This window comes from Abramis brama, assembly GCF_963993115.1.
Source record: "Abramis brama genome assembly, chromosome: 4".
NCBI classification, from domain to species: Eukaryota; Metazoa; Chordata; class Actinopteri; order Cypriniformes; family Leuciscidae; genus Abramis; species Abramis brama.
The window spans coordinates 10,161,005-10,274,679 of NC_139966.1; the positions used below are offsets into that span (position 1 = coordinate 10,161,005).

The 113,675-nt window shown below is 40.9% G+C and overlaps 1 protein-coding gene across 1 annotated transcript; it reads left to right on the top strand.

Annotated features, from left to right (window-relative positions):
- Positions 1 to 3,996: 3,996 nt before the first annotated feature.
- On the top strand, positions 3,997 to 85,672 carry LOC311081642 (protein NLRC3-like). The gene is made up of 9 exons (XM_084112235.1): positions 3,997 to 4,285; positions 16,649 to 16,735; positions 16,822 to 16,947; positions 17,248 to 17,295; positions 17,389 to 19,198; positions 19,459 to 19,632; positions 47,545 to 47,718; positions 83,616 to 83,662; positions 84,187 to 85,672. Exons 2-9 carry the CDS (start codon positions 16,669 to 16,671, stop codon positions 84,723 to 84,725), a joined length of 2,985 nt encoding a protein of 994 aa, XP_083968361.1. The 5' UTR covers positions 3,997 to 4,285; positions 16,649 to 16,668; the 3' UTR covers positions 84,726 to 85,672.
- The last annotated feature ends 28,003 nt before the right edge of the window (positions 85,673 to 113,675 follow it).

Sequence of the window (113,675 nt, forward strand, 5' to 3'; positions counted from 1 at the left end):
AGTTCATCACACGCGCGCCCTCCTTGTGCGCGAGCGATGGCGATGGGGAAGATCGTCGAGGAAGAAGAGCGGCGAAGCGTGCGAGCCGTCACGCAACCACGGCGATCGGCGAAGCGCTGATCTGATGATCCGGGTCACGGCACCAAGTGTAACTGGTCTGTTGTCTGCGTTGTGTTTTGGTTGATATGAGAAGGACAAGACAGCATTCGCAGTTTCACCGATCTTTTATTCCTGATATACAAACACATGTAATCAGCCTCTTAGTGAAATTCGCTCTCTTTAGCTCTCTTCAGTGCGTCACCAATGCAAAGAGGAATAAATCACAGAACAATAAACATACCTGATATACAAACACATGTAATCAGCCTCTTAGTGAAATTCGCTCTCTTTAGCTCTATAAAACAAATGTGATGTACAGTTGTCACATGTGCTCTCGTTTCACATTTAGGCACAGATGCAAAAATATAGCTCAATCGGAGTGAAATGACAAAAATAACCACTCAGATAGGTAAAATAATATTATATACATAAATTAGAGTGAAAATATAGACATAAAAGCAATGATTAAAATAAAGATTAATTTAGATTAACAGGAGCCCAAAATAACCTCACCTCTTCAGTGCGTCACCAATGCAAAGAGGAAGAGGAGGGGACAGAACAGGAAGATATACTGACTCATGACGTCATCACAATTAATTAAAGGGAAAGGTACTCATTTCACTTAGGCAGACATATCAGGTACATGTAAACGAACAATTTTGTGAGAATTCTAATAAACTATACATACATTTAACAGTACACTTTCTGTACCTGTTACACTTACACACACACACGTATGTATATTGACATTCAGTCATCATTTGTAATATTGTAACCTGTCTGTGTAGGTTGTTTAGTGTCTGAGCAAATAAGCTCACTTTGTTTGGCCTTCTTTGTTATTGCATTGTTATCTTTAACTCGTTAACTTACCCATACTCTACTGTTTGTCCTAGATATGAAAGAAAGAGAAGGCGGGATGATGCTAAAGCTGCTGTTACCAGCCCCACAGGCGCAACTGAGGCAGATCCTCTTGAATCCTGGAATTGGCTGGTGTTGGAGCAACATTAAGGTTTCACTAAGGGGAAGTCTCAGTTGCCTTGTGCATGTGTTGACACCTCACGGCAGTTGTCAAGAGTCCGCATACATGTGGATTGAGTTATAGGTCAGCTTAAAAACTTTCAGATACTGTGCTGTGCTGGTCTCAACAACCTAAGGAGGACTGTGCAAATGTGAATAATTAATACCAAGACTTATAATAATACTATATAATACTACACATATTCTAGTGCATCATTTATTAGGCTACTTGGCTCTTTTTGCATCCACATTTCCATTTTCTGGAGTATCTGGTAATGTTAATACATACATAGTGAAAGTGTTGACAGCAGTCTGTGAACTTGATCATTTTGCCATAGTTAGTTCTTTTGCACTACAGACATTTGATCTCTTCAGCCAGGTGGGGATCTTTGAAGTGACAGATGAGTTCTGGCTAGGTAGGACACCTGCCCTCAAAATGCAAAACTTTAAAACATAAAAGCCTTGTCGTAAACATTTAGCGTAGAAAGAGACCCGGGGGCCTGTACCATGAAGCCGGTTTGGGTGGCTAGCCATTTATGTTTCAGTTTGGTTTGCGCCAACCCTGGGTTTTAGGCACCATGAAAGTGGTTTGGCTGTTAGCCGTGTTCATCACCATAGTAACTCGCGCTCCACAGCTAACCTGGTGCGGGTCAGGTGATGTTCCAGGTAAGAGGTTGCAAACCGAACTTGGACCAATCAGCTGTGAGCAAAGTGTCACATGTCTGATGTGATAAAGTCACTCCTCCTGTTTCTACTCCAAATTAAAGGTCACTACATAGCAAATGATTTTTAAAGACAAAATTGTCTGGCTTTTAGTAATGCTTATTTAGAACTTTCTTATTTTAAACTTTCAGAACTCTGAAATAAGTAGAACACACGATGAACGTAGGCCATTCATAGCTAATTACAATATTATGCTGAAAAGAAGGTGTGCATGCTAATATTTACACGTTCACATGTACAATTTTGTAATAAAAAAGGATTAAAGATATCGCAATGCTCACCGTCCGTCAACCGAAGTCTTGACACATCAAGGATGCCTAGATTTATGGGCGTGGTAACGCATAACACAATTGTGAGTCTGCACATGCGCAGAACCAGTAAGTAGCACATCTCGATGGGTAGCATGAATCGTCAGAACACCGGCAAATGACTAAATGGCCATCAAAATGATAGTCAAATGAATACACGTGGCAGGCCTGTTGTGTAGCTTGAGATCGTTGAGACCTAAAACGCAATGGTCACTTCACGCCTCGGCGCAACAAACAAAATAAAACTCACGCAACAGAACTGATGAGTCGCCGTGTTGTCCTTAAACGCTCCGGAACACGATGCTTCCAACGCTCAACAGCCTGGAAGAATCCCTCCGAACATTCACAGTCTCTTCCTCGAAGATTAGGCTTTTCAGGCGATGCACTCAACACAGCAACCAAGCAGGCTACTCGCTGGCAAAGTCCGTTTAGCTCGCGCGTGGTAATTAGCCGTCCACACTTTCTCCTCGTGGTGCTAACTATTTGATCATTGACACGGTCGGGAACAGGGAACAGACCACACAATCGCACATCTATAAAAGTGAAGTCAACGCATCTTGACCTCTTGGGTTTTTGTGAGAGGAGTTTGATTTTGAGATAGCGGATTTTTGGTGATATAGTGACATTTATAGTGCAATTTGTTATATTTAAGCTTACATTTAAATTTACACATTGACTGATAGGCTAGACAGAGAGAGTATACATATAGTGACATTAATAGATGCATAGATAGAAATAATACAGATAGATTAATAGATAGAAACATATATAGATAGATAAAAATGGAGGCTCCCCAGAAGAGACGCCGTACATCTGTGGTGTGGGAGCATTTCCGTTTAGAAACCCCAAATAAAGTGAGATGTGTGTATTGTGATCGGCAGCTAGCCTACTGCAACAATACATCATCCATGATGTGCTATTTGAGGAGCACTCATCCTGCCATTGTCCAGGGTGCAGAGGATGGCATTCCCCCTGTTCCTAGGCCTGCTACTGACACTGCTGGGCCATCTAAGCAACGTATGCATTTGAAATATAATTATAATTGAAATATAATAACACATGGCTCTCAAGTTTTGAAGACAGACAAGAGTGACATCTTGCACTTAAGGGGGTTGTACAGGTCGCGGGAATGGGGGTGTTTCATTAATCTTATTATTAGTGTTTTTGTTGTTGTTATTAATAATTGCTCATATACCAAATCCGAAGTATTTATTCAATTTCCGTGTGTGTGTGTTTGTGTGTGAGAGAGAGAGAAAGATAAAGACTATTAGAAAAATGCAATAATAAAAAATAAAAAAAACATTTTTAATGGCTCGTTGTCAAGGTTGTTTCAGATCAACACCTGCAAGTGACCACTAGGTGTCACCGTTGAGACGGGTGTCGGATTGTTTCGAAGCCTCGACACAATATGGCACATTTGCTTCAACTGTATATATATATATATATATATATATATATATATATATATATATATATATATACACAATGACATTAATAAAGCACTATTGAACCCACAGTTGAGTGATTATTCTGTACATCTCCACAAGAGGGCGCTATCAGCACGTGAATGATAATTGCATGTTAATAATCATCTCTAAATATCACTTATATCCACAATAAAGTGATGTATGAGATATACACAAGCATCTCACATCAACATAATGTAGAAACACTCAAGAAAAAGACTACATGGACTCACACATGTATTATACAAGCTATATGTGCTAATTGGCTACTCTTCATAACATAAGAATAAGCAGACGCTCTGTCAACACAGGAAATACAGCAATAATCACTTACTTTACACGCACACACACAGTAACCCAATAATAACTTCTTGATTATCTACAGTCTTCTGCAATGCCCTCCAAATCTCGTGAAGCCTGACAGTGCACTTGGAGAACCAAATAAGAGACACAGAGACCAGATTGCTGCTCAGTTGTTTCTCAGTTTAATACAGTTGGACAGAGGATACATGTGTCAATACATGAGTTAGCCTGTTTTCTGCTTGTGTCAAAGTTGCAGGCAGGAAAACCACAGAGAGGAAGAGAAAGCGTAGACAGATCACAGAATGCAAACTCAAACAGGGTGACAGAGAGCCAAAACACATTTTACACTGGCACAAATATCACATCACGGTAGGTCTTTCATTAATCTTCAGGATTATAATGATATCGAGCTCTAGGGATTCTGCTTTTAGTTTAGATTAATTTACAGACTCTTTACAATCTGAAATATACAGAGGTGGAAAGTAAACATGTAAATGTTCAACACTTCCGCTCTTCTGTAGGCCAGGTGTTGATTCACAGACGATCAGCTTTAGTGAGAAGATCGATTATGACAAACATGTATTTTTGATGGCTACAGAAAATCTATACTCTCCAATTAAAGTGTCTGGATTGTGATATTTAAAGGAAGAAGCAAAAGTAAATAAAATGATAAATTATTTTATGTTTTTATTTCACCTATGTGAAACTACTCAATAATAATAATAATAATAAATAATAAACTAGATTAAAAAGTTTGTCGAGACTTGAGAAAGTTTGGACCAGAAATTTTGAAGAACTTTAAAGTAGTTTGAAGTTTAAAAGTAGTTTAAAGTATAGTTTAAAGTTTATAGATAGATAGATAGATAGATGTGTTCTGTGTGGTTGCTATGGTGTTACTAGGCGGTTGCTATGGTGTTCTGGGCGGTTACTCAGGCATTTTGGGTGGTTGCTAGGGTGTTGCTATTGCTTGGGTGTCCCTATTTTCCTGAACTGCTTTACATGCCCTTCACTCAAAGCATTCCTGATTTTGGATCCTCCTCCTTCCTAATGTTATATTCAGCCCACGCATCACACAGTGTTTGTGCCGCACTGGCATTGAGTCAAAGAGTATAGAAGTACCAAGAGGCGAAACTCAATAGAACGTTCCATTGCAACAAACGCACCCATGCGCAGAGCTGCAGCTCCGCCATCTTGGACTGAACGCAACACAGCTGTCATAGAATTGAACGATACCGGTTCAAATTCAAAAGCGGTTAAATGAACTAAATAGTAGTTTCTAGTTTTTAATATCTCTATAACAGACATCCCATGTCTCCCGGAAGTTCCGGGAGTCTCCCGCATATTGATAGCGGCTCCCTGATGCCCGCAAATTAGCTAAAATCTCCCGGAATCTAGAGCGAGCGAGCGAGCAAGAGCGCGCAGCTCCAAACCGTGTAACGTTAGAGCACGGCAGAAAGGGTGAGGAAGCGAGATATCAACATATCAACCTAAAATGTGGAACACAACTTGTTCAGATTTTTTGCTTTCATTTTCTTGCAGTTCTAGAGTAAAATATATTTTGTAATATATATATTTTATATAAAATATAAATAATTATATTTTTAAATTTGTACATTTTAATAAACTCAAACTTATATAACTTTTTTCGGTTTCACTTTCATAATTTATTTCACTTCAACAATAATCTGACAAATGTATTCTTTAAAACAAGACCAACCATAGGTCTATATTCCAAAGCATTCTTGAATTACAACCATTTAAGTTTGGATAGTGATTTTCATGTTTATGCGAAAAAAAGGTGACAGTTAAAGAGTTAATTTAGTGATAACAATGAATTAATAAAGCGGTCATTTGCCAGGTTAAGTGTTCATATATCTCTGAAAGTATGCGATTTAAAAAGCCCATTTCGAGTCTTGACAATTTCGACCAAATACATAACATTATCAAACTGTTACTGGGATAGCTTACATTAACGTTACAGCACCTGTTATCGTTGACGTTAGCTCACTTTAAAGTTAATAAAAACCTTTTCTACTTTACCTCTCTGGATCTTTGGGGAATCTATGAAATGGTAGTTGATTGGTTGTACACTGGAAGATGTTGCAGTTGATGGCAGAACACTGTTTTCTTTGTTTCCAATTATTTCCAGACATAATGTTAATGCTGTATATACTGTAGTTGTGCTAACGGTAAAGCCGTTGGTTCAGTCCAAAATGGCGGCCGCGCTACCGAAGCGCCACCTAGTGGCTGTTGTCAAAACTGCAACGGAGTTTCGCCTCTTGGTACTTCTATACTCTTTGATTGAGTGTTTGGAAAGATGATGTTGCTTTGCGCTGATTCTGATGTTTTTAATGAGTATTATTATTTTTTATTTTTTTATTAAAGTGACAGAGTAAAAAAACAACAACAGGAAAATCATTAGGAAATGCTAAGGCAGGGCTGCGCCGGTGCTAAGCGAATAAATATATAAATTGAGATCTCCGAGACGACTTCATGACCGAATCCTTTGAGCCGATTCTTTTACTCCACTTGTCTTCCTTATGTGGAACGCCAGAGGAAGACTTTATCTGAAAATATCACTTTCCAAAACATCGTTATTTTTCATTCCCGCTGCTCTTGGTAGGTTGTGTTGGTCATTATGGAAATGTGTCTGTGTTCCTTCATTTGCACATTATCATAGACACGGAAAACTAGTGTCTCCGATAAAGATGATTCCTATCAGCTGTAAATCTCCTCATCTTAAACACGTTGTGTCTTTTAGGAGACATGTACACATGATTCACAAAAAGAGCGATGAAGAATTGAATTTGTTGTTGAAGTTTAAGTTTGATGACTTTGACTACACTGTACATATAACATCAGAGATGATGAAATGCTTTGGGTGTGGGACTGTAGGGCATTTGATTCCCCCGTGCCCAGAGAGAGCAGGTGAGACGCGGGCTGTTAATGCAGCGGACCCGCCGCCCGTTCGGGCCGAAAGCGGAGCCTCTTTACCTGGCGAACCGCAGAGAACTGGTCAAACCGCGGCTAGAGTAGCTGAGTCAGTGTTGTTTAATGAGGAAGAGGTTTTATTGGACGCTGACATTTCCAAATTTAAAAAAATACAGAAAATAAATCAAACACTGAACAAGTTACAAAAGTGTCAAAGACGAGTCCCATGAGCTGTTCTTCTCAGTCAGATGATGGGCTGATGAACACAAAGAGTCTGAAAATGATGTTAGTGGAGACACACAGATGGATGTGGAGAGTGCTTACTCTTTCACCAAAATTCAGGCTTGAGATCAGTTAAAGTTGATGAGTTTTTCCCAGATCTAAAGTTGTTCCTTGATTCAGTTTAACTATTCATTAAAATACAGAACACCCCGGCCAACTGACCTTTACAGACCAAGACATTTTTATTATCGAAATAATTTATGATAAAAGTTAAATAGCTAATGATGGTTAAGTGTCTTTTTTTTTCTTTTTCTTTGTTTGTGTAAACCTCTCTGTTTTGTTAAAATGCAAATTAACATTTGCTATGTGTGACATAAAGCTGGGTTCTTTAAACATCAATGGAGCCAGAGAGGATGCAAAGAGAGTTTCCCTTATCAGTTTGTTTAAAGTTAAGAAATGAAATGTAATTTGTTAAAGGCGCAGTCCTTTTATGAGGGTTTCCAAGGAGGATAATGCAGAGTTGGATGCACCGATCTCTGCTGATGAACTACATTCTGTGTTGCAGAGTCTAGAAAGCGGTAAAGCTCCAGCCATTGATGGCCTTCCTGTGGACTTTTATAAAGTTTTCTGGCCTGTGATTGGCTAAGATTTGTTGCTTGTTCTCAGAGACAGTTTAAGTAAAGGACATTTACCATTGAGCTGCAGGAGAGCAATCCTCACTCTTCTCCCTAAAAAAGGGGATTTACAAGAGATCAAGAACTGGCGGTTGACTACAAACTTTTGTCAAAGGTGTTGGCAATGAGACTGAAAAAAGTTATGGAGCATTTTATTCATGTTGACCAGACTTATTGTATACCCAATAGGTTGATATCTGACAATATCATTTTAATTCATGATGTTTTGGACCTCTCCAATTCATTGGGTTTTGAATTTTGCATAATTTCATTTGATCAAGAAAAGGCCTTTGACAGAGTCGAACACCAGTATTTGGGGCAAACGTTAGATGTGTTTGGGTTCAGCTCTGGCCTTATAAACATGATTTGAGTCTTGTATAGTGACATTGAGAGTATTTTAAAGATCAACGGTGGTTTAAGTGCTCCTTTTAAAGTTCATAGGGGGGTCAGACAAGGATGTTCATTATCTGGTATGCTGTACTCCTTGGCCATAGAGCCTCTTCTGCACAAATTAAGACAATTTCTATTCGGTGTAAACCTTCCTGGATGTGAAACAGTTTTTAAATGATCTGCTTATGCCGATGATGTTGTTGTCATTGTCAAAAAACAAGAAGACATTGACACCCTTGTAGAAAATCTTAATGTTTTTGGTGTTCGACAAAATCGACTACAAAATTATACTGGTGTTCAAGGACAAGCATTAAACTGGTTCAGATCATACTTATCTGACCGCTACCATTTTGTCTATTTAAATGGAGAAAAATCGATCATAACTCCAGTAAACTATGGAGTGCCGCAGGGATCTGTGTTAGGCCCTCTGTTATTCTCAGTATATATGATGCCACTTGGAAATATTATAAGGAAACATGGAATTAGTTTCCATTGTTATGCTGATGACACTCAAATATATATTTCATCACGGCCAGATGAAAACGCTAAATTATACAAATTGACAGAGTGTGTTAAAGATATAAAAGATTGGATGACGCGTAATTTTCTTTTATTAAATCCAGACAAAACAGAGGTACTAATCATCGGTTCAACAAACCGCCCACAAAACCTCTCACAATACAACTTTAACATCGTAGGATGTCCTGTTACTTTATCCTCTACAGTAAAAGACCTGGGTGTTATACTCGATTGCAACCTGTCTTTCGAAAATCATATTTCATATGTTACAAAAACCGCCTTTTTCCACCTTAGAAACATTGCTAAGCTACGTAATATGCTATCAGTTTCTGATGCAGAAAAGTTAGTTCATGCATTCATGACCTCGAGACTAGATTACTGTAATGCTTTATTAGCCGGTTGTCCTGCATCCTCAATAAACAAGCTACAGTTAGTCCAAAATGCCGCCGCTAGAGTTCTTACTAGATCAAGAAAATATGATCATATAACACCGATTTTATCATCACTGCATTGGTTACCTATAAAGTTCTGTATTAATTACAAGGTATTGCTACTGACTTATAAAGCCCTAAACGGCTTAGCTCCAGTTTATTTAACGGGTCTTCTATCGCCCTATAATCCTTCGCGCTCTATAAGATCACTAAATTCAAGGCTTTTGGTCATACCTTGATATCCAGATCCACCAAAGGAGGGAGAGCATTTTCACATTTAGCTCCAAAACTCTGGAATAGTCTTCCTGATACTGTTCGTTGCTCAGACTCGCTCTCCCAGTTTAAAACTAGATTAAAGTCGCATCTCTTCAGCCAGGCATTCATTTAATATTTTTAATCTTACAGTTCAAATTACAATCCGGCCTCTAGTTAATAAACGCCAGAGGAGAACTGGCCCCGACTGAGCCTGGGTTCTCCCAAGGTTTTTTTTTTTTCTCCATTGGGTCACTTGATGGAGTTTTTCGGTTCCTTGCCACTGTTGCCTTTGGCTTGCTCAGTTGGGGATATTCTGGGGATATTTAATTTGATTTTATCAATCAATAAATTCCACTAGAAACAAACCTTGTTGTATTATTTTAATTTAATACTGTGAAGCTGCTTTGATACAATCTGTATTGTGAAAAGCGCTATACAAATATACTTGACTTGACTATTGTCCTCTGCTAAAATTAACTGGGGGAAAAGTGAAGCTGTAACAATCAGTGATGAGTTAAGTATAAAACTTGTTTTACCTGCCGGGTTGATTTGGAACAAGGGTGGGTTTAAATATCTTGGTGTTTATCTTGGAGGTGATACTTTTGTGTGTATTGGGAAAATGTTTTAGAAAAATTGGGACAATGTTTTAGAAAAAGTTGAAGGATGTCTCAAAAAATGGAAATGGATCTTGCCACAAACCATTGATGTCACAAACTGCTCAGAGACATGAAGGAGCTTTTATTTAAGGGGCAATCCAAAGAACAGGCAATAGGTCAAATACAGGCAGGCAGTCCGTAAAAACAAAGAATCAAAACAAACAAACAAAACAGGCAGGGGTCAGAGGCAAAAGAGTAATCCAGGAAACAGGGCAAGAAATCCAAAAAACCAAGAAACATGAAACCAGGGAGAATGCTCAGAAATGCAGTGTGACACAAACAAAACTTTGCAGTGAGTGAAGGAGTGAACATGGAATAAATAGGCTGATACTAACAAGGTAATGAGACACAGGTGAATGCAATCAGTGATGAGTCCGGGCAGTGAGTTCTGGGAAATGTAGTTTGTGAGAGTGACAATAGTCTGGTGTGGAGTGCCCTCTGGTGGCTCTCAAGGGCACTCCAGCTGGTGGCCGTTACAATTGATGTGTCCGTAATTCTTTATACTTAAGTCCAAGTTCAAAATAAAACTCTATGAACCGCTCCATTGTTAACGTACAGAGCTGTCTGAAACACGGATTAAACAGGAAGCAAAAGAAACAGCAAAAGTTTTGAAAAATAAGGTGAGACTCAAGATTTTTAGAAGTAATAATATAGAGTTAAGTGGCTCCTCACTTGTGTTGTGCAAAGTGTCAGGGGAAAATAAAGAGAATTCCCCAGTTGACAAATGCCACCTTAGCATGAAATCTGCCGCTGTTTACAGCAATGCCACCCTGACTGAAGATGCCAATGAGAACAATGACATCTGTCAAGCTGACACTGCTGTAACAGTGGATATCAATCATGAGGATCATCTTTCAGGAATATCTTCAAGGGCTTTGAAATCAGGCCACAGAGCAAAAAAAACAAAACAAAAAAAAAAAAAAACCTGAAAAAGCTTAGAAGGAGAAGTGAGAATATGGTTGTGTAACGTGAGTAAGTGTGAGAGCAGTGTCAATAGCATGAGTCTCGCACTGAATGTCTGAGAGTTGGCAGCACTGGCACTAGTCTAGACTTGTAAGAAAGCTTTTCTCCCTGAATCACAGAAGCGAACACCATGAGATGCCATGAGATCTCTTATTTATTATTATATGTCAAGACATAGCAGAGAAAAACTATTTACTGGAGAGATGGTCTTCATTCGTCAATACACAAAGGTTGGGCATTTATATGCTGACCAAAGGAACATACATTATCCTTACAAGGTAGAGAAACGTGTTCGTGTTTAAAATTGAATGTATATTTCATGCTACACAATACTTCAGTCAACATATGAATCAGTGGAAACTATGCTAGATTGCATTCACATTCCTCTGTGGTAAAACTAACTCCTCTCACTCCTCTCCATGGCCTTGGCATGTGATCCTCACACACACTTGCTGTGCGGATATATGAATGTTCATAAAAATGTTATAGCCATGAATAAAGGCTTTTATTTTTCTCCAAATTCTCGAGCGCTGTGGCCTTATATGATTTTTGCAAGTTGAACTATCCCGCATCAAAGAGCACAGAGATACTGACTTTATACTCCAGTTTGGATCTTGTTCAATCAAATATTTGTCTTCACTAGTGATGGCCGCTTTCATACGTGAATTCGGTAAAAAATGGCTTTGTTACGTCACAACTGTTTCCAAATGTTTCGAAGTTTCAATGGTTTGCTGTTGGGGGCCGATCCCAGTAAACCAGTGTTTATGGTTTTTACCTGATCTCAGATCAGTTTTGTAGACATTTTAAGGAGATGTTTGTGTAATTTGGTGAAGGACAGCCCTGCCATTCAACAGTCTAAACTATGTTTCCTGTACAGCAACATTACTCACTGCTTAACTACCGTAGTATGATGATCATCGAAGAAATCAACTAATTCTAGTATCAAAATGATAAACCTGTCAGATAACTCGTTTAGAGTAACATTACTAGAGCATAGACTGCCTTAATGTTGAGACAACAAATGGCAGAAGTGTAAAAGGGAAAAGTTAAAAACAGAGAATATGAGGTGGTAAAGAAATAGATTTTCACAATGACTTTTGGAAATTACATGGTGAAACTTGTGCTAAATGCTCAATTTTGAACCATTGACAAAATCAAATGCTTACAGATGTGTCTATAATGTGGCTGATTATTCCTGGCACAACAAACTGCTGTTCACGAGCAGTGTATGTCACTACTGAAATTATTCTCATTAACATTATAGTTCATGGCATTTGACTGTATATAACAGTCCTGATTATAGATATCAGTTTGTCTTAATGTGAAATCTGGAGGGAATAAGTGAATTCTTCCTGGTGCCTTGAAGGGAAGAATGTAGTGAGCAAGTCTAAGCCAGATGTGTGAATTTTCCAGATGTGACAAAACTCTTCTAACAATGAGAAATCAAAACACTCGTTGTTCTAATGACACACACTTTGTTTGTGGTAACAAAGCTTATCTATTCCTTTGTAAGGGATTTTAAGGATGTTATTTGGCTTCTATTACTGGCAATGTGAGTAATGTCAGAGGAGAGGATTATGTGAAACATCTTTTAATCATGACACAGATCGAGAATTGAATCTCTGAAACTGAAAATATGATCAATGTACAGAATGAAGTACAGGCACTACATGAGGCCACCTTTGGTGTTTGAGGACACAGCAAAACTCACTTAGTTCTGTTGCTGACATTGCAGAAGAAGTGCATGTAATGAGGAAGCTTGTTTTACTAAATCGAATGGCTCTTGATATTCTGTTAGCCTCCCAGGGAGGAACATGCAACTGTTATATGTTCATATATCCCAGACAACACTGGAAGAGCAGTGCACAGTTTAGCTAAACTCAATACGGATCATGTCTTTTCTCCTCTAAATGGGACGCATGGTTCAGATCAATATTGGGGCCACTGTGAATCATTTGAAAGCAGCTTTATTAGTTACAGTTTCAGGAGTGTTTCTCATCAGACTCTTGTACATTGGTTTGTTCTGTGAGACACTCGACTGTCGTAAGGCTTTCATCCAACGTCAGACACACACTCGTCGCTGACGCTGTATGAAGAGCTGTTCTGTTAAAGAGCATGTAGAAGGAAGAGTACGGCCTGATCACACAAGCTTTTCAGAGTATGTTTTGATCATGATCATGAAAGTTTGCTTACATTTAATCATTCTATATAAGGCATAAGGACATAATGCATTTTTACATTGTCAGTTTAGGTCGAAACGGGTTACGGTTTGCATTGAAAGTTGCACTCTAAAAACTGCAGGGTTAAAAAATAACCCAACCTTAACCACACCGCTGGGTCACTATTGGACAGAACACGTGCTGGGTTTTACCATTTAACCCATATTTCTGGGTCATTCATTTGACCCAACCAGTGGGTGAAATTAACCATCTTGCTGGGTTAAGTCTTAATCATGTGCTGGGTTATTTCCTGTCTAACTTCCATATTAAAATTAGTAACAAATATTTGTTATATTACGAATGTAATACAATAAACCAGAGAGGCCACTGTATATGTGATTTCAATCTCATTTAATTGTTTTTTTTAAATACATTTTTAATACATTTCTTTAATACTTCTTTTTTGTACACTTATTACAATTATACAATGTATACTCATTCTAAGGTAATAAAAACATAAAGGTTCATTAAGTAAGGTCTTTATACACCACTGAAAACAGTGTTATGTATATGATATTGCATTTCTGTCAACAACAGATCCTCCTAAATATTACACAATGCATTTTTAAAAGTCATTAAGCAGCTCATTTGAACTCTTACACGATTATGATTTCATTTATTAAGATGTGATGATTTATTAAGAACAGCAACAAACATTTCAAATGCAACTAAATATCACGTGGGCCTGAAACAACTGTTGTCCTCAAATTTTACAGAAAACTCTTTTCCATCAATGTGATACACGGCATGCTGGAGAAACTCCCAGGCGGGGAAACACTGCTTTGTGTATTTATCATGAAAAACAAAATAAAGCTTTGAAACAAAGATGAACAGCCTCCAGCAAAGACTCGGTCTCGATGGCGTGGCCTGGAACAATGGCAAAGGTCTGACATGTCCCCCTCGTCTCATCCCTGATGCTCCAGTCATCTCTTTTTGTAAATATTCAACCATGTTTTAGCTATAATAATATGTTTTAATAAATAAATGAATTAATTTTTGTTCAATATATTCATTAAAACGTTCATTTAAAAAAAAAAAAAAATTTATAAAGTAAAGATTCTGAAAGCATTGAATGAGATCCCACGATAATTTAAAATAGCTTTACAGTAGTAACAATAAATATGATATTTTAATTATATGATATGATTAATATCATATTTTTAATATTGCTTTTAACGGATAAAAAAAAAAAGAATGAATTAATCACGTTTAAAAACTTTGGTGTTTTTAATATTTTATATTGCAATAATTTTACAGTTACTCTCCAAATTAATGTAGAAACAACTTTAAGACAGTATATTTTAAATATTTGTTTAATGGCATCTTTTTATAAATCAAGGCCAGTATCACTGATACTAATGCAGCTACTGATGTCTCTATGATAAATGATTTTTTAAACATTAATTATAGACATTCATCTCTAAAAGCTATCGATTTCAACATTTGTTAGGCTTCAAATAAAATATCAACTTGTAATGTAAGTGAACTTAAAACCAATCTTCACATAAATCCATTATAATAAATGTCACATTTACCTGTGGCCTTCCTACCTGTCTAACAGGAAGGAAATATACAGAAATTAAAATTAACCCTTATTAAAGCTATTATTTTCTCTGCTACAACAATCTCCGTTACCTTTGTTCTTTGATTAACATCAATGACATCGCATCAACGGGTTTATTAGGCTGCTGTCACTTCAAGAGCTGGTGCCACATATGATGCGGATCTGACGCGGATCTGATCATAACTCTTTAAGTTCATTTGAGACGTTATTTAACGCATTTAAGACTGCTCTTATGAAAATACTTGACAAAACAGGCATTTTGGCATAATTCTGTGTGTTATTGTTTGTTCAAACGTGAAATAGAAGTTATGGCAAGCCTAAGTATTCATATACGCCTGGTCGGGCGTCTTATTGCCCACTGACCCATCAAAAGCGTTGATTTGACAGCAAAATGTTTGACGTGGTTTGCTACAAAAATTTTTGGACGTGCGCTTTGAAGTCCCTGAAAATGCATTTTTGACGTGTATTTATCATAAGAAAAAACGGTGTTGAATGAACACAATGAATGGTGCAAACGTGTGTTTAAAGTGTGCAAACAGGCGAAAAGAATGTGGTCTTTTCTTAGTGTTCTCAAAATTGCTTATCGAAAGTGTCTGCTCACTTTTTTAGGGCTCGAGTCTGTCATGTTTTTGTCCTCTATCTGGGGTTTAGGACTCTTGTATTATCATTAAACCCATCCAAAACAACATGGAAATATCGAGGACAAATTTGACAGAGAATTATAATTGCTGAGTTATAATTAACAAAATAATGCAATTATAATTGCATCACAGAGGATGTAGCAAGACATGTGTAAAATCAGGGCTCAGCGCTAAGGTTTTTTTCTACTGGCTCATCGGGCCAGTGGTTTAAATTTGTACTTGCCCTGCCAAAATGTACACTGGCCCCACCAAGTAATAAATATAAAAAATAAAATAGGTCTAGTTATTGTTTAAGTTGTTTTTGATCCATGTAACCTTAATAGATAAGGTTATGATGCCAAAAACTACTAGCCTACTAACTCATATAAATTCTAAATATTGTTAAAGACAGTCAGTAATAAAATAACAAATAATACAATCACGAGCAATAGTACAAATAAATACAACAGAGCAAACATATACAAATGAAATAAACAGTTCTTTTCAGGCTTTTCATGTAGATCTAAACTAGATTTTCAAGCACAGACAGTAATCAAATATAAAATATCACTGCATAGTCTGTGAAGAAAATCTCTGGTGTTGAATTTAGGGCAAGTGAATGCAACAATAACGCATTAACAGTTAAACAGATTAACGGCTTGTCTTGGTTGTCTACTGAGTCTCATTTTAAAAATTCACTTTCCACTTCCTCGTCTAGTTTTACTACTGTCAGCATAGATAATACTTTGAAATGAATCATGTCTATGAGCTCTTTCACATGCTCTCTTGACCCTTTGCCTAATGAGGTTCTAAACATGTACTTCACATGCTTATGTCCTGCTATTACCGTAATTATTAACGTTTCCTTAGCTACTGGGCATGTCCCTTTGGCCCTTAAGACAGCCGCTATTACACCAGTTCTTAAAAAGCCCGGCTCTGATTTACCTACCTACCCTACCTTATCTATCTATAGGCCTATTGCCAATCTGCCTTTTCTGGCTAAGCTCCTCGAACGGGCCGTTGTTGGCCAGCTACAGCAATATCTGTACACAAATTTATGTCTTTATGTTGTTTCTACATTATTTTGGAGATTTAATGTGAAAGTATTACAATATCAAAATATATTAAAAACTTTACTGTTTATCGCAATTACCAAAAAATCTTTAAAAATGTTTTTGTTTATTTTTAAATTGATTAACAGCACTTATACTCTGCACTTTTTTTGTATTTTTGGAAAGTGTCTGGTAACAGCCGATTCATTATAGACTCGTGTGTTCTTGTCCAACAGCTGTAAGTCAGTAAAGGACAATGGCTTCTGTTGAACAGCACGATGATGACAGACTAGATGAGCTGGAAAACAAAAAACTAAAAGAAGGTAATTGTGATAAAAGAAAAAATAATATCAGAAATGTTAAAGTTGTGATTTAAGCGATGTAATTAATCTCTCTATCTCTATTCCAGGCCAGATGAGCAGCAGTGTTGATGTGAAAGCTGAAACAGCAGCAACTGTAAATGCTCCTGTACTCACTGGAAACACCATCACAGGCCCAGTGACCATCAACTACAGCTTAAACACTGCAGGAAATGGTAATATACAGTAGTTTATATATAATAATGACTATAATACAATTCATATAATAAAAATATAATATAATAAACTGTAATGTTTAAAAAGACACAATAACTGTGCTTTCTGAGAAACACTGCTTATTAACAATCATATATGAAATAATGCTCAGTAGTTGTGAATCCTATTCTTAAGGAAGTTTAGTGTGTAGCCATACTGTTCAGAAATGCTTTAGGTACTTGTCACTTTATTCTTCTGTGTAACTGTATCTATTGTCTCTTTCCTTTGTATAAATTTACTAATTTTCTCTTTCCTCACAGAGCCACAAAAAACCTCAGCGACGGAGACACTAGAGAAACAGTTAGAAGGTGCAACCATCATTTCTTCATTATAGAGGTCTTCAGACTTTATGAAAAACATGATAATTTAGTCTTTGCTGTCTTTTTCCCTATTTCTTAAAGGCTCAACTGCAGACGATAGAGAAGCTACTCTTCATGATTACACAGAGACCAGCCGCAGACTGAAGGACAAATTAAAACAGGACTACGAGCAGATATTGATTGGTAATTCAGAGACAGGTCATCAGGAATACCTGAGCGACATCTACACTGATTTATATGTGGTGGAGAATGAGACTGGAGGAAGAGTGAACGACCATGAGGTGATACAGATCGAATCAAATCACAACCGACTGACTGCCAAGGAGAAGCCAATCGTGTGTAATGACATGTTTAAAGTCCAGTGTGACACAGGTCGACGAAACAGAAAAGTGCTGACAACGGGAATTGCAGGAGTGGGAAAAACTGTCTCTGTCAATAAATTCATCTTTGACTGGGCTAAAGGAACAGAAAATCAGGATATTGTCTTCATATTTCCACTTCCATTCCGTAGACTGAATTTGATTAAAGGAGAGTGTAGTCTCATGGGACTGCTCAACAAATACTTCTTTAGTAGTCCTGAAGAACTGCCTTCTCTTCCTGAAGGTGATGGTAAAGTTATGTTCATCTTTGATGGGCTGGATGAATGTCGTTTTACTTTGAACTTTAAAAAAGATGACATATTTACAAATGTAAATGAAAAAACAACAGTAAGTAAGATAATAATAAACCTTATCAAGAGACACCTGGTTCCCTCTGCTCTCATCTGGATCACATCCAGACCAGCAGCAGCCAGTCTGATACCCCGAAACTACATTGATCAAGTGACAGAGGTGCGAGGATTTAACGATGAGCAGAAAGAGCAATACTTCAAAAATAACAGCAGTCCTGAGGCTGCTGGAAACCTCATCAGTCACATCAAGAAATCCAGGAGTCTGTACATCATGTGCCACATCCCCGTCTTCTGCTGGATCTCTCTTATTGTTCTTCAGCCTCTACTGGCTCAAGAGAACAATGACAAAACTCCCACAACTCTCACAGGGATGTACACAAGCTTCTTAATTTCTCAGAAGAAACAGATGGAAGAAAAATACTGTGATGACTCTGAACCTAAAGACAATGCAGAGTCTTTTGACCAGATTATTCTGAAGCTTGGGAAACTGGCCTTTCAACAGCTGGAGAAAGGAAACCTGATTTTCTACAAAGAAGATCTTGCAAAATGTGGACTAGATGTCAGAAAAGGGTCGTTGTACTCTGGGTTATGCACTCGAATGTTTCAGGAGGAAAAGGTAGCAGCAAGAAACGTTTACAGCTTCGTACATCTCAGCATACAGGAATTCCTTGCTGCTCTTTATGTGTTTATGATGGGCAAAGATGAGAAAGCTGATCTATTTCTTCAATCCTGGAGAGAAAAACTGACATGGAAACTGTCCAAAAAGCCACTGTTTCAGCTTCATAACGCTGCAGTCAAGAAAGCTTTAAAGAGTGAGAACGGACACCTGGACCTTTTCCTCCGGTTCCTCCTGGGTCTGGAGTCCAATCAGAGTGACCTGAAGGGACTACTGCCAGGACTGGAACAGAAAACAGGGGACATGAAAAACACTGTTGACTATATCAAAAAGAAAATAGAGAAGGAGGAATCAGTAGAAAGGACCATCAATCTCTTCCACTGTCTCAGTGAACTGAAAGATAACTTTGTGGAGGACATCCAGAGGAATCTGAGCTCAGGAAATCTTTCAGCACAGAATCTGTCCTCTGCTCAATGGTCTGGTCTGGTGTTTGTGCTCCTGATGTCAGAAGAGGCTCAAGAGATGTTTGAACTGCAGAAATACAGAAGATCTGATGAAGCACTGGTGAGACTGCTGCCGGTGATCAGAAACACCAGAAGAGCACTGTAAGAGTCTCCTTTACATTCATTTATGAACACTGTCTTTTGTAATTGCCTTCATTTTAAATGAGTGACTTGCTGGCCTAGACAGTTCAGAAAAAGTAATAAAAGTAATGTGTGTGTGAAAATAAATGCTGGTTTGATGTTTTATGAAGAGATCATTGTTTTATCTTTGCTTAATTCACTACAGTTAAAGGTTTTTTCAAGCTCCAGATTATAAACACTAATAAGCATTTCTACTGCTCTTTGTTTTGTTCTCTACACAGGCTACACAGCTGTAATCTCACAGCTCAGTCCTGTGAGAGTTTATCATCAGCTCTACAATCCTCAAACTCCTTTCTGAGAGAGCTGGACCTGAGTAACAATGACCTGCAGGATTCTGGAGTGAAGCTTCTTTCTGATGGACTGAAGAGTCCAAACTGTCAGCTGGAGATACTGAGGTGAATGGTTTTAAAATAATTAACTATGCTGTAATCAGAGGCTTACTTAACCAATAAGCAAGGTAAGCGGCCGCTTAGCACCCGCAAGAGACAAAACATTTGCAGGAATGTGATATTTTTCAATATTTATACAGACGTATGACCCACATGGACTGCATAAGTCTATGAAAAATATTGTTTGGGGTGAGGGGAAGGGAATGGACTGTATGAAGATTGAATTTTGCAACAGTTACTAAAAGTGTTAAATGCTTCTATTTCATGCATGATTTGCTTCCGACAGCACTGAACAAGCTAGCAGCACCATCTAGTGGCTGTGCACAGGACACAGTTAGCATCTCAGACATCTTCAAAATTAAAACCACACACCAAATGGCAATTAACTGAAAAAGTGTTACTTATCAGTTGGCTGGGATTTTTTTTATTATTAATACTAACAATGCATTGTTAAGAGAGCAGGATATGGCTTAGTATGAATGTCAAATTGTGAAGGTTGTGATGTATTCATATACATATACATTCTGACTGTAAGGACCAAGGTTAGAACTAGGCTGTGAGGGCTGAATGTAGAAGGCTAATGATAAAGTTACTCCAAAACTGTAACTCCAGTTGTTCCAAGGGGTCAATACAAAAAGCCAAGAGGGTGAGTGTTTCCCAAAAGGGTCTAATAAAAACATCTAAAAATGTCAAAGAGAAAATATGAGGACAACAAAATCAAATGTCAGAAAATCACATAGAGCAAATAAATCCATATAAATTCATAGGAGGCATTTACCAAAGACTGGAGAGGTTGGTCTCAACATATTAAACACTAAGCAAAAAACAGAGGAACAGAGCTACTTATGCCATGTCCACACTAATACGTTTTCGTTTGAAAACGTATATTTTTCTCTTCATTTTGTCCTTCCGTCCACACTGAGACTGCGTTTTTATTAATGAAAACGAAGCTTTTTGAAAACGCACTCCAAAGTGGATACATTTGAAAACGCCGTTTTCGCGTTGTAGTGTGGACTGTGAAACCGGTGGTATTTAAAAATGATGCTGTAAATTTAGTCATGTGACACATATTGTACCAATAGATATTCATGTTTATCCCAGTATTGTGCCTCTTATGTGATATTTACTTTCACACTGCTGCTAAAAATATTCTACATTGCACACTCTTCATATCACAGTCCTGCAAAGATGAATTTACTCTCATTTGCTGTCCTGCGGCAATACATGAGAGCATTTTAGACCAAACATATGGTGACTGCGTGCGACCTGGACTGGATCAGTGAATTGTGAGATATTTTACTAAATAAAATTATCCTGTCAGAAGAATTGCGCGATAACTTCATTATTTATTTTCCATCTGAATCATATTAGTAATCTTTTGTGGGGTTTTACGCATGTGCTGTAGGGTGAATTTAGCGTTTTCAGGCGTTTTCCAAAGTTTCTCATCCACACTGAAACGTCCGGATACTAGTGTGGACGGAGAGCATTTATAAACGAAAACGACGTTTTTAAATGTATCCGGATTCTTCTTCTTCTTCTTCTTCTTCTTCTTTGTGCTTATTTGGCGGTTCGCATTCTTAAAAAGAGCATTACCGCCATCTACTGTGGGTAATAGATCAGAGACAATATACACTACTAGATCACCACTACCAGAACAGTCAGGACTCGAGCTTTCAATGTTGCTGCGTGTTCAGCTCCTCCATCTAAGGCCAAAGTCCATCTCATTCCAGAGAGGGATTGTATCCGGATTAATGTAGACGTAGCCTTAAATACACTCACAGGAAACGAGGCACAGGTGAGAACAATAACACATGATACGATGGTGGGAAACTGAAATGAAACCCAATGAGGGCCTCTAGTGGCCAAAACTAGTCAATAAACCTAACACTGACATGCTCTGTGTTTCAGGGTGAAGCATGGCACTGTATTCATTTACACACGAGCAACTCATGATCCTGTGTTTTCAGTGTGTCAGAGCGTCTCCGTTCACAGTATATCAGTGGTCTCAAACTGAGCTCCTGGAGGGTCACTGTCCTGCAGAGTTTAAATCCAACCAGCTCCAAAACTGGATCAGGATGATCAAACTGGATGATTAGCTGGATCAGATGTGTTTAATTCGGGTGGAGCTAAACTCTGCAGGGCGGTGGCCCTTGAGGAGCTGAGTTTGAGTGCACTTCAGTAAATGCTACTCCACATGAACTCCTGCAAGTATGGCAAGCCGTTTTAACTTTTATTCATTTCCAGGATATGAATCCTTGATATCAACAATTCAATTTCAACTAGTAAAAATGTTCATTCTTGATATCAACAATTGAATTTTAACTAGTAAAAACTATAATTCTTGATATTAGCAATTGAATTTCAACTAGTAAAAACGTACTCGGTTACTAACGTAACCTCGGTTCTCTCTAGTAGAGGGAACGAGTACTGCGTCTTAGCTAAGACGCTGCGGGAAAAGTCTCCTTTCACGAATATTGAAGCAAAAAATTATCCTTAATTTTATAATATTTGTAAAACGCATTTGCAGCAGTATACAGCCACAGGCAAGACGGCTCGCTTGCTCATTGGCTGCTCTACGGCAAATGCATAAGCCTATTGAGCGCAGGCTGATGCAACATCAGACCAATGAGGCCACTTCCCGCCGACACGGGCGTGGCCTAGCCCTATAAAGGTAGCTCGAAAAGGCTGACTCACTTGATTTATTTCATCGAAGAAGCAAACCAGAGTGAATCGTACGCACGGCAAGGAACGCAGTACTAGTTCCCTCTACTAGAGAGAACCGAGGTTACGTTAGTAACCGAGTACGTTCTCTTGCGAGAGTTCTCTCGTACTGCATCTTAGCTAAGACGCTGCGGGAACCCAATGTAAGACGCAGGGTTCCCGCGGGGTCTTAAAAAGCCTTTAAAGCATTGAATTTATTAATGTGGAAATAATACCTTAAAAAGTCTTTAAAAAGTCTTGAATTTTGATGTCTGGGTCTTAAAAATTGTGCTGTATGTAACTTCTCCGTATTGTATTTTTCCTCAAAAGTTTCATTTGTCAACCACGATTATTTTGATTAAATAACGTAGTATATATAAAGAGTGGCGGAACCAATAATTGAGAATGCAACGCAGCCCCGGGTCACAGTCGGTCACAGTGCACAGTACTGTGAACACGTGATGCCTTCAACACAACACAAGTTAGCCTACAAAGCGGAGCTCGCTCGCGTGCTACCAGTAGCCCGGGGCTTGATATGAGGTCGCTCGCCAACAGGCAGTTCACATACCGCGTCTTTTTGCGTGCTCAAGTTTATTAAAATGTGGGCACGCGGCAAGCGCTATTGAAGCAGTGCGCAATTTTTTTCCACCCGCAGCCAGATGGACAACATCTTCCTTGTTGCTGTGGAGAGTGCGTTGTATGGTTGCTTAGCAACGACAGACGCCACAGGAAAATCAGACCAAATGTTATTAATAATATTAGATAAGTGGATGTGCATTGTAAATGTCAGTAATTAATCTTTTTTGACTCATTCTTTTTATAAAAAAAATATTTAAAGGCTGAAATGTGTGAGGTTTATCTTTTTATAAAACCATTTTTGTAAAAACTTTATTTGAACTTGTACATATTAGTAGATAACATGTTGCAAGACACTCCTTTAAAATCTGGCCATCATTTTTAATAGTATTTTGATGTTTATGTAAACAAAACTTGCATATTGATAATTTTATTTGTTATTTGCGGGGTTTCGACAAACTCGGTAAATTGATTTCATAATAATCGTGAAAATAAATGTTCATGCCATTTCATCTCTAGTTATGATCAACTAAAATCAGCTATAATTATGTGTTTTTAGAGTATATTATGCAAACTACAATTTTCTAAAATAATCTCTGAGCCTGTTCAATCTCTATTAGGCTATTAATATGCTGCTTCGTAATGTAAATAAATATGAGATGAAATATATTCTATTAGAGGGCAAGTTTGTTTTAGCCTATTTTCATTTTAGGCCTAAGGTTTTGGGCATTTGGCATGTTGTTGGGTGTGGAAGGTTACTAATGTGATTGCTTTGTCTGTAAATTAAATTAATGCTTTTTCAATTACTGAATTCACTGAAATAAAAATATTTTTTTCAGAATTCTTTTAATTTTTTTTTTTTGGTTATGCGCCGTGTAGGTCTTAAATTTCAATCTTTTTGGTCTTAAAATGTCTTAAAAAGGCCTTAAATTTGACTTACTGAAACCTGCAGGAACCCTGAAGACGCCGTGCGTGCAGGGATTAACAACCATAAACCTGGAGGCAAAGCCCAGGATTTACAGTGCACAATCACCAGAGGGACTCACAGAGAGTCCTAGAACAGGAGGAGGAACTCTCCGTCCCGATATATAGCAGCGTCCGCAGACGCAATATTATGACATCACTTAGACAAGGCAAACCTTGACTAATGTGGGAATATGGGTCTTACGTAATACTGCCCGTAAGATAGTTAGCAACGCACTGCGCTTGCATTCTCAGTGTTCAAGTCAGACTACTGATTCAGTTACACCGACAACAGCTTAGCCTGTAAGGCGGGAACCTCAAGGTTATAAAACCTGATAAATGTAGACGGCGAGGCCCAACCTGCCGCCATACATATATCCTGTAAGGATATCCCACTAGACCAGGCCCACGACGAGGCAACGCCTCTCGTGGAGTGCGCTCTGACACCCAGTGGGCACTGAAGACCCCTGGAAGTGTAAGCTAACGCTATGGCGTCAACTATCCATCTGGATAGGCTTTGTTTCGAAACAGCCATTCCCTTGGAACGTCCACTGAACGAGACAAACAGTTGCTCAGTCTGTCTGAAGACAGCAGAGCGAGACACATAGGCTCTTAAAGCCCTGACAGGGCAAAGAGAGCTCAAATCTCCTTCCTCTTCTAACACCGGCAGGGCAGACAGGGATATAACCTGAGCCCGAAACGGTGTGTTGAGGGATTTTGGCACATAACCGTGCCTAGGTTTGAGTATGACTCTCGAGTCACTAGGCCCAAACTCCAAACACGACGGGCTCACAGAGAGCGCGTGCAGGTCACCTATGTGCTTCACTGAAGCAAGAGCCAGCAAGAACACTGTCTTAAATGACAGATGTCTGAGGCTAATCGTCTGGATGGGCTCGAAAGGGGAACCTTTCATGGCCTCCAGAACCGTAGAGAGGTCCCATACAGGGACCGATGGGGGTCTGGGAGGGTTCAGTCTCCTAGCTCCCCTGAGGAAGCGGATGACCAAATCATTCCTTCCTATCGACTGACCGAGCGTTGTTTCAGCGAACGCTGCGATAGCCGCCACATATACTTTGAGCGTGGAGGGGGCTCTGCCCTTATCCAACAGCTCTTGAAGGAAGGAGAGAACCTCCGTCACCTCACAGTCGAGGGGTGAACATCCCCGAGCTATACACCAGCTGGAGAATACCGACCACTTTGAGGCATAGAGCCGTCGAGTCGACGGTGCTCTAGCCTGAGTGATAGTATTTAGCACTCCTACTGAAAAATCAGCGGGTAACCGTTGAGAGCCCACACGTGTAGGGACCACAACTCCGGTTGAGGGTGCCAAATCGAGTAGGACAATTATGTAGGACACCACAGACATGTTGTTCGAACGGACTAAGACGTGATGGTCCTTGATATGGGGACGAAAACGCATCAGCGTGTTTTCCACTGCCAGCATTTCCAGACAGTTGATATGTCGGAGCTTTTCTCGTTCTGACCACAGGCCACATAACGGTCTGCCCTCGAGCAGCGCTCCCCATCCCGAGGTGGAGGCGTCCGTCGACACCACTCTCACTCTCGAGGAAGTCCCCAGGCTTGCACCTGATTGGTACCAGCCGTTCGCTGTCCAAGGTTCTAGAGCTGTAACACAGCTCTGGTTGACCTTGAGGCGCAGCCGACCGGAAGTCCACGCTCTGCACGGTACACGTGCTTTCAGCCAGAACTGCAAGGGGCGCATGCGGAGCAGGCCCAGCTGAAGAACTGGTGATGCTGAGGCCATGAGACCTAGCATCTTCTGAAACGCCTTGAGCGGGAAGGACGCGCCGTAGCGGAGAGATCTTGCTGCGCGCTGAATGCCGAGCGCGCGCCGTGACGACAGCCGCGCCGTCATAGACTGTGAGTCCAGAACTATACCCAAAAACGAAATCGTTTGACTGGGGTTCAGTGAACTCTTCGTCCAGTTGACTCTGAGACCAAGTTTCTCGAGGTGATCGAGTAACATGGTCCTGTGTTCCACGAGCTCTGATCGTGAGTGAGCCAGAATCAGCCAGTCGTCCAAATAGTTCAGCACTCGCATGCCTCTGAGTCTGAGAGGAGCGAGCGCTGCGTCCATGCACTTCGTAAATGTGCGAGGTGCCAGGGACAGGCCGAATGGCAGGACTGTATACTGGTATGTCTGGCCCTCGAAGGCGAATCTCAAGTATTGCCTGTGACGTGACGCTATCTGTATTTGAAAATACGCGTCCTTCAGATCTATTGACATGAACCAGTCTCCTCTGCGAATATGCGCGAGGATTTTCCTGGTCGTAAGCATTCTGAAACTGCGTTTCACTAATGCTTTGTTCAGCTGTCTCAGATCCAGTATGGGTCTGAAGCCCCCATCTTTCTTGGGCACCAGAAAGTATCTGCTGTACAGCCCCCGTTCGCTTTGAGCTTGAGATACAGGCTCTAGAGCCCCTTTGCTCATCAGTTTTAAAATTTCGGCTCGAAGTAGGTGTGCTACTTCCGAATTCACCGTAGTTTCGACACGCGCCGTAAAGCGGGGAGGGCGTCGATAAAACTGTAGCGAGTAGCCTCTCTTTATAATACCTAGCACCCCATCCCGAAACCCCTGGAAGCGCTGCCCATGCATCTGCATGAATGGCTAAGGGTTGGATACGAAGCACACTCTGTTGACTGGGCAACGAGAGCGCTTCGGTGTGCTGTAACATAGGCGTTATGTCTGTGACATTCGAGGCGGGGGGGGCGCTGATCACAGCGGGCAGAACGCTCGTCCTCGACCCCGCTACGGCGCTTAGCCGAGTGAGGGAGGGCTGAGCGAGTCCCGTGGGACTCGTATCGTCTGTGAGTAAGTGTGGGCTGGAAGTGCGCACATTTACTGCTTTTGGCGCGTTGTCTGTCTGAGCAGAACGAACGTGCACGGGTTTCGTTTTTACAGAAACCGCATGACGTGTGTGACATAGTGTATGTGGGCACTGAGGAGTGGGCACGTTTACTATGTAGTGCGCGCGATCGACCTGAGTCGATTTTATGGGCGCGAGCCCTGTGTGAAGGGCTGTGCTTGTGTGTACGGATGGGCACTGAATAGTGGGCATCAGCACTACATTTATAGCACCATCGGCCGTGGCCGGGACACCAGAAAATACACTCTTTTCGGGATATATCTGGGTAGCCGTAAAAACGGCTTTTGTGTGCAGGCAAGCGGGCAACTGTACGGGCTTGCGCGTTGCATAGGACGCTGAGACAGTCGCAATTCCTGGGACTGAAACAGCGGCGCGCTTGGGTGGGAGCCCGGCCGCAGCGGGACTCGCACACCGTCGCTTTCCTAGGCGTGCTAGGATGTGTTCGGAGCTTCCGGTTTCACCACAATCCTCTGCCGTGGTCCACGCGGCGCGGGGCGACGGCTGGTAGAGCGAAAGCGGGGTCTCGAGCTGCGTTGCTGTCGTGATGACGCAGCAGGAGGAGTGGGCTGTGGCTGAGAGCTCCGCTGGGTCGGTTTAGCACGACTCGCTGCAGAACTGGAGCGCTTTGGCAGGAAGTGCTTAAAGGCTTGCAACGCTTTCTGGTCCTCGGCGAATCTCTCTATAAACTCGTTGACAGAGGATCCAAAGAGGCCAGCGGGATTCAGTGGGGCGTCGAGGAACGCGGTGCGTTCAGACTCGGCCATGTCTGAAAACGTCAGCCAGAGATGTCTCTCAGCCACAGTGGCGGAAGCCATAACTCGTCCCATAGCCTGAGCGGCAGACTTAGTAGCGCGAAGGGAGAGATCCGAAGCGCTCCTTAAATCCGCGAGGCAGATTGCATCAGGTCCCATCTCGTCCAGTTTACGGAGGAGATCACCCTGGAAAATCTGCAGCGTGGCCATGGTTTGTAGTGCAGACGCAGCCTGCCCAGCAGCGGAAAAGATTCGCGCGAGCAGCGATGACGTCATGCGGCAGGCTTTGGATGGCAACACTGGTTTCGTCCGCCGTCCAGCAGAGGGCGGGCAAAGGTGCGTCGCTATCGCCTTTTCCACCGGCGGAAGTGACTGGTAGCCTCTGTTTTTAGCATCATCCAGAGCGGAGAATGCTGGTGAAACAGACGAACGTGTTCGTGCTGAGAAGGGAGCGTTCCAAGCCTTTGCCACCTCTTCATGAAGCTCAGGAAGAAAGGGGGCGGGCTTAGACTCAGGAGAAGTACGCTCACCCGGAAGAAAGCTACCATCCAGCCGGGTCCGAGAGGGAGGTACTGGTGCAGACCAGCGTGAGCACTCGCATCAGCTCCTTCTCGATGTTAGCTCGTCTGTTAGGCTTACGAGCAGTAAGTGCGAGATCCTCGGAGCTTGTCCAATCACCGCTGCCCGAAGCTAACAGAGAGCACGTGTCCTCATCCCCCGACGCGGCTCTGAAATCGACTTCCTCTGATGAAGTGGCGGCAGACGGCGGGCGCTGAGCATCAGGAAGTGATTCAGGCGAGGCCGGTGAAGCAGGCGGGCGCACCGGCGAGCTCGGTCGGGTTGTAGAGGGTTCCGGGATCCGCTGAGAGCGGCGCTTTTTACGGCGCGGCAACGCGGCGGGGAGTGCAGGCTCGGAGAATACCGCCAGGCGAGTCCTCAGAGTCACCATAGGCATCAGCTCGCAGTGAGGGCAGCCGCCGTCAGCGAACGCGAGCGCTGCATGGTCTTCACCCAGACAGGAGACACAGATCACATGACGGTCTCCCTCGCTGAGTGGGGCTCGGCACGAGCCGCAGGAGGGCATCTTTAAAAAGACGCAAGCTCTTTTACGAGTGTGTGTCGCGGGCGAACACACACACACACACACACACACACACACAAGAACAGTTGGAAAAGGATATGAGCGCCGGAAAGCGCAGCAGGTACGGCAGTGGAAGGCGGCGAAGGCCAGCAGCTTCAGATGGCTCGTCCCACTGAGGTGCTTACACTCAAACGACGCTTGCTTCTTATCGAGATCCAACGATGCGTGAGCTTCGCTGAAGAGATGAAAAATCAAGTGAGTCAGCCTTTTCGAGCTACCTTTATAGGGCTAGGCCACGCCGTGTCGGCGGGAAGTGGCCTCATTGGTCTGATGTTGCATCAGCCTGCGCTCGATAGGCTTATGCATTTGCCGTAGAGCAGCCAATGAGCAAGCGAGCTGTCTTGCCTGTGGCTGTATACTGCTGCAAATGCGTTTTACAAATATTATAAAATTAAGGATAATTTTTTGCTTCAATATTCGTGAAAAGAGACTTTTCCCACAGCGTCTTAGCTAAGACGCAGTACGAGAGAACTCTCGTAAGAGAACTATAATTCTTGATATTAACAATTTATATCCTTGGAATGGCAATAGGCATATCGCAAGCCGTTTTGACTTTTAATCATTCGCAGGATATGCATTCTTGATATCAACAACTACATTTTCACTAGTTAAAATTATAGTTATTGATATCAGGAATTAGATTTCTACTAGTAACAATGGCAATTTTTGATTCTTACTAGTAAAAACCTTTATTTTTGATATCAAGAATTCAATTGTCACTAGTTGAAATGTCTATTCTTGATATCAACATTTGAATTGCTACTAGTAACAATGTTCATTTTTGATATAAATAATTCCATTTTCACTAGTGACAATGTTAATTTCTGATATTATGAATGTGATTGTTACTAGTAAGAAAGCCATTTTAGATATCTGAAATTATATTGATATCAGAAATACATTTTCAGATTTACTAGTAGCAATTCAATTGTTGATATCAAGAATAGTCATTTCAACTAGTGACAATTGAATTATTGATATCAACAACTGATTTTGAATGGCAGCCTATTTTTTTTCTTTCCTTTCACTTAATCTCAGAATCTCAGATATGTCAAGACAGAAGAAACTCACACTATTCATGTTTTCGTCATTTATCTTTTTGTTGTTGTTGTAACCAATGTCCACTAACTTACTCAGTGCTCAGTCAGGGGGTTCATGTGTTCATTCTACCAGTTGGAATGTCAAAGGTTTAAACAATGTAATCAAACACAGCAAGATGATGTCACATTTAGAACATTTAAATACTCATATTGTTTTGTTTTTTTGCAAGAGACCCACTTAAAGATCATGCCAGATTTTGTAAGAAATGGATTGGACAAGTTTATCATTCTAAATTTGTGCCAATTATTATCAATAAGTGTATTCTGTTTTCTCCTTCACAAACCTTAGTTGATTCCGGTGGTAGATATGTTATTGTTTCAGGCCTTCTTTATGGTTTAAACGTGACACTGGCTAATATATACGCACCAAACTTTTATTCAGAAAATATTATCTCTACTCTCTGGTCTAAACTCACACTATCTTATTATGGGAGGTGATTTTAATTGTTCTCTGAACCCTTCTCTAGACCGTTCATCCACTAAACCTGCCCAACCCTCTAAAACTGCAATTACACTTCATTTGTTTTAAACTACTTGTGGTCAAGCTGATGTATGGCGCTTTTCATATCCCACAGCACGACAATACTCATTTTTCTCTCATGTCCACCTTAATTACTCTCGCAATGATTACTTTTTCTTAGACAAGAAATTGTTGGGTCTGTTCATATGGCAGCATTCTTATATATGACCATGCTCCACTTTCACTTTCTCTTCAGTTTCAGGATAAGATGTTTGGTTCTCAAAGTTGGAGATTTAATTCTTTACTGCTCTCTGAGAAAGAATTTTGTGATTCATTAAAAACCCAATTAGATATCTCTTTGGAGATAAATACCACCCCTGAGACCTCATCTTCCACAATTTGGGAATCTTTGAAAGCATATGCTCGGGGTCAAGTCATTTCATATTCAGACTGTGTAAATAGACAACGAAGGATGAAGCTAGAAGAATTATCTCTTGAAATTCTTCGGCTCGATTCGGCTTATGCAGCTTCTCAAGATCCTGAAATTTACAAAAAGAGACTCAAATTTCAATCTGATTTTATCAACTCAATGTTATCAAAAAGTTATTGCTGAAGACTAAACATGCATTTTTTTGAGAATGGTGACAAGCCAAGTAAACTTCTTGCGCTTCAGCAAACTTTTATATTCCTCCCCAATATGTTCAGTATGTAATATTAGCGTTGACGCCATCCTTCTTATGATTTAACAAGCACATCACGATTTTTATGGGAAATGTTTCAGGTTTCGGCTGACCTAATCTATGCAGCCTAACATTGAATTATAGAAGTCTATAATTTGTTATGTGTATTCTAGGCCAAAGATATCTGTTTTTAGTCTAGATTAGACTGGCTGCCTGCCTCCAACCCTTCGTCAGTCTTGTATTTCTTTGATTTTGACAAATGCTTTTTGCATTGGTTATTGGGAACCCTTGGCAATTGCCATTCGTAGTGAGCAGGCCATACAGGGAATTAGGAGACAAGACATGACACGAGACAAGCAGGAAACAATCCATTCATAAACTGTGACAGTACACCCCCCCCTCCTCCCCTCCTCCCCTCCTCCCCTCCTAGGAACGCCTCCTTGCGTCCCCCCAGACTCCCTTACCTGTCGATTGTAATCATCGATAAGAGAGTGATCCAGGATGTCTCTAGCAGGCACCCAACTTCTCTCCTCCGGACCGTAACCTTCCCAGTCCACCAAGTACTGAAATCCACGTCCCCTCCATCTTGAGTCCAGAATACGATTAACCGAATATGTGGGTTCCCCATCTAAGAGTCGCGGCAGGGGGGGGGACCGGGGCAGGCGGATTAATATGAGAATGAAACACGGGCTTAATCTTTGATACATGGAAGGCGGGATGAATTCTCCTGTACGCAGGAGGAAGGATGAGGTCAGCAGCGTCAAGACAAGCGTGACCTTGGCTCGTTCACTGTAGAAGGTCCTAGGTTGGAGAGAAAAATGCATGGAGCATCGTGTTAGAAAAGCTCTGCAAAAACTGGGTTCACCGGAATATGACTCTGGAACTGGTAGGCGGGGTTCCGACTGGGAGGGGCTCTCTGGTGGTGTGGGGAGAACGGCCGGCGTGGGCGGCGCAGCGGGAACTCGCAGGAGTTGGAATTGCTGGGTCAGCTCGGACACCTGCGCCACCAAAGCCTGTACAGCGCGACCCGTGTCATTGAGGTTCTTCCCTGAGAATCCATTCGACGGACGCTGCGGTTGAGAAATTCCTCCAATCATGTAGATGGGTTACTCGCTGCTTCCATCGATGGGTCAGATCATTCTGTCATGATGAAAGAGAGGAAGCAAATGCAAGTAAACTCTTTATTGAGATTGTTAACAGTGAATATGAAGCTCCGGCTGATGGCAGGTGGTGCAGGGACTTCGATGGTCAGTACAGGACAGAAGAGACGGTGAGTAGAGTGCGCTGGTGAGTGACGGAGAGAAATCCACATGATGAAGTAATACACAGGGAAACACTGAACAGGAACAATGAAGCACGAGACTGGAGAACGCCGAACAGGAACGGAAACAGACATGCAGCACGGAGGACCTCATACAACAATCTGACAAAGGAGATGAGAAATAGGTGAGTATTTAAAGATGAGAGGATTAACTGCAACTGGCGCCGTGAGTGAGATCAGCTGTGCTCTGATAGATGATGATTGCCGGTCACGCCCACTCACACACACCCACACACATGTAACAACATAAACACGAGACAAGCAGGAAACAATGCATTCATAAACCGTGACAATCTGATCTTTTTTTTTTATCAAAGGACCAGCCAGAATACGTAGAGAAATATTTCAGAAACCAAAGCTTGAGGGTGGGCTTACCCTTCCTTATTTCTTATTTTACTACTGGGCAGCAACTATACACTCTACATTGTTCTGGTTTCAGAGTCATTTCGGGCTCAGTGACTGGGTCCGGCTTGGGTCAGTATTGAAGAGGGTTCCAGCTCCCCAGTCTCGCCTGTCCCACTATTGTGTGGTCCTCTTACTGCCATCTCGCACTGTCCTTAAGCCAATTCTATTGTCTAACAATCGTTATGGATTTGGTCTCAATTCCGAACCCATTTTTACCTTTAGCGCTTCCCAGTGTCTTCACCTATAAACCGTAACCCTTTATTCCCCCCTGACTTAACCCTCTGGGGTCTGAAGTCCTTGAGATGTTCTGACATGCCCTGACATTTGTGCTTTTTCAGTTGCTTATAAATATATTAATGGCAAAAGTGTAATTACACTCTATTTAGCACAAACAGGGCTACCATAATATGTGAGCAACATGTTTGTATTTTTGAGAGAATAATGTTTATGCATGGTTATTGAAAAAAAAACTAAAGTTTCTGAAATAAGGCCAGAAGACTTTGGCCACGTCCACACGAAGCCGGTGCGTTCCCTATCCGATCATTTTTTTTCCTCGTTCTAAAAAAAAATTCCGTAAACACGGCGTCGTCTCAAGAAATATCTGCGTACACACGAAACCACTGAAACTGACTGAAAACGGTGTAGTATATATGCCAGACCAGTATGGGGCGCTGTAATTCTGCCACAGATAATCACTATACACGGAGAAGAAGACTTTGAGCATGCGCATAACCTTGCGCGCTGTATACGAACCAAGAAGAAGAAGACGAAGATGGCGAACGCAACAACTTCAAGAGCAAGAGCAAGAGTGGAGTCTTTCGTATGGACTGACGACGAAGTCGAACTACTACTTAGAGTCACACTCGACTACAAGTCCACTAAGCTCCAAAAAAAATTTGACTGGGAGTCGTGTCACTCTAAATATTGTGATATAACGGACGCGTTTCAGGCACAGTATCCGAGGGAGCTAACCGAGAAGGATTTCCCTCACGATGCTAGCATGGTCTCAAAAGCCCAAGTCACCGCAAAGTTGAAAAATATACGCAGCAAATACAGGCATGTGGTTGACACAGGGCGTCGAAGTGGTCAAGGACGGGTAGTACTCATATTTTATGAGCTTTGTGAGGAGATCTGTGGTGGGTCGCCTGCTACATGCTCCATCGACACCGGCATCGAGACAGGTGACCTGGAAGAGTCGTCTACATCGACATCGACAGTGGAGCTGCCTTCCGATTCTCCAAACTCCACTGAATCCCTCGACTGTCTTCCATCTGCGGTTGTAAAGCAGCGCCGGGATTTGCTCCAGGTAAAATTTGCTCCAGGTTTATGATTTCAAGCTTAGCGAGTTGAACTTAAAGGAATAGTTCACCTCAAAGTTGAAAATTGTGTCATCATTTACTCACCCTCATGTTGTTTCAAACCTGTATGAATTTCTTTCTTCTGCTGAACACAAAGAAAGTTATTTTGAAGAATGTCGGTAACCAGACAGTTATGGAAGTCATTGGGTACCAACATCAACAACTGTCTGGTTACCGACATTCTTCAAAATAACTTTCTTTGTGTTCAGCAGAAGAAAGAAATTCATACAGGTTTGAAACAACATGAGGGTGAGTAAATGATGACACAATTTTCAACTTTGAGGTGAACTATTCCTTTAATTTTAGTTCAATTTAATGCATTTGTTTAAATGTAGCTAAAATCAATTGTGTGGAACCACTTACCATAACATTTAGTAAATTCAATGAATTATTTATTTTTTCAGTGTAGTTAGGATAGATGCATGTTCTTTGTGTAGGTGCCCACTAAGCAAAATAATGTCTGAAAGACGTCTTTTCAATGTCTTCGTTACAAAAAAAGTAAAAAGTAAAAGTAAAAAGAAAGGGGACCAAGAGCCCAACTAAAGCAAACACTGATCACCACAATGGTTACACTTCAAATTAAACAAATATCAACATCTAAACCTCTGTTAATTCTCACTGAGATCATCTGACAGCAATAGTCAAAGTAATTATGTCTAAATGAGACCATAAATGATGTTGAAATATGTCCACAGTGGCCACATTTGAACTAGTTTTTAACCTTGTACGAAGGTTCGATGAACTTCTATATCGGACGTGCAGAACACGTCAAAAAAAGACGTCATAAAAACTTTCATTCTGGCTCCTCAGTGGACGTCATTTCAACGTCCGAATTTTGTAATAAAGACATTGAAAAGACGTCTTTCGGACATCATTTTGCTTAGTGGGTGTGTTGGTTTAGTGCATTAATCACATAGCTTTTCTGAATTTTCTTATTTTGCGTAGTAATAATGCAAAATTTCTCTGCTATATTTAAGGCAAAGTTGAACAGCCATAGAGGAGACAGGCTGAAGAGGAAGATTCCCACCGATCCGGCAGATGAGGACCTTAAAATAAAGAGGATGATGTTGGAGTTGATGGAAGACTCTTCTAGACGCAACTCCGACAACATGCTGCAGATAAATACAAACATTGCTAACATTACCAGCACCATTCAGGAGGGTTTTTCCTTTATGAGGGAATTGTTATTCCAACGGCAATTTACACCCCCCCACAGCAGCAGTGGTCAATTCCAAGGGCACCCACCATCATTCATGAACACAAAACCACACCCTACTACACCAGCCTTCCTGCACACACCTCGGCCCGATGAACCAGCAAACCAACCTCGACAGTACCGCCCTGAATGTTACACACCTACACCACGTCACCCCACATCAGCAAACATCATTTTCGTACAGACGTGCACTGCTGCAAGATGACACAGAGTGACTGCCCTGTTGCACTATATAATTCTTGATTTTATATTGTTTGCACTGCACTTCAGTTCTGTGCACGGTTGCACTTTATACAGTTTGACCTGTTTTGTGTAATTAACACAAAACAGTTGTAGTTGACATGTTGTATATAGTTATTGTGTTTTGTGCACTGTTGCACTTTATACCTGTTCAATATTACCTGTATTTTCAAATGGTTCTTTGACCTAAATATTTATTTTCCAATAAAAAAAAGTTCTGGAATTGTTGCAGTCATTTATTTTCACTAGACATATTCAACACAACACTTTCAAAATAATCATTAGTACATTTTCAAAAAGGTAAATGCTTAAAAAAAAAAACTGAACAAAATAGAAAAAAAAACTTGATGGCCAGCATTTTTAAGGGTCAAGGTACTTTGTGAGTACTCTCCTCACTCTCTTTCCCTCTCCTTCATTACAGTCTGTGAGGTAGTTGTTGCATTGTGTAGGAGGCTGTAAGTCTTTATCACCTTGCATCGTTCCCAACACAGTGTGTTCAGCCACAGTCTCCTTACAGTTTTCACAAAAATTGTGGAGAACAAAGCAGGCGTAAATGACAAAGGGCAGGTCCTGCAAGTTGATGTCCATAGGCCTTTTCAGTGCAGCAAATCTGGCTTTGAGACGACCAAAAGCACACTCAATGACCATCCGTGCCCTACACAAACTTAGCCCAAAGTACTGTTCTTGAGGTGTAGAGCCACCGTTTGCATATTCCTTCATCAAGTAAGGCAGCAGAGGGTAGGCTGGGTCACCAAGAAGATAAATTGGTATGTCCTCCTCGTTGTCCACAATCTGTTTTTTCAGAGGAGGGATCTGGCCAGTCTTAAAGTACAGGTTGAGCTTTGAATTAGCAAAAACCCGTGCATCGTGTACACTCCTGGGCCACTTTATCACAACATCCATAAATCTGTACTTATAATCACAGACCGCCTGTACATTGAGAGAATGTTTGCCTTTCCTGCTGATGTAGTCCATCGAGTTGGCAGACGGCTGCTTGATTTCTATGTGTGTGCCGTCGACCGCTCCCAAACACTGTGGCATGCCATGAGCACGATGGAAACGCAAAACCAGATCCTCGGCCTCGGACTCCGTAAAAGGCGACTTGATGTACTTTGGACCCAGGTAGACAGCGATCGCTTTGCACGTTTGCCTGACAACAACAGACACAGCCTGTCGCGACACGCCGAAGGCGTTAGCAGTCTTCCTTAGCCGTCCCTCGTCGCTCAAATAATACAGAGTTAACGCAACCCTTTTGAGTGTAGTAATTGGTGCCCTCATGTTTGTTGTTTGCCCTTCAATATACGGACTGAGTTCCTCGCTCAGGGCGACGAGAGATGCTTTGGACATGCGGAAATTCTCCTTCCATTCATCTTCCACAACAACGCCATTGACAAAGTTGTCCCACCAACTGCTAGTTCTACCTGGTCTTATCCAAAATTTTCTCCTGGTTGCTCTCCTGGTTGTCTTCCGCGGTGGATCTAAGAGCATGTGACGTATGGTGTTGTCCATTATCGCTTGTTGCTCACCACAATTGGATAGAAGCAATAGATTTTGCTGTAATTAAGCTAGTAGGCTTAGTAGCTTCTGCAGCACGAGCACAATCATGTAGTCCGCCATTATTGTTGTTGCTGTTACGTGTGACGCAGCCGACACGTGATGTGATGACATCATTGTTTCACAAAATATACAGATTGGCTGTACACACGAAACCGCAAGGGTGTCGTTTTCAGATTTATCCACTTTAGGACCCGGTTTAAAAAAATAGCGGTTTCAGTCTCCCAAAACGCCGGATCCGTGTGGACGAAACGCCAATACGATAAAAAATGTATACGTATACAGCGAAACGCGTCTGTGGACGGGCCCTTATACTAAATGTGTCCACAAGACTTTTGAATAATGGGTGTTGTCGCTTAGGTTTTTTCTTCAAAATGATCTGAAAATCATCCTGCCTAATCATTCACATAAAACAATACATTGATTTAAACTTTGTAAGACACGTTTTGTTTGGAAAGGCAATATGCGTGTGGGCGTGATTCACACCTGAGAAGACAGTGACCCACATAATGAGCTGCATAATGAGCCGCATAATGAGCCGCATAATGAGCCTTTCATTCAGGTGTATCACTGAGAGTACCACAAGTAAAGAATGTGAGGACTTATTTTGTATGCATGCAAATTGCATAATATCCATGGTAAACATTTCTAGTAACTATGCAGTTAATTCTCATACTGGATTTTCAGAATGTTTTGGAATATATCCTCTCCCCAAATGTGACACTAATAAAAAAACTATAATAAATAATTTAATGAGAAGGTTTTTATTGACCTATTAAGATGTTGCTTACATCTACCTTGCAAATATATGTTTTGCTAGTTTATTAAACAGTTTTCACATATAAATCAACAACAATTACAATTTTAACAATATTTCAAGTGTAATCTTTCTTTTTAAAAAGTGTACATCGATTTTATCATATGTATTTCAAAGTTAAGGATTCATTAGTTTGAATATTGGAACAAACACTATAATAACAATTTAGTTGATAATTCAATATACCTACTTTATTTTTAACAAAACATCACATAATGAGCAGTTTAATCACGCACATCCCAGTCAAGTACGGGTGCTGGATCTCATATATAATGCAAGTAACAAAGTGAAGATCCGCACACCGAAGAGCTCCCATTTACATCATTTATTATAAATGTAAATGATGAATAAATTATGTAAATGGGAGCTCTTCTGTGTGCGGATCTTTACTTTGTAACAAAACATCACATACTATATATCTAACTAGGGCTGAACGATTTTGGAAAATAATCGAATTGTGATTTAGTTCTACCAATATTGCGATTGCGATTTAATATGCGATTACTTTTTAAGCTCTTTATCTTTTCTATTATTCAACAAAAACCAGCAATAAATCATTGTAAAATAGGGAAGGGAATCTTTAGGCACCTCATGAGCCGATCTATTTTTTTTCTTTAATTGATCTTATTAATAAAACTTAAAATATTTAATTACATAATTATAAGTAGGCCTACTTATAATAATTACACATTAAAAAAACTAAATTAATACAATTACATGGTAATAATTTGAACAAATATAGCTTCAAAACAAATAACAAAGAGGGGAAAAAAATATTACAAGCAATAAACAAAGGGTGCTCTCAGTATTTAAGAGTAGGCTGTCTGAACGTTTTCATCTCTTTTGAAATTATAAGATGTGGTTTGTCCTGTCTGTTTAATAACTTAAAGGTCCCATGACATGCTACTTTTTGTAGGCTTTAATATAGTCCTTAGTGGTCCTTAGTACTGTATCTGAAATCTCTAGGGCTGTCCCCGACTATGGATTTTCATAGTCGAATCAGAATCGTCATGTCTTGCCTATAGTCGACTAATAGTCGAATCATGTGTATGGGGGCGGGGCTTTAACGTTTCAAAGCCGCGATGTACAGAAAATCACACAAAGATATAGAAGAAAATGTTTAAAAACATTTTGGATCAATAAAACTAAGAAATAACATAACTCCAGAAAGGCCACACGGCAGACAGGATTTGCATTTCACATGCAAATCAAATTAAATCGGCTAAATTACCTGTGCGAGCAGGCCAGCCTACACGCACAACATCGATGCACCGAAAAAATAAACAATTAATTTACTAAAATTAAATTAGAACAGAATAGGCCTATACCTTTATAATAAATAAAAAATACAAAACGAAATAAATTAGAATCAAGTCACAAGATGAGGAGCAAATGTGTGCAAAATGTCTAAAGTGCAGGGGAACATATATTCAAAACACAAGCCACAAATAGTTAGATTAGATAACCCTGACAGATTAATAAATAAAATAAAAATAAAGAAATTATTAAAATAACGATAGTAGCCAGAATTTTCAACTTTGTCTTTTTAACTGCAGAAACAACAATAAATGCTAAACTGGAGAGGCAGTCTTTTTATCTAAAAATGTTCACAGCATCCAAAAATCAAATTAGAACCGGCTGAAAAGTTTTGAAATCACTTGTACCCTACCTGATCGAGAGAACAAATCCAGTCTTTCACTCTGTCTGCGTCCGTTGGAGTCTTTTCAAATTGTGCGCGCGGATAAAATACATTCTAACGTGAAACCCAGTCTATGCGTGAAACGTGTTAACGTTGGCCGGCAGAAGTGCGATAATGGTTTTCCTGATGCTAAATCCAGCCTTGGAGAATATCCTTTCTGATGGTGTACATCCACACTTTAGATTTTCTTATCCCAGACATTGTTAAAGATTTAAATCCTTGCCGCGAAGACGCTCCTCTGTCGGTCACTGATCGAAAGTGAAACTTAAATCTGTCACGGGGTGTTTGGATTTATTCACGCACGTTAAAAAATATTTATTAAAAGCTTCTTTCTTTGCACATTTTTATATACAGCATTATCATAATAGGCTGAATATTAACGTATTGACATAAAAGCTAGTTCTATGTGAAATTGAGCGCCCTCATATAGCCAAAGGGGCATGATCCTCGTATCATAACACCTCTGCGAAGATTCGACCGTGAGATCGGTAGTCGAATCAGGCTCCTCCTATCGAAGCATCGAATCTTCGACTATTCGGGGTCACCCCTAGAAATCTCTTTCCAAAAATTCAGCCTCGGTGCAGAATTATAGCCACTACAAGCCAGTCCCAGAATGAGCTTCCTTCAGACAGGCCGTTTCGGTGTCTGTAGCTTTAAATACTAATGAGTAGAAGAAAGGCGGCGCAAGGTGGAGGGTGGGTGTGGCCTTGACCATCTTGCGCAACGGTACCATGCATGTTTGTTTACGTTGGATATATTGCAATGGCACGAAGACACGCAGTCGTTCAAGCATTTCAGTTTGACCCAGAATCTGATCCAGATGGAGAAGTTGCAACTCAGCGGCTCCAGCAGGACGTTTCCGAATGGTTAGTTTAAAATATTATGTCTGGATACGGTACTTTATTCGGATGGTTTACAGTTATTATCATGTAGCTAACGCGAACCTACTGTTGCCTTTTCATGAGAGATCTGTAACGTCTGTAATTTATCTTATTACAATTACATCAAGCTCTGCGATCTTGAAATGCGGATATCGCGCGCGCCATATAACCAACAGGAAAACGGTTATCCAAATAACAAAGAAATGTACAACACTCGCGTTACAGTGTGTGTAACTTGATGCTGTCTACCTTTACATTAGCGCAAGTAACTGCATATCTGCATAGCTAATGTGACAGCCACATTCTACGTGTAACAAGCTAGGTAACCATAAACAGTAAAGCAACACACAATATATAATTTGTTGACTTACTTGTCCGACGTTCAGCAAGCCCAGCTCTGTATTGACCATTCGATGTTCATTTGTACATCCAATTATTGAGCAATTATTATGCTTCGCTCGCTCAAAAGCCATGATATCTCTCGTGGACAAACTAAAATCGCGTGCGCGCGTTCTACTTCCTAGCTCATTTTCTCATGGGCGAGAAATATTCTCTGGGCGGGCAAAGCAGAGGAAGGGGAGGTAACATTTCTCCTTATAACGTCATAAGGAGGAGATTCAAGATCAGCCCGGTTGAGCTTCCATTTTCTCAAAGGCAGAGAAAAATAGCAAAAGCTCGATTTACACAGATTAAAATTTCTAGAAACTTTGGGACCATATACAGGCTAGGGGAACTCATATTAATGTTACAAAACCTCAGAAAGTGGAAATTTCATGTCATGGGACCTTTAAGATATACAGTAACTGACTGTGTTTTGCATCATAAAAGCATTTTGAGATGCAAGTACATTTAACCACGTAGACGGAGTCGCTCACAGCCACATGCTCAAGCACTCTTCGCAAAGCGCGCGTGAGTATTTGAAAGCAGCTTCTGTCGGTAATTTTCATATTTTTAATATATAAGCCAACTGCATTCCAAGACATATGATGCCTTCGTAGAACATTTGTAAGTAAAATACCGGCGGGCGAGACCGTCGTAACATCGTAACAAAAATAACATCAAGCAAACCGCACGTATCTCATATCTTGTGCAATGAAGTCCGCGAATGTCCTTGTAATTCGCTTAAACTTTTCCGAACTTTATTAAAGATTATTTCTCGTAAAGTTCGAGTGGTGTCGTGTGTGTGACAGAGGAATTAGAAGCAAGCAGAATACGGTTGTTTATAAAGCACACGTGTCATCACATATCTGTGTTTAAAACTAAGCTCAGACATAAATCTGAAATTATCTCAATCGATACAGAATCGTTGGAGAGAATCTATAACACAATATCACATAAATTAAACATAAACTGTTATTTCCTGTAGCGTGCTGTAATGGTCATCATCTGGAGTGCCCTTGAGAGCCACCTGAGGGCACTCTACATCAGACTATCATTATTCACTCACAACTACATTTCCCATAATTCACTGCCTGGACTCATCATCCCTGATTATCACATTCACCTGTGTCTCATTATATTGTTTAGTTCACCCCATATAAGCCTGGTTCACCTCATCATTCCCTGCAAAGTCTTGTATGTTATCCCACTGCATTTCCTTTGTTATCAAGGTTCTTGATCTCTGCCCGTGTCCTGGTTTTCCTGTTTCTGCCTCACCCTCTGGATTTGTCTGTTTGTTGGATTGCCTGCCTGTGTATGACCTTTGCCTGGATTTTGACTACAATTCTGTATAACCCTTTAAAAAAAACTGCATTTGGATCCTCAACCTTCGTGTCTCGGAGCAGTTTATAACACGTGCCAAGTTGATGCTTTATCTGCAGTACAGACTGGTTTACTCTCGCGTGTCACGTGACCAGACTGTAATCGCAGCTTTGCGGTTAAAAAATCGCATTTCATCATATTGCGATATTATCGCAAATGCAATTAATCGTTCAGCCCTATATTTAACATATGAGCAGAAATATTTGCATATAAATGTTAATTTGCAGTTTAATACATTGCTTATACAAAGACATTTTATTTCAACATATTTCAGTCGATTTTTACTCATCTCAGTATAGCAATATAGTTTGGTAAAAGCAAAACTAGTAGATGTGTTCATGTAAAAATAACATGTTTACCAGAGGTGGGTAGAGTATCCAAAAACTGTACTCACTCAAGTAAAAGTACAAGTACTTATAGAAATATTTACTCAAAGTAAAAGTAATAATCTTAATAGTTACTTGAGTAAGATTAAAAAAGTATCCAATGAAAAAACTACTCAAGTAGCTAGTTACTAGTTACTTTGGATCATATGTATATATGTGTATGTATATATATATATATATATATATATATATATATATATATATATATATATATATGAAGACTTCATGATGCAAAAGCCTCTGAGTGCCATCTGAAATTTTCTTCTAAAACAAGCATTTTTATCAAGCTTGTTTATTTAAGTTCAGTAATTTCACTTTAACCCTCTGGGGTCTGAGGTGTTTTTGGGGTCCTTGAGATGTTCTGACATGCCCTGACATTTGTGCTTTTTTCAGTTTCTTATAAACATATGAATGGCAAAGGTGTATTTACACTCTATTTAGCACAAACAGGGCTACCATAATATGTGATCAACATGTATGTACATGTTTGTATTTTTGAGAGAATAATGTTTATGCATGGTTATTGAAAAAACTAAAAATTAAAGTTTCTGAAATAAGGCCACAAAACACATACTAAACATACTCTCTAATGTGTCTTAGAGTTTTTTCTTCAAAATGATGTGAAAATCATCCTGCCTGATCATTCACATAAAACAATACATTGATTTAAATTTTGCAAGACACTTTCTGTTTGGAAAGGCAATATGCGAGTGGGCGTCAACGATCCAACACCATCATGAATATTGAGTGGTTCGCACCTGAGGAGACAATGGGGCCCGCATACTTAATGAGCCATTCACAAATTGTGCTTGCAAATTTTATCCAAGGTAAACATTTCTAGAAATTGTGCAGTTAATTCTCATACTGTATTTTCAGAAAGTTTTGGAATATATTCTCTACCCAAATGTGTCACTAATAAAACACAATAAAAATTATTTAAAGAGAAGGTTTATATTGATCTTTTAAGATTTTGTTTACATCTATCCTTGTATATATTTTTGCTATGTTATTAAAAAGGTTATACAATTACAACAATTAAAATTGTAACAATATTTCCAGTGTAATCTTTCTTTGTAAAAACTAAAGTATACATTTTATTATACGTATTTCAAAGTTAAGGATTCATTAGTTTGAATATAGCCTATATTGGAACAAACTAAAATAACATCTTAGTTGATTATTTTTGACAAAACATATATATATATACAAGATATAAGATTATAAGCTTATTTGCAACATTATAAGATTATAATATATATAAGCAACATTATAAGCTAATTTGATGTGGCAGTATTTTACAGTAAAAACTTTATAATCTATCCAATTTTTGTAGTCGATTTTTACTCATCTCATTATAGCAATAGAGTTTGGTGAAAGCTGTTCATTCATTCACACACAGAAACGTGATTCATATTAAAACAGTATTTGTGCCAGCTGTAGTAGCTTCACAACAGTGCGCATCTGTGCGTTCATTCATTCATGATACACTGAAACGTGATTCATATTTAAACAGTATTTGTGCCAGCTGTTGTAGCTACACAACAGCGCGCATCTGTGCGTTCATTCATTCATGATACACTGCAACGCGATTCATATTTAAACAGTATTTGTGCCAGCTGTAGTAGCTACACAACAGCGCGCATCTGTGCGTTCATTCATTCATACACTGAAACGCGATTCATATTTAAACAGTCTTTTTGCCTGTACAGACACTTGCGATTAGAACAAAGCAAATATATAACTGACCTATTCCTCAGCCGGATCTGTTGCTCCTCGAAACGAAACTTCCAGCACTTCTGAGGTAAATTTTCCAGGATTATTATCAAGATAGTAGCCTATTATTCCTCACAGCATCGTAAAGTCCATGTGTCTGAAAGTGAACTCGCGGTGTGTGTGTTATCCAGCTGATGTGGGCGTTTCACGGGTTTGCGAGGATCGCCTCAGATAATTTGCGTTTGAATAGCGCGCGCTCTCTGTGGGCTATTCAATCTCATATCAAAACATAATGAGCTGAGATGAGAACGACTGACATCTCTCTCTTTTCATACAGATTACATAAACTTAGAATATTTTCTTAGAATATAGTTTTTTTAGAATAATTACTTAATTTAAAAGAAGAGAATTCAAGCTTCATGCCTGTGTGCCTGTATTCCTGTTTGACTGAGTATTCACTGAGTTATGGTTCATTTTCGGACGCGTTTCAGAATTGACTTCACTGACAGAGAGAAAGCAGAACTCGCATCATGTTTATTTTTCTTTATTTGGCGAAAAGCACAACACTTTGTTTTTATTGTGAGTATACACAAAAATAATACAGACTTAACAGGATCGATTGATGTATGACACAAGTATGTAAAATCAAAATCAACAGATCATTTTTAATCTCTTTTGCACTGATATGAACAAAAACGAACCTATCGCGCCGGCGCGATTGCCGACCTCAGGGGGTTAATGACAATTAATAGGAACTTTTCATTGCCATTTAAGTGAAATAACTGAACATAAACATACAAGCTTGATAAAAATGCTCTTTTAAAAGAAAATTTCAGATGGTACTTAGAGGCTTTTGCATCTGAAGTCGTCATATATATAAAATTATATTATTTAGATTTTTTAATTTATTTGAATAACTATTATTATCATAAGTAGATTGGCTATCTTTGCAACAAAAACAGAAGAGACAAGCATTATTTCTGCCATCTGTAGCCCGAAAATCATTGTCTGTCCTTTGGTTTGTATAATAGTAACTTATACAACTACATTTGGATTATTAGACAATGTCGAAATAAAGTGAATCTGCAGAATGTTGCATTCAAAGGTATGCAATTGACACAGAGAAGAAAGAGTTAAAACTCTTCACATGTGCTCGCGCTCATGACTGCTACTGAACATCTGAACATAAAAAAAAAAAAAAAAAGTACATCGACGGATCTTCTTCTGTCTGTTCTCCAAAATATAATCAACTGTATATTTCTGCAAGCATGTTTAAACTGGTTAACTGTGTCTACGGCAGGCAAAGGCAGTCAAGTTTGCACGCCACTGCGCAACAATACACACAAAATTACCGCGGGAAGGCGGGTGTTCATAAACTGTGAACAATGGTAGCTTATGTAATGTATAAATGAATGTATATGTCCAAAAAACGGGTAATGTCATACTTCCTAGTAGTGCTATCGTGCCGTAATAATCTGTTTGGTTGTAAAATGTATTACCTGAGTGAAATGAAATCGAATGTATCGTCCTGTGGAATCATTCATTCACAGACTGCTTACGAAGATGATCAGCTAATAAAGATCTTCATCACTGGCAAAAATATAATGCATTTGAAGATTTGTTCTCACTTGACTGTACTGTAGGTCCACGGCCACTTCATCTAACGCTCTTGATGTTCTTAAATCTTCCTGTTACGACTCCGAGTCGAGTGTGAATTGAAATCGCTTCAGACGATTCAGTCCGTGCAGGAACTGAACAGATCAAACTGATTCGCGAACCGATTTAGACAAATCTGCCAACTTGTTTGATGAAGTCTTTGAACAGACTCGACTCAAAAGAGTTATTCATTTGTGAATTGAGCATCGCTCAAACCCAGAAAAAAGATAAATCGCGCTTGGAATAAACTACGCATTTAACAACACATATTGCATTAAAATAAAGTAACGAGAGGAACGTCGCCCAACGTAACAAAGTAAAAGTACAGTTTTTTCATTAGAAATGTACTCGAGTTAAAGTAAAAGTACCCACATTCAAATCTACTCTTAAAAGTAAAATTTTTCCAAAAAAATACTGAAGTAAATGTAACAAAGTAAATGTACTTCGTTACTACCCACCTCTGATGTTTACTAATGTAAGTGCATATCGCGATTAGAACAAAGCACTTAAGAATGAAAAACGTACTATTCACAGTCCCCTGAATAGCTGGATCCGTTGTTCCTCGATGTTAAACTAAATTATTCCTAAGGATTATTCCACCCAGCGAAGCAAGACGACATAAAGTGCAGTCTTATTTAAACTCGCAGTGTGTTTTATCCAGCTGATGTGGGCGTTCACAGGTTTGTATGGATTGCCTCAAATCATTTGTGTTTGAATAGCGCGCGCTCTCCGTGGGCGGGGTCACATTAAAACTTAATTAGCTGAGATGAGAACGGCTGACATCTCTCACTTTTCATACAGATTACATAAACTGAGAAAATTTGTTTTTTTATATAAATTACTTCATTTAAAAGAAGATAATTCAAGCTTCATGCCTGTGTGTCTGTATGCCTGTTTGACCGAGTATTCGCTGAGTTATAGTTCATTTTCGGACGCGTTTCAGAATGGACTACACTGACAGAGAGAAGGCAGAACTCGCATCATGCTTATTTTTCTTTATTTGGCAAAAAGCACAATACTTTGTTTTTATTGTGAGTATACACAAAAATAAAAGACATTTAACAGGATCGGAAGTGTTACACTTGTATGTAAGGTCAAAATCAACAGAGTATTTTGAGTCTCTTTTGCACTGATAAGAAAAAAAGCGAGGAGATCACGCCAGGGTGATTGCCGACCCCAGGGGGTTAATGACAAAGCATTTAATATTTTGCAGAGAGCAGGAATTTCGGCTGTCAATGATATTTACATTGATAATGTTTTTTCCAGCTTTTTACAATTGAAACAAAAATTATCTCTCACTTGTGCAGAATTTTTTTTGATATTTTCAGCTCAGAACTTTTGTTAAATTCATTTCCTGACTTTCTGCATCTTTCACCAAAATCTTCACTAGATCAGATTCTTGAAGTAGCCTTAGATAAAAGGAGTACATTGTCTACGATATACAGGCTGATTTCCTCCATCTCCACTTCCTCTATCTCTTTTATTAGACAATCGTGGGAGTCGGATCTATGCCTCCTATGCTATGCCTTCAAAACAATGTAATAAAAAAAAAAGTAATTTATTCTTCGATTCTTTTGGGAAATGCAGACAAGAACAGTGTGTGATAGTAACGTCTGATTGCCAAACTAACTGTTGCTGTATGCCTTTGTAGATTGTCTGGCTGTATGGTGACAGAGAAAGGCTGTGGTTATGTGTCTTCAGCTCTGAGTTCAAACCCCTCACACCTGAGAGAGCTGGATCTGAGCTACAATCACCCAGGAGATTCAGGAGTCAAGCTGCTCACTGATAAACTGGAGGATCCAAACTACAGACTGGATAAACTCAAGTATGTAGAGCATGAAGAGTTGATTAAAAAACTCCAAAAACAGCATTTCAATCTTCACTTATTACTCGCATTACTACATTTACAAACATTCTTATTGAGAATTTACAGAGGTTTAGCTCTAGTTATGCTACGGGCTGTTGAATGCTTCATTCTGATTGGCTGACGAACATTATAAGGTGTGCAATTTACAAAAAAAACATTTACAAAAAATATAACAAAAAAACATTTCCATGATTTTCCTACAAAAATAAATTATTCACTTTATTATTCACGTATAAAATACGATGGTAAAGCAATCAGGGCCAGGAGATTTGCCATTCTGAAGTGAATGAATTGCCTCTTGTACTTCTGTGATAGACACAGACCTGTCCAAATCATTTGTGGAGCCATCATTAACGCAGGGGAATATTAGTTGATCAAAATGTTTGGGCCATTCCAACATTTTTAGTTACATTCTGAGGAATAATGATTAGAATAGTATTTTGAAATGAATTTCCTCCGGGTCGGAACTTTCACCGTTAGAAGATTTAATTTTAGGGACCAGTCTAGATGCACAGACAGTTCGAGATTGAAAAAGCAAGTGATTTGCCAGCTTAAAATATAACAAACAACAGGATATTAATCACAAACCATTTCCATGAGTTTCCTACAAAATTAATTTTTATTCACTTAATCCCGCTCTCCCATAAAAACGCACACACAGAGTACAGACACACACACTCATACAAGTGCAGCGAAAAGAGGAGGCGTGTTCTGGCGCAAACGTTCCCTGGTGCTATTTTGCAGGTTTAGAAAACAATTCCACCACTGACCAGGAAAAACCTAGTCTAAAGTCAGTGACGCGTTGCTGATGTTATTCATATGCTTTTTTAAGGGCGCATGCTTGGCCATAATCAATGTAGCCTGTGCACAACGCGGATGCACTTTGCTTTTCTCATCTACACACAGACGCAGCAGTTCTCATTTTTAGAAAACCAAACATTATTACAAGGAACATTATTATTTAACACACGAGGGAAATCATTGTTGTGTCCATGAAAATGTGAACAAATAGGCATAAATCTACACATTTACCCAATTTTTTTTACGCCTGTTTAACCAAAGCTAATTTGGATAGGTTTCTCCCATCCCCATACAATGTCACTTCTCTGTGTTTTACGGCCCTGACGAGAACGTCGGTCTCCTCGGCTGTGAACCGCTGCTGGCGCGTGACGGGCAAATTCGCCGTTATAATAGCCATCCGCCATGGAACAAGCGTGCCTCCTCTTAAAGGGAATGTGAGATGTCGCTCTGATTGGTTTATTTCACATTACACCCAAACCACACCTATGAATAATGAAGCTACTTCAGACCAACCCATTTTAGATTTGCGTCGGGCGCAAGAGTCATTTATCCCGCCGGTATAATAGCAACAGCGCCCAAGACCCACCCACAAAGTTACTTGCGTTTCGCGCTTGATACTTGCGTTTCAGATAGTTAAAATAGGGCCCTATAAGTGTAATAGTTAAACAATACAATAAGTGCAATATAAACAAAAGGATAAAAAAAAGATATAGGTTATACTCGTCTGCGTTTTCAAGTGCGAGATCAATGGTATAAATATAATTTAACAAAGGTTTCCATGTTTTATTAAAGTTTTTTTTTTCAGCTTTAAACAAAGATAATTTATTTTATCCATCTATAATATGAAGGAGGGCATGCATGTTAACACTTAAAGAGAATGAGCCTCCAGGCCAATAGTGTTGTGAAATAGTGTAGTCTGGCATTGGTGTAGTGTATTCTATGAAGAATCTTGCTTTGCATCAAACTGTGCTGGGCGCGTATAGAGGAAGAATGTACTAAATCTATTTTATAATCCCACTCTATTTCAAGTATAGTGAACCCCAGCTCTTGTTCCCAAGTATTTTTGAGTCAAACAGAGGGGTCAAGATTTAATCAATCTATTAATTCATTAATTACAGAGATTAGCCCTTTTCTGTCTAACTAAGATAAAGAAGGGTGTCCATGTTATAATCAGAAGGAAAATTAGAAAACCGGGGACATTGATTTTGTACTAAAACGTCTGATCTAAAAGAAGCTAAAAAGATACGTTTTAGGAAGATCAAACTTTTCTGACAATTCTGAAAAGGCTAAAAATAATCCTTTATCATAAAGGTCCTTGATGATACTGAGACCCCTAGAATTAACGAAAAAGGAAGAGAGGACCAGTTCTCTATACTGCCTTATAAACATCAATTAAAGAATCAAAAAAAAAAAAATTCTAAAGATATCTGTGTGATTTTATTGATGAATACGCCTAGATATCTGAATCCTTCCTGAGCCCACTTAAAGGGGAAATTATGTTGGGAAAGTGTCTCAGTTGCTAAATTGATAGGGAACAATTAGCTCTTTTGAAGATACAATTTGTAACCAGATGTGGCGGGGTAGTGGAAGGACAAAAGTTACACTTATGGACAAAAGAGCAAAATAAAGAGCAGACTACGCCAAATTTCATAAGACAGACAGGTTCGCTACCACAGAGGACAAGAGACGTGGATCTGAATACAAAATACTTTTATTTTCACAACAATTATTATTTTAAATATATAAAAACTGTTGACTCAGGGGACAAGAGTTTACACCACTTCGGTATGCAGCAGACCAAAAATAAAGAAAACAAACAAACAAACAAAAAAAGACTTTCAGGCTGAGGCTTTACCAGTAATGCAGCGAGCTGGGCAGTGAGTATCCTAAGACCACACCACTCACCAAATTCTACTCCACACAAACACTCTCACTCTCACACTCGCTAAGTGAAGGAAACGCCACCACCAAAAGGGCAAGGACAGCTAGCTTCCCTACACCGGGGCCTTCAGCTCCTGAAAGAAACAAAAAAATATATATATTTCTCAATTAGCCGCAGACACATGCATCAAGTTATAGTAGAACAAGTTCAAACTATAAAAGAGGTCAACACTTGACAAATTACTGGCCACAGAAGCTAAACAGGCTGGTGTGACCCAAGGAGTTTACATCAAATTGCCATTGAAGCCTAGACTCAACCATTGGAGCAGCCAACTGCTATAAACAAAAACAGAACAAAACACAACAAAATAAAGTCAAACAATACAAAATGAAAACAATTAATTGGACAAACAGATTAAATCACAGAAAACAAATCCAAAAGAATTGAATGAAAACAGAAACTTATTGCTGGGCTTCCACTAAATACTCAAATCAAAACGTTTAGACAAAAGAGATTTGCTATTCTCAGGTACAGAATGTAACTCACTTTTCCACAGTCCCTAGGAAAAGCAGTGACCAAAGAGAGCTAAAATAAACGAACAAACTGCTGGTGGCGTTATAACAAAAGGTGGGGCTAAATTACACCATTAATGGTACATCTCACATTAAATGCCGGCTCTGAGATTAGCCACTCATCACTTAGGCCACCAGCATTAGCATAAAGCAATCAAGATTCAAGATTCAAATAGCTTTATTGGCATGGTGAAAGAAATCTTTACATTGCCAAAGCATTCATAACACTATACAATAAAAATAAATAAATAAATAAATAATAATAAAAAGAAAATAGAAATTACATGAAAATAAACATAGCAGTAAAAATGTCTAATCTTCTAATATTTATACAATTGGTAGCTCTGTCCTGCTGGAGGCTCTTTTGTCGTGACAGGACCTCACGTACCGGGCAGCCAGGGTTGAGCTCGCTGGGCTTTCTCCAAGCAGGAGTGGGAGTTTGTCCATATTTGATTTCTGATGGAAGTCTTTCTGGTGGGTTGTGAAAAGGGGATAGAAATCTACAAATACTAAATAAACCAAAGAAAAACAAATCAGAGGGGACGTGTCAAAACAATACTGAAACGGTCACATCGTAGTATAAATGGCAGCAGAACAAACAGTGCAGTCTAACAACATTGTCTAGGGAGCATTTGCCCCGCAGTCCACAGAGACGAACCGCTCACGCGTGGATTGACCCACTAAAAATAGACAAAATATTAATGAATGAATTTAAAGACACACATTTCATAATGCTAAAGTGGTTAGATATACATACCCAATAGTAGATCGCTAGACCCACAGAATATTCAGTTACTCACAGCCTCATTCATAATAGGCAAACCGCAAATGTACAGGTGTTCCATCTGATCAAACACATGAGCTGCACTATGATGGAAGCATAGGTTACCGGGGATCACACCAGAACAAACATTAGTCCATTGGAATAAACATACCTGTGATAAAGACAGCCTGCACCCAAAAGCAAAGTCGCACCAGGTTTTGATCCAGCAAGATGGCGCCTTTGTTCGGCATGGCTGCTGCTGCGTCACATCTGTGTCGTTTTTATGTGTTTGTTTTCGTCTCTCTTATGGTCACATCAACCCTGCCTTTAAACTACTGTGTCACTGCTACTCGGACATACGATCGTTTCACCCTGATGAACATTGGAGTGTATATGGAAGGATTTTGTAACATCTGGGAAAGTTATAGTCAAACTTTTCCACCCCCGTTGGTGTGTGTACCTAGCCTGGTTCTACCAGACTCTCGTACATTTCATTTGTACAGAGAGTCTGGCCTCTCTCCATTGACAAGCATTAACTTCCTTGTAGGTAGGTTCTCTGTTGAAGTTTAAAACTATTGGATCTGCTCAGAGTCACTCTGAATCTGCCATAACCAATCGCTAACCTTTGGTCATGACGTAACCCTACAACTCAAAGCGCACAACCTCAACGTCATCGTTCTCAGCCACTCCCTCTGTTCGCTGATTGGACCGCCAAAAAAATGGTCGGAGAAAACCAAAGAATACACCACAATCCCAGACATAGTACTGAAGGGAAATAAAATTGAGCGGAAGTACGCAGGAGGGCGGAGCCAGGCTAGTGTATACCCAGCCTATATGAATACCGATTTTTGTTTTGGGGCCGTGGTAACCCCAAGAGGAGACGAAAGAGAAGGAGTTGCAGAGCTGGCGTTCAGGTCGGGATGAGGCTGTCTTCGCGGTGGCTGCTGCCGGTTGTTCCCCGGGATATAGGTGGCGCTCCTTCGCGGGGTCGCCTTCCGCTCGTTCTGCCCGTTGGACGAGATCCCCTTCGGTCATCGTGGGGTGGTGGTGGAGACGCAGTCAGGAAATTGCAGTTTGTGGCCGACATGCCTGACCAGCGATTGACCGCACAGCACCGCTGGAAATCACGTGATTGTACCAGGTGTTTGCGCCCACTACAACTTGACATTAAGGAGGCCGGCCTGCCATCATCGCTCCGTTTAGCGCTGCTAAATGCTCGTTCCATCACTAATAAGGCGCATGTCATCAACGATCTGTTCACCAAGGATAAGATGGATTTGATGTTTCTCACAGAAACGTGGCAAAAGGATAAGGAAGCTGTACATTTAAATGAGCTCTGCCCTGAAGGCTGCTCTGTGATTGGGACACCTCGAACGGCACGCCGAGGCGGCGGCCTTGCTGTTGTGTATCGTGACAGATTCTTATGCAGATTTATTCACTCTGAAACCTTCTCCTCTTTTGAGTCACAGATGATTAAGGTCGGTTCTGTGAACATGTTTTATTGTGTGTTAATTTACCGCCTTCCTGGTCCTGCAGGCATCTTCCTTACTGACTTTACTGACTTTTTATCCTCTATAATTCAGCTGGAGAAAGTTTTAATTATTGGAGATTTTAATCTTCATATTGATGATATCTCATGTATTGCAGCTACAGATCTCCTATCCATTACTGACTCTTTTAATTTTACGCAACATGTCTCAGGACCTACACATTTAAAGGGGCACACCCTGGACCTTGTTTTCTCATTAGGTCTAGAGTTAGTAAATGTGTGTGTGGAGGATGTACATATGAGTGACCATAGTTGTGTTTTCTTTAACCTGAATCTACCTCGGGACCCCCCACCCCTGAGAATTAAGGCTCAAAGGAGAGTTATTAACCAGGATGTTGCTGAGAAGTTTTCTATTTTGTTTGATCCATGCCGGCTCCAATTGCAGTGCTCTCTCCATCAGATAGTACTGTATTCCTTAACTTCTTTGTTGAGAAGATTAGGGATATAAGAGTTAGTATCTTACCTCCACCTGCTTGTATCAAGGCATGTACTTTGGCTCTTTCCCATCTGTGTTTCTCCTTTAAACTAGTGACATTACATGAGGTCACCACTCTACTAGATAAGAAGAAACCTTCTTCTTGTCACAGTGATGTTCTCCCGACTATGCTGTTTAAGCAGGTTTTTGATAGTATTGGCCCCTGTGTTGTAGAAATGATCAATACTTCTCTTTTAACTGGTGTGGTTCCTAACTTTTTTAAACATGCTATTGTTGAACCTGTTCTTAAAAAGCCCATTTTAGACCCATCGCAACCCATGAATTATAGGCCTATATCTAAACTGGGGTAGCAGAGCAGCTTACTACTTTCTTAGAGATAAATTATATTTTTGACAAATATCTGTCAGGTCTCCGTGAAAAACATTCTACGGAAACTGCACTAATTAAAGTTTCGAGTGATATTTTGATGTCAGCTGATTCTGGGAAGCATACAGTGTTAGTGTTATTGGACCTTACATCTGCCTTTGACACTATTGATCATAATATTTTGATTAATAAACTTCATGATCTAGTAGGGATATCTGGATCAGCTTTAAAATGGATTTCTTCTTACCTTTCCGGTAGAAGTTTTAGTGTTTTTATTAATCAGATCATGTCAGATACTGCAGGTTTGTCGAGTGGTGTACCACAGTGTTCTGTCCTGGGACCAATTCTTTTCCTTCTGTACATGCTACCTCTAGGACAGATAATCAGCCAGTTTACTGATGTTTCTTATCATTTGTATGCAGACGACATTCAGTTGTACTGCTCTATCAAGCCTACTGAGTTATATAAACTGTCTTCTTTAATCAACTGTCTGAGTAGTATTAACCCTCTGGGGTCTGAGGTGTTTTCTGGGCCCTGGAGGTGTTCTGACATGCTCTGACATTTGTGCTTATTTCTGTTACTTGTGACATTTTCATGGCTAAAGTCTGATTACACTGTATTTAGTACAAACTCTGCTACAATAATATGTCAGCAGCATGTATGTAAAAGTTTGTAGTTTTGAGATAATGACATTTATGCGTGGTTTGTGAAAACACACAAAAAAATTCTCACTGAAATAAGGTCATAAAACCCATACTGATTATTTCTTCACAAGACTTTTGAAAATTGTACGACGTAGCTAGAATATTTGCTCCAAAACTATGTGAAAATCATCCTGACTGCTCATTCAGATAAGACAATATATTGATTTAAAATTTGCAAGACATGTTTTGTGTGAGAAAGCTTTATGCGAAGAGGCGTGAACATCATGAATATTTAATTTCTTTCACACCTGAGAAAGACAAAGACCCTCCCTAATGGTCCTATTAGGAGCTATCAGGCCCTATCATTCTGAGCAACCTTGCACAAAGAATGAAGAGATTTAAAAAAGAATGGCTTTTTGATTGTTTGGATTTATTTACAACACAACATAATCCAAATATTTACATTTACATTTAGTCATTTAGCAGACGCTTTTATCCAAAGCGACTTACAAGTTAGGACTAAGTAAAGCGAATCATCATGAAGAGGCAAAAACAACGCAAGAAGTGCTCAAAATACGAAGTTCGGGCATTATTCAGAGTAGCATAAGCCCGATAAGTGAGGGTTTAAAGGGAAAGGGAAGTTTTTTTTTATTTTTATTTTTTTATGCGGTTAAGTGCTCACGGAAGAGATGGGTTTTCAGCTGTCTTTTGAATGTTGTCAGGGATTCTGCATTCCGGATGAGGGTGGGGAGAGCGTTCCACCAGCATGGAACTGTGAATGAGAATGTTCTGGAAAGTGATTTTGTGGCTTTCTGTGATGGAACCACGAGACGTCGCTCTTTGACCGATCGTAGGCTTCTGGTAGGGATGTAGACTCGTAGGAGTGAGTGAAAGTAGGAGGGAGCTGAGCCTGTGAAAGATCTGTAAGCAAGCATCAATGCCTTGAATTTGATACGAGCAGCGAGAGGTAGCCAGTGCAGAGAGATGAACAGAGGAGTGACGTGGGCCCTCTTGGGCTCGTTGAAGACAAGACGAGCTGCAGCGTTCTGGATCATCTGTAGAGGTTTGGTTGCACATGATGGAAGTCCAGCCAGAAGAGCATTGCAGTAGTCAAGCCTAGAAATGACCAGGGCCTGGACGAGGAGTTGTGTTGCATGCTCAGTAAGGAAGGGCCTGATCTTCCTGATGTTGTGCAGTGCAAACCTGCATGATCGAGCTGGCTATCAAACGTAACTCCAAGATTTCTGACCGACCTTGATGGGGTGATTGATGATGATTTTAGCTGGATAGTGAAGTCGTGTTGTAGAGATGGATTGGCAGGGAGGACGAGAAGCTCAGTCTTTGCCAGGTTGAGCTGCAGGTGATGTTCCTTCATCCATGTTGAGATATCCGCCAGACAGCTTGAGACCCGTGCAGCTACTGTGGGATCATCTGGTTGAAATGAGAGGAAGAGCTGTGTGTCATCAGCATAGCAGTGGTAGGAGAAATCGTGTGCCTGTATGATGTGTCCCAGTGACGTGGTGTAGATGGAGAAGAGGAGGGGACCAAGAACTGAACCCTGAGGAACCCCTGTGGTCAGTTGATGTGCTCTGGATACCTCGCCTCTCCATGCAACCCTCAAGGACCTACCTGTGAGATAGGACTCAAACCAGTGGAGTGAAGTTCCTGTGATGCCCAGTGATGAGAGGCTGGACAAAAGGATCTGATGATTCACAGTGTCGAAGGCAGCAGACAGATCCAGGAGAATGAGGACTGAAGATTTGGAAGCAGCTTTTGCGATCCGTAGGGCTTCTGTGACCGACAGTAATGCAGTCTCAGTTGAATGCCCTTTCTTGAAGCCAGATTGGTTGACATCCAGCTGGTTGTTTAGAGACAAGAAGGATGTTACTTGGTTGAAAACAGCTCTTTCAAGTGTTTTCGCAATGAATGGTAGGAGAGAGATAGGTCTGTAATTCTCTACAAACGATGTGTTTAGTGTTGGTTTTTTAAGCAGTGGAGTAACCCGAGCCTGCTTGAATGCTGTAGGGAAAGTGCCAGTATGGAGGGATGATGTGTGTGAGTGCTGGTAGAAGTGTGGGAGAGATGGCTTGTAGAAGGTGTGAGGGGATGGGGTCTAGAGGGCAGGTGGTAGGATGACTGGAGAGGAGAAGTGTAGATACTTCTTCCTCGGTTAGCCGAGAGAAGGAGGGGAGAGGGTTATTGGCTGTGGAAGGGGTTGGTCTGGGTTCCTGTGTGTGTGGAGCTGAGAACTGACTGCTGATAGTTGTTGTTTTGTTGGTGAAGAAGTTCTCAAAATCGTCAGCAGTTAAAGAGGAGGTGGGTGGTGGTGGAGGTGGACAGAGGAGAGAGTTGAATGTCTTGAAGAGTGATCGTGTGTTGGAGGAGCTGTTGATCTTGTTGTGGAAGTAGGAAGATTTTGCAGCATGAATATCAACAGAAAAGAAAGAGAGGAGAGATTTATACATACTCAGGTCAGATGTGTCTTTTGATTTGCGCCATTCCTCTACACTGCCCTGAGTTCGGTCCGGTGTTCACGAAGAACCTCAGACAACCAGGGGTTAGAGGGAGTAGCGCGTGCTGGCCTGGAGGAGAGAGGGCAGATATTGTCTAGAGAGGAGGGAGCATAAGGTATCCGTTGCGGTATTCACATCCAGAGATGAGAATTGTGAGGGTGGGGGAAGAGAAGATGACACGGCAGAGGAAAGATGGGAGGGAGAAAGTGAGCGCAGGTTTCGCCTGAAAGTGACTGGTGGTGGGGTTGGTGGTGCAGGGGTAGAGAGTTGTAGATTGAAAGTAATGAGGAAATGATCTGAAACATGGAGAGGTCTCACTAAAATGTTGTCTGTGATGCAGTTGTGTGTGTAAACCAGGTCCAGTTGGTTGCCTGATTTGTGAGTACCTGTGGTGATGAGTCGTTTGAGATCAAAAGAGGCTAGGAGAGAGATGAAGTCTGTTGCATGCGGCTTATCGAGATGAATGTTGAAGTCACCGAAGACTAGAATTGGGGTGCCGTCCTCAGGGAAAGAGGACAGCAGCACATCCAGCTCCTCTACGAAGTTACCCAGCTGACCTGGGGGGGCGATAAATTACTACAATATGGATCTTATTGGGAGTTGTAAATGTAATAGCATGATATTCAAATGAGTTGTTGTTGCATAGAGAAGAGAGCGTTGAGTATTTCCAGTTGTTAGAAATGAGAAGCCCTGTACCCCCACCCCTCCCAGACTGGCGAAGGGAGTGAGAGAAAGAGAAATTGCTGGAGAGAGCAGCAGGGGTTGCTGAGTCTTCTGGACGAATCCAGGTCTCAGTCAAGCCCAAGATACTAAGAGTAGAATGAGATGCAAAGGCTGGAATAAAGTCAGCTTTATTGACTGCTGACTGACAATTCCATAGACCCACGGAAAGAGAGAGAGGTGTGTGTGAGGATGAGAGAATGGGACGCAGATTAGCAGTATTGCACTGCCTTTTGCGTGTGATGAAAGGGCGTTGCCGAGAGATAACAGGAATGTATTGAAAGCACATGTTGAGTAAGGTGAAAAATAAGATAAGAAGTGGGAAGGGAAAAGGAGATAGTTAAGTGCCTTTCTGGTGTCCTTGCTCGGTGGAGTCGCGCAGGTAGAGTCGCTGGTCTTTACCCGAGTCGGTCTTCACACGAGAGCTGAACGCTTCCGCTGACGCTTCCGCGACAGCGTGCAAATTACAAAGATATATATATAATGCTTTCACCGCTTGAGTGAGGACAGCTGTTTCGTCCGGCAATCAAATCAATAAAGCGAAAATGGTCGAAATCGAAACTGCTAGGAGCCAATACTTAAGTGCAATTAAATAAATGCAATAATAATTTTCACACGCGGCTGTTTATTAATGTAGCAACGCGTCTAAATAACATACAGAATTATGTGAAGTTAAAAATTAAAACTAAGCAGAGAATCGAAGATAGGCTTACCCTGAGTCAAATACAACACTGAAATAACAGGAGAACTGAGTATTCTGAAAAACCACTTGCGCGCTCTTGCCGTGCGTCCTCTATGCTGACCGCTGGTCCTCATATACACAACAAATGACAAAAAAGCACATTATTTAACACACTGAACTAAAGACAGAGACTTAACCAGTCATACACCTTTGTGCCATTCCTGAAACATAGTACATATATACCTTTCATTTCCAAGGTGTTTGATTTTTCACTTTACCATGTTCATGTACAGAGACTTATGTGAATGGTGAAGTCAGCAGGACTCCTCAGTGGAGCATCTGGTCCCTGAAAAAAAAGAAAAGAAAGATTTTTCAGGTTAAAAATCCCTCAGCAAAGCATCCCTCAGATAAAACAACATATCGGTGCCTTAGGCTCGTCTGTCCAGCCGAGTTTCAGGAGCTTAGGTGTTATTTTTGATTCTGCCATGTCCTTGGAGAAACACTAGAATCAAATTATTAAAAACTGTTTTTTTCAATTAAGGAACATTTCTAAAATAAGAGCCTTGGTGTCAAAGGCCGAATTGGAGATGATCATTCATGCTTTTATTTCATCTCGCTTAGACTATTGTAACAGTCTTTTTATTTGTCTTAATAAGAAAGATTTTTGTCGCCTCCAGACTGTCCAGAATTCAGCTGCTTTTAACCCACACCAGTAAAAGGGCACACATCACACCTGTCTTAGCTTCACTTCATTGGTTACCAGTGCAATTTAGAATGCGCTTTAAAATTTTGGTTCTTACTTTTAGAGCCCTCCAAGGATAGGTGCCCCCTTACATCTCTTTTAGTTGCCCCCCACACACATTTTAAAACTAGAGGGGACCGTTCGTTTCAAGCTGTGGCACCTAGGCTGTGGAACGCATTGCCTCCTTCCATACGCTGCTTGGATTCAGTGGAAAATTTTAAAACACAGTTAAAAACTCTTCTATTTAAAGAGGCTTGGAAAGCAATTGTTGAGTGTTACGCCAGTTTCACACTGCACGCGTTAGCAGAGCGTAAGCATCGCTTATTTTTTCCGGTGCCCCTGTTTACAGATTAGAGCATTCACAACGCACGCAGAGGCGGCGCGGCAGCGCATAGCAGAGCAGAAGCAGCAGTGCCGCGATGTGTGTGTGTGTGTGTGTGTGTGTGTGTGTGTGTGTGTGTGTGTGTGTGTGTGTGTGTGTGTGTGTGTGTGTGTGTGTGTGTGTGTGTGTGTATATATCAGTGGTGGCTGCTGGTCTTTCAAAGAGGGGAAGCTCATTTTCAGCCTACATTGTTTATAAATGTTGATCCATTGTAGGGTGGTTAGGCCGGTCTTATGTGTATTTCTGTTTATTTCTGTTTTATTTTTTGCTTTTGTTATTCATTTTTGGTTATTCATTTTTGATTATGTATTGAAATGTATTTATAAATATTGTGTATTCCTCCATTTGTTGTGAAGCACTTTGTGATTTTTATCTGTGAAAAGTGCTATACAAATACATTTTACTTAATTGCTTACTTACCAATGCAGACCCTCACCTGGCTAAAGCAAATACATCCCCACTTTAATAGTGCATGTGTACTAGCAGCAACATTAGCTACACAGTTAGGTACATACCTCCCGCAGAGCTGCGCGCACCCACACAGAAACGACCGTGACAATGACGCATACCCAGGTGGCCTGAACTCCGCCTTAAATAGGCCAGGGATGGCTGCCAATAGGCTCAGGTGACAACCACAAATAATAGGGCGGGATCTAACTCGCCTTGCCACACAGAGTTTGCCAAATTATTGCCAAATAACGATGAAATCTCAGTTTATTATCACAAATGGTATGGTTAAAATGTTGAAGGTTGGCAAATAATACTGTCCAGAGGCGCACACAAATGGCCAACAGCAAGGCCTCACTATCACACAGAAACACAGTGCATCAGACTCCTCAATCTCAGTTAGCACAGCACCCCCAATAGATAAACTCTGTACACAGCAAGCTCAAAACTGAATAGTACATGTGAAACCACACCAAATCGACGCTAGAGGCTAGCTTTGGGCAAGTGCTGTGCAATGTTATAATACTGTTTGCTGGACCATTAAAAAAAAAAAAAAAACATCCCTTCAGAAAAGAAACAAACAAAACAAATAAACAAAATGTACAATAGACCTTGGAGGTACAGTATAATTCTTAAAATTACAATAGGGGGAAAAGCGACAATTACACCCAGAAGCACTCAGTTTCTGCAACAAATCACAAACATACCATAAGCACACATAGCATAAAACCAACTGCACAAGTTTCTTTCTATTTGTATTGTCCTTCCCTGGGTTACAAAATAGTGTTTCACACTGTATAATATCCCACTTACAACATACCACACAGAATAAATATATAAAATAATTTTTTACCCACAGTAATAATTCAACACATTTAAGCAGGGAAGACACAAACAAATAGCACAGTACATCCCACATTAATGAACTAAATCATTACATAATTACATTAATGAATAGCTACCTTGCACTAAGGATCCCCGCTCTTAGTTGCATTAAAGGAGAACTTGGTAACTTTTTTAACTTAATAAAACTGTCTAGAAATCATTTGGATGGTTAAACAACCTGTTCTGGTGATATTGGTGACTTTCCCCGCTCCCCCCAGCGTTCCCAGGCGGAAAACCAACCTTGCAACTTGGGGACTACCGTCCCGGCAAGATAGAAATTGGAAGTCTCGTGAGAAGCGAGAACGAGAACGAGAACGAGCGCGAAACACAAATTGCTTTATGGCAATTCGACATAAACACACACGCATGTATGATGTATTACCAGATTACCCACCTCGGTAGACATAGCTCCACATGATACAGTTGGCTTGCTTTGATCAAAACAAACGCACATGAGCAGCGGTAGAGAGGGGGAGGAGGCCGCCGCAAGTGAGTTTTTTACGACCGTGTTGTGAAATATTAGCCCACCCACAGCTGTAGGGGGAGCTCGTGGGGAAAACATGCGACAACAAAAGGGAAAATCAGCGAAGAAGTGACTAGAGTTCGCTAGAGTTGCCGAGTTCTGCTTTAACTACTGGTGCCCCGCTCGGCTACTAGGCTTCCCGTTTGAGACCAAGGAGGGTGAGAACGAGGAGGATAGCTCTGTTAAAGTGCGGCCTCGGTTACCGAGCTTCCTAAATTGCACACAACAGTCAATAAACAGATGCTTACCATTGCTGTTTACAGCTACAAACAGCAATATGTCGCCAGTGTGAATGAAAAGCTCTCGTTGCTCCAGCTCACAGCTGAGAACCAGGAGAGAGATGTTAACGTGTGACTTCACTTCATCAGTTCAAGGCATCATACTTTGTGTATTAAATGCTGCCGATAATAGGCGCTTACCATCCCTGCTTTCAGCTGAGAACAAAGGCGATGCGCCAAACAGTATGAATGAACTACTCTCGTCCAACTTTTAACAAGCTGTGCTTGATGCAGAAGATGAGAATTCTAATTCCTGTGTGAATAGCTTTTACCAGCTCGCACTTGACGCACGCTAACCGGGCCAACCAAACAATTCATCCACCCTAAACACTGCTTTTATCTACTTCCTAGTTCCAACCACACCCTATAGTACCCGAGAAACTAAGGAAAGGAGGTTTGCCTGCAACAGACTCCCTGCAAGGGAAGCTCGGCTTCCCCTATAATGTCAAAAAATGAATGGTCGAATATGTACTATTGTGTTAACATTTTATTGACTAAACATGCGTTAGAACACGTTCATCTCAAAGACGAGTTTGTTCATAATCAGTTACATATAGCAGGTCGGCTGACTCGATTTCCTTCTCATTCATTCCCGTAGCGTCACAGTGCATTTCTCTGTTGAAGCCCAGCGTCCAGTGACTTCAGTGGAGCCGCTTTGAACAGTTTTTTTCAGTGCTTCGAAACTGACGGTCATTGGATAAATGCTGCGATTATGTCCCGCCCGCGGACGCTCAGCGTCTCTGCAGTGAATGAGGAGTGGGCTGGCCCGGACTCCGGGCTTCTGCGTGATGATTGGATGGTCTGTCGAAAGGCTGCGTCTCCTTTTGATTAACAGCGATTTCATGCTATAAAAAGTCACTGGCGCTGAAGCTACTCGAGCTTAGTCCCAGCGCGGATTTTGCAAGTGTAGTCGAAAGACAAACTGCTGCAACCTATTTCTTGGTATTTGCTTGTCGAAATTGCTAGCCAATTTTCATCATACATTTCACACAATTATACATTTATACCTTTATTATACTATTACTTATGATATTTTTAATATTATTATTAGTAATAATAAAATAAATTACAATTATTTAAATATATAAATTATTATTATTAGTATTAGTATTATTATACTTTATTATATTATTATTTATACCTTTATTATATTATTACATTTATACAATTATACCTAACTCTGCTGGCCATTGAGAGGACACTGGTCAAGTCACTGGAAAAGACGCCTAGTTGGTGCGACAGGGTCACAGAGCATTTTCTTGAAAAGGAACGTAGGGCAGAATTTACGTATAAATAAAAGGACAATTTTAACAATTTTAATGGACATTAACAATTTAACAATTTTATTGGACATTAACAATTTAACAATTTGAATGGACATTTATAAACAATGTAGGCTGAAAATGAGCTTCCCCTCTTTGAAAGACCAGCAGCCACCACTGATATATATATACACACACACACACACACACACACACACACACACACACACATCTGCTGCATCACTGCTGCTTCTGCTCTGCTACGCGCTGCCGCGCCGCCTCTGCGTGCGTTGTGAATGCTCTAATCTGTAAACAGGGGCACCGGAAAAAATAAGCGATGCTTACGCTCTGCTAACGCGTGCAGTGTGAAACCGGCGTAACACTCAACAATTGCTTTTCAACTTAGAATTAGAGTTAGAAGTAAGCTATACTTTGAATGAAATTGGAGACGGTTTTTTTAATAAATTGTGGGTGAAGGGGTCAGAGAATATTGGGGGTGCAGTTTGGAAAGTTAAATATTAACTTTTCTGCCATCCTGCCATTCTCAGATCTCAGAATATTGTAATTTATTTCAAATTATAAAACGGTTAGTTCCAATCCTTGGTTCTGAATGGTCAATAGCTGTGCTTTATTCACGATAAAACACGGCTATGACCGCTTCACCCAACGGTTCTCTGTATCACTACAACACCTCTAGCAACCACTCTTAGCAACTTAACACATGTGTGATCTCATTGATATTGTTCATTGAAACTATACGCTGATTTCATGCAGCCGCCATTTTGAAATCGAAAGTGAGGCTCCGGTGGGAAGAATCCCGGAAGTAAAGATAAACAACAATGCCTTGGACTACCAACCTGAAGCTGCTGCCACAATTTACACTATTGGATGTTAATATCCAATATAGGATATGTATATAGTTCATTCCTGCTTCTTTTTTAACTTTATGAATTATATAAAAAAAAATTATTCATAAATGAATTTCACTGTATATAGTCTAAAGTATGAAAGAAATGTATGTACAGTTTTAGAATTGACACAACATCATTAAACACAACAATACGCCATCGCATTCACGACTCTCCTGTGATTAAAGGCGACACTTCCGGTTTTCTTCCCACTGGAGCCTCACTTTCGATTTCAAAATAACGGCTGCGTGAAATCAGCGTATAGTGGAGAATTGTGAGAGATCGAGAAAGCGTGTGTAAAGTTACCTGCATTCACAGTAGAAATTGCATTTTCCTTCAGGTCAGTCCTATATTCATAATAAAATAATCCGTTTGAATGTCCGCTGCGATATCTTGTCCTTTTAACAGTTAAGTTAACCGTTAAGGGGTTTTCCCGTGCCTATAACGTTAGTCATCTGTCAGTTGCGTCTTCCTTCTCTGTGAAAACAAGTTTGAGTCTTTTCAATATAAAAGTCTTCTCTACCGACTGACTCATTCGTAAGACAGCCTTTGCCGCCATCTATTGGCGAAATAATGTATGTAACTTCTGTTGCTGTTTATGGTCAGGGACTATTTTTTCCAGCGGAAGGAATGCTTTTAGTGATTTTACTTCATGAAAGTTGCATAGATAAATATTTTTCGACTTTAATATTTGTATTGTGTGGCAACCGTTTTATAAAAGCAATAAGGTACTCGAGGCGAGTGCTGTATCGTGAATAAGTAACGGCTGAAGGGCGTTGTTAGGCTACAGCACAGCCTCTCATACCTTATTGCTTACATATATATTTAAATGAGATGTGAGGAAATATTTGAAGTTGTTATCAGAAAGTAAATGTGAACTAAATCTCCATCCCCAATAAGTTCTGGCTTGTGTAAACCTTAAATCCAAAGAGGTGGGGGCATGATCGAGATGATGGTGTGTTCAAGTCCTCCTGGGAAGTTCGTACTTACGAGGTGGGAAGTTCGTGTTTACGACAGCACTGCGTTCAAGTCACTTTCCTCGGAGTAAGATCGCAGTGTACTTTCTCTTAATTAATTACACAAAAATACAGCAAGGTTCTTAAACTCTATTTCTAGAAAATTAAGAACAAAGAAATGTGCATCAGGTGTACTTAGTTTTTTTATGTTTTTAATTAATTTATTAAGACACTACAAACTTTATCGTTACATATCACACTGTTATATTATAATGCCATCATATTCTGAGCAGGCAATTAGCTTACTTCGCTGTAAATAGAAAAGCCTGACAATATCACTGCTAAATACCTTTAAGTATTGTGGTATTCCGCCATGTTTCTCACTGACACGCCCACAACTCGTAAATGTCAGGGCTTAAAGAAATATCCCGAGTTTCCCACTCGTATTTGAACGCACCATGACTATACTATGATAGTCGCAGGAATTGACAGTGTGTGTATCATTCTATCATCCAAAAGAAAAAAATAATCAATCCCCGAGTATGAACAGTGAACATGCGAAAAGAAAGAGAAGACTTTACTAGTTGGAAGCCTTGACCTTCAGGGATTTGACAGGCCAATCTGTTTAGTTTAGGTCTCTAGAAGTCTGGCAGTTTGACAACGTGGTGTGTTTTAAAGAAGACCTGTCCAATATTGTATTTTGAACCAAATTAAAATCTCCCCCTATAACTATGTGATGACTATCAAGATTCTAGAGTATAGAAAAAAACGGTAAAAAAATGATATACATTTTTTTTCCCCAATTGGGGCCACATATGCATGCTAAAACAACTGGGACTGTTTGTAAAATTCCAGCCACAATAACATAATGACCATTTGGATCTGAGATCACTCATTCAGGTTCAAAAGCAATGTTCTTATGTAGAAGAATCGCTGCCCCTCTTGCCTTCACAGCAGTTTGTAGTGAAAACAGTGGCCAACCCATGTACACTTAATGCGAGAAACATCCGAGGAGAGAAGATGAGTTTCTTAATCCAAGTCTCCTCTTGAGGGACTGTAAATGTGAAGGAACTTTTTGGTTTTAACTATATTATTCAAACCCTTTACATTCCAACAGATAAAATTAATAACTGTATTTAAATCTTGTTGTGCTACCAGCCATTTGTATCATGTATAACTATTGCAGTACTCTGATCCATGAAATGTCCTGAGCAAAAAAAAGATAAATAAAGAAGAGGAAAAAACAGAGCTGAGAAAAGAAGATCCATAATAAGACCAACACCAGTTAGCTGGCTCTTATACCCACCCCTGCTCTCCCTTTAAACTAGCCACCAAGAACTTGCATATTTCTCTGGATACCTTGTCTTCCTATTGAACTCTTATTTAAACCACAAACCTTATTTTCCCCATCAACACATTATAACTCCCAACCAAGAGAATATCAGAATTAGAACTGCATATACAGTATACATTTTTTAATTCCTTCAATGACACAATGTATTTTGGTAACACTTTATAATAACATTCAGTTGTAAGTCATTTATAAGTGGTTATTTAATGATGAACTAATCATTTACAAAACATTCATAAATGATTAGCAAGTGGATATACTAACATTTTATGTCTGTTTTGTAAATTGTGTTAAAAGTCATTTACAAGTGATTAGTAAATGATTAACTAATCATTTACAAAACATGACTATGTGTTCATAAATTGTTACTTTTTTGTATCTATGTAGCAATTAGAGGGTGCAGAACGTGTTGTAAATGCCTTGAATACACGTACAGATCATTTGTAACAGATCAGAAAGATCTACGAATGATGTGTAACACATTTACAAGTGATGAACAGTTTACACTTTAGATTAGGGGATGCAGAAAGTGTTGTAAATGATTTATTCATGCGTTTACACATCATCTATAACAGGTGTTGAACACTGTAGTGTGTAGTGTAGTGTGTAGTGTAGTGTAGTGTAGTGTATTGTGTAGTTTGTACTGCAGTGTAAGTGCTGACTGGTGAGGGTATAGACAGCTGTCTCCTATAGTGTGTAGAGTAGTGTGTAGTGTAGTGTGTACTGCAGTGTAAGTGCTGACTGGTGAGGGTATAGACAGCTGTCTTCTGTAGTGTGTTGTGTAGTGTGTTGTGTAGTGTGTTGTGTAGTGTAGTGTGTTGTGTAGTGTGTACTGCAGTGTAAGTGCTGACTGCTGAGGGTATAGACAGCTGTCTTCTGTAGTGTAGTGTGTTGTGAAGTGTAGTGTGTAGTGTATTGTAGTGTAGTGTAGTGTAGTGTAGTGTAGTGTAGTGTGGTGTGTAGTGTGTAGTGTAGTGTAGTGTAGTGAAGTTTTAGTGTGTAGTGTTGTGTAGTATAGTGTGTAGTGTAGTGTTGTGTAGTGTGTAGTGTAGTGTGTAGTGCAGGGGCGTAGCCAGAATTTTATTTTTGGGGGGGCCCATCTTAAAATGAGGGGGAAACTAATATATATATATATATAGCCTAGCCTAGGCTATAGCAGTCTACGACATAGATCGGTGATTATTATCTTTTACATGAGTCTACATGGGCGATTATAAAAAGTGTCAATATGTCATCTTACTAACGCGATAAACGTTTTATATATATATATATATATATATATATATATATATATATATATATATATATATATATATATATATATATATATATACATATATATAGCCTATATATTTAGTTCCTGCAAAAATCAGTATTGTAGCCTATCTGGTCGGTGTTGAAAAGTCCATTTTTAATTTTACGTAAAATGCGATATCCGCCGTGTTATTTTGTCATATTTTCTCCCTTTCCTTTTCCCTTTCTCTGCAGAATGCGATACGCTCAAGCTCAACTAATCACAGCGCAGTGAGCGCACCATTCCACGCTTTGTAAACCGTAACGGCGGCGCTTTGAATAAACCCGGCATCCTAGTTTTCCTTCTACTTTGTGATCCACAAAAAAAAAAAAAATAATAATAATAATAATAATTTTGACGGCATTGGTGACCCTGTGGTGGTCTCTGCGGTGGGGAAGAAACGTAAGCCATCGAAATCTAATCATGTAGGCTACTTGAGGAGATTAAGAAGACGAGGCACGCGGGAGGAGGAAAAATGCAGACTGTTGCTTGTTCTCACACGACAGCATCAAACTTCTGTCACGCTGACACTTTGACCCCAGGGGATCTTTTGAAAAACTTTCAACTGTTCAACAAAGTCAAAGAAAACCGAGCAGGACCAAGCCTGTTCGCCGTCAAAAAAGTCCAGGACGTATTTCTTAGCGATGGTGATTTAATGTCGGTTATTTTTAGTCCAGTGCCTGTAAGTTAAATAAGATTCGTATTGACCAAGTTCAGAGGCTGTCATATGTGGATCAACTTACTTTGTTGTGTATTTTCAACAGTTAAAATATGAAAAATAACTTTTATATTGATTCAATGGATTAATTGCATTTTGGAAAAAAAGTGTCATGAATTTATTGCATTTTGGGGGGAAACTAATCCTTTTTTATAATAAATTTGACATTTTTATGTTATTATAACCTAAATATGCTATGTGAAAGTTTTAAACAAAAAATAGTAGTTTTCATCTTTCCACTCTCTTGGTAAAGAAAACACATTATTACTCAAATTAATCAAATTAATTAAAACTCATAATGGATTTATCGCGTTTTGAAACCAAACTCTTCATATACAACAGATATAGGCTATACAGGAAATGTGGTCATCTCTGGTTGTGAAGGCGGTTCATCAATTGCAAACAAGTCATTGCGCATTGTGCCGATCTGAGTCGTTAAGTCTCACCGCTATTCCTGTGATGAAATATGTGCGTTTCTGTCTCCTAGCCGCTTCACTCGCTGTCGTCTTGTAGTAAGCTGAAGCAAACTCAGATGTAAATGGCTTATTTTCTCCTTCTCGCTCATCTGTTCGTGCCTAATATTGTACTTTGCACAACGCTGCCATTGTCACCGCATGAACTCTCACGCGAAGATGACAGCGTATAGGTTACGCACAACATGTCAAAACAAGTTTGAAAACAGCCGCATTTTACCACGCAGTATTTTGATTGGTCAATCTATCAATTAGCGCATCACAACACATCAACAATTTCTTATTATTATTATTTTATTTTAAGCAATCAGAAATCTGAGGGGGCCGGACATGTAAATGAGGGGGCCTAGGCCCACCCAGGCCCCCTCGTGGCTACGCCACTGGTGTAGTGTAGTGTGTAATGTAGTGTAAGTGCTGACTGGTGAGGGTATAGACAGCTGTCTTCTGTAGTGTAGTGTGTAGTGTAGTGTGTAGTGTAGTGTGTACTGCAGTGTAAGTGCTGACTGCTGAGGGTATAGACAGCTGTCTTCTGTAGTGTGTAGTGTAGTGTAGTGTGTAGTGTAGTGTGTACTGCAGTGTAAGTGCTGACTGCTGAGGGTATAGACAGCTGTCTTCTGTAGTGTGTTGTGTAGTGTAGTGTAGTGTGTAGTGTAGTGTAGTGTGTACTGCAGTGTAAGTGCTGACTGCTGAGGGTATAGACAGCTGTCTTCTGTAGTGTGTAGTGTAGTGTGTAATGTAGTGTAAGTGCTGACTGGTGAGGGTATAGACAGCTGTCTTCTGTAGTGTGTAGTGTAGTGTAGTGTGTAATGTAGTGTAAGTGCTGACTGGTGAGGGTATAGACAGCTGTCTTCTGTAGTGTGTAGTGTAGTGTGTAGTGTAGTGTAGTGTGTAATGTAGTGTAGTGTGTACTGCAGTGTAAGTGCTGACTGGTGAGGGTATAGACAGCTGTCTTCTGTAGTGTGTAGTGTGTAGTGTAGTGTGTAGTGTAGTGTGTAGTGTAGTGTAGTGTGTAATGTAGTGTAAGTGCTGACTGGTGAGGGTATAGACAGCTGTCTTCTGTAGTGTGTAGTGTAGTGTGTAGTGTAGTGTAGTGTGTACTGCAGTGTAAGTGCTGACTGCTGAGGGTATAGACAGCTGTGTAGTGTAGTGTGTAGTGTAGTGTAGTGTAGTGTAGTGTAGTATGTACTGCAGTGTAAGTGCTGACTGCTGAGGGTATAGACAGCTGTGTAGTGTAGTGTGTAGTGTAGTGTAGTGTAGTGTAGTGTGCACTGCAGTGTAAGTGCTGACTGCTGAGGGTATAGACAGCTGTGTAGTGTAGTGTGTAGTGTAGTGTAGTGTAGTATGTACTGCAGTGTAAGTGCTGACTGCTGAGGGTATAGACAGCTGTCTTCTGTAGTGTGTAGTGTGTAGTGTAGTGTAGTGTGTACTGCAGTGTAAGTGCTGACTGCTGAGGGTATAGACAGCTGTGTAGTGTAGTGTGTAGTGTAGTGTAGTGTAGTATGTACTGCAGTGTAAGTGCTGACTGCTGAGGGTATAGACAGCTGTCTTCTGTAGTGTGTAGTGTGTAGTGTAGTGTAGTGTGTACTGCAGTGTAAGTGCTGACTGCTGAGGGTATAGACAGCTGTGTAGTGTAGTGTGTAGTGTAGTGTGTACTGCAGTGTAAGTGCTGACTGCTGAGGGTATAGACAGCTGTGTAGTGTAGTGTGTAGTGTAGTGTGTAGTGTAGTGTCTCTGAAACACATGGAGTCTTTATCTTGCACCCAGCGCAAACTGACTTTGTACACTGATGCATATATCATTCCTATTTTCTATTATTTTATTATTTTGCACCCGATGATAAAAATTCCGTCGGACTCTGTTTAATGAATTCAGCCTTTCTTCAAAGCAAATCATTTAGTTTAGACTAATATTAGACTAGTATTAGAAAGAGTTCTTTAAGACATTTTCAACAGATCTTAATCATTTTTTCTTCAACTTGATCTCTTTGGCAAATTTGTTTCTTTCATACTTTGTTTAAATTTGATGAAAAAGAGAAATCTCCAATAAAGCCTTTTGTGGCCATCCATACCATCATGTGATTATCCACACTATTAAGGGTTATGTTCAAAAAGAAATCTGTTAAAACCCCTGAATCCTGTAGAAGAGATATATTAAATTGCCATCTTGGAGATCTATCATGTGAGCAGTAAATACACTTGGCCAGCAGTGGGTTGTGGTCAGATATTACAGCAGGAAGGATTGTGACGCTCTCAAAACACATCCTGAATTCACAAGAACACAGAATATAGTCTATTCTGGAATGTGTCTGATGCCTCGAAGAGAAGAAAGTGTAATCTCCAACCAATGGATTCTGAACACGCCATACATCTATGAGATTAAGGCTTTGCATAAAGGATTTAACATTTACTGATGTTATCTCTTGTGATTTGGAAAATATAGTAGTGGATTTATCATCAAATCTGCAAGTGCATTCATGTCTCCTCCAATAATAAGTGCAGACTCATTTAAGAGCAGCAACTGATTAGTGAACCACTGAAAAGAAAAGCATCAGAAACTGCTGGGGCAAAGACAGAAACAAAAGCTATTCTCTTGCCCTGGATGCTTGTACAGAAATAGCTCAACCTGCCAGATTTATCATTGCTACATTTCTCAATAATAAGAGGAAGGTTTTGTTTAATGAGTGTAAGAGACCCTTTGGTTTTTGTTTCATCACTGGACACAACAATGACTCTATATTTTTTTTATGTAGTGTCTAACCAATGATCTGTAGTGTTTATAATATTGACTCAATATTAGTCACAATCTTACACATAGATCTTACACATTAATAATTAGTCATTATTATAATAATTAGTCATTAGATCTTACACATAGTCAGAGTACATAAAAAAAATACTTTATTTTTGAACTAATGAGCTGAAGAGGAGGATGAGGAAGAGGATGAGGAAGAGCAGGTGTGTAAGAGGAGGATGAGGAAGAGCAGGTGTGTAAGAGGAGGATGAGGAAGAGCAGGTGTGTCAGAGGAGGAAGAGGAGGATGAGGAAGAGCAGGTGTGTCAGAGGAGGATGAGGAAGAGCAGGTGTGTCAGAGGAGGATGAGGAAGAGCAGGTGTGTAAGAGGAGGATGAGGAAGAGCAGGTGTGTCAGAGCGAAGATGACAGCGTATAGGTTACGCACAACATGTCAAAACAAGTTTGAAAACAGCCGCATTTTACCACGCAGTATTTTGATTGGTCAATCTATCAATTAGCGCATCACAACACATCAACAATTTCTTATTATTATTATTTTATTTTAAGCAATCAGAAATCTGAGGGGGCCGGACATGTAAATGAGGGGGCCTAGGCCCACCCAGGCCCCCTCGTGGCTACGCCACTGGTGTAGTGTAGTGTGTAATGTAGTGTAAGTGCTGACTGGTGAGGGTATAGACAGCTGTCTTCTGTAGTGTAGTGTGTAGTGTAGTGTGTAGTGTAGTGTGTACTGCAGTGTAAGTGCTGACTGCTGAGGGTATAGACAGCTGTCTTCTGTAGTGTGTAGTGTAGTGTAGTGTGTAGTGTAGTGTGTACTGCAGTGTAAGTGCTGACTGCTGAGGGTATAGACAGCTGTCTTCTGTAGTGTGTTGTGTAGTGTAGTGTAGTGTGTAGTGTAGTGTAGTGTGTACTGCAGTGTAAGTGCTGACTGCTGAGGGTATAGACAGCTGTCTTCTGTAGTGTGTAGTGTAGTGTGTAATGTAGTGTAAGTGCTGACTGGTGAGGGTATAGACAGCTGTCTTCTGTAGTGTGTAGTGTAGTGTAGTGTGTAATGTAGTGTAAGTGCTGACTGGTGAGGGTATAGACAGCTGTCTTCTGTAGTGTGTAGTGTAGTGTGTAGTGTAGTGTAGTGTGTAGTGTAGTGTAGTGTGTACTGCAGTGTAAGTGCTGACTGGTGAGGGTATAGACAGCTGTCTTCTGTAGTGTGTAGTGTGTAGTGTAGTGTAGTGTGTAGTGTAGTGTAGTGTGTAATGTAGTGTAAGTGCTGACTGGTGAGGGTATAGACAGCTGTCTTCTGTAGTGTGTAGTGTAGTGTAGTGTGTACTGCAGTGTAAGTGCTGACTGCTGAGGGTATAGACAGCTGTGTAGTGTAGTGTGTAGTGTAGTGTAGTGTAGTGTAGTGTAGTATGTACTGCAGTGTAAGTGCTGACTGCTGAGGGTATAGACAGCTGTGTAGTGTAGTGTGTAGTGTAGTGTAGTGTAGTGTAGTGTGCACTGCAGTGTAAGTGCTGACTGCTGAGGGTATAGACAGCTGTGTAGTGTAGTGTGTAGTGTAGTGTAGTGTAGTGTAGTATGTACTGCAGTGTAAGTGCTGACTGCTGAGGGTATAGACAGCTGTCTTCTGTAGTGTGTAGTGTGTAGTGTAGTGTAGTGTGTACTGCAGTGTAAGTGCTGACTGCTGAGGGTATAGACAGCTGTGTAGTGTAGTGTGTAGTGTAGTGTGTACTGCAGTGTAAGTGCTGACTGCTGAGGGTATAGACAGCTGTGTAGTGTAGTGTGTAGTGTAGTGTGTAGTGTAGTGTAGTATGTACTGCAGTGTAAGTGCTGACTGCTGAGGGTATAGACAGCTGTCTTCTGTAGTGTGTAGTGTAGTGTAGTGTAGTGTGTACTGCAGTGTAAGTGCTGACTGCTGAGGGTATAGACAGCTGTCTTCTGTAGTGTGTAGTGTGTAGTGTAGTGTAGTATGTACTGCAGTGTAAGTGCTGACTGCTGAGGGTATAGACAGCTGTCTTCTCTGAAACACATGGAGTCTTTATCTTGCACCCAGCGCAAACTGACTTTGTACACTGATGCATATATCATTCCTATTTTCTATTATTTTATTATTTTGCACCCGATGATAAAAATTCCGTCGGACTCTATGTTTAATGAATTCAGCCTTTCTTCAAAGCAAATCATTTAGTTTAGACTAATATTAGACTAGTATTAGAAAGAGTTCTTTAAGACATTTTCAACAGATCTTAATCATTTTTTCTTCAACTTGATCTCTTTGGCAAATTTGTTTCTTTCATACTTTGTTTAAATTTGATGAAAAAGAGAAATCTCCAATAAAGCCTTTTGTGGCCATCCATACCATCATGTGATTATCCACACTATTAAGGGTTATGTTCAAAAAGAAATCTGTTAAAACCCCTGAATCCTGTAGAAGAGATATATTAAATTGCCATCTTGGAGATCTATCATGTGAGCAGTAAATACACTTGGCCAGCAGTGGGTTGTGGTCAGATATTACAGCAGGAAGGATTGTGACGCTCTCAAAACACATCCTGAATTCACAAGAACACAGAATATAGTCTATTCTGGAATGTGTCTGATGCCTCGAAGAGAAGAAAGTGTAATCTCCAACCAATGGATTCTGAACACGCCATACATCTATGAGATTAAGGCTTTGCATAAAGGATTTAACATTTACTGATGTTATCTCTTGTGATTTGGAAAATATAGTAGTGGATTTATCATCAAATCTGCAAGTGCATTCATGTCTCCTCCAATAATAAGTGCAGACTCATTTAAGAGCAGCAACTGATTAGTGAACCACTGAAAAGAAAAGCATCAGAAACTGCTGGGGCAAAGACAGAAACAAAAGCTATTCTCTTGCCCTGGATGCTTGTACAGAAATAGCTCAACCTGCCAGATTTATCATTGCTACATTTCTCAATAATAAGAGGAAGGTTTTGTTTAATGAGTGTAAGAGACCCTTTGGTTTTTGTTTCATCACTGGACACAACAATGACTCTATATTTTTTTTATGTAGTGTCTAACCAATGATCTGTAGTGTTTATAATATTGACTCAATATTAGTCACAATCTTACACATAGATCTTACACATTAATAATTAGTCATTATTATAATAATTAGTCATTAGATCTTACACATAGTCAGAGTACATAAAAAAAATACTTTATTTTTGAACTAATGAGCTGAAGAGGAGGATGAGGAAGAGGATGAGGAAGAGCAGGTGTGTAAGAGGAGGATGAGGAAGAGCAGGTGTGTAAGAGGAGGATGAGGAAGAGCAGGTGTGTCAGAGGAGGAAGAGGAGGATGAGGAAGAGCAGGTGTGTCAGAGGAGGATGAGGAAGAGCAGGTGTGTCAGAGGAGGATGAGGAAGAGCAGGTGTGTAAGAGGAGGATGAGGAAGAGCAGGTGTGTCAGAGGAGGATGAGGAAGAGCAGGTGTGTCAGAGGAGGATGAGGAAGAGCAGGTGTGTCAGAGGAGGATGAGGAAGAGCAGGTGTGTCAGAGGAGGAAGAGGAGGAAGAAGAAGATCAGGTGTGTAAGAGGAGGATGAGGAAGAGCAGGTGTGTAAGAGGAGGAAGAGGAGGATGAGGAAGAGCAGGTGTGTAAGAGGAGGATGAGGAAGAGCAGGTGTGTAAGAGGAGGATGAGGAAGAGCAGGTGCGTAAGAGGAGGATGAGGAAGAGCAGGTGTGTAAGAGGAGGATGAGGAAGAGCAGGTGTGTAAGAGGAGGATGAGGAAGAGCAGGTGTGTCAGAGGAGGAAGAGGAGGATGAGGAAGAGCGGGTGTGTAAGAGGAGGACGAGGAAGAGCAGGTGTGTCAGAGGAGGAAGAGGAGGAAGAGGAAGAGCAGGTGTGTCAGAGGAGGATGAGGAAGAGCAGGTGTGTAAGAGGAGGAAGAGGAGGATGAGGAAGAGCAGGTGTGTAAGAGGAGGATGAGGAAGAGCAGGTGTGTAAGAGGAGGAAGAGGAGGATGAGGAAGAGCAGGTGTGTAAGAGGAGGATGAGGAAGAGCAGGTGTGTCAGAAGAGGAAGAGGAAGAGCAGGTGTGTAAGAGGAGGAAGAGGAGGATGAGGAAGATCAGGTGTGTCAGAGGAGGATGAGGAAGATCAGGTGTGTAAGATGAGGATGAGGAAGAGCAGGTGTGTCAGAGGAGGATGAGGAGGATGAGGAAGAGCAGGTGTGTAAGAGGAGGAAGAGGAAGAGCAGGTGTGTAAGAGGAGGAAGAGGAGGATGAGGAAGAGCAGGTGTGTAAGAGGAGGATGAGGAAGAGCAGGTGTGTAAGAGGAGGAAGAGGAGGATGAGGAAGAGCAGGTGTGTAAGAGGAGGATGAGGAAGAGCAGGTGTGTCAGAAGAGGAAGAGCAGGTGTGTAAGAGGAGGAAGAGGAGGAAGAGGAAGAGCAGGTGTGTAAGAGGAGGATGAGGAAGAGCAGGTGTGTCAGAGGAGGATGAGGAAGAGCAGGTGTGTAAGAGGAGGAAGAGGAGGATGAGGAAGAGCAGGTATGTCAGAGGAGGATGAGGAAGAGCAGGTGTGTAAGAGGAGGATGAGGAAGATCAGGTGTGTAAGAGGAGGATGAGGAAGAGCAGGTGTGTCAGAGGAGGATGAGGAAGAGCAGGTGTGTCAGAGGAGGAAGAGGAGGATGAGGAAGAGCAGGTGTGTAAGAGGAGGAAGAGGAGGATGAAGAAGATCAGGTGTGTAAGAGGAGGATGAGGAAGATCAGGTGTGTAAGAGGAGGAAGAGCAGGTGTGTAAGAGGAGGAAGAGGAGGATGAAGAAGATCAGGTGTGTAAGAGGAGGATGAGGAAGATCAGGTGTGTAAGAGGAGGAAGAGGAGGATGAGGAAGAGCAGGTGTGTAAGAGGAGGAAGAGGAGGATGAAGAAGATCAGGTGTGTAAGAGGAGGATGAGGAAGATCAGGTGTGTAAGACAGGGTTCCCGCGGGGTCTTAAAAAGCCTTAAAAGCATTGAATTTATTAATTTGGAAATAATACCTTAAAAAGTCTTTAAAAAGTCTTGAATTTTGATGTCTGGGTCTTAAAAATTGTGCTGTATGTAACTTCTCCGTATTGTATTTTTCCTCAAAAGTTTCATTTGTCAACCACGATTATTTCGATTAAATAACGTAGTATATATAAAGAGTTGCGGAACCAATAATTGAGAATGCAACGCAGCCCCGGGTCACAGTGCACAGTACTGTGAACATGTGATGCCTTCTAGTGATGGGAAGTCCGGTTCTTTTCCGCGAACCGGTTCTTTCGGACAGTTCGTTTCAATGAACCGGTTCAAAAAACCGGTTCACCAGTTCTTTTACGTCATCACGTAATGACGTCAATTCTATTATCCCGGCGTATACATTCAAATAAAGGCATTTGTAATCATAACTTAAGTTAAATAATGTACTCATCGTCATAATCATTTTGGATAGGTTTCTTACATTTACGTTTTGAAAATGAACCCTGTAGTAGGCCTAAGGCGATGCGCAAACGCAGATGTTTTACATGTCTTAAAGTGAATAAACTGGTCTTCATCATTTTTATTTTATGTGCAATTAAATAAACTTACATTTCGCCGAATTCGGCCCCTCATTCAAGTCATTGGTTCACCCGTGCTCATGTAACAGCACAGCACATAGACAGTATATAAACACAGCATCAGTTGGCCAAAAGAAAGTTCGGTTCAGAGACGGTGCGATCACGCATGCGCAGTCTCTCCAGCTCATCGGTTCTCCGTATCGAACGTGTCCGAAAGAAACAGTTCTCGGTTCTGTGCTGGTGATCCGAGAACTGCTGCAACAACCAGTTCTTGACTCGAGAACCGTAGCATGCCTGTGTGTGAGCTGAAAACTACTGAAACCTTACTAGGCTAAATCAGTCGACAAAACTAAAAACTCGATGCATGTCTCCAGTATATTTAATACGTTATGTTTTGATTAACACATTATAAACATTTGCACCCTTTAAAACCTTGGAAAGAGTTTAGGCTACGTCAAAAACGTATATCACCTTACTTAGAAATTAAATTATCTGTTCCTGTAAATAATGTTTTAGTATAATAATAAATGTTTAGTTTTATCATCCATTCATTGTTTCCAATCTTTAAAATAATACAGTGAACAGGCAGTAGCCTATGTGATAAACATGTTTCTAACATGTTTTATTTTGTTACACTTATTGATGTTCAATAAAATACTTAAGAAACATGCATTTCGTCCCTCTGAAAAAAGTGCACGCATGCTCAGCTCATCAGCTCATCGGTTCTCCGTATCGAACGCGTCCGAAAGAAACAGTTCACAGTTCTGTACTGGTGATCCGAGAACCGCTGTACCTGTACGTTCGGCAGTGCGCGCATGCTCAGTATCAACTGCTCGTGCTCATCACTTCTCTCAGCACAACATGTCTCAGTTCAGTGAACTGTTGGATTTACTGGAGTAACATATATGCCTACTCCGGGATACTGGTTTATTTTGAGTCGAAGGGACTGTCAGGACTCAGGCATGTCCGAAAGTGAGTAACTTAACTTGTGGATCAGCGCTGACGCAAGACGCAAGACGTGAACTGTTTCGAACGATTCAGTCCGATTTAGTGTACTGGTTCGACCAGTTCACTAAAAAGAACCGGTTCAAAAGAACGATTCGTTCACGAACCGGCCATCACTAATGCCTTCAACACAACACAAGTTAGCCTACAAAGCGGAGCTCGCTCGCGTGCTACCAGTAGCCCGGGGCTTGATATGAGGTCGCTCGCCAACAGGCAGTTCACATACCGCGTCTTTTTGCGTGCTCAAGTTTATTAAAATGTGGGCACGCGGCAAGCGCTATTGAAGCAGCGTGCAATTTCTTTCCACCCGCAGCCAGATGGACAACATCTTCCTTGTTGCTGTGGAGAGTGCATTGTATGGTTGCTTAGCAACGACAGACGCCACAGGAAAATCAGACCAAATGTTATTAAAGGTCCCGTTCTATGTGATCCCATGTTTCAAACTTTAGTTAGTGTGTAATGTTGTTGTTAGAGTATAAATAATATCTGTAAAATTATAAAGCTCAAAGTTCAATGCCAAGCGAGATATTTTATTTAACAGAAGTTGACTACAAAAAACGGCTGGATTGGACTACACCCCTCTACATCCTGCTTTAATGATGTCACTAGAACCGTAACTTCCGCCCACAGGAACACAGGCGTATTGATGGCGAAATGTCAACAGACGTGGTTGATGTTTATCTATAATCGGATACCGCAAAAGTTTAATTCGAAGTTGTTAGTTTGCTCTGTCCATTTCACCACGGACTGTTTTTCTAACCTGGAATAATATCAAGCAGACTTCTCTCAGCGTCTCATACTGACGAAGGGGACAATTTCAACTATATTCCAGCAAGCGGTAAGTAGTGATTTAATGTAGCGATCACTCTTCACATCGTTCGTTTCTCTTAGTAGGATGAAAATAATCTTACTTAAACTGTGATTAATATACAGAAAGTGATCAAAGAACAATCCCTTTCCAATCGTCCAAGCTGTCAATCACACAGCGCGAGTTTATCTGGACACTTGCCAAAACTCGTTATGAAATCAATGACGCTGTTACACTGCACAACGAATGATAGTGATAGTGCAGAAACTGCGTTGCAATGATAAGATCTTTCACGCGATCAACAGACTGTCATCTGCTCAGTGCTCATCACTGCATCCTTTTATGTGATTGAAAGAGATCTAAATACTTAAAAAACTTCTCACGATTCGTTAATCCAGATAGCTGTAATAGTAAAAACGTATAATAGCTGTAATAGTAAAAGTTTTCCAGATAGTTCCACATGTAATGCCAGATATTTCATATGCAAGCATGTCAGCCAATCACAGCAGAGGGCGTTTACACTGAAGTCTCACAGCAGACACGCCCCTTCAAACAGAGTGTTCAAACCAGGGAATGAAATCAGGCTAGGAAATAGGGGTGACCCCGAATAGTCGAAGATTCGATGCTTCGATAAGAGGAGCCTGATTCGACTACCGATCTCACGGTCGAATCTTCGCAGAGGTGTTATGAAACGAGGATCATGCCACTTTGGCTATATGAGGGCGCTCAATGTCTGATTTCACATAGAACTAGCTTTTATGTCGTTAATATTCAGCCTATTATGATAATGCTGTATATAAAAATGTGCAAAGAAAGAAGCTTTTAATAAATATTTTTTAACGTGCGTGAATAAATCCAAACACCCCGTGACAGATTTAAGTTTCACTTTCAATCCGTGACCGACAGAGGAGCGTCTTCGCGGCAAGGATTTAAATCTTTAACAATGTCTGGGATAAGAAAATCTAAAGTGTGGATGTACACCATCAGAAAGGATATTCTCCAAGGCTGGATTTAGCATCAGGAAAACCATAATCGCACTTCTGCCGGCCAACGTTAACACGTTTCACGCATAGACTGGGTTTCACGTTAGAATGTATTTTATCCGCGCGCACAATTTGAAAAGACTCCAACGGACACAGACAGAGTGAAAGACTGGATTTGGTCTCTTGATCAGGTCGGGTACAAGTGATTTCAAAACTTTTCAGCCGGTTCTAATTTGATTTTTGGATGCTGTGAACATTTTTAGCTAAAAAGACTGCCTCCAGTTTAGCATTTATTGTTGTTTCTGCAGTTAAAAAGACAAAGTTGAAAATTCTGGCTACTATCGTTATTTTTATAATTTCTTTATTTGTATTTTATTTATTAATCTGTCAGGGTTATCTAATCTAACTATTTGTGGCTTGTGTTTTGAATATATGTTCCTCTGCACTTTAGGCATTTTGCACACATTTGCTCATCTTGTGATTCTGATTTATTTCGTTTTGTATTTTTATTTTTATTTATTAGAAAGGTATATTCTGTTCTAATTTAATTTAGTAAATTAATTGTTTATTTTTTCGGTGCATCGATGTTGTGCTGTAGGCTGGCCTGCTCGCACAGGTAATTTAGCCGATTTAATTTGATTTGCATGTGAAATGCAAATCCTGTCTGCAGTGTGGCTTTCTGGAGTTATGTTACATTTTCTTCTATATCTTTGTGTGATTTTCTGTACATCGCGGCTTTGAAACGTTAAAGCCCCGCCCCCATACACATGATTCGACTATTAGTCGACTATAGGCAAGACATGACGATTCTGATTCGACTATGAAAATCCATAGTCGGGGACAGCCCTACTAGGAAATATGCCTTTTATTTCTAAATTATAACAATTTTTGATCTAAAAAACATACTAACATTATAAGGGCACCCCTGGAAACATTATTAAATAATAAAAATAATCCATGGAATGGGACCTTTAATAATATTAGATAAGCGGATGTGCATTGTAAATGTCAGTAATTCATCTTTTTTGACTCATTCTTTTTATAAAAAAATATTTAAAGGCTGAAATATGTGAGGTTTATCTTTTTATTTGAACTTGTACATATTAGTAGATAACATGTTGCAAGACACTCCTTTAAAATCTGCCCATCATTTTTAATAGTATTTTGATGTTTATGTAAACAAAACTTGCATATTGATAATTTTATTTGTTATTTGCGGGGTTTCGACAAACTCTGTAAATTGATTTCATAATAATCGTGAAAATAAATGTTCATGCCATTTCATCTCTAGTTATGATCAACTAAAATCAGCTATAATTATGTGTTTTTAGAGTATAATATGCAAACTACAATTTTCAAAAAAAAATCTCTGAGCCTGTTCAATCTCTATTAGGCTATTAATATGCTGCTTCGTAATGTAAATAAATATGAGATGAAATATATTATTAGAGGGCAAGTTTGTTTTAGCCTATTTTCATTTTAGGCCTAAGGTTTTGGGCATTTGGCATGTTGTTGGGTGTGGAAGGTTACTAATGTGATTGCTTTGTCTGTAAATTAAATTAATGCTTTTTCAATTACTGAATTCATTGAAATAAAAATATTTTTTCAGAATTCCTTAAATAAAAATTTTTTTGGTTATGCGCCGTGTAGGTCTTAAATTCCAATCTTTTTGGTCTTAAAATGTCTTAAAAAGGTCTTAAATTTGACTTACTGAAACCTGCAGGAACCCTGGTAAGAGGAGGATGAAGAAGAGCAGGTGTGTAAGAGGAGGATGAGGAAGATCAGGTGGGTAAGAGGAGGAAGAGGAGGATGAGGTAGAGCAGGTGTGTAAGAGGAGGATGAGGAAGATCAGGTGGGTAAGAGGAGGAAGAGGAGGATGAGGAAGAGCAGGTGTGTAAGAGGAGGATGAGGAAGAGCAGGTGGGTAAGAGGAGGAAGAGGAGGATGAAGAAGATCAGGTGTGTAAGAGGAGGATGAGGAAGATCAGGTGTGTAAGAGGAGGAAGAGGAGGATGAAGAAGATCAGGTGTGTAAGAGGAGGATGAGGAAGAGCAGGTGTGTAAGAGGAGGATGAGGAAGAGCAGGTGTGTAAGAGGAGGAAGAGGAGGATGATGAAGAGCAGATGTGTAAGAGGAGGATGAAGAAGATCAGGTGTGTCAGAGGAGGAAGAGGAAGATCAGGTGTGTAAGAGGAGGAAGAGGAGGATGAGGAAGATCAGGTGTGTAAGAGTAGGGAGAGGAGGATGAAGAAGAGCAGGTGTGTAAGAGGAGGATGAGGAAGATCAGGTGTGTAAGAGGAGGAAGAGCAGGTGTGTAAGAGGAGGAAGAGGAGGAGCAGGTGTGTAAGAGGAGGAAGAGGAGGATGAGGAAGAGCAGGTGTGTAAGAGGAGGAAGAGGAGGATGAGGAAGAGCATGTGTGTAAGAGGAGGATGAGGAAGAGCAGGTGTGTAAGAGGAGGAAGAGGAGGATGAAGAAGAGCAGGTGTGTCAGAGGAGGATGAGGAAGATCAGGTGTGTAAGAGGAGGAAGAGGAGGATGAGGAAGAGCAGGTGTGTCAGAGGAGGATGAGGAAGATCAGGTGTGTAAGAGGAGGAAGAGGAGGATGAGGAAGATCAGGTGTGTAAGAGTAGGGAGAGGAGGATGAAGAAGATCAGGTGTGTAAGAGGAGGAAGAGCAGGTGTGTAAGAGGAGGAAGAGGAGGAGCAGGTGTGTAAGAGGAGGAAGAGGAGGATGAGGAAGAGCAGGTGTGTAAGAGGAGGATGAGGAAGAGCAGGTGTGTAAGAGGAGGATGAGGAAGAGCAGGTGTGTCAGAGGAGGATGAGGAAGATCAGGTGTGTAAGAGGAGGAAGAGGAGGATGAGGAAGATCAGGTGTGTAAGAGGAGGATGAAGAAGAGCAGGTGTGTAAGAGGAGGATGAGGAAGATCAGGTGTGTAAGAGGAGGAAGAGGAGGATGAGGAAGAGCAGGTGTGTAAGAGGAGGAAGAGCAGGTGTGTAAGAGGAGGAAGAGGAGGATGAGGAAAAGCAGGTGTGTAAGAGGAGGATGAGGAAGAGCAGGTGTGTAAGAGGAGGAAGAGGAGGATGAAGAAGAGCAGGTGTGTAAGAGGAGGATGAGGAAGATCAGGTGTGTAAGAGGAGGAAGAGCAGGTGTGTAAGAGGAGGATGAGGAAGAGCAGGTGTGTAAGAGGAGGAAGAGCAGGTGTGTAAGAGGAGGATGAGGAAGAGCAGGTGTGTAGAGGAGGATGAGGAAGAGCAGGTGTGTAGAGGAGGATGAGGAAGAGCAGGTGTGTGTGAGACGGTTTTACAAGCAAACATACCAGTTTTGAAAATGTTGTTCTGAATGTATTGCACCAGTGTGTAAGACTATGTTGTAGTGTGTGTGTGTGAGGGCAAAGTTTAGTTTTTTTCAGCAAGAATGTGTGTGTGTGTGTGTGTGTGTGTGTGTGTGTGTGAGAGAGAGAGAGAGAGAGAGAGAGAGACAGAGAGAGAGAGAGAGAGTGTGTGATTGTGTGTGTGTGTGTGTGTGTGTGTGTGTGTGTGTGTGTGTGTGTGTGTGTGTGTGTGTGTGTGTGTGTGTGTGTGTGTGTGTGAGAAAGAGTGTTTACTGATTAACTGTATGTGTTTTGTAGTGTGGATCATGGAGGAAAGATCAGGATTACAGCAGGACTACACAAATGTACGTCTACACACACACACACACACACACACACTTTCTCTCTCACAAACACACACACTCTCTGACACAGACTCACGTATGCACACGTATCACTCACATACACACAAACTCTTTCGCTCTCTCTCTCTCTCTCTCTCTCTCTCTCTCACACACACACACACACTCTCTCTCTCTGTCACACACACATGCACACATTCTCTGTCTATCTCACACACACACACACACACGTAAAACTTGCTTGTGAAAATTGTGGCAAAGCTAATAAAAAACTGTTAAGATCAGAGAGTTTCATAATTCCTGATTACAGAAATATTTGAACATAAGAATCCTCTGTTTTCTGTTTGGTAACCATGGCGATTTCAGCCAGAACCTCATTCAGGACAAAAGCTGTTACAGAATGATATTTCTTTAGTGCTTTATTATCATTGGTTGCTTACAATCCTAAATGAACGAGTCAGATCTGAAATGAAGACTCAAGATAGAAAGTTTCTGTAATTCACTGATGTGTGTTTTCTCTCCATCAGATTCTCATCGCCTCACTCTGGATCTGAACACAGCACATAAACTCCTCCGTCTGTCTGAGAGGAACAGAGTGATTACTAACACTCGCAGAGTCCAGCCGTATCCTGATCATCCAGACAGATATGATTATTATGAGCAGGTGTTGTGTAGAGAGAGTGTGTGTGGACGCTGTTACTGGGAGATTGAGTGGAGTGGGTATGTGTGTATATCAGTGTCATATAAGAGCATCAGCAGGAAGGGATCGGGTGATGAGTGTGTGTTTGGATATAATGATCAGTCCTGGAGTTTGTCCTGCTCTTCCTCCAGTTACTCATTCATACACAATAACATAGTGACTGAACTCCCTGTAGAGCCCATCTTCAGCAGTCTGAGAACAGGAGTGTGTAGAGTAGGAGTGTGTGTGGATCACAGTGCAGGAACTCTGTCCTTCTACAGCGTCTCTGACACAGTGAGCCTCATACACACAGTCCAGACCACATTCACACACACACTCTATCCTGGGTTTGGGGTTTATTATAATGGATCAGTGGAACTGTGTTGATGAATGAGAATAGACTGATGAGAGACTCTACCCATAATGCTTTGAGCTGCATGATAAATCAGTGACAGTGAGATGTTCTAGAGTCTCTTATTGTCTCTTCATTACATTAATAACACAGCTGAACTTCTGTCAGTGAAATAAAGAGAAACACACAATGATACACAGAGAAGAGAGAGGAAATATGAGACACAATGAGACTCACTGAAACATGTCTGGATGATACGAGCAAAACTAGACTTTCAACTCTAAACTCAGTTTAAGACATTCAGAGATGTTTTATCTCAACTTCTCCATCTGTTCAGAACATGATTCACACACACACACACACACACACACACACACACACACACACACACACACACACACACACACACACACACACACACACACACACACACACACACACATCGGATCTGTTCAGAACATGATTCCTCTGCTGTGGGTTATGTGTGTGTGTGTATTATTAATCATGATTCCTCTGCTTTGGGTTGTGTGTGTGTATGTGTTATTAAACATGATTCCTCTGCTTTGGGTTGTGTGTGTGTGTGTGTGTTATTAAACATGATTCCTCTGCTGTGGGTTGTGTGTGTGTGTGTGTTATTAAACATGATTCCTCTGCTGTGGGTTATGTGTGTGTGTTATTAAACATGATTCCTCTGCTGTGGGTTGTGTGTGTGTGTGTGTGTGTTATTAAACATGATTCCTCTGCTTTGGGTTATGTGTGTGTGTTATTAAACATGATTCCTCTGCTGTGGGTTGTGTGTGTGTGTGTGTGTTATTAAACATGATTCCTCTGCTTTGGGTTATGTGTGTGTGTTATTAAACATGATTCCTCTGCTGTGGGTTGTGTGTGTGTGTGTGTTATTAAACATGATTCCTCTGCTTTGGGTTATGTGTGTGTGTTATTAAACATGATTCCTCTGCTTTGGGTTATGTGTGTGTTATTAAACATGATTCCTCTGCTGTGGGTTATGTGTGTGTTATTAAACATGATTCCTCTGCTGTGGGTTATGTGTGTGTTATTAAACATGATTCCTCTGCTGTGGGTTATGTGTGTGTGTGTGTGTTATTAAACATGATTCCTCTGCTGTGGGTTGTGTGTGTGTGTGTGTGTGTGTGTGTGTGTGTGTGTGTGTGTGTGTGTGTGTGTGTGTGTGTGTGTGTGTGTGTGTGTGTGTGTGTGTGTGTGTTATTAAACATGATTCCTCTGCTGTGGGTTGTGTGTGTGTGTGTGTGTTATTAAACATGATTCCTCTGCTGTGGGTTGTGTGTGTGTGTGTGTGTTATTAAACATGATTCCTCTGCTGTGGGTTGTGTGTGTGTGTGTGTGTGTGTGTGTGTGTGTGTGTGTGTGTGTGTGTGTGTGTGTGTGTGTGTGTGTGTGTGTGTGTGTGTGTTATTAAACATGATTCCTCTGCTGTGGGTTGTGTGTGTGTGTTATTAAACATGATTCCTCTGCTGTGGGTTGTGTGTGTGTGTGTGTTATTAAACATGATTCCTCTGCTTTGGGTTATGTGTGTGTGTATTATTAAACATGATTCCTCTGCTGTGGGTTATGTGTGTGTTATTAAACATGATTCCTCTGCTGTGGGTTATGTGTGTGTTATTAAACATGATTCCTCTGCTTTGGGTTATGTGTGTGTGTATTATTAAACATGATTCCTCTGCTGTGGGTTGTGTGTGTGTGTGTGTGTTATTAAACATGATTCCTCTGCTGTGGGTTGTGTGTGTGTGTGTGTGTGTGTGTGTGTGTGTGTGTGTGTGTGTGTGTGTGTGTGTGTGTGTGTGTGTGTGTGTGTGTGTGTGTGTGTGTTATTAAACATGATTCCTCTGCTGTGGGTTGTGTGTGTGTGTGTTATTAAACATGATTCCTCTGCTGTGGGTTGTGTGTGTGTGTGTGTGTGTGTGTGTGTGTGTGTGTGTGTGTGTGTGTGTGTTATTAAACATGATTCCTCTGCTGTGGGTTGTGTGTGTGTTATTAAACATGATTCCTCTGCTGTGGGTTATGTGTGTGTTATTAAACATGATTCCTCTGCTGTGGGTTGTGTGTGTGTGTGTGTGTGTTATTAAACATGATTCCTCTGCTGTGGGTTGTGTGTGTGTGTGTGTGTGTGTGTGTGTGTGTGTGTTATTAAACATGATTCCTCTGCTGTGGGTTATGTGTGTGTTATTAAACATGATTCCTCTGCTGTGGGTTATGTGTGTGTTATTAAACATGATTCCTCTGCTTTGGGTTATGTGTGTGTTATTAAACATGATTCCTCTGCTGTGGGTTATGTGTGTGTGTGTGTGTGTGTGTGTGTGTGTGTGTGTGTGTGTGTTATTAAACATGATTCCTCTGCTTTGGGTTATGTGTGTGTTATTAAACATGATTCCTCTGCTGTGGGTTATGTGTGTGTGTTATTAAACATGATTCCTCTGCTTTGGGTTATGTGTGTGTTATTAAACATGATTCCTCTGCTGTGGGTTGTGTGTGTGTGTGTTATTAAACATGATTCCTCTGCTTTGGGTTGTGTGTGTGTTATTAAACATGATTCCTCTGCTTTGGGTTATGTGTGTGTTATTAAACATGATTCCTCTGCTTTGGGTTATGTGTGTGTTATTAAACATGATTCCTCTGCTGTGGGTTATGTGTGTGTGTGTTATTAAACATGATTCCTCTGCTTTGGGTTATGTGTGTGTGTGTGTGTTATTAAACATGATTCCTCTGCTTTGGGTTATGTGTGTGTGTGTGTGTTATTAAACATGATTCCTCTGCTGTGGGTTGTGTGTGTGTGTGTTATTAAACATGATTCCTCTGCTTTGGGTTGTGTGTGTGTTATTAAACATGATTCCTCTGCTTTGGGTTATGTGTGTGTTATTAAACATGATTCCTCTGCTGTGGGTTATGTGTGTATTATTAAACATGATTCCTCTGCTTTGGGTTATGTGTGTGTGTGTGTGTTATTAAACATGATTCCTCTGCTTTGGGTTATGTGTGTGTGTGTGTGTTATTAAACATGATTCCTCTGCTGTGGGTTGTGTGTGTGTGTGTTATTAAACATGATTCCTCTGCTTTGGGTTGTGTGTGTGTTATTAAACATGATTCCTCTGCTTTGGGTTGTGTGTGTGTTATTAAACATGATTCCTCTGCTTTGGGTTGTGTGTGTGTTATTAAACATGATTCCTCTGCTGTGGGTTATGTGTGTGTTATTAAACATGATTCCTCTGCTGTGGGTTGTGTGTGTGTGTGTGTGTGTGTGTGTGTGTGTGTGTGTGTGTGTGTGTGTGTGTGTGTGTGTGTGTGTGTGTGTGTGTGTGTGTGTGTGTTATTAAACATGATTCCTCTGCTGTGGGTTGTGTGTGTGTTATTAAACATGATTCCTCTGCTGTGGGTTATGTGTGTGTTATTAAACATGATTCCTCTGCTGTGGGTTGTGTGTGTGTGTGTGTGTGTGTGTGTGTGTGTGTGTGTGTGTGTGTGTGTGTGTGTGTGTGTGTGTGTGTGTGTGTGTGTTATTAAACATGATTCCTCTGCTGTGGGTTGTGTGTGTGTTATTAAACATGATTCCTCTGCTGTGGGTTATGTGTGTGTTATTAAACATGATTCCTCTGCTTTGGGTTATGTGTGTGTTATTAAACATGATTCCTCTGCTGTGGGTTGTGTGTGTGTGTGTGTGTGTGTGTGTGTGTGTGTGTGTGTGTGTGTGTGTGTGTGTGTGTGTGTGTGTGTGTGTGTGTGTGTGTGTGTGTTATTAAACATGATTCCTCTGCTGTGGGTTGTGTGTGTGTGTGTGTGTGTGTGTGTGTGTGTGTGTGTGTGTGTGTGTGTTATTAAACATGATTCCTCTGCTGTGGGTTATGTGTGTGTTATTAAACATGATTCCTCTGCTGTGGGTTATGTGTGTGTTATTAAACATGATTCCTCTGCTGTGGGTTGTGTGTGTGTGTGTGTGTGTGTGTGTGTGTGTGTGTGTGTTATTAAACATGATTCCTCTGCTGTGGGTTGTGTGTGTGTGTGTGTGTGTGTGTGTGTGTGTGTGTGTGTTATTAAACATGATTCCTCTGCTGTGGGTTGTGTGTGTGTGTGTGTGTGTGTGTGTGTGTGTGTGTGTGTGTGTGTGTGTGTGTGTGTGTGTTATTAAACATGATTCCTCTGCTGTGGGTTGTGTGTGTGTGTGTGTGTTATTAAACATGATTCCTCTGCTGTGGGTTATGTGTGTGTGTGTGTGTGTGTGTGTTATTAAACATGATTCCTCTGCTGTGGGTTATGTGTGTGTTATTAAACATGATTCCTCTGCTTTGGGTTGTGTGTGTGTGTGTGTGTGTGTGTGTTATTAAACATGATTCCTCTGCTGTGGGTTGTGTGTGTGTGTTATTAAACATGATTCCTCTGCTGTGGGTTGTGTGTGTGTGTGTGTGTTATTAAACATGATTCCTCTGCTGTGGGTTATGTGTGTGTTATTAAACATGATTCCTCTGCTGTGGGTTATGTGTGTGTTATTAAACATGATTCCTCTGCTGTGGGTTATGTGTGTGTGTGTTATTAAACATGATTCCTCTGCTGTGGGTTGTGTGTGTGTGTGTGTGTGTGTGTGTGTGTGTGTGTGTGTGTGTGTGTTATTAAACATGATTCCTCTGCTGTGGGTTGTGTGTGTGTGTGTGTGTGTGTGTGTGTGTGTGTGTGTGTGTGTGTTATTAAACATGATTCCTCTGCTGTGGGTTGTGTGTGTGTTATTAAACATGATTCCTCTGCTGTGGGTTATGTGTGTGTTATTAAACATGATTCCTCTGCTGTGGGTTGTGTGTGTGTGTGTGTGTGTTATTAAACATGATTCCTCTGCTGTGGGTTGTGTGTGTGTGTGTGTGTGTGTGTGTGTGTGTGTGTGTGTTATTAAACATGATTCCTCTGCTGTGGGTTATGTGTGTGTTATTAAACATGATTCCTCTGCTGTGGGTTATGTGTGTGTTATTAAACATGATTCCTCTGCTTTGGGTTATGTGTGTGTTATTAAACATGATTCCTCTGCTGTGGGTTATGTGTGTGTGTGTGTGTGTGTGTGTGTGTGTGTGTGTGTGTGTGTGTGTGTTATTAAACATGATTCCTCTGCTTTGGGTTATGTGTGTGTTATTAAACATGATTCCTCTGCTGTGGGTTATGTGTGTGTGTTATTAAACATGATTCCTCTGCTTTGGGTTATGTGTGTGTTATTAAACATGATTCCTCTGCTGTGGGTTGTGTGTGTGTGTGTTATTAAACATGATTCCTCTGCTTTGGGTTGTGTGTGTGTTATTAAACATGATTCCTCTGCTTTGGGTTATGTGTGTGTTATTAAACATGATTCCTCTGCTTTGGGTTATGTGTGTGTTATTAAACATGATTCCTCTGCTGTGGGTTATGTGTGTGTGTGTTATTAAACATGATTCCTCTGCTTTGGGTTATGTGTGTGTGTGTGTGTTATTAAACATGATTCCTCTGCTTTGGGTTATGTGTGTGTGTGTGTGTTATTAAACATGATTCCTCTGCTGTGGGTTGTGTGTGTGTGTGTTATTAAACATGATTCCTCTGCTTTGGGTTGTGTGTGTGTTATTAAACATGATTCCTCTGCTTTGGGTTATGTGTGTGTTATTAAACATGATTCCTCTGCTGTGGGTTATGTGTGTATTATTAAACATGATTCCTCTGCTTTGGGTTATGTGTGTGTGTGTGTGTTATTAAACATGATTCCTCTGCTTTGGGTTATGTGTGTGTGTGTGTGTTATTAAACATGATTCCTCTGCTGTGGGTTGTGTGTGTGTGTGTTATTAAACATGATTCCTCTGCTTTGGGTTGTGTGTGTGTTATTAAACATGATTCCTCTGCTTTGGGTTGTGTGTGTGTTATTAAACATGATTCCTCTGCTTTGGGTTGTGTGTGTGTTATTAAACATGATTCCTCTGCTGTGGGTTATGTGTGTGTTATTAAACATGATTCCTCTGCTGTGGGTTGTGTGTGTGTGTGTGTGTGTGTGTGTGTGTGTGTGTGTGTGTGTGTGTGTGTGTGTGTGTGTGTGTGTGTGTGTGTGTGTGTGTGTGTGTGTGTGTGTGTGTGTGTGTTATTAAACATGATTCCTCTGCTGTGGGTTGTGTGTGTGTTATTAAACATGATTCCTCTGCTGTGGGTTATGTGTGTGTTATTAAACATGATTCCTCTGCTGTGGGTTGTGTGTGTGTGTGTGTGTGTGTGTGTGTGTGTGTGTGTGTGTGTGTGTGTGTGTGTGTGTGTGTGTGTGTGTGTGTTATTAAACATGATTCCTCTGCTGTGGGTTGTGTGTGTGTTATTAAACATGATTCCTCTGCTGTGGGTTATGTGTGTGTTATTAAACATGATTCCTCTGCTTTGGGTTATGTGTGTGTTATTAAACATGATTCCTCTGCTGTGGGTTGTGTGTGTGTGTGTGTGTGTGTGTGTGTGTGTGTGTGTGTGTGTGTGTGTGTGTGTGTGTGTGTGTGTGTGTGTGTGTGTGTGTGTGTGTGTGTGTTATTAAACATGATTCCTCTGCTGTGGGTTGTGTGTGTGTGTGTGTGTGTGTGTGTGTGTGTGTGTGTGTGTGTGTGTGTGTTATTAAACATGATTCCTCTGCTGTGGGTTATGTGTGTGTTATTAAACATGATTCCTCTGCTGTGGGTTATGTGTGTGTTATTAAACATGATTCCTCTGCTGTGGGTTGTGTGTGTGTGTGTGTGTGTGTGTGTGTGTGTGTGTTATTAAACATGATTCCTCTGCTGTGGGTTGTGTGTGTGTGTGTGTGTGTGTGTGTGTGTGTTATTAAACATGATTCCTCTGCTGTGGGTTGTGTGTGTGTGTGTGTGTGTGTGTGTGTGTGTGTGTGTGTGTGTGTGTGTGTGTGTGTGTGTGTGTTATTAAACATGATTCCTCTGCTGTGGGTTGTGTGTGTGTGTGTGTGTTATTAAACATGATTCCTCTGCTGTGGGTTATGTGTGTGTGTGTGTGTGTGTTATTAAACATGATTCCTCTGCTGTGGGTTATGTGTGTGTTATTAAACATGATTCCTCTGCTTTGGGTTGTGTGTGTGTGTGTGTGTGTGTGTGTTATTAAACATGATTCCTCTGCTGTGGGTTGTGTGTGTGTGTTATTAAACATGATTCCTCTGCTGTGGGTTGTGTGTGTGTGTGTGTGTTATTAAACATGATTCCTCTGCTGTGGGTTATGTGTGTGTTATTAAACATGATTCCTCTGCTGTGGGTTATGTGTGTGTTATTAAACATGATTCCTCTGCTGTGGGTTATGTGTGTGTGTGTTATTAAACATGATTCCTCTGCTGTGGGTTGTGTGTGTGTGTGTGTGTGTGTGTGTGTGTGTGTGTGTGTGTGTTATTAAACATGATTCCTCTGCTGTGGGTTGTGTGTGTGTGTGTGTGTGTGTGTGTGTGTGTGTGTGTGTGTGTGTTATTAAACATGATTCCTCTGCTGTGGGTTATGTGTGTGTGTGTTATTAAACATGATTCCTCTGCTGTGGGTTGTGTGTGTGTGTGTGTGTGTGTGTGTGTGTGTGTGTGTGTGTGTGTGTGTGTGTGTGTGTGTGTGTGTGTGTGTTATTAAACATGATTCCTCTGCTGTGGGTTATGTGTGTGTGTTATTAAACATGATTCCTCTGCTGTGGGTTATGTGTGTGTGTGTTATTAAACATGATTCCTCTGCTGTGGGTTGTGTGTGTGTGTTATTAAACATGATTCCTCTGCTTTGGGTTGTGTGTGTGTGTGTGTTATTAAACATGATTCCTCTGCTGTGGGTTGTGTGTGTGTGTTATTAAACATGATTCCTCTGCTGTGGGTTGTGTGTGTGTGTGTGTGTGTGTTATTAAACATGATTCCTCTGCTGTGGGTTATGTGTGTGTTATTAAACATGATTCCTCTGCTGTGGGTTATGTGTGTGTTATTAAACATGATTCCTCTGCTGTGGGTTATGTGTGTGTGTGTTATTAAACATGATTCCTCTGCTGTGGGTTATGTGTGTGTGTTATTAAACATGATTCCTCTGCTGTGGGTTGTGTGTGTGTGTGTGTGTGTGTGTGTGTGTGTGTGTGTGTGTGTGTGTGTGTGTGTGTGTGTGTGTGTGTGTGTGTGTGTGTTATTAAACATGATTCCTCTGCTGTGGGTTATGTGTGTGTGTGTGTTATTAAACATGATTCCTCTGCTGTGGGTTGTGTGTGTGTGTGTGTGTGTGTGTGTGTGTGTGTGTGTGTGTGTGTGTGTGTGTGTGTTATTAAACATGATTCCTCTGCTGTGGGTTATGTGTGTGTGTGTTATTAAACATGATTCCTCTGCTGTGGGTTGTGTGTGTGTGTGTGTGTGTGTGTGTGTGTGTGTGTGTGTGTGTGTGTGTGTGTGTGTGTTATTAAACATGATTCCTCTGCTGTGGGTTATGTGTGTGTGTGTTATTAAACATGATTCCTCTGCTGTGGGTTGTGTGTGTGTTATTAAACATGATTCCTCTGCTGTGGGTTATGTGTGTGTGTGTTATTAAACATGATTCCTCTGCTGTGGGTTGTGTGTGTGTGTGTGTGTGTGTGTGTGTGTGTGTGTGTGTGTTATTAAACATGATTCCTCTGCTGTGGGTTATGTGTGTGTGTTATTAAACATGATTCCTCTGCTGTGGGTTATGTGTGTGTTATTAAACATGATTCCTCTGCTTTGGGTTATGTGTGTGTTATTAAACATGATTCCTCTGCTGTGGGTTATGTGTGTGTGTGTTATTAAACATGATTCCTCTGCTGTGGGTTGTGTGTGTGTTATTAAACATGATTCCTCTGCTGTGGGTTATGTGTGTGTGTGTTATTAAACATGATTCCTCTGCTGTGGGTTATGTGTGTGTTATTAAACATGATTCCTCTGCTGTGGGTTGTGTGTGTGTGTGTGTGTGTGTGTGTGTGTGTGTGTGTGTGTGTGTGTTATTAAACATGATTCCTCTGCTGTGGGTTGTGTGTGTGTGTGTGTGTGTGTGTGTGTGTGTGTGTGTGTGTGTGTGTTATTAAACATGATTCCTCTGCTGTGGGTTATGTGTGTGTTATTAAACATGATTCCTCTGCTGTGGGTTATGTGTGTGTTATTAAACATGATTCCTCTGCTGTGGGTTGTGTGTCTGTGTTATTAAACATGATTCCTCTGCTGTGGGTAATGTGTGTGTGTTATTAAACATGATTCCTCTGCTGTGGGTTGTGTGTGTGTTATTAAACATGATTCCTCTGCTGTGGGTTATGTGTGTGTATTATTAAACATGATTCCTCTGCTTTGGGTTATGTGTGTGTTATTAAACATGATTCCTCTGCTGTGGGTTATGTGTGTGTGTGTGTGTGTGTGTGTGTGTGTGTGTGTGTGTGTGTGTGTGTGTTATTAAACATGATTCCTCTGCTGTGGGTTATGTGTGTGTTATTAAACATGATTCCTCTGCTGTGGGTTGTGTGTGTGTGTTATTAAACATGATTCCTCTGCTGTGGGTTGTGTGTGTGTGTGTGTGTTATTAAACATGATTCCTCTGCTGTGGGTTATGTGTGTGTTATTAAACATGATTCCTCTGCTGTGGGTTATGTGTGTGTTATTAAACATGATTCCTCTGCTGTGGGTTATGTGTGTGTGTGTTATTAAACATGATTCCTCTGCTGTGGGTTGTGTGTGTGTGTGTGTGTGTGTGTGTGTGTGTGTGTGTGTGTGTGTGTGTGTGTTATTAAACATGATTCCTCTGCTGTGGGTTGTGTGTGTGTGTGTGTGTGTGTGTGTGTGTGTGTGTGTGTGTGTGTGTGTGTGTGTGTGTGTGTGTGTGTGTGTGTGTGTGTGTGTGTGTGTGTGTGTGTTATTAAACATGATTCCTCTGCTGTGGGTTATGTGTGTGTGTGTGTTATTAAACATGATTCCTCTGCTGTGGGTTGTGTGTGTGTGTGTGTGTGTGTGTGTGTGTGTGTGTGTGTGTGTGTGTGTGTGTGTGTGTGTGTGTGTGTGTGTGTGTTATTAAACATGATTCCTCTGCTGTGGGTTATGTGTGTGTGTTATTAAACATGATTCCTCTGCTGTGGGTTATGTGTGTGTGTTATTAAACATGATTCCTCTGCTGTGGGTTATGTGTGTGTTATTAAACATGATTCCTCTGCTTTGGGTTGTGTGTGTGTGTGTTATTAAACATGATTCCTCTGCTGTGGGTTGTGTGTGTGTGTTATTAAACATGATTCCTCTGCTTTGGGTTGTGTGTGTGTGTGTGTTATTAAACATGATTCCTCTGCTGTGGGTTGTGTGTGTGTGTTATTAAACATGATTCCTCTGCTGTGGGTTGTGTGTGTGTGTGTGTGTGTGTGTTATTAAACATGATTCCTCTGCTGTGGGTTATGTGTGTGTTATTAAACATGATTCCTCTGCTGTGGGTTATGTGTGTGTTATTAAACATGATTCCTCTGCTGTGGGTTATGTGTGTGTGTGTTATTAAACATGATTCCTCTGCTGTGGGTTATGTGTGTGTGTTATTAAACATGATTCCTCTGCTGTGGGTTATGTGTGTGTGTGTTATTAAACATGATTCCTCTGCTGTGGGTTGTGTGTGTGTGTGTGTGTGTGTGTGTGTGTGTGTGTGTGTGTGTGTGTGTGTGTGTGTGTGTGTGTGTGTGTGTGTGTTATTAAACATGATTCCTCTGCTGTGGGTTATGTGTGTGTGTGTGTGTTATTAAACATGATTCCTCTGCTGTGGGTTGTGTGTGTGTGTGTGTGTGTGTGTGTGTGTGTGTGTGTGTGTGTGTGTGTGTGTGTGTGTGTGTTATTAAACATGATTCCTCTGCTGTGGGTTATGTGTGTGTGTGTGTTATTAAACATGATTCCTCTGCTGTGGGTTGTGTGTGTGTGTGTGTGTGTGTGTGTGTGTGTGTGTGTGTGTGTGTGTGTGTGTGTGTTATTAAACATGATTCCTCTGCTGTGGGTTATGTGTGTGTGTGTTATTAAACATGATTCCTCTGCTGTGGGTTGTGTGTGTGTTATTAAACATGATTCCTCTGCTGTGGGTTATGTGTGTGTGTGTTATTAAACATGATTCCTCTGCTGTGGGTTGTGTGTGTGTGTGTGTGTGTGTGTGTGTGTGTGTGTGTGTGTGTGTGTGTGTGTGTGTGTGTGTGTTATTAAACATGATTCCTCTGCTGTGGGTTATGTGTGTGTGTGTGTTATTAAACATGATTCCTCTGCTGTGGGTTGTGTGTGTGTGTGTGTGTGTGTGTGTGTGTGTGTGTGTGTGTGTGTGTGTGTGTGTGTTATTAAACATGATTCCTCTGCTGTGGGTTATGTGTGTGTGTTATTAAACATGATTCCTCTGCTGTGGGTTATGTGTGTGTGTTATTAAACATGATTCCTCTGCTGTGGGTTATGTGTGTGTTATTAAACATGATTCCTCTGCTTTGGGTTGTGTGTGTTATTAAACATGATTCCTCTGCTGTGGGTTGTGTGTGTGTGTTATTAAACATGATTCCTCTGCTTTGGGTTGTGTGTGTGTGTGTGTTATTAAACATGATTCCTCTGCTGTGGGTTGTGTGTGTGTGTTATTAAACATGATTCCTCTGCTGTGGGTTGTGTGTGTGTGTGTGTGTGTTATTAAACATGATTCCTCTGCTGTGGGTTATGTGTGTGTTATTAAACATGATTCCTCTGCTGTGGGTTATGTGTGTGTTATTAAACATGATTCCTCTGCTGTGGGTTATGTGTGTGTGTGTTATTAAACATGATTCCTCTGCTGTGGGTTATGTGTGTGTGTTATTAAACATGATTCCTCTGCTGTGGGTTATGTGTGTGTGTGTGTTATTAAACATGATTCCTCTGCTGTGGGTTGTGTGTGTGTGTGTGTGTGTGTGTGTGTGTGTGTGTGTGTGTGTGTGTGTGTGTTATTAAACATGATTCCTCTGCTGTGGGTTATGTGTGTGTGTGTGTTATTAAACATGATTCCTCTGCTGTGGGTTGTGTGTGTGTGTGTGTGTGTGTGTGTGTGTGTGTGTGTGTGTGTGTGTGTGTTATTAAACATGATTCCTCTGCTGTGGGTTATGTGTGTGTGTGTTATTAAACATGATTCCTCTGCTGTGGGTTGTGTGTGTGTGTGTGTGTGTGTGTGTGTGTGTGTGTGTGTGTGTGTGTGTGTTATTAAACATGATTCCTCTGCTGTGGGTTATGTGTGTGTGTGTTATTAAACATGATTCCTCTGCTGTGGGTTGTGTGTGTGTTATTAAACATGATTCCTCTGCTGTGGGTTATGTGTGTGTGTGTGTGTTATTAAACATGATTCCTCTGCTGTGGGTTGTGTGTGTGTGTGTGTGTGTGTGTGTGTGTGTGTGTGTGTGTGTGTGTGTGTGTGTGTGTGTGTTATTAAACATGATTCCTCTGCTGTGGGTTATGTGTGTGTGTTATTAAACATGATTCCTCTGCTGTGGGTTATGTGTGTGTTATTAAACATGATTCCTCTGCTTTGGGTTATGTGTGTGTTATTAAACATGATTCCTCTGCTGTGGGTTATGTGTGTGTGTGTTATTAAACATGATTCCTCTGCTGTGGGTTGTGTGTGTGTTATTAAACATGATTCCTCTGCTGTGGGTTATGTGTGTGTGTGTTATTAAACATGATTCCTCTGCTGTGGGTTATGTGTGTGTTATTAAACATGATTCCTCTGCTGTGGGTTGTGTGTGTGTGTGTGTGTGTGTGTGTGTGTGTGTGTTATTAAACATGATTCCTCTGCTGTGGGTTGTGTGTGTGTGTGTGTGTGTGTGTGTGTGTGTGTGTTATTAAACATGATTCCTCTGCTGTGGGTTATGTGTGTGTTATTAAACATGATTCCTCTGCTGTGGGTTATGTGTGTGTTATTAAACATGATTCCTCTGCTGTGGGTTGTGTGTGTGTGTTATTAAACATGATTCCTCTGCTGTGGGTTATGTGTGTGTTATTAAACATGATTCCTCTGCTGTGGGTTGTGTGTGTGTGTTATTAAACATGATTCCTCTGCTGTGGGTTGTGTGTGTGTGTTATTAAACATGATTCCTCTGCTGTGGGTTATGTGTGTGTTATTAAACATGATTCCTCTGCTGTGGGTTATGTGTGTGTTATTAAACATGATTCCTCTGCTGTGGGTTGTGTGTGTGTGTTATTAAACATGATTCCTCTGCTGTGGGTTATGTGTGTATTATTAAACATGATTCCTCTGCTTTGGGTTGTGTGTGTGTGTTATTAAACATGATTCCTCTGCTGTGGGTTGTGTGTGTGTTATTAAACATGATTCCTCTGCTGTGGGTTATGTGTGTGTATTATTAAACATGATTCCTCTGCTTTGGGTTATGTGTGTGTTATTAAACATGATTCCTCTGCTGTGGGTTATGTGTGTGTGTGTGTGTGTGTGTGTGTGTGTGTGTGTGTGTGTGTGTGTGTGTGTGTGTGTGTTATTAAACATGATTCCTCTGCTGTGGGTTATGTGTGTGTTATTAAACATGATTCCTCTGCTGTGGGTTATGTGTGTGTGTGTGTGTGTGTGTGTGTGTGTGTGTGTGTGTGTGTGTGTGTGTGTGTGTGTTATTAAACATGATTCCTCTGCTGTGGGTTATGTGTGTGTGTGTGTGTGTGTGTGTGTGTGTGTGTGTGTGTGTGTGTGTGTGTGTGTGTGTGTGTGTGTGTGTGTGTGTGTGTGTGTGTGTGTGTGTTATTAAACATGATTCCTCTGCTGTGGGTAATGTGTGTGTGTGTTATTAAACATGATTCCTCTGCTGTGGGTTGTGTGTGTGTTATTAAACATGATTCCTCTGCTGTGGGTTGTGTGTGTGTGTGTGTATTATTAAACATGATTCCTCTGCTGTGGGTTATGTGTGTGTGTTATTAAACATGATTCCTCTGCTGTGGGTTATGTGTGTGTGTTATTAAACATGATTCCTCTGCTGTGGGTTGTGTGTGTGTTATTAAACATGATTCCTCTGCTTTGGGTTATGTGTGTATTATTAAACATGATTCCTCTGCTTTGGGTTATGTGTGTATTATTAAACATGATTCCTCTGCTTTGGGTTGTGTGTGTGTTATTAAACATGATTCCTCTGCTTTGGGTTATGTGTGTATTATTAAACATGATTCCTCTGCTTTGGGTTGTGTGTGTGTTATTAAACATGATTCCTCTGCTTTGGGTTATGTGTGTATTATTAAACATGATTCCTCTGCTTTGGGTTGTGTGTGTGTTATTAAACATGATTCCTCTGCTTTGGGTTATGTGTGTATTATTAAACATGATTCCTCTGCTTTGGGTTATGTGTGTATTATTAAACATGATTCCTCTGCTTTGGGTTGTGTGTGTGTTATTAACCCTCTGAGGTCGACAAACGCGCCGACGCGTTTTGCCGGATTTTCTCCACATTGTAGCACTATAAACTTAAATTACTCCATCATTTATGGTCATACAGAAAAAAGAAATATAAAAAAAGAATCTGTGATATTTCTCCTTTTGTATGTGTCCACTTACAATCAAATCAAAACATTGTGCTTTTGTAAAATAAAGAAAATAAACAGGGTGTGCGTTCTGCCTCTCCGTCGCGGTGAACTTTTTTTTCTTGAGCACGTCTATAAACTGAAACAAAACTCAGCGAATACTTGTCACACATTTATGAGCCATATACCTTTATAAACATTTAAGTGTGTACTTTTAAATGATCGGATTCAAAACGAAAACAAATATTCTCTGTTTAAGTAATTTGTATAAAACCAACAAGATGTCCAGCTTCTCAAACGCTTGCTCATTACAGTTAATTTGGCCACGCCTACTCGCGCAAAAGATATTCACATGCAAATCTCCACATGGAACGCGAACGCGCTCGTTACCTCAACAACAAAACACTTCACTTCACTTTTCGTCGAGTTTGAAAGACGTGCCTGAGCTTACATTGGATTTAGGCTACCTCAGAAGAAGAAGAACGCGATCTGAAGACAAGAAAGATAAGGTAAGAAATTCTTACATAGCCTAGTTTGTTATTGTTGCATAAATGTCACGTTGCAGCTGAACTGTTGCTAGATATATGGGGAATATTATAATATTTAGACCCGTGTTTACTGTGTTTGTGGATATCTGCTCAAACATAGATATGTTTATGGTAACCATAATGTTTTATATTTGAGAGTGATCGCGTTTGAATGTATCATATTTTGCAAGCGATCGCGTTTGAATGTATCATATTTTGCAAGCGATCGCGTTTGAATGTATCATATTTTGCAAGCGATCGCGTTTGAATGTATCATATGTGTTTACTGTGTTTGTGGATATCTGCTCAAACATAGATATGTTTATGGTAACCATAATGTTTTATATTTGAGAGTGATCGCGTTTGAATGTATCATATTTTGCAAGCGATCGCGTTTGAATGTATCATATTTTGCAAGCGATCGCGTTTGAATGTATCATATTTTGGATGAAAGCAAAACGCACCAAACGGCTTCATGTTTTTATTATTATCTCATTTCATATCATCATAACGGATGGAAACATTTGAAGTAACATGATAATCAATATATTTTTCTCTAGCTTCTTTTGGAAGATTTATAGGCTGCTATAGGTTATTTATTGTTATTATTATTTTATCCGCACTGCGCATATACCTTATGCCTACAAGGCACAACAAACCTGGTGTTCATTATATTATATATCGTTGGAAACGTGTGTGTGTGTGTGTATTCTGTGAATTTTAAAAAGGAATTTTAAAAAGCAATTTAACCAGAAAAATCTAATATTTATTTCCAAAATCGTGCAGGCCTTTCTCTTGATATCAGTATGTTCACTTTTTTTTTTTTCAGGTCCCAGATGCCACTGAGGACTTCAACATTCACATGAGTCTCAGTACGTGAACATGGTAAAGTGAAAATCTTGGAAATGAAAGGTATGTACAATGTTTTTAGGAATGGCACAAAGGTCTCTGTCTTTGAAGTGCTTTTTTGGCATTTGTTGTGTATCTTTGGATTATGTTGTGTTGTAAATAAATCCAAACAATTTAAAAGCCATTATTTTTTAAATCTCCTCATTTACAGTATTGTGCAAGGTTGCTCAGAATGATAGGGGCCTGATAGCTCCTAATAGGGCCGTTAGGGGAGGTTCTTTGTCTTTCTCAGGTGAGAAAAGCTTACATATTAATGAGCTCTCGCATAAGGCTTTTTCACACAAAACACGTCGTAAAATTTTTAAATCAATATATTGTCTTATCTGAATGAGCAGTCAGGGTGATTTTCACATAGTTTTGCAGCAAATATTCTAGGCTACGTCATACAATTTTCAAAAGTCTTGTGAAGAAATAATCAGTATGGGTTTCATGGCCTTATTTCAGTGAGAATTTTTTTTTGTATTTTCAAAAACCACGCATAAATGTCATTATCTCAAAACTACAAACTTTTACATACATGCTGCTGATATATTATTGTAGCAGAGTTTGTGCTGAATACAGTGTAATTAGACTTTAGCCATGAAAATGTCACAAGTAACAGAAATAACCAGAAATGTCAGAGCATGTCAGAACACCTCCAGGGCCCAGAAAACAGCTCAGACCTCAGAGGGTTAAACATGATTCCTCTGCTTTGGGTTATGTGTGTGTTATTAAACATGATTCCTCTGCTGTGGGTTATGTGTGTATTATTAAACATGATTCCTCTGCTTTGGGTTATGTGTGTATTATTAAACATGATTCCTCTGCTGTGGGTTGTGTGTGTATTATTAAACATGATTCCTCTGCTTTGGGTTGTGTGTGTGTTATTAAACATGATTCCTCTGCTTTGGGTTGTGTGTGTGTTATTAAACATGATTCCTCTGCTTTGGGTTGTGTGTGTGTTATTAAACATGATTCCTCTGCTTTGGGTTATGTGTGTATTATTAAACATGATTCCTCTGCTGTGGGTTATGTGTGTGTGTGTGTGTGTGTGTGTGTGTGTTATTAAACATGATTCCTCTGCTGTGGGTTATGTGTGTATTATTAAACATGATTCCTCTGCTTTGGGTTATGTGTGTATTATTAAACATGATTCCTCTGCTGTGGGTTGTGTGTGTATTATTAAACATGATTCCTCTGCTTTGGGTTGTGTGTGTGTTATTAAACATGATTCCTCTGCTTTGGGTTGTGTGTGTGTTATTAAACATGATTCCTCTGCTTTGGGTTGTGTGTGTGTTATTAAACATGATTCCTCTGCTTTGGGTTATGTGTGTATTATTAAACATGATTCCTCTGCTGTGGGTTATGTGTGTGTGTGTGTGTGTGTGTGTGTGTTATTAAACATGATTCCTCTGCTGTGGGTTATGTGTGTATTATTAAACATGATTCCTCTGCTGTGGGTTGTGTGTGTGTTATTAAACATGATTCCTCTGCTGTGGGTTGTGTGTGTATTATTAAACATGATTCCTCTGCTGTGGGTTGTGTGTGTGTTATTAAACATGATTCCTCTGCTGTGGGTTATGTGTGTGTTATTAAACATGATTCCTCTGCTGTGGGTTATGTGTGTGTTATTAAACATGATTCCTCTGCTTTGGGTTGTGTGTGTGTTATTAAACATGATTCCTCTGCTTTGGGTTGTGTGTGTGTTATTAAACATGATTCCTCTGCTTTGGGTTATGTGTGTGTTATTAAACATGATTCCTCTGCTGTGGGTTATGTGTGTGTTATTAAACATGATTCCTCTGCTGTGGGTTATGTGTGTGTGTTATTAAACATGATTCCTCTGCTGTGGGTTATGTGTGTGTTATTAAACATGATTCCTCTGCTGTGGGTTATGTGTGTATTATTAAACATGATTCCTCTGCTGTGGGTTGTGTGTGTGTTATTAAACATGATTCCTCTGCTGTGGGTTGTGTGTGTTATTAAACATGATTCCTCTGCTGTGGGTTGTGTGTGTGTTATTAAACATGATTCCTCTGCTGTGGGTTATGTGTGTATTATTAAACATGATTCCTCTGCTGTGGGTTATGTGTGTGTGTGTATTATTAAACATGATTCCTCTGCTTTGGGTTATGTGTGTGTATTATTAAACATGATTCCTCTGCTTTGGGTTATGTGTGTGTTATTAAAGACACTTCTGCTGTAATATAGTGTGTAATGTAAACCTGTTAGTGGGGGTTTCTGGATTGATCAGATCTTTTTATTATTATCTTTGGTTTATTTTAGATGTGTGATTGTTTCTTTATTTTACTTTTCTGATTGTGTGTCTCTGTTGCTGTGAAAATTCAATAAATAAATCATAAAACAGAGACATTTAAAGATGATGTCAGAAGACAAATATGTTAAAGTTAGAAGCAACAATGAAAGAAATACAGAAACAGAAAGTTAAAGTCGAGGGAATTAAGACACATATTCAAGAGAATGAATCAATATCACAGTTTGTTGATCAATGATTGTGTGTTTGTGTGTGTGTGTGTGTGTGTGTGTGTGTGTGTGTGTGCGTGTGTGTCGTGATTTACAGCATTTATCATGTTATTATTATAGTTGTTGTCAGGGTTGTGTTTAGTTTTGCTGTTTTTGTTCATATTTGAGTTTCCTCTTGATCTTTATTTCTCTGTTTCTGAACACACACACACACACACACACACAGAGTCAGGACTCTAGATTATAATATGGACTCATGTATTTTCTGTAAAGCTGCTTTGAAATGATGTGTATTGTGAAAAATGTGAATTGAATTAAATGAGTTTTATCTTCTAAATCTGTTACTTCTTCCACACACAGTTTCACACTGTCACACTCTCACACCACATGGACTCTTGGGCTGCGTCCCAAAACACATACTCAATGAGGAGGGACTTCATTTCAATAAGTACTTACTGAACGAGCGCTAAAAGAGTCGGTACTATATAGCCAGATCTCGTTCAGTATGAATGCGATCCGGACATCATCCGCCATGTTGACGTTATCATGTGACCTATGACGATATCTTCTTCTTCTTCTTCTTGTTCTTCTTCTTGTTATGGAGGCAGAATTGTCTCAAATATAATTCACGCAAAAATTCATCATTCACACGTGTGGACAATTTCACATGCATGAAACCTAATTCACGTACAAAAAAATAAATATTCACAAAAAGCAATTCACATGCGCAAAATAAAATAATATATTCGTAAAATACATTTCACAAATGCAGAACACAATTCGTAGATGTACAACTGTGCACAAAATCTATGAAGGTATTTTCGGTGCAAATCCACTGAACGCCTGTGACAGTGAAATCTGTAGTTCAGACGAGATCACTTTGGCAAGTTTACTTGAGTTTATTGAACACAATTTATCTTTGGCGCTATGGTTCCTTATGGGGGTTCTTGCTCCATAATTAATGGCATGCGTAGCTTTAGCATCAACCCCCCTATGGAACCATCAGCTTGAGCAATAACAGATGATTAAGACAGTTTAGTAATGTCTTTAAGCCGTGGTTTAACGTGTAGACGTAGCAGTGAAGTCCGGGGGCGTCTATGCTGTAGCTTGCTATGAGGAAGGGTGTGTCTCTCACTATGATGTCTGTGACTCTAGGACTTGGAAGCCTTGATAATCTGAAACAAAGAAGACAACAGCCAGAAGGTGCACAGAAATATGCTTGATACTTATAGTGGTGAGTGTGGGGGGGGGGATGCGAGCAGTTTAAGCATATTTCCCAGGCGGAAGTGCTGTGTATATATATCCTTCCGGTCTAATACGAGAACGGTAGTGGTTGGAGCGATTTGACAGCTGACCGCATCAGCTGATCGCAGCCTATGCCTACGTGGCCTGTCTGAACTGACACTGTGCTCGATTTGTAGAGAATAGCCACACATGTGTATCAGTGAATTTGAAGTAAAGAGAGAAATATGAGCGTATGAGTTTCTTAATTAGTGATTTGTAGAATAGGATTTGTCCGCCTGCAATGAAGAATGTGAGAAGGTGTATGTGTAAAAGGCTCTGACATTTCTGGGTGCCTGCCGCTTTAAGACTCTTCTTCTGTGGTTACGGTAGAGGAAGTGTGTAGCTAGTGTGTTGCTGCCGCTTTAAGTCTCTTCTTCGGTGGTTACGGTAGAGGAAGTGTGTAGCTAGTGTGTTGGTTATAGTGGGTACGGAAACGTGTTCAAGTTCAACAGCATAGTTTAGCCTACATACCTGTGTTGTGTAGCTTCTTTAGTTCCTTCTGAATGATCCAGCTTCCAATATTCATGTGTTGAGTTAATGACGAAAAGTAAGTGACCGTTACTTTGTTGTGTTTGTGTTTCTATATTGTAGAATTACCATGCATTAACATGTGCCCAGCGTCATGAGTGAGATTTATAGTGATAGAACAATGTTTATGCTGTAAAAAACTGCAGGAAACTAGATGTACCGCATGGCGGTACAAAATATGACCGCCGCTCAGGCCTGCACTGGCTTTCCACAAAAATAAATGACGTGGAGCAATTTGGCTGTATTGCGTGTTTATGTATATACCTAAAAAAAGTAGTAGTATGTGCATGTCTGTCTGTGTGTGTGTGTATGTGTGTTTGTGTATGTGTGTGTCTGTGTGTGTGTGTGTGTCTGTGCGTGTATGTATGCGTGCGTACATGTGTGTGCGCGTGTGTGTTTGTGTGTGTGTGTCTGTGCATGTGGATTTGTATGTGTGTGTATGGGTGTGTGTCTGTGCGTGTGGATGTCAGTGTGTGTGCATGCTTGCATTTGTTTGTATTCCTGCATGTGTGTGTGTGACAGTATCATCCTAAACCAGCAACCCTTCGCTCAACAGCACCATCTACAGGCCGATGAGTGTACAGTCACTAAATGTGCACATAAATGAATTTATTTTATACCCCCCCATGGATGAAATTCTACGAAACTTAGCATACCCCCAGAGGATGTCAAGTTAATCATACACATGAAATATGGTGCAGTTCTGAACATCTCAACTGAAGATAGGGGCGATTAAAGCAGAATAATATTGCATTTTCATTTTTTATGGGAGGGGCGCAAATCACAAATGAGTGATTATGGGCTAGGTTGATGTGGGCCCTTAAGACCAACATACCATAAAAATGTCTTCATCCTCGGTGCCACGGTTCAGGTAGTTATTTAGGAAAAACTGCATTTTTGTGGTTTCGGGGGGCCCAGCGCGGAGGGGGGGGAGTGGCCCCCGGGGACAAAACGAAATTTTTCCGTAAAAGTCTAGTGGGGCTACATGCCCACCAAATTTCATGTTCCCCGGTGTTTCGGTGTCCCTGGTATCGTTGACGAAAAATTCACAGGGGGCCCAGCGCGGGGGGGGGAGTGGCCCCCGGGGACCAAACGAAATTTTTCCGTAAAAGTCTAGTGGGGCTACATGCCCACCAAATTTCATGTTCCCCGGTGTTTCGGTGTCCCTGGTATCAATGACGAAAAATTCACGGGGAGCCCAGCGCGGGGGGGGAGTGGCCCCCGGGGACCAAACGAAATTTTTCCGTAAAAGTCTAGTGGGGCTACATGGCCACCAAATTTCATGTTCCCCGGTGTTTCGGTGTCCCTGGTATCGTTGACGAAAAATTCACAGGGGGCCCAGCGCGGGGGGGGGAGTGGCCCCCGGGGACCAAACGAAATTTTTCCGTAAAAGTCTAGTGGGGCTACATGCCCACCAAATTTCATGTTCCCCGGTGTTTCGGTGTCCCTGGTATCAATGACGAAAAATTCACGGGGAGCCCAGCGCGGGGGGGGAGTGGCCCCCGGGGACCAAACGAAATTTTTCCGTAAAAGTCTAGTGGGGCTACATGGCCACCAAATTTCATGTTCCCCGGTGTTTCGGTGTCCCTGGAATCGTTGACGAAAAATTCACGGGGGGGCCCAGCGCGGGGGGGGAGTGGCCCCCGGGGACCAAACGAAATTTTTCCGTAAAAGTCTAGTGGGGCTACATGCCCACCAAATTTCATGTTCCCCGGTGTTTCGGTGACCCTGGTATCGTTGACGAAAAATTCAGTAGATGACAAAAAAAAAAAAAAAAAAAAACTTTGACAATCCCTATATGACCACTTTCGCTAGCTACGCTAGCGGCGGTCATAATAATAAGTTAACTGGTGTGAGCCTTCTGATGTCTAAGTTACGTAGTAACGTTTATAACACTGAGTTAAGAAGAGTTAAAGGCAGGGTAGGTAGGATTTTTCCAAAAAAAAAAACATTCCAAATTTGTTTAAACTGTCTTTATATACCAATACATAATTAAAATGTAAGTAATCTGAAAAAGAGAGTATAAAAATCGAGTGTCTGTAGACCTCTCACGACTGTTGTAAACAGTTAATTATTTCCATTCACTCCACCCCCTCCCTTCTGAGCTCTTTCCAAAGCCACGCCCCCAAAACACATGAACGCGCGACGCCAAACGCTCAGGCTCAGCTGGAAGACGCATTTATTACCTGAGACGAGTGGAGAGGAAGGAGCGCAGTGCATGCAGTGACATCATGTCAGAATCACATGTAATTAAATACCTAACTTTATCACTATGAATATAAACAAATAAGATGGCTTTTAGTACTCACGCTAGCATATCGATACTGGTAAAGTTTAAAATATATTTTGTTTGATTCGGTAACGATCACCACAGTTTTATAATGTCTTGTTTACAGATAAACAGTAACATACACTCAAACAACTCCTTCTTACAACTGTATTGCAGACACAAAGTAATATAACACACACACACATACAACATGTGTACGACACACACAGATACAAGATAAAGAAATCAGTAAACATAGGTGGAGAATATAACAACAAACAAAAAGCGAAAAAAACGTGCAGGTAAAGTTCCCGGTGAACATGGTAACAGAGTTTAGATAGAGCGTAAAGCTACACAGCGCCGAGGAGCTATTTTTAGCTGTTACACATGCATTTTGTTATCTAAAGTTAAATTTGGCGAAATTCAACAAGACAACTCTCAACTTGAGCTAGGCCTATTGATTATTTATCGTCTCTACTCTGGCTCGCTAAGTGTATAACAGTGGACACCAAAGTTACTCTGTTATAGCTACGACAGTGTAACGTTAGTTATGCAAAGTAATGTTATGTTAACGTTAGCTATATTAGGCAGCTACGTGTGCTAGTGATACATGCTTCATGAAAATATTAACATATACAAAAAACAACATTTCCATCAAAATGAATAAAGCAAGATTACCTGTCCAGCAGAAATAAACAGAAATAAACACAAGGCGTCACTTTTCATCCCCTTTAGGTCCCTCAGTTCTCGCCATCGCTGGAAAGCCACGCCGATATTTACTCTCGTTTCGTTTGATTTCTTTGTGTATCCAAATGCTTTTTGTTCAATGCCTTTTCTAGTACTGTCTTTCTTTTTTTGCCTTGTTTGCCTTCGCTGACTGCATATGCAGGTGCTTTGAATTTTGAATGCTCTTTCTTTCCGCGCCTCTCTTGCACTCCTCAAATCAAACGGTGTCGGGTGCGCGCATATGGGCAGATCTTGTAGCAACGGGTGGTAGCCATGGTTGCGAGAGAGAGTGACAGTCGCCCAAACCAATCAATTGTTTCGTCACGGATGGAAATAATGAGCTGTGTTTATTGCAGATTAAAAGGTCTACAGTCACTCGATTTGTATACTCTCTTTTGCAGAGCACTTACATTTTAATTATGTATTGGTATATAAAGACAGGTTAAACAAATGTGAAAAAAAGTTTTTTAGAAAATCCTACCTACCCCACCTTTAATATCGTGCTCAGGAGACCATGTGCGGACGCTGTTTGTGTAGTAGCCTTGTCTGGCCAGAGGGTGTCGCCATTGCTCCTTCTGTAAACCCCTTTTAATACAGTTTCATGTAAACTGGTCAGTGAGATAGGTGAAGCTCCTTATATTTCTCCAAAGAGTAATATCCTCGTTTATGTAATTGTAGATTATGTTTAAAGGGGCATAGCAATGTTTATTGAGATATTTATGTTTGATGATCCTGATTTGTATTATGTGTGTGGATTTATTATTTACGTTGCATAGTAATTTAAGTACTGTAACTGTTTAAATGACAGTACCTAATGATGATTTATTTGTTTTGACTATAATGACAATACTGGATATTGGAATGTTCTGATGAGTACTGCTGGAACTCAATACAGTTAAAAGAAGACATTACATCTCCTCGTCTTTATTCCTGTGTCCTGACCGATACACCATCCTGTTTACTGGCTGAAAACCTTGATGAACTAGCCCTACTAGAATACCTCACTAAAGCCCCTTTCACACAGCGCTTTGAACCCGGGAAATTGCCGGCAAATTGCCAGAGCGCCTTCTGTGTGAACGCAAACTAGACCCGGGATTGATGCCGTGTTGGGGACCTAGTAACATTGCCGTGTTCAGTCCCGGAACGCGCGCTGTGTGAACAAAAGCCGTAATAATGCCGTGTCGTAGTGATGACGCTGAAGTGCGGGATTGTTCGCCAGCTGTGAAACGGTACGTAATGCGCAAGTTTATGATCGAATCAGAGAAAAAAATGCACAAGCGTGGTTTCTCGAGAGAGAAATCGCAGCTCATAAGCAAACTTAAGACGCTGCTGAGACATTACATGTCACATCCATGTCACGTGTCTTTACGGGATTTTTACGGGTTGTGTGTGAACACACTCTCTGATTCCGGAAAATCATTGGCAGTGTGAATGAACCAAAATCAAACGAACCCGGGTCAAATCCCGGGTCACTTTATCCATGTATTTTCCGGAATCTCTGTGTGAAAGGGGCTTATCAGTTATAGATATATAGATATAGATATATCATAACATATGTTTTATTGTTGGTCAAATTAAACAAAGTAGTAGCCTTTAAGTACCTTTTTGAGAGTTTTAAGATTTCTACTCCACTATGTCAGAGGCAAACATCATTTTTTTACTATTTTTGTCTGACATCTTTACTGGTTACTTTTCAAATGGCAATTTCTTATGAAAGTCTCATTAAAAGCAACACTGTATATTACCTACTCTTGTGTCTAATGGTAACAATATTTGAAGCAATAAAAAAGGTATACAGTAATAAAACACATCTTATACATTAATGCAGAAGAATAACAGTAAAATACTGACAACAAACAGTTTTTGCAGAATTAATACTTTAACCCCTAGTTTCACAGACAAGGCTTAAACTGGTCCTGGACTAAAATGCATGTTTGAGCCATTTTAACTGAAAGCAACTTGCACTGACATATAAAATATGTCACAGTTACACAAAGATACACACTAAAAATGTTTATAAAAGTTACTTAAATGTCCTAATTTAACTAATGCCTAATCCTGTCTAATCTAAGCCCTGTCTGTGAAGCCAGGCCTTAAATCACATTCTCAGGGACTTCAGGTTAGGAACACAATGAGACAGATTCAACTCAAAAGATTACAGAGTTTAATAAAACAGACTAAGGATACATAGACTACTTAAATCACGCAGGAGTAAATATGCATATCAAACGAACAATACAAAATAATTGAAATACGAAATATTGGAGAGAGAGAGAGAGTGTGAGAGAGAGTGGGGGAGAGAAAGAGAGTGTGTGTGAGAGAGAGAGAGAGAAAGAGTGTGGGTGTGAGAGAGAAAGAGTGTGTGTGAGAGAGAGAAAGAGTGTGTGTGTGAGAGAGAAAGAGTGTGTGTGAGAGAGAGAAAGAGTGTGTGTGAGAGAGAGCGTGTGGGAGAGAGAAAGAGAAAGATCTTCTCAGGGCAAAACAGTTCAAACAGTTACTTCAAATGAGACCCAAAGGCTTTTAGGAAGTTCTAGACAACCTTAAAGCATTTCTTTTCAGATTGCGAAATTTGAATGTACTTGCTTTGATATGGCCCCTTTTGTGTAGCTGGTTCGAAAAAGATGCGGATGCCGCGTGTCCCGAAGTTTCTTCCGGTGGAGGTAGATGATGGATAACGTCTCCGGTTACTTTCGTAACCTCGGTTCCCTGAAAGGCAAGGAACGAGACATTACGGATGTCGTATATGGGAACTCCTCTCATCCTTCACTTCCGCTGAAATCTTATAGGCTAACGCCAGCAGAGCTGGCCAATTGACGCAAATATGCTAATACTGAACCTTGTGCAGTATAAAGCAAGTGCAGCGCCAATTCCATTCAGAATCGAACAAAAAACGCTTAAATCAAGCGAACACGGCGGCGAGCGTAATGTCTCGTTCCTTGCCTTTCAGGGAACCGAGGTTACGAAAGTAACCGGAGACGTTCCCTATCAAGGCTACGGAACTTCGACATTACGGATGTCGTATATGGGAACTGTATAGAATCCCGCCGTGGCAGCATAACAAACCACTGACAACAGAACCCAATACCAAGACCGCCCCCCCAGCATGCGAGCATCTGATAGGCCAAGATTGACCAATGGCGAACCTCTAACCTCTGATAGGTCCAAAGGAACCAATCACAAGCTCACAAAACACTGCCAGAATTTGCATATGCCGAGCAGTATAACCGGGGAAGTTAGCACTGTCTTAGCAACAGGGCAACAACAGTAGAGAAAGCCAACGCATTGCGGTGACACAGTCTAAAAACACACACAAATAGCACAAGAACAACTCATGAGCAAAGCGCAGAGCAGCTCTCTCAATGCTGCGTAATGCAATCAACTCACCGAAAGCACTCGAGACGCTACAGAGGGCAAATCCAATTTGTAAAACCTGGCGAACGTGTTCTGAGAAGACCAGCCAGCCGCAAGACATAAATCCTGAATAGACATACCCTTAGTCCAGGCCCACGAGGAGGCGATCGCCCTAGTCGAATGGGCCTTGACGTTAAGGGGGCATTCCTGCGCCAAAACAATAGCGTCCACAATCCAGTGAGCAAGCCTCTGTTTAGAGACCCCTCGTCCCTTATTGCACCCACCAAAGCACACAAATAGCTGGTCCGATTGACGAAAAGCGGCCGAGCGAGAAATGTATTCCCGGAGCGCTCTGACTGGGCAAATAGCACTCTGAGCATCAGAACCCTGAGAGGTAGATGCCTCAGCGGACAGGGCAGGCAGAGAAACAATCTGCGCTCTGAACGGGGTATTGAGCGACTTAGGGACGTAACCCGGCCTCGGTCTGAGCGTCACATTACAGTTTCCCAGTCCAAAGCGAATACAATCTTCACTCACAGAGAAAGCCTGTAAATCCCCAACCCGCTTCGCCGAAGCGAGAGCGAGAAGCAGCGCCGTTTTAACCGAAAGCTCCTTAATGGCGATCGAAGCCAAGGGTTCAAAAGGCGGTCGTGACAAAGCCTCCAAGACCAAAGCCAAATCCCACGGCGGCACAGAAGGCGGCCGTGCAGGGCATAATCTCCTAGCTCCCCTGAGGAACCGTGTCACCGACGCATGTCTACCGATAGACTGACCGTCAACAGGGGTATGAAACGTGGCAATAGCGGCCACATATACCTTCAGAGTAGATGGTAGGCTCCCTTCATCCATCCTGTACTGAAGGAAGCGTAGAATATCCGACACAGAGCAGCTCGCTGGGTCTATATCGACATTCTGACACCATTTTGAGAAAACACCCCATTTCAGAGCATACAGGCGCCTAGTTGACGGGGCTCGCGCTTCCGCGATGGTATTCAAAGCTCGCGAATGCAGTGCATCCAGCCCGCTCAGCGACCCTGCAGCGGCCACACATGTAAGCTCCACAGCGCGGGGCTGGGATGCCAGATCGATCCGCTCGCTTGAGACAGCAAGTCCTTCCTGAGCGGAATCTCCCAAGGCTGCCCTGCCAGTAACTCTATCAAATCCGCGACCCAAGCCCGATTCGGCCAGTACGGGGCTACCAGAGTCACCGCCGCCTTCTCCTCCCTGATTTTGCACAACACCATGGGCAAAATTTTTACCGGTGGAAAGGCATAGAGACAGCTTTTCGGCCATCGCGTCCTTAGCGCGTCCATCTCCCGGGGGGAACGGGACAGCGAGAAGAACATCTGACAATGCGTATTCTCGCTCGTTGCAAAGAGGTCGACCTCCACTCTGCCGAAACGATTCCATATCAGCTGAACCGTCCCGGGGTGAAGCCTCCATTCCCCTTGAGGAATCCCACTCCTCGAGAGCATATCCGCCCCGCGATTTAGAACACCGGGGATGTGCGCCGCTCTCACCGAGAGGAAAAACCGGTCTGCCCACAGCAGAAGGGATTCCGCCTGCTTGAATAGGGCTCTGGAATGTACACCGCCTTGGCGATTTATGTACGAGACCACGGAAGTGTTGTCGGTCCGAATCAACACATGCCGCTGCTCCAGCCGAGACCGGAAAGCTTTGAGAGCTAGAGAGACTGCTTCCAGCTCTAAGCGATTTATGTGCCACTCCAATTGCTTCTCTGACCACCGACCCGAGGCGGGCTTGCCCAAGCAGACTGCTCCCCATCCGGTGGAGGAAGCGTCCGTCAGGACCTCCACGCGCCGTGTCACTATGCCGATAGGAACACCTGAGCTGAAAAGATCCGTGTTCTTCCACGGGGCCAGGGCGCGGGCGCATCCGTGAGTGACCATAATGCGCTTGTGGCCGGAATACCACGCACTCGGGGGAATGCGCGCTTTCAGCCAGTGCTGAAGCGGTCTCATATGCAGTAACCCCAGATGACACACTGAAGAAGCAGCTGCCATCCATCCCAGTAGCCTCTGAAACTCTTTCAGTGGGACGAGCCTGCCAGGTCTGAAGCGACCGAGAGAAGAGCTCAGAGCCTCCGCTCGCTCGGGGGTGAGGCGCGCTCTCATTCTCACCGAATCCAAGCATACTCCCAGGAATGTGGTAGTCTGACTCGGCGTGAGCACACTTTTCTGAACGTTCACCCTCAACCCGAGCATCTCCAAGTGTCGGAGGAGGGCTTCCACATGGCTGACCAGTGTCTCTCTCGACTGCGCGAGAATCAGCCAGTCGTCCAGATAGTTCAATACGCGCATCCCGCTCGACCTGAGGGGTGAAAGTGCCGCGTCTACACATTTCGAAAATTTTCGGGGGGCCAGGGCTAGTCCAAACGGAAGCACCGTGTATTGGTACACCGAATTTACGATCGCAAACCTCAGGA

Excerpts from the sequence above, each read along its gene's own strand:
- LOC311081642 (XM_084112235.1), top strand. The coding sequence starts at position 16,669 with ATGGCTTCTGTTGAACAGCACGATGATGACAGACTAGATGAGCTGGAA. Across the intron at positions 16,948-17,247 it reads CTTAAACACTGCAGGAAATG|AGCCACAAAAAACCTCAGCG; the intron begins GTAATATACAGT and ends CTTTCCTCACAG. Across the intron at positions 19,633-47,544 it reads TGTCAGCTGGAGATACTGAG|ATTGTCTGGCTGTATGGTGA; the intron begins GTGAATGGTTTT and ends ATGCCTTTGTAG.